This window comes from Scardinius erythrophthalmus (assembly GCF_964197995.2).
Source record: "Scardinius erythrophthalmus genome assembly, chromosome: 8".
NCBI classification, from domain to species: Eukaryota; Metazoa; Chordata; class Actinopteri; order Cypriniformes; family Leuciscidae; genus Scardinius; species Scardinius erythrophthalmus.
Window position 1 is genome coordinate 31,785,244 of NC_138228.1, and position 144,179 is coordinate 31,929,422.

Here is a 144,179-nt window from a genome sequence, read left to right on the forward strand (position 1 = left end):
GGGAGTGGCCCCCGGGGACCAAACGAAATTTTTCCGTAAAAGTCTAGTAGACCAACATAACATAAAAATTTCTTCATCCTCGGTGCCACGGTTCAGGTAGTTATTTAGGAAAAACTGCATTTCTTTGGGTTTGGGGGGGCCCAGCGCGGGGGGGGGGAGTGGCCCCCGGGGACCAAACGAAATTTTTCCTTAGAAGTCTAGTGGGGCTACATGCCCACCAAATTTCATGTTCCCCGGTGCTTCGGTGTCCCTGGTATCGTTGACGAAAAATTTACGGGGGCCCCAGCGCGGGGGGGGAAGTGGTCCCTGGGGACCAAGCAAAATTTTTCCGTAAAAGTCTAGTAGACCAACATACCATAAAAATTTCTTCATCCTCGGTGCCACGGTTCAGGTAGTTATTTAGGAAAAACTGCATTTTTTGGGGTTTGGGGGGGCCCAGCGCGGGGGGGAGTGGCCCCCGGGGACCAAACGAAATTTTTCCTTAGAAGTCTAGTGGGGCTACATGCCCACCAAATTTCATGTTCCCCGGTGCTTCGGTGTCCCTGGTATCGTTGACGAAAAATTCAGTAAGGTGACGAGAAAAAAAAAAAAAAAAAAACTTTGACAATCCCTATATGACCGCTTTTGAGGGGGTGCCACACATATAAAACGAATAGTCCTCATTTCATTGCTTGAGTCATTACATACAACAATGTTGAACTAGTTGTCAAAATCTGTCAAGCAAATTTTACACAAATCTTTTTTTTTTTTTTTTTTTTTTTTGAAAATGTCTCCTGAACAATTGAAATTGAACAATTTCTCTCAGGTGAGTCTCAGCTTTCACTGATGAACGTCTGGATGTGCATGAATGATTACAGTACTATATATGTTGTATGTTCAGTTCCAATATGTACTGCAATATTGTTTACCGTTGTGCACAGCTCTACCCAAAGGGAGTTTGTTGTAAATATAGTCTAGATGGAAATAGGGGTCCACGCGCACCCCCCGGCTTTTTTTATGCCACCTGATTTTTTTTTTTTTTTAATCTTTAAAGTGTCTATTTTCAGAATCTGCCAGGTGCCAAGCTGAAATGTCCCAAAGGCTTCATTTTTTATTTTTGACTACAATTGGTCAAATATTATCATTTATTTATTTTTAAATCCAAGCGCAGGCAGAGACGCGACCGGGTCATGCTCCAATGATCCGTAAGGTCCGGTCAATGTGTTTTGGTGAGCACTTCCAAGACATCTCTTGAAACTGTTTTACCCGAGTACAGGCAGAAACACGACCGGGTCATGTACAAATGATCCGGAAGGTCCGGCCAATGTGCTTTGGTGAGCCCTTACAAGACCTCTTGGAGTGGAAGGTGCATGTCCATATTCCACTGGAATGGTGCATAAATAGCAGGAAATCAATTAAATCATGCAATAGCCATTTTAACTCTCTAACATCCCCATTTTAATTTCTATTTTATCTTTTCTGTTTTTTTTTTCATCTATTCAATCTATCTCAATCTACATTCCCTTTTCTCTGCATATGCCTCTTATTTTTATTTTTATTCTTTCTTCCCTTTTTTTTTTTTTGTCTGTGTGTATGTGTACATATATGTTTATAGATGTGCATGTATATGTATATATATAGGTATATGTAGCAGATACCGGTTCGCCCTTTGCCTTCTGTTCTATGTTGTTTGTATATGTTTATTTGTCTGATCATTTGTTTTCCTTTGCATTATGCACTTCTTTCTGGTTTGTCATTAATAAGCTTATTGGTCCGACACTTGTTTTTCTCCGCATTTATATTTGTCTATGCTTATTTTTTGCTGTTGCTTTCTTTATGTATTTATATGTATTGTATTGTTTGCTTAATAAAAAAAAAAAAAGGGCTTCATTTTTAACCCTTTGCTGCACCCGACCGGAACCCGAAAAATAAAATTATATAGAAAGTGGCTTAACATTTGAAGTAAACAACATACAGAGACAAATGAACACATTTTCCCATACAATTCTGACCCCAGGAATTTAATGGAACGGTTATTTTTGACATTTGATAACATATTGACCCTATTTCTGGACAAAAATAGCAAAAAATGGCCAAAAATGTGTAGAGGATCAACTATATTTTCATTTTCTGAAGCGCATAGGGTGATTTTTTTTCTTTTCACAAACTGTTATTTCTTTATCATTCAAGCAGGGGCGGCTGGCCAATAGAGGGCGCTAGGGCGCCGCCCCCCCATGAGCAAATACCATAGACTGTAGGCAAATACATAAATAAATCATATATAGAAATGATCAATATTTGTGTGTTTGAGATAGTAAATGCACCTAGTATATGTGAAAAATATGATAGAAATTCAAAATTTCTGTTTTTTCTACACGTCCCGTCTAGATCTGTACACGTGATCAGCTCTGGGGTGCTGGAGAAAGCGCCCCAGAAAGGCGGGTCTTTGGAGCAGTTTAGCCAATTGCTGATTTTAGATATAAATGATTGACATAAACTGTAGCCAATCAGCGAGCTAAAATCTAGTCAGCTATGGGCGCTTCGCCTAGCGCCCCAAACTGCGCGCGGCCGCGAGGCGCGAGCAATGGGCGCGAGCCACTACTAAAGTATCGAGTTTCATTCTATAGGGCGCCATTTTTACTGTATGATAAATTACAACGGCGAACAAAATGACTCCAGACGACTCTAACTCGATTCAATCTCTTGTCCAATATCCATTTGAAAGACGAAGCTTAGTTAATAAACTCCGTGTGAAAGAGCTGGGCCCAGATCAACCAGATATTTCGATCAGACAACAGGCAAGTGATAAAGGAAAGCAGTAAGTGTGAGGCTTCTCACGCAGCTGGTATACCAGAAAGGCTTGGTTGGCTGGATGTTCTCATGCTAATGCCTTATTTTGCTTTCCGTGCATACTTTTCAAAAATACAGGGACAGATCCAGCATGGACAGTTACCGGAATGAGGGATATGAAGCATTTGTCAGAGAAAGTAACGAAACACGAGAACACCAAGGTACACATGGATAATTCCGTCAAGCTGTACTGGGAAGGGTTAACATCGCGACGCAGCTTGATGAAGGCCACAGGGTTGCGGTGAGGAAACACAACGAGGAGGTGGATAAAAACCGGCACGTCTTATCAAAAATAATCGACTGTGTGAAGTTTTGTGGGGCTTTTGAGCTGGCCTTGCGTGGGCATGACGAGACTGACACCTCGAACAATCCCGGCATTTTCAGGGGACTGGTGGACTTCGTTGCTTCACTCGACAGCGTGCTGGAGGAGCACCTTAAGACAGCCACCATTTTTAAAGGTACATCAAAGACCATACAAAATGAGTTATTAGACTACATGCTGTCAGTGCTGAAGGATTACATTCTGGAGGAAGTCAAGAGCGCAGATTTCATCTCCATACAAGCTGATGAGACAACTGACATTTCCACCCACTGTCAGCTGGTGCTTGTGCTACGTTATTTAGACTGCAAAAACAACATACAAGAGCGGTTTTATGAGTCTATTTCGATCCAGAATGCCACGGCAGACACCATCGCTACAGCGCTTCTGGAGAGGCTAAGCGTCATACTCCCAGATGGACAAAAAGCCAAACTTATAGGCCAAGCTTACGACGGAGCTAATGTAATGAGGGGAGCCACCGGCGGAGTGCAGCGCAAGGTGATGGATGTCCATGTAAACGCTCATTATGTCCACTGTTACGCGCATCAGTTAAATCTCATCATGCAGCAGGCAACGTCACACATCCCCAAAATCGGCACTTTTTTTTCCGATCTTGCAGGATTTTCTGCGTTCTTCTCCAGGTCACCCAAGCGAACCACCGTACTTGACCAAGTGGTTGCCCATAGACTTCCCAGAGCCTCTACAACACGTTGGAACTTCCACAGTCGCGCTGTAAACACCGTGTACGAACAAAGAGATGACCACCTAAAGTGTTTTCAGACCATCAGAGATAATGGAAACTTTGATCCCCTAACTGTCAGAGAGGCTGGGGGCTTTGTTAGGATGCTTGAAGACGAGTCTTTCTGTTTTTTTCTGGCACTGTTCCACAAAATCATGCCACATGTGGACATGCTGTTCAACCAGCTGCAGAAAAGGAACATCGACGCAGTTTTCATCAAATCACTTGTCCAGAAGTTTACAGACAGCGTGCAAACGATCAGGTAAATAACTTTATTTACGATTGGCTGATAAAACTTTTGTTAGAAATGTGATTTGCTTATTTCCAGATTTGTGTCTGGACCAGACTGTTGATGGACCCCACTGACTTCCATAGTTGAAAAAAAAAAAATACTATGGAAGTCAGTGGGGTCCGTCAACAGTCTGGTTGACGACATTCTTCAAAATATCTTTTTTTGTGTTCAGCAGAAGAAAGAAATTCATACAGGTTTGAAACAACTTGAGGGTGAGTAAATGACACAATTTTCATTTTTGGGTGAACTATCCCTTTAATAATCATACTTGACTCGTTCAGTCAGAATCACTTTCATTAAAATGGCTTTATTGGAAATTTATGCTGATGAATCTTTTACAGGTATGTGATACCATCCTGACCCATGCCAAGGAGCGGTTCTCCTTCACCCAGCACCTCATCAGCGCAACACTGCTGCATTGAGAGCTCTTCCCACAACACTGTGTGAAGTTCCCTGACACAGCGCTTGAAACAACAGTGGAGGCATACCCCATGCTGAACAAGGCCAAGCTCAAAACAGAACTGTCCCTTATCTATGAGAACGACGAGTTCAATGCTTTCAGTGGTGCAGTACCTCTGTACCAGTTTTTCATGGAGAACAACCTTCAGAGCACTTTCACAGAGACTGTCAGTCTTCTCAAGATCCTCATCACCACACCCATGACTACAGCTGAGTCTGAGAGGTGCTTCTCTACTTTAAAGAGGATCAAGACTTTCCTGAGAAACACCATGACGCAGGATCGCCTGAATGCTCTGGCGATGCTCTCCATGGAGAAGAAACTTATCAGGGACATTCCTGACTTCAACAAAAGGGTCATTGAGAGGTTTGCCACTCAGAAGGAGAGAAGAGCAAAATTCCTGTACAAATGAGATCTCACACACACACACACACACACACTCACACACTCACACTGTTTCTTTGTACATAGTAATTTTATAAATATAAATTTTCTTAAAGGGATACTCCACTGAAAAATGAAAATTCTGTCATCATATACTCACCCTCATGTTGTTTCAAACCTTTATGAATTTCTTTCTTCTGCTAAACAGAAAGTAAGATATTTAGAAGAATGTCAGTTACCAGACAGATTTAGATACCATTGACTTCCATAGTATATTTTTTTCTTTCTATGGAAGTCAATGGTATCTAAAACTGTCTGGTTACTGACATTCTTCTAAATATCTTACTTTCTGTTTAGCAGAAGAAAGAAATTCATAAAGGTTTGAAACAACATGAGGGTGAGTATCCCTTTAAAGGGATAGTTCACCCCAAAATGGTTCGGTACGTTTTCGATACAGCAAAAAGAAAGAAATGCCAGAGAAATTTCCTTTTTTATTACCGGTATTCTTTTTTCAAAAAGAAAAATGGTTTTACCATTTGTGGGTGAACTATCCCTTTAATACTATGTTTGTTATTTACTGTACATTTTGTGGAACATTTGTTTAAAATCACTCAAAATTGTTGCAGGTAATAGTTGTATTTAATCAGCTAATTAATCACTAAGTATTTTGTTTGAGTTAAATTTCAAATGCAAATAAGAAAGTTTGTGCAATATGTTTGTTTTTGTGCAAAAATGCCTCAACCTTTTAATATTGGCATTAAATAATTACTTTTCACAGAGCACTGGTATCCTGGGTGGTTATTAATTATAATAGGATTTTTTTATTTATATAGCCTTTCCAACAAGGTCGCTTTACAATATAGGCCTAGGTTAAGGAATTGAACTAAATAAACCTCAACATCAAAGATAGACATACCAAGGGCAGATATAAATATACAGAGGTCAGTTACAAAGTTAGGTTAAAGATTCAAGCAAGAAACATAAACATTCATAATAAGGTAAAATTTAAAGATTCTGAGCTAAAGAGTAATATTCAGACAAAAAAAAAGTTGACCAACTGAAAATTGGTCTATAAGACCTGGTGTCCCATGGTTACCAAGGCCTAGCTATTTAAAATAACCGAATATGACACAGCCCCACCTAACATATTTTTCACCAGCCGCCACTGCATTCAAGTGTCTATTTTAAAATTAAATTGGGTACCAAGCTGAAATAATGTCCAAAATGCTTTATTTTTAACCCTTTGCACCAAACCCGAAAAATCTAATGTGATATAAAGTGCCATAACTTTTGATGTAAACAACTCACAGAGACAAATGGACCCATTTTTCCATACAATTCTGACCCAGGGAAATTGTTATTTGTTATATTTTACAACATCTTGACCATCTATGGTCAAAAACAGCAAAAAAAAAGCTAATTTGACACCATTTTTATTATACTAACAGCAGCCTGAAATGGGGTTTATTTTAACCTTTTACCACGCCTATCCTGAACCTGAAGAAATGGAAAATAGCTTTACTTTTGAAGTAAACAAAACAAAGCAAATTAACTTAAAAAAAAATCCAAAAAGGTCCAAAAAGTTGACTAACTGCCAGTTTGGGAATGTTGGGGCTTTGCAGTTGGCAGTTGTGGCCGTTGGTTGGTACCTGCAGATCGCCATCTCCCACTGCTCTCTCTTTTGGAACAATTTCAGTACGTATTTGAAACTATAATTAAGATATACCTTTGTAGTCATAACTAAGTCATAAGTCATTTTTCAACAGTTTTTACTATAATCACAGGCTTTCGGAAAGCGAGAAGCTATCATATCTGCACAGTATCCGAGATATGAGTCTGTTAAGCAGCCAGTTCACCATACCGCACGATGGATATTTGTGAACAGATTCCATTAACATTAGAGGACTTGCCTTTGGATACAATTGGCTATCACCAATACTGCTATAAAAGCTTTACAGGGAAAATAGATTGTTTACAAGTGTCAAAGGCTTCTACATCTGGTGAATCATCATCATTGAAAAAGGACTCTCTGCGCCATGTCAAATCTCTGTCGATTCAATCTGAAGGAGCTCCAAGAAGGTGTTCCTTCTTGTTTCCCAATCAGTGCATTTTCTGTGACAAAGCAAAATCCAAGTTCAAGGGCAAGACTGAAGAGCTTACAAAGTTTCAGAGTTGGAAACACAAGGAACTAGCCTGGAAAGTTAAGAACCTAGGGCACAGGAATTAAAGAAAGAGGCTCTTTATCGCAAGGTATAGGACAAGGACATTTTTGCAATGGAAGCTAAGTATCATCTATCATGCAGAAACAACTTCAACACAGAGTACCAAACCCATGAGCGTGGAAGGGAGAGAGCAGAAAAGGCAGCAGACAACATTGACAGCCTGCAGGCCCAGAAGATAGCAGCACATAACAAGTCGTATTGTGTGGTAAAGGATTACATTCTTAGGAATGTGATTGAATGCAAAGAGGTTGTCCAGCTAAGACCCATGTACAACTTGTACATGAAGACATTGGAAAATAACGGTCATTGGAATCGAGAACGGTCACTTCATATTGCATAGCTAATACGCAGTGAGAAACTCCTTTCCTTGAGAATATTGAAGCTAATAATTTAAAACGCAGTGCAGCTGCACAGCGAACACAGCAGAGCGTCTAGCTCGCCCATTGGCTGTGCTGCGGCAACTGCACAATCTATGGCCAAGCGCCTCTGACGCGCAATCCAATCAGATGACTTGGCGCCCAACACGTCAGAGTGCACCTAAATGGGCGTGGCCTTAGTCTTTAAAGGAAGCCTATTCTGGCCAAATAGCAGATTTGATCTCTTTCAGCGACTCTTCACGTCTCTGACCTCCTCTGAAGCTTTCGCCGTCGAAACAAGCAATAACAGCTAGAGCAAGCCTTGCATACAGTAGACAGCGACTTCAACTCACCTCGAAGCCGCTTCTCTTCTGTCGCTGCTTTCCTGAGGCCATCCGGCGAGAAAAACGCTATATCCTTTTACTGCTACTGTTGTGTTCGCGGCTGCGACACTCAGTTCTAAAAGAGTCAAATTTAGCGAATGTTGTTTCAAATGCCTCGCCCCTCATGCACCTCGTGTGGAGCACGCATACACAAGGAAGATGGGCACTGAAGCTGCCCATCTCAACACTGCGGACGCAGCCGGCTAGCTCTCTTTCGAGACGACGACACCGTCGCTTTCTCACTTTCTCACTCACTTTCTCCATCTCAGTCTACTTCGCTGGTCCTGTTCACTCAGGCAGACCAACGCCCCTCTCCCTTCAAGCGGCAGGTCTCGTCTCCTTCGGCGGATCACACGAAGAACAAGACGACAGCCTCTCCATTGCTGCGTCTGAGGAAGAGTGGACGGGCTCGGTTGACCCCGCCTTCTCATAGTCTGGTGCTAGCGCTGCTACCGGAACTAATTCGGACGCTGAGATGCTGAGTATCCTCACTGCGGCCGTTTCAGACCTCGGTCTCGAATGTTCCTCGCCTGAGGAGCCACCCAGAAGCAGGCTGGATGGATGGTTTCTGCCTGGGCACCAGCAGGCCCCCGGCACAAGCCAGCGCCTTTTTTCCCTGAGGTCCATGACGAACTCGCGAAATCATGGCGTGCGCCGTACTCAGCACGCACGAACGCTTTTACTTCCGCCACGCTCTCCTCTGTTGACGGCGCAGCAGAAAAAGGTTATGAGAAGCTGCCTCCGCTCGAAGAAGCAGTTGCTGCCCATCTATGCCCGCCCACTGTTCTTGGCTGGAGATCCAGAGCGGTTCACAAGCCATCCCTGGAGTGTCGAAATGGGTTTTGTACATTATAAAGCGAGGTTACTCGCTCCAATTCCCTCGCAGACCCTCACGGTTTCAGGCGGTCATCGAGACCTCGGTGAGAAGCGGCGTGGCTCACGTGCTTCTCACCTAAGTGCAAAATCTGCTATAAAAAAGGGCGATAGAATTAGTCCCCCCCCCCCCCCGTCAGGCTTTTACAGCCGTTACTTCCTTGTACCAAAAAAGGACGGTGGCACTCGCCCCATTCTAGATCTGAGACTTCTGAACAAAGCTCTCATGAGATGGCCATTCAGAATGATAACTACCAAACAAATCCTCGCGCAGGTTCGCCCTTTTTATACGCTTAAGCCCAATTTATACTTCTGCATCGGACCTATGCCGGAGCCTCTACGCTGTAGGCAAGTAATTGGTTTTAATTTATACTTCTGCGTCGTTGTCCGCGTTGACGCGCAATTACTCATGCAGACCAATCACAGCACTTGCGTCCGCGTAGAATTGACGCGTTGTTACATTTTTGGAGAGGTGCTCGTCAGGGTACGCCGAAGGGTAAAGCGCTAAACACAGCCTACGACGTAGCTACGGCGTAAGTTTGACGCAGAAGTATAAATTGGGCTTAACTTTCACATTTAGATAACGCCCCATCACAGGTCATTCTTGAGATTCGCCTTCAAGGGGTAGGCTTATCAATATACGGTCATACCGTTCGGTCTGTCTCTAGCAGCCCGTACTTTCACAAAGTGCATGGACGCAGCGCTTTCTCCCCTGAGGCAACGGAGTGCGCATGCTGAACTATCTCGACAATTGGCTCATTATGTGTCAGCCGAAGACCGAATTATTGACACACAGATCCATACTCAGCTATTGGAATGCCTGGGGCTCAGGGTCAATTTTTTCAAGAGCAAACTGTTACCCAGCCAGAGCGTAATCTTTCTGGGCACAGTTATCGACTCTACAATGATGAGAGCACGGCTCACACCAGAGTGGGCTCTCTCTATAAGGGGTCCTTCAGGGTAGGTGCGTGCATGCCCCTCAGGACGTTTCAGAGGCTTCTCTGTCTCATGGCCGCTGCATCATCAGTACTCCAGCTAGGGTCCGATCTTATCAGTCTACCTATTACTGTCCATTAGCACAATTGTCCTGGGACTTATGTTCGGAGCGAGCCCGGCTCTTATACTCCAGCCCCTTATTCATGAAACCCGACTCACGTCTGGTTACTGTCACTATGTTGGGGTTTGTCATGGCTTGTTTCTGTGAGCCTCAGGGTGCTTCCCTAGGAGCCAGTTGTATGAAGCCCCTTGCTAATAGTGCGGCATTTTACATTGCGTCCCCACTGCGTATTAGCTACGTAATACGAAGTGACCGATCTCGAAAGGGAACGTACTCGGTTACTAATGTAACCTCGGTTCCCTGAGAGTAAGGGAACGAGTATTGCGTAGCCTGCCGCACTATCACTATCTGTTGGGATTTGTCAATTAAGTCAATTTAAACCTGCTATTTGGCCAGAATGGGCTTCCTTTATAGACTAAGGCCACGCCCATTTAGGCGCGCTCTGACGTGCGACCCAATCAGATGACTTGGCGCCAAACACGTCAGAGCGCGCCAAAGGTTGTGCAGTTGCCGCAGCACAGCAAATGAGCGAGCTAGACTCTCTGCTGTGTTCGCTGTGCAGCTGCACTGGGTTTTAAATTATTAGCTTCAATATTCTCGAGGAAAGGAGTTTCTCACTGCGTATTAGCTATGCAATATGAAGTGACCGTTCTCGATTCCAATGACCGTTATTTTCCAATGTCTTCATGTACAAGTTGTACATGGGTCTTAGCTGGACAACCTCTTTGCATTCAATCACATTCCTAAGAATGTAATCCTTTACCACACAATACAACTTGTTATGTGCTGCTATCTTCTGGGCCTGCAGGCTGTCAATGTTGTCTGCTGCCTTTTCTGCTCTCTCCCTTCCACGCTCATGGGTTTGGTACTCTGTGTTGAAGTTGTTTCTGCATGATAGATGATACTTAGCTTCCATTGTCCATTGTTCCAAATGTCCTTGTCCTACACTGCCCTACAAAGCAAAAAGGCAGTAACTGCATTTTTGGTCAAAAATGAGTTATTATCATTTTCATGACATTCAAGGCATCCTTTGTTATGTGACAAAACATCTTATCTCAAATGTGTGTCGTTTTGGAGAAAAATGGTAATAGCTTTTGGAGAATCTGTAGTTACTGCCTTTTTCCTTGGTATTGTGCCACGTTTTTGGTAAGTAATACAAAGCAAATTTACAAAGCAAGAATACAGTAACTGCAAAATAGGGGTAAAATATCAAATTAAATATGAGGATTGATATATACAAAGAATAAGCTAATATAAAGTAACAAAACAGCCACATGTCCAATAATCTACCTACAACTACTTAGGCTGGATGACAGAATAACTTTAAAGTCATTTTTCTCAGTTCTGCACTCTGCGTAGTTACTGCCTTTTTGCTTTGTAGGGCAGTACACCTTGCGATAAAGAGCCTCTTTCTTTAATTCCTGTGCCCTAGGTTCAATAACTTTCCAGGCTAGTTCCTTGTGTTTCCAACTCTGAAACTTTGTAAGCTCTTCAGTCTTGCCCTTGAACTTGGATTTTGCTTTGTCACAGAAAATGCACTGATTGGGAAACAAGAAGGAACACCTTCTTGGAGCTCCTTCAGGTTGAATTGACAGAGATTTGACATGGCGCAGAGTCCTTTTTCAATGATGATGATTCACCAGATGTAGAAGCCTTTGACACTTGTAAACAATCTATTTTCCCTGTAAAGCTTTTATAGCAGTATTGGTGATAGCCAATTGTATCCAAAGGCAAGTCCTCTAATGTTAATGGAATCTGTTCACAAATATCCATCATGCGGTATGGTGAACTGGCTGCTTAACAGACTCATATCTCGGATACTGTGCAGATATGATAGCTTCTCGCTTTCTGAAAGCCTGTGATTATAGTAAAAACTGTTGAAAAATGACTTATGACTTAGTTATGACTACAAAGGTATATCTTAATTATAGTTTCAAATACGTACTGAAATTGTTCCAAAAGAGAGAGCAGTGGGAGATGGCGATCTGCAGGTACCAACCAACGGCCACAACTGCCAAATGCAAAGCCCCAACATTCCCAAACTGGCAGTTGTTTAAGTTAATTTGCTTTGTTTTGTTTTGTTTACTTCAAAAGTAAAACTATTTTTAATTTCTTCAGGTTCAGGATAGGTGCGGTAAAAGATTAAAATAAACCCCATTTTAGGCTGCTGTTAGTATAATAAAAATGGTGTCAAATTAGCTGTTTTTTTTGCTGTTTTTGACCATAGATGGTCAAGATGTTGTAAAATATAACAAATAACAATTTCCCTGGGTCAGAATTGTATGGAAAAATGTGTCCATTTGTCTCTGTGAGTTGTTTACATCAAAAGTTATGGCACTTTATATCACATTAGATTTTTCGGGTTTGGTGCAAAGGGTTAAAAATAAAGCATTTTGGACATTATTTCAGCTTAGTACCCAATTTAATTTTAAAATAGACAATTGAATGATAAAGAAATAACAGTTTGTGAAAAGAAAATCACCCTATGCGCTTCAGAAAATGAAAATATAGTTGATCCTCTACACATTTTTGGCCATTTTTTGCTATTTTTGTCCAGAAATAGGGTCAACATGTTATCAAATGTCAAAAATAACCATTCCATTAAATTCCTGGGGTCAGAATTGTATGGGAAAATTTGTTCATTTGTCTCTGTATGTTGTTTACTTCAAATGTTAAGCCACTTTCTATATAATTTTTTTATTTTTCGGGTTCCGGTCGGGTGCAGCAAAGGGTTAAAAATTAAGCCTTTTGGGACATTATTTCAGCTTGGCACCTGGCAGATTCTGAAAATAGACCTTTAAAGATTTAAAAAAATCAGGTGGCATAAAAAAAGCCGGGGGGTGCGCGTGGACCCCTATTTCCATCTAGACTAATAAGGGTGTTTTTTTTTTCTTTTGCAAAATGCTGTGAACAAATTAGAATTGCAAAGAGCATATGCAGTAAAAATGTGAAACATACATAGTGTCTTGTACTCGGTTACCTCACTAAATACAGTAATGTGTAACTTTACTGTATTTTTCAAATGGCTGTGCAAATAGTGTATATAGTGCTATCTTGAGCATTTTCAGGTAGTGTCACCAAGATCTGACTTTTTTGCATTGGAAAACATTTACAGAGTAAACTGTCATAATGAAAACATGACAAAGCCATTTGACTATCTTGTTCATAAACAATGGTGTCGGGACTTTTCATCTTGATGACACTGACACTTTCATTGACATGAATACTTGCTTTTGAGGAATGAGCTGTCCATTTTGAGCAAGTGACATGCTTTTGCAGGTTATCAACTAGGTTTTGCAGTTTGTACTAATTGTTTTGAGAACTGCATTAACTGTTGTGCAAATGTAAATGGTGATGTGAGAAATGCACCAAAGCGACTGAGAAAAACTGTAACTGGAGCATTGAAACTAAGGCATTTAATTAACATTGTTCACAATGTGCAGGACATGTAGTAATGACATCCTGGGTCACGTGACAACAGTAGATTGACACGATAAGTTCAGTAACCCAAATTTGTCTTACAGTAAAATCAGAATGCTTTTGATTTGAATACATCAGAAAATCACAGTATCTCTGACACTGGTCTTCAGTGTTTCTCTCCATGCTTGACTCTCTTCATCTACATGCGCACTACAGTGGAGAATGTGGCAAAGTCATCTGACAACATTAACAAGGTAACCCAAATTATTATTTTTTACAAAACCTAATTCACGTGCACAATAAAACAATACTGACTCAAAAAAAAAAGTTAACTCTTTTCCCGCCAGCGTTTTTGCTCATTTTCACAAAAATGTCATGGCCCCCAGAATATTTGTTTGTTTGAATATCTGAACATGCAATATATCAAAAGAAAGAACAGACCCTCTGCTTTAAAATAAAATAATAATTCAAAAAAAAAATATTTTATCAACACTTTTGAGCAAAGATTCAGATTCAAACCAGATTCACAGCGATGATCAAAACACAGACTATCGAGTCCATTCGGGTCAACATTTCATTCAGTAACATTAGGCAATTTTAATTTATATGCTGTTTAATGTTGATGATCGCGTTATTTTACATGTGTATATGATTGCATATTTAGGGCTGTGCCGCACCACCGCGGTTGTAAAGCTGTGGCTGAGTAGCACCGGCGCTGGTCCGACTTTTTTTTTGTATGTGAAAAAGCTGTTTTACATGAATATTATGAGAGGAGTGAAGCAGAAAGCTTTGTTTACAAAATAAATAATTGGTCAGCAATTAAACGTTACATCGCAGCCATGGAAACGTTTGGATTTGTGATGAATGAGAGAGTTGTGCGTGAGCCCATAATTTAAGCTTTGTATTCTTGCGATCTGGTCACCCGATTATCAGCAAATTTAACAATATTCCATTAGTTATTCCACATGGAATCTCTTGTTTCTTTTCCCAAATTTTCACTCACGTATCACCCATTTTCGCAGGGGATTATAAACGTTTCTGCCTTTGGTTTGCTTTAAATTAGGCCTATTATATTCGCATTCTTTACTGTGGTAAAGTAGAAAAACCGCTGTAGGACAGAGAGCCTACCTTTTTACCTGCACGTCAAATTCCTTTTAACACAGTTTGTGCTTCTTATTATACATGGTAAGGCGCGTCAAGTTTTTTGCAAGCGCTTTCACAAGCGTGGGTGATTTTAGTTTCGCTTTCTCTGGCAGCGCAAAATCAAATATAGCCTAAATGTCTTGCCCTTGTGGAAGATCAAATTCGCTATTCAGACTGTCTACAACAAGTAGAAAACATGAAGATATTAGAAGAGATGGTCTCGTTCCTTACTCGTGTCCCACATCCCTCTCAAAGCGCAGAGCGGAAGGCTTATCACACGTCTTTGTGTGGAAATATCAAACAAATGTTTTTTAAATATTTAACTTTATAATATTATTTAAGTTAATATTATTTACTGATATTTATTTCAATACTTTACAGGCTTTAGTGTGATGTTTCATTGATGGAAGTGCTCAAACACGCATGTCTGTTTATAAATGGATGTTTGAGCCTCATTTATTATTTTATTTCAAAATGTATTTAATTGAGGTGTATATATGTTATATATACACCCCCCAACCACCACGCCACCACAGTCACAGCCCTATATGCAGTGTTGGGAAGGATACTTTCAAAACGTATTTCGTTACAGAATACATGCCCCAAAATGTAATTTGTAACGTATTCTGTTGCGTTTCTCAATCTGAGTAACGTATTCTGAATACTTGGATTACTTACACATTGAATTGCATTTTATAAGTGTAGGAATGCGGTGCGGTGATGCGCTGGTGACACGTTCATGTAACATGTAGGCCTACGGGTGGCACTGCCAATAAAGCACCTAAAAGAACTGGCAAAAGTAATGATTATGAATATGTCAAATATAGCAAGGAGATATTTTAATTGTTTATTAATAAACAAGTGTTTTCTGTGTCAGTGTCGGCTGCAAAGAGGAAGTTGACGATGCTGACTTGCAATCATCACAGTAGTGAACGCGCCAGAGAGAAATGCACATTTCATACGGATTACATAAGAAGAGAGCAGTCTGTTTTCTTTCGTTTTGAATTGTTCTGTTTAAAAGTAGACATGTCTGTGAGGCAAGTATAACCTTATACACTAAGTTTCGGTTCATTTATGAGATGAGCTCCAGTTCACGCGCCGGCACCTCCATGTCGTGATTATATTGTCTGCTATATGTACTTCTATATGTAAATCCAGGCAATTGGTTGATGAAACATTTGTTAAAATTAAGATACAATAATACAAAACGAAATTCACTTTAAAGAAAGGCTTTGTGCTTTCTGTTTGAGGTCTCTGTGAAAGTTTTTAAGCAGTCTTTTAGTTCCGCTTTCAGAGCGGTCACGTCCGTAACATTTTTTCCTCATAAATGCGAACACGAAAAATTAAATAAAATGAATTTTGTGTTCTGTGGAGAGCCAACCCTTCTTCATCCAGTGGGTAGTATTACTTTTGGTTTGCGCAGTGTAATTCACAGAAGTACTAAACATATTTTGCCACCTAAAAGTTTTTGTCACGCATGTTTATTTCCCTCATATTTAATAGAAAACACATGTGTAGACATATTTTTCTAATGTCTGGACTCCTTTATTAAGGGAGTATGGATATATAAACAGACGTTTCAATATATTGGTATTAAATGCATTTTCTGAGAATTTCTATTTCAAGTTTTGATAGCAAATGTCAGTCCATAACGCTGGAATTGCCCAATTTTAAAGTATTTATTTTGTGGTGTAGGTCTACGTATTTTATAATGTTAACTTCAAATAATACTTATAGTAATTTAAAGATGTGGTAGCATTGGATCTGGATGGGAAGGATAACATGGGAGTTGGAAGGGCTGTGTCGTGATTCTGCCTTTTCACACCGCGACACAGGTTTGTGGATCTGAGTGTCGCGATTTCGGTTTCATATCGCATATCGTTACAGCCCTGGTAGCTACCTGATACAACTATAAAATAGCAAGGTGACCAGTAAAACTACAGCAGACGAATAAACCTGGCTAATTAAAAAAAATAACTTGCTTTAAGATGCTTCTTCAGGTTGGAGGTGGAGTTGGACGCTGAAAGGAGGTTGATTGCTGGCAAGCAGAGGTTGCACTGCACAGTTATATTTCGTTCTCCCTTCTCTTTATTTAATGTGAAATGCTGTTTGAATTTCCAAGATAGAAACGCATTCTTGCCCTGCTCTGTTGTTTTGACTCCATCTCTACCTCTAGCTCCCGCTGCTCCTCTTCCGACTCCATTGTGACTGATCACGCAAACCGCGCATTTTTTCGTTTTAATATTGGGGCTTCTGGGAAATGCATGGAGTTGCCTTAATTTATTTAGAGAGTGTTCATCATGTAATCCATTGATTTCAACAATGTAACTGTATTCTAAATACCAACTATTTAAATTGTAACTGTAACGGAATACAGTTACTCATAATTTGTATTCTGAATACGTAACGCCGGTACATATATTGCGTTACTCCCCAACACTGCTTATATGATATTGCTTGTTTCTGTTTCTTCTCATGTGTTTTGATCAGGAGATTATGTACTCTTTCAGAAGATGTCATGGAGCCCCCTACTGTATAACAGTGAAAACATACAAAAGCCGGAAATTTCCATCAATGAAAGAGTTAATAAAGAACTGAATTGCTCATGACATCATAACCAGTGAAGCCACTGAATTCAATGCATCATATTTCAGTGCGTAAATGTTAACGAGTCAGCGTTTTTTATATCTCCCTGTACATTCTAACAACACTAACGTCCTAAGCATGTAAATGGTTATTTATTTAAAATCGGGAATTGTCCCTGCTAGGGCTGCACGATTAATCGCAATTTACATGTAATCGCACTTAAATCAAGATGGCTTATCACGATTTTCAAATCGCAAAGGCTGCGATTATTTTTATTATTTTTTTTATCCACAGTTTGTCATTGATGTACGGCTCTGTAAACGCTGCTCCATAAAAGCACTGTGAGTTTGAGTCACTTATAACGTGCATTTGAAAAAACAACACGCGTCAAACATCTTTCCAAAACATGAGAAGCATTTATGAACCTCTTTTTTATAACATGCAACATTTAATAACATGCATTTACTCCAAACTCACTTCATACCGACAGCTGAGCTCCTCCTCCTGTGAGATGATGTGCTTCTTACACAGAATATGGCAGTCGTGTATTTATAAGTCATGTTTAATCAAAGTTTATTCAGCTACAGCGATAGGGATTTCCTGGAATGATGCGCATTATTGCACTTCTGCGGCGGGGCATATTTAGCGTGTTTGCGTGAAAGCGTCCTCTGGAGTTCAAATGGGGCAGTATTTACTAACAGTCAGCCGCACTCCACTGACAAGCTGCGCACAAAATAATCGCAGCCTTTGCCAAATCGTGTGCGGTTTTTTTGCGATTAATCGTGCAGCCCTAGTCCCTGCTTATTAAAAGTGTGATCAAGCTACATCTAAGCCTATTGCAAATGTCACAGTGCTTATTCTGAAATATGAATACAGATTTATGCATTTTTATGTGCATTCAACTTAATTCACCTTGTAGCCAAAGGGTTAAGGGTTATTTTTTTTGTAGGCCAGTTTTTTTGTAGGACAGTAACTTAATTGGAATAATTTGCTGGCTAAATATGTCTTCAAGTCCATTCATGATATGCTCCCTCTGAGCAAGATGATTGTATACAATTTAGTAATACCAGATATATGTTCATTTTTTATATTTCCAACATAATTACAAACAGAAATGTTTTGTTAGGTCAGTTACCTGTGTCGGCAGTGTGCAGCACACGCATATTAACCATGTTATATTATAATATCATAAACATTACAGTTCATGTCCACATAGTTAATTCAGACATGAAACAAGCTTAAGAGAAATCTATCACTCTAAGATTAATGTGTATTTTTAGTTAAAGCTGTTCAGTTATTAAGCAATAACTCATTTTCTTCTTTTGTGTTTTATATCATGACCACTAAGAGGTGTTTTCTTTAATTGGTTAATTCCCTGAAGAGAGATACTTATTCGTTGTTGTTGAAAACGAAAGTAAATGAATGATGCACGTTTGTTTCGTTTTACCGTGAAATGAGAGTTCCGTGTCTTTATTAAAATCAACAGTCCAAAAAATACTTTACGCTTTACACCTTCCTTTGACTAGGTGTAATGTGCAACAGGTATTAAATCTATGCAGGACTTAAAGCACATTTTATCCGACACGAGACCCAAGTGGGCTCCAGTTCAAAACTTTGACGAGTATCTCGGACATGTATGGGTAACAGGACATTCTGAGGATTCACAGTTACATCAAAATCTGCTCGCTGTAATCAATTGATGACAAATGAAGCAAAAGAAGAAAAATAACCGAATGGCAGTCACAGTGGAATTTATACCTTGCAATGGACTAAATATGTTATCAATTTGCTGTCAATAAACTAATTTATGAATGAAACGGTATGTTGTATGGATTACTGTGCAAACATAGTAGAGCGTGTGGATTGTGGACAAACTTTATTTCTGTCATGACAACTCTCTGGGGAAGAGGGAGGGTTTCTGAAAGAGCGCTGCAGTCAGATAATCCCAATAGCAGATCTATACAGGTGGAGCTGGGGAAGAGGGAGGGTTTCTGTAAGAGCGCTGCAGTCAGATAATCCCCATAGCAGATCTATACAGGTGGAGCTGGGGAAGAAGGAGGGTTGCAGACTGCTAACAGCAAACAATGCCAAGTACTTGAATGTTGAGCAACAAGCTCATTTGGCTGCTGATGCCATCAGCTGCACTATGTAGATAACAATGTGATCGCTAACTAATTAAGTGAAGGACCGATCAGCCTGCGCCATCTAGATTTTCATGACAGAACTTTGTATTTCACTTAGTGGTGGTAAATGGGACCAATCCGTGAGCCTTAAAATAATCAGTCTCAAAAATATAGTCACGTGACATAAACTAGATGCTTGTTAACATCATTTTATTGTGAAAAAATGGCATACAAGCCTTTTCTGTTTAAAGTTATAGCCAGTGTTACAACATTGTTGGCAAGACAACGTAACGGCAAAACCCTAAAATTAGCCTGCACAAGAAAGGACGAGAGTGATTCTTTACCTAAAAAAAACCTCAAGTTTTAACAGAAGAACATAATATAATTGATGTTATACTATACTTTTCTTCTTAGAAATCCACCCACTTGTTGGCCACTTTCCTCCACCCAGGCTCACCTTTGTTGGCTAACAAGGCCTGATCACACACTACAATGCTATGACCCTTCATCTTCAAGATCAACAACTCTGCCTCCTAGCAAACATTAGAACGGAGCATAACCAGTGGACTCGTGTGCAGTACAAGCAGTGTAAGCAGTTGTGGACTTTTTGTATTTATTGTGCAATTTATACGTGAAAATTAGTTTTTACGTGCATATTATACAAAGTGTTCGCATGCATATGATAAACACTTTATGGCGTGTAATACGCACGTACCCCACACCACTAATCCTACCCAAGGGGTTTACAGTGCGTATCATAAATTGCACGATAAATACAACGTGCTATAGAGACAAATTTTGTGAGATCTTGTTGCTCGGATCAACTGATACTTAAAATTAGCTCCCTGATTTACGTTAATTCTTTCTAGGAAGCTGTACACACAAAAATAGCTGTCCCCTTTACCACAAGATAAAAATAAATAACAGCATAAAATTAAGATGACAAGAACTCAATGAATGTCTCCCTGCCTGCAAGCAGTTATATTTCAGCACCACACCGGCAGGCAATTTTATCTCCTTATCCTAGTAGACAAAACACACACTCAATCACAATGCATGGCTAGGAAGATCTCTTCAAAGTCAGCAATCATTTGTTTTGCTAATTTGCAAAATCATAGGGAATTTACTTGCAAGACTGCAAATTTTACAAAACAACAATTAATGATGTGTCGGCACAACTTCAGACTGATGAACATGAAAACGTAAAGTCAATGCTTATTATAACATTTAATACCAACTTGAATCAAAATAACAGTAGGGCTGGGCGATATGACAATATATATCATGACGGCGATGACTATAGAATATAGAATATATAGATTTTGTTATTGTTTATATTGTTTATTTGAATTCTCATTTCCAGTTTACACTCTTGGTGTAAACATTTTTATAGAGGAATTGTATAAAAATATAATTTTTTAATAATACAAATGATATATATATATATATATTATTTTTTTTTCATTTACTTCTCATCCATATGTTTATTGTGTCATGGGGATATGAAGTAGTTTTTTTTTACTTATTTACTGCAAAATTCCTCAACTACACCATTAGCTTGCTTGTGTATGAAATATAAAAATTTTATGAAAAAAAAAACCTCTTGTGATTATCAAAATGAAATATGAGTTGTTTCTGGATATTGATCTAAGTGTTAGAGGCAGAATTCTGCCATCTGCTGGTTAGAGAAAAATCTGAAGGAAATACAGTTTTAGAAAATATATACATCCAGCAGAGGGCCATAGAGATCCATTTATTTTTCTGGTCTTTTTTGAGGTCTTGTTTAGCAATAATGCCACATCAATTCTCAATAATGATTGTAATCACATATTATTTATTTCAATAATCCAAATATAAAAAAAAATATTATTTTAAGAATAAGAAATTAATTTAAAAAAGTAAATAAACCCCCCAAAAATCAGGCATACAATAATGATTATTAGGACCCTAAATCCAGATTAACGTGTATGATTTATGCATACACGTTTCATATTTTACAGATATTTCGACTGCAGAAGTTGAGATATGTTGCATTCTGAACGATTCTTCTCCTGACTTCAATCTCACTATCGAGCCACAATCCCCAGAGATACTCTGCTAAGGGTGCAAGAATACATACAATACATGAGTACTTTGATGCCATTCAGGACACAGACACAAGTACAGCACTTGGTCTACAAACAGGGAGAGATTCCAGCTCTATTAAAGAGCTGTCTATAACAGCATCCTCTTCAGCAAAGCTGGCCCCGTCTTGGCCCTGGTTTGGTGCTTCTGTGGTACAGTGCGCTGCATTTTCAGTGTTCATTACAGCTCACATTAGAAAAGTTACAAGAACAGAGCAGTGTTCAGAAATTAATTAGTTTTCATTCATAAAAGCTGTAATAAAGCATGAAGCTTGTTATGACGTTGCTAAACGTAACTCTACTCTCTCTCAGCTAATAATGTTGTATACTTCAAATACCAACAAATACTTCAGATAGGTCAGCTCCCTCCTTTTTCTTTTTTTTACACGGCTCAAATCCCAACGCATTTGGCCTTCCCAGTCTGTGAGAAATGTGTGTTTGTGTGATGTAATGAAGTTGTGTAAGGATTGTCAGAGAGAGCATGATGAGTGTGTGTTTCACCTCTGTTCTCCTGGCGTACCCAGAAGTCTTGAACCGTTTTGTTGATGTCACAGTTCTCTTCCCGCAGTTCTCTCTGCCACTGCCTCAACTCTTGCACATCTGGACGCACACGCACCTGAAAAAACAAATGCCATGTTGACATAATTCAGTATTCAGTAGGGGTGTAATGATCCCCTCATGTCACGATTCGATACATATCACGATACTGAACTCACAATGCAATATTATTGCAATACTCCAAGACATATGATAAAAGATTAACAAAAAATGTACTGTTGATTAAAATGCTAAATTTGGTTTTACATTGTGTGTGTAAATGAATAGGCTTGGACTTGGTGCTGGAAACCCAAAGCACAGGACAATAGAGACACCAGAATAACACTATGCATTATTCTGGAACTGAAAACACAGAATTATTTTAGGTGAATATGCTTGATCTCTGTCACTGACTAGATATATTTAAAATAATGTAGGCCACTTTTTACTGGTAACATCAGACATTTGGCATTATCAGAACCCACAAATATTCCCCCATTGCATTATTATACATTGTATTCAACATTATATGTAGTAGTTTAATGTAGGACTGACACTAAAGCTACTGACACTAGTACTGACACTAAATAATTTTTACAATACACAATACAACATTGTCACTATCCACAATACATATTGTTGCATTTATGTATTGCGATATACAGTTGTGGTCAGAATTAATGGCACCCCTGGTAAATATGATCAAAAATGGCTGAAAAAATTAATCTGCATTGTTTATCCTTTTGATCTTTCATTCAAAAAATTCATTTTTCACCTTTCATTGAAGTAAAAGAATTGAAAGTGGGGGGTAAATCACTAAAATAAATGCTTTTCTCCAAAACATGCTGGCCATAATTATTGGCTCCCTGTTATTAAATACTTTTTGCAACCTCCTTTTGCCAAGATAACAGATTTTTCTGAGTTTTTCTTTGAGTTTTCTTCTATAATGCCTGATGAGTTTGGAGAATAACTGACAAGAGATCAGAGACCATTCCTCCATACAGAATCTCTCCAGATCCTTCAGATTCAAAAGTTCATGTTGGTGCTTCTTCTGTTCAGTTCACCCTACTCATTTTCTATAGGGTTCCGTTTAGGGGCCTATAGAAATGAAATATTCAGAATGATTTTGATGTTTGTTTTGGACCGTTGTCCTAATGGAAGATCCAACCACGGCCCATTATAAGATTTCTAGCAGAGACAGGTTTTGATTTTTTTATCTGTTGGTATTTGCTAGAATCCATAATACCATGTATCTGAACAAGATGTCCAGGACCTCCAGGAAAAAAAATAGGCCCACAACATTAAAGATCCAGCAGTATATTTAACCGTAGGCATGGGGTACTTTTTATCCCTGTTTGCATCAAACACATCTGGTGGGTTTGCTGCCAAAAAGCCCTTTTTTTTGTTTCATCTGACCATAGAATCTGGTCCCTTTTGAAGTTCCAGTCATGTCTGACAACTGAATATGCTGGAGTTTATTTTTGGAGGAGCGAGGAGGATTTTTCTTGAAACCCTCCCAAACAACATGTGGTTGTGTAGGGGTTGTTTGAGAATATTTTTTTTTTAGGCTTTCTGGCCCCAAGACTCAAGTAATCTCTGCAATTCTCCATCTGTGATTCTTGGAGAGTCTTTGGCCACTCAAACTTTCCTCCTCACCGTGCATAAAGACAATATAGACACACGTCCTCTTCCTGGCAGATTCGTAACATCTTTAGTTAATTGGAACTTCTTAATTATTGCCCTGATGGTCAAAATGGGGATTTTCAATTCTTTAGCTATTTTCTTACAGCCACTTTCTATTTTGTGATAATCAACAATCTTTTGATGCACATCAGAACTATATTCTTTGGTTTTACTTATTGTGATGGATGATTAAAAAATTTGGCCTTTGTGTATTCATCATATTTAAACTCCTGTGACACAAGAAGTCATAGCTAGACAATGTTATGTTCCTAGTCACCCTGGTGTGCTAAATAAAGGTAAATACTAATGGGAATATACTTCAGAGATATTTTACTCGTAAAAAATTCTAGGGGTGCCAATAATTGTGGCCGACGTGTTTTGGAGAAAAACATTTATTTCATAATGTGATGTCCTCCCCACTTTCAATTCTTTTACTTCAATGAAAGGTTAGATTTTTGCAAATTGTTTGAATGAAAGATCAAAGGGATAAACAATGCAGATTTTTTTTTTTACAGCCAGTTTTGATCATATTTACCAGGGGTGCCATTAATTCTGACCACCACTGTATATTGTGACACGATATATTGTTATACCCCTAGTATTCAATGATATAGTCCTTCACATCTATTAGTCCTTAACACATTATAGTCCTTCACGTCTATTGCGATCTCAAAATTCCGGCCAGTTGATAATACCTAGAATATCAAAATCGACTGCTAGCGGTAGATCCTTTTCCTATTTAACACCTAAACTTTGGAACAGTCTTCCTACCATTGTCCGGGAAGCAGACACACTCTGTCAGTTCAAAGTTAGACTAAAAACACATATCTTTGACCTAGCATACACATAACACATTATAGACTTCTATAATTCAATGTTAGACTGCATAGATTAGGTCAGCCGGAACCGGGAACACTTCCCATAAATGCACTCGTTACATTATAAGAAGAATGGCGTCTACGCTAATATTAGTCTCTCTGTTTATCCCGAGGTTTACCGCAGTCTGCCGGATCTAGGCTGTATCCAGATCTGATGAAGGACCTGCGCCTGGACGCGACAACAGCGCAGTCCTGAAATGTCAACTAGTCTCTCCCCTGTGAAGACCTCCCTCCACTCCCTTTCTCTACAGATAAAGCGTTGTCGGGATAGTTCCGGTTTGCGTGCCTACGCGGAAGCGATTAAAATTCTGTATTATAAATTTTAAAGGGGTCATATAATGGTACATGCACTTTTACAAGTTGATTATACTGAAATGTGTGTTGGCAGTGCCTGTACACAACAATCATAAAATGCTAAAAATCCATCCAGTGTTTTTTTTTTAATCTTCTTATATGTTTTCCCCTGTCTCAAATCAAGCCGTTCGATTTTGTGACGTCACAAAATCGACGCCCCTCCCACGATTGTATGATTGACAGCAGCGTTTCAAATAAGACCCGCCCTCGCTCGTGAGCGAGCTGTCTGTCATCATAGTGCATTGTTGATATGCTGGAGCAGAATGGCGTCTAATCGATTGTGGTGTTCTGTTCTTGGGTGTAATAAGGAACACAGCAGTCATTTTGATGTTCCTAAATCCGAACCACTGAAGACGCAGTGGCTGAGTTTTGTTTTTGAAGGGAATATGCCCAAAGCATTAACGCGGGGATTCCCTTGCGGGGATTCCCCACGATCAACGTCCATGCTTCCATGTTTGCGCAAATCATTTCAAACAAGGGTCAGTAAAGCTGGTTTTGCTAAGAAGCTGCTCCTGAAAAAAAGGATTGGTACCAACGTGTTCCTGCTGAACCCCCAGAAGACGTGAGTGTAACGTTTTATTAACCTTTGTATTAATATTTATATTAATCTTTGCAAATCGCTTACAAGCTTCAAGATGAATGCGTCTAAGGTTTACACTCAGGGTACATTACGGCATGTTTTCTATGTACGACATTTTCAATATAATTCATAATCCCACGTTTATAATGAACAACGCGTTATGGTTATTGTGTTATTAAAAAAGTGTACGGTGTACGCACAGAACAGAGGGGCCGGGTGAGCAAAGCTCATTATCATTTAAAGACGCATGCACTTAAACGGCGTGCTGAAAACAGAGCTGTTTTTGACCAGGTAAAATGAGTGTTTTCTTACAAAACTAATGAGAATTTTTAATTAAACTATATTACAAACTTTTAATTTAGACCCTAAAGAATCATATTAGCTTGTACAAAAATGGCATTATATGACCCCTTTAAGGCCAGACAAGTAGTTTGTTGAGGGTTGGTTTGTAGGGAAGGACTACACGCCTGCGCACATATATTCAAACGCGCATCAGCGGATCTCACAGGTTTGCGTTTTTAAAGTTTTTGCGCAGAGAGAACTTAAGAGTTTTCAGTTAAAACGGTGTCGTGTTAGCAGCCCCTAAGTTAATAACTAATGATCGTTGCGACAGAAGTGAATCAATCAAAACTAACTTTAGCTGGACAATAACTTTATTCTAGATATGCTGTAAAGCCAAAACAGTCTCTGTTACTTTAATTTGCTATTATCAATGTAAAGCTGCTTTGGAACAATCTACATTGTTAAAAAAGTCTCTAAAATATGTATTTTTAAAATGGTATGAAACAAAGTACAGCATATTATGAAATGGATGGTGCAACTGGAACGCTGTGATCAGAACAGGAAAGTCCTGTGCTTGGCCAGCCGATGTCAACCTTTCTCAGAACTGTAGCAATGGGTGAGCCATATGCAAGTTTACTGTTTGATGTTTACTGTTTACTGTTACTCATGATTCAGTTATTAATAGTATTTTATATGTTGGTCATGCACATTTGATCATTAATACATCAGAGCACATTACTGTAGCGCTTAGTTTTAATATTCCACTTTCCATTCATAGGAAATCACAATCTAAATGTGGCATAATGTGGTAAAAGCAACAACCAGAAACCAACCAATTTTAATTTCACTATCCTTGTGAATTTACAGTAACAATAAACCATAATACAAGAAGAAAAATAATACGTTTTTTCTCCCACTCTACAAAGCATTGTAGAAATAAATAAATAAAACATCTGTGAACATCAGTTTATGTGATGGTGTTTGATACCAGCCAATCAGAAAGATTATAGCGATATTTACACCGATTACAATTTTCTAGGCCGATTCCGATTTTTCATTGAGTTTGAACTGCCGATACAGATTTTAGCCAATTCTGATTTCATTTTTCTAACCACTTTACATCACACACAAATAATTATTTTCTATATATTTTTGTTTATAAAACACCATATACTTTTACCCAAACTGAATAATAAAAACAAGTTTAAAGGGGTCATGAACTGGATTGTTTTATTATTATATAATGTTACCTGGGGTGCCCTTATAATGTTAGTATGATTTTTACATCAAAAATTGTCATAATTTATAAATAAAAGCCATTTTTCCAAGCCTGATTTCAGCTTCAGATTTGAACGCTCCGTTTTAATGGGCGTGTCTGCTGTGAGACTGCGGTGCAATCGCCCACTGCTGTGATTGGCTGACATGCTTGCATATGAAATAGCTAGTATTACATGAACTCTCTCGAAAACTTTTACTACGTTTTTACTATTACAGCTATCGAGATTAACAAATCGTGAAAAGTATCGTTTAAAGCATTATATTTAAATCTATTACATCGCATGAAAGGTTGCAGCATGATGAGCACTGAGCAGATGACAGACAGTCTGTTGATCGCGTGAATAAAGATCTTATCATTGCAACGCAATTTTTGCACTCTCACAAAAGCTTACACCAAATCACAATGCAAACACGATGTGAATACACAGTAAGAGCTTCGTTGTGTAGTGTAACAGTGTCATTATTTCATCACGAGTTTGGTAAGTGTCCAGATAAGCTCTCGCGGCTCGCGCTGTGCTGTTTGATTGACAGCTTGGGCGAATGGAAAGGGATCGTTCTTTGATCGCTTTCTATATATAATTTAATAACAGTTTTAAAAAGATTATTTTCATAATACTACGAGAAATTATGTGAAGTTGATCGTTTAGTCACTGATGCATAAACAGTATTGAACGATTTTAAGAGAAATATCTGAACTTGAATTATTAAACATCAGAAATCACTGATCGCAGATCAGGCATTAGAGTACACATGGTTACTTACATGTTGCTGGCAGATCCGTCGGGAAATTGTGATTGACTGATTTAATAAAGTTTAACCATGCTGGAATCCGAAGGAAGCTTATGCAGACTGTCTTCTTCCACAAACAGGCACGCACAATATTTAGTAAACAGCATGTTTATTGCTTGGAAGTAGCTCGATCCGGTTTAGCAATCATCATGTCGTCCTATGTTATTTAGCATGTTTGGGCGAATCGGTGGGCGGGGCTAAACAGGCCGTGCTGAAGTAGGCGTTGATCTTCTTTTGTGGAGGCGGTGTTTTATCCTCTTTGACGTCATTGTTCCCCACTTTGAAAAACGAGTCGTTTGCTGAGCCTGATGTCTATTAAAGCTTTTATTGGACTAACAAGGTAGTTTTCAGTTCTGAAACTTACAGGATATTATTATAGTATTATGACCTCTTATATGTCAAAAGCTCAAGGAAAATTTGATTTCTCAGTTCATCACCCCTTTAAATGGGTAAATTTTCTCATTTTCTCTCAAGAGTCTTCATTTTCTTTTCTGACATAGCCTACTCCAGTTCTTGTTAAAACACACTAGACATGCAAATGATGTGCATTTTAGGCACTTTTTGTGTGAAATCATATTTATTTTGTCCATCAAAAGTGTGCTTTCACTTTAATTGAGCGTGAGCAGCGCAGCAAAAATAGATTTGGCGCCGAAACCCCCGCTGCGTTCACACTACACGCGACCAAGCGACGCGATACCATTCATTTTCAATGGGGAGCGGGCGACTTCCGGTGACACGCGCGGTCGCGACCGTTGGCGACTGGATGGGGCGTGTCTGGCGACGCAACAAAGTTGAGAAATGTTTAACTTTATGCAAATGAAGAGCGACTTTCGCGAGCGACAACCAATAGGAGTGAAGTCAGTAGGGCGCGCGTGATCAGTGCCGAGTCCAAACGAGGCTAGATGAATGAGAAGTTTATTTTAGCAGTCAGAAACTGTCCAATAATGTATGATATGTCTCCTTGTACATACAGTGGTATTTGCCGTGCTGACTCCAAACCTGAATGGTTTCGTGAACTCAGAAAGACCAGTATTTGCCCATTTGCTGCAGTTAAATAGCCGCGATAGCAAAGAGCACTCGCTGTTTCTCATTCATCTGTAATATTATGCATTTTATGTACTGATTCCATTTATATTTAAACTTTTCCTTCCAAAATGTTAGCTTGTAACAGCAAGAAAACAGATTTGTTGTCTACAACTGTGAATGTCACTCATAAACATTACTAGGCAACCAGTAGTGGGAACGCCCACTAGCGACCTCACCGCCAGCCACTGGCGACGCCGACATGCAGCGACAAAGTCGCTTGTAGTGTGAACGGGGCTTAACAGCTGCTCACGCGACGCTCCTGCTTGACGCTCACGCGCTGGTCCTGCTCGCGGTATAAGTGAATGAAATCATTGATTAATATGCACGCCGGAAAAATTACGCACTGCTCAAGCGCCGCTCGCGCTTGCGGTCTGAAACGGCCGTAATTCACAAGATTTCCTACATGTGCGTTCCGTGTGCACTTGTGATGCTAATGTTGCGCTATGTTAATCATGCGGCGCCCGAGTGCATTTGACCGGCATAAAATCGGCATATGTCAGACTGACCGGCCGGTCGCCGGTCATGGCAGTAGAGTGACCAGATGTCCCAAAAAATTCGGGACAGTCCCGAAATCCAAGCTGTTGTCCCGAGTCCCGAATCCCGAATCCGGCCCTAATTGTCCCGAAAATTATACTAAAGCAAATTATTGAGTAGTTATTGTCTGATAAAACATCAAAAACTGTCCGTGGAGGTTGAGTCGTCCTGCAGCCAGCTCGCACCGGCTGCTCATTGGCTGCAGCATCTTTTTTTTCTTTTTTTTTAAGTTCTACAAAGATACCGTAGGCGCGAATTTAAATGCATTGATAAGCGAGCGCAAGTTGCAGCCGCGAGGACAGTGAATGTGCAGGCAGGCAGTCGTAAAGGAATAATTGATTGATTGATTGGTCGCGGCACTGTGTGCAAAAAAATACTTCGGCCTAATGTCTGATGTCGGGTTACACAAAGCAAATCATCTACACAATTGTTTAGTTTTCTTATTTAATGACCGACAATTTAGTCGTAATAATAATTTTGGCATAAGGCTTATTAGCATTAGGCTATAGCCTGAAATGTCTGATTTACGCACTGTTACAACAGTCTTTTTTAAATTTTTTATTTCACAATGACATTTGAGTTCATGATTTTAATGTTTTTTTGTGGCAGACTAAAGACTAATGACAGACTGTTGAACTTTGAATAAAAATATGTTTGGTTCAGGTTTGAAATTCATTATCTTTTATTATAGGCTATGTAGTCTAATATCATAGTAGGACTACCCCAAAACCTCCACACACACAAGAAGACAAAAGATCTTTCTCTTTGTCTACATTTGACTCTCTCTTGAGAAACTAGCATCCCTGAGTCAATCACTGTAGATTTTATTATTTAGAAAAGTAATTTAGCTATATATTTGTACACTATTATCCTCTGTGTCTGCTTTTGGGTTGACTTTTTTGGAAGCCTGAAAAAATAGCCATTCTATTCTGAGAAAGTCACATGGTACAAGACCCCCAAAATAATCTATAGGGTGTGTTACCATCTTTGGAAAAGGGTCTTTGGTATATATGTGAGAAGCTAGGCACTGATCTGATCTCCTGCAGCAAATGCTCGGCTTTGTTGTAAAATAAAGTCTAATATTTCGGGCATTAAAGATCTCTGAGAATTGATTTCGAAAAAGATTGAAATCACAACATCCCCTCCCCCATGTTGTGTCTCTCTCACGCTGAGATCACCAGATATTCACCCAAAAATCTATATGGTTTAATGTGAATAATTATCGTACAGTATTATACATGTTTGGTATCATTTGAAATGTCTCAGTGCAACTGGTACACATATCTCATTCCCAAAGAAGTAAACCAAAAGGTAATAAAGTTCTTAAGAGTTTAGAGATAACTTGCACACAGAGTAGAGTGTGTCTTCCACCAGGCAAATGACATCCAGGCTCTCGAAATGTGTAAACTCTGAATGCAAATTCCCATTGTTAGCAAATGTTTCCATGTGAAAGAAGTTTGTCTATATAAAGAGGCTCAGCGTGATTCTGTAACTCAGATCAGCCCGTGATGTTGAAGGACCTCAAAGACTTCAGCATTGTGTATTTTTCTAAATGTTGGGTTTAGCCTAGATCTTTTACTCTATCTCTGAGCATTTATTTATTTATTTATTTATTTTATTTAACCCTTATTTAACCAGGGAAATCCTTTGAGAACAAGTCTCTTTTGCGAAGGAGCCCTGGCCAAGAAAGCCGCAATAAAAGTTCCACATAGAATACAAAATATAATAAATACAATGAACATACAAGACATAATACGTTAACAGTACAATGAATCGACCAACGCTAGAAAAAAAAAAGAAAAAAAAAATTCATCATGACATCCTATTGTCACCATAGATTTATCCTAATTTGGGAAGCAGGGACAGGTGCCCATTGTGCCTGCTTCCCGGTACTTTACTAGCCTCTTAAATTGACCAAAGGAGACCAGGTTATCAAGTTTTAAGTCATTCTGTAACAGGTTCTAAATGCTTGCTTCCCTAACTCTGTGCGAGCCCTAGGCACAACCAGGTGGAGATTATCATTAGACCGCAGAGAGCGAGTGCTGGCCTTGAAGGACATAAGCCTACATAAATAAGGGGGCAATGTCCCAATGATGGATTTATATATAAAAAATCGCCACCGGGTTAGCCTGCGCTGAGCAAGGGAGGGCCACTGGACTAGATTATACAGAGTGCAACAATGTGTAAAGGGTTTGCACCCTGTAATAAATCTCAGTGCACCATGATAAGCTGAATCCAGTTGGTGCAAATATTTATTAGGGGCGTGCATATATAAAAAAATCACCATAGTCCATAAGAGACAGGAAAGTAGCCTCGACCAATTTCTTCCTTGTTGCAAGAGAAAAGCAGGCCCTATTCCTAAAATAGAACCCTAGCTTTAACCTAAGTTTCAGGGCTAAATTTTGGATATGAGCCTTAAAAGTCAAATGGTCGTCAAGTAAAAGCCCTAAGTACTTATACTCAGCCACACGCTCTATTAGATTTCCCTGCAGGGTAACAATGTTTGGAGGGATAGCTGTGGAGTTCCTATTATTTGAGAACAGGACCGTCTTAGTTTTATTTGCATTCAACACAAGCTTCAAGTCAGATAGCCAAGATTGTACAGTGTACAGCATCCTGCAGGTACTGAAAGGTCTGGTGAAGGGTTTCTCCACAGGTATAAATGATTGTGCCGTCAGCATAAAAATGAAACAGAGCATTGTGGACATTTGAACCGAGGTCATTTACATAAATGGTAAATAAAAGTGGGCCCAGCACGATCCCTGAGGAACCCCTGATACAACTTGTAAAAAATCTGAAGAGATACCATCAAAGGTGATGCACTGAGTCCTATCTGAGAGATAATTTTCAAACCAACCAACTGCCTTCTCAGAAAGACCAATATTGAGCAGTCTCTGTTTTAAAATACAATGGTTCACCGTATCAAAAGCTTTGGAAAGATCGATGAAAAGAGCTGCACACATCTTTTTGCTGTCCAGTGCCTCAATGATGTCATTCACAACCTTCAGTGAAGCAGGTTGGCAGAGATGGTACAATGTTCCTTTCGGAAACCCGACTGAAACTCTGAGAGAATATTATTAACACTCAGGTATTCTTTCAATTGTTCACTTGCTAGTCGTTCTAAGACCTTTGACAGCACAGACAAGTTGGAGATAGGCCTATAGTTGTTTAGCAAGGTAGGATCTCCTCCCTTTAACAAGGGGAGGACATGGGCAGATTTCCAGATTGATGGCATAACATTCTGAACCAAAGACAAATAAAAAAATACATGAGCGGTTTAGCAATAAAATCTGCAGCAGTTTTTAAAAAATATGGCTCTAAACAATCTGGGCCAGCAGGCTTTTTGACGTCCAGTGACATTAGGGCTTTATGTACATCATCGATTGAAAACGGGGCAAAGGTAAAAGAAAAAGGCTGGCCAACACAACATCTTCCAGCAGCATTACCATCAGAAGGGGAGGTTTTTGGAGGTAGAGATTGGTCAAACAAAGAACCAGATGCAACAAAATGTTCATTAAAACATTCTAGCATCTCCGATCTGTCCGAGATAGTAATATTGTCCCTGATGATATGGGGAGGCAGTTCATTATGAGATTTAGTTAAAGAAATTGACTTGATAGACTTCCAAAAAGTCCTAGGGTTATTTAGATTGTCTGTAGTAGCCGCTAGATAGTATTCAGATTTGGCATGTCGGACAGCTGCTGTGAACTGGTTTCGTAGTCGTCTGAAATTAATCCTATCGCCCTACACCCCTGATTTCCTAGCCTTTGCCCAAGCCACATCCCTCTCATGAAGAAGTTTGCTAAGCTCTGTCGAAAACCAAGGGTTGTCTCGTCCCTTGACTCTAAACTTACGCAATGGAGCATGTTTATTAATAAGTTGCAAAAATCCATCGTGAAAGTATTTCCAGGCTATTTCAACATCATCAATAAGCCTAATGCTGTCCCAATTAAAATAAAATAAATCATGTGTAAAGCCTTGTAAGGAGAAATGTTTCATATCACGTTTTTCAATGCATCGAGGCCTGGATTTTGGAATTTTGGCATTTCTAACTGCAGCAATCGTGCAATGATCACTGATGTCATTAGCAAACACACCAATTTCAGAAAATTTATGGGGAGCATTTGTCAATAGCAAATCAATTAGAGTAGATTTCTCTGGGTGTTTTGGATTTGGGCGAGTAGGAGACTCAATTAATTGTGTAAGATTTAATTCACTGCAAAGACCCTTCAATCCGTCTGAAGCAGGTTTGAACCAGTCCCAGTTCATATCCCCTGCCAGGACAATCTCACTGTACTGCAGCTGTGATAAAAGCTGTGACAGCGTCTGAAGGGTGTCAGCTACTGCAGAAGGTGGTCTGTAGCTTCCAACAACAGTGACAGTCATGCCTTTGTACACCTCAACATTTAGGGCCAGAAATTAAAGTTGTTTACTCACAGATATGGACAAAACTACATTGGCAATGAACTTGCTCTTTACATATATAGCCACGCCCCCAGCCTTACGAGGCTGTTGCAGTTCTAAAGACATTGTATCCACTGACAGTAATGTCTTTGTCTGTGACTAATTTAGAGAGCCATGTTTCTGAAAGAATTATAATATCTGCATCGGTGGATTTTGCCCAAATACGTAAAGAATCAATCTTAGGGAGCATACTTCGCATATTCAAATAAATAATACCCAACCCAGACCTGTTTTTAAAATCAGCCAGAGTATTGCAGATCTTAGAGTCAATATCAACTGGGCCAGGATTTGGCTGCACATCACCACAGATAATTAACAACATAATAATCAAGCATCTCTGTTTCATAGTTGCACCAAGGCTCACAGCATTTTTAGTATGTAGTGAGTTAAAAAACAACATAAGATCATTGTCAGATAAAACAGTGAAGCTTTTCAGAACAGCAAGGCACAAAGAGCGGAGAAGGGATTTAGAAGAAACACTATAGAGGGGCTGTAGTTTTTTGTAGTTTTTGCACAGGTAGCTCTGGCCTGGAGCAAGTCATACTGGGAACAAATGAGGGACGCCAAGCCTTCACTAGAGAGGTTTCATCAAAGACATTCATATGCCCGTGTCCCCAGAGCAAGACAAAACTCAGCAGAAGAAGTGTCATTTTCGGCACTGTAGAGTTGCAGCTTAAATTGGAGTGCAATTTGCTTGGCAGATGACTGCGTGTGCAGGCAAAGAGAAGGCTGGAGAGTTTGGTGGCTCACCAAACAAGCACAGGTGCAGGCAAAGGAGAAGTCTTACCAGTCGAAGCCAGGTGAAGCAGCAATAAGCGTACCATAGTTTACCAGTAAGGCCAAGCAGGAAGCCTGTGGAAGACCATGCGGCGGGGAGACATGGGCAGCAGCAACAGCAAGGAGGTGCAAGCCAAACAGCAAGAGCAGCATGCAGTGAGGGTTAATTGATTAGCTAGGGATGGCTGACGCGAAACAGTCGTTCCGAAGCTTTGCGAGATCCCGAAGCGCAGATGTTTCGAAACACTGATCCGAAGCGTGATTCAAAACACCCATGTCACGTGACTACGGCCAAACGAAGCCTCGAAGTGTTTCACTAGTGTTTCATCAGGTGTGGTCCGCCGAATCAGTGTTTGATTGACACAGTCGGGAACAGACAGACCACACAATCGCACATCTGTATAAAAGTGAAATCAACGCATATTGACCTTGTGGGTTTTTGTGAGAGGAGTTTGATTTTGAGATAGCGGATTTTTTATGATATAGTGACATATAGTGCGATTTGATTAGTTATGGGCTATTTAGGCTTAACGTTACATATAGTGACACATTAATAGATATATAGATATAAATATATATAGACAGCTAGATAAATAGATAGATACAGATAGATTATAGACACATATATAAATACATAGATTATAGATACATATATAAATACATAGATATATTATAGACAGATACATATCTAGATACATAGATAGATTATAGATACATAGATAGATACATAGATAGATAGATTTGGATAGATAGATAAAATGGAGGCTCCCCAGAAGAGATGCCGTACATCTGTGGTGTGGGAGCGTTTCCGTTTAGAAACCCTAATTAAAGTGAGATGTGTGTATTGTGATCGGCAGCTAGCCTACCCATATGAAAAAAACCTGCATGATTCATATACAGCAACCATATATCTTCCTTACACAAATCGACCAGAATTACCTTCTGTGTTTCATGTAAGGCCCATACAGGTCTTATACAAAATCAGACCGATTATGGCCACTTTCATACTAAATAGCACACATACAACTTGTAGGGGATTTTTGCGTTATATATGAATACTGTTAAAAGACTTGTATGAGTTTTACATGACAAAAGTATGCAAATGTGTATGGTATTAGTAGAAATATATAAAACTCATATAAAATTCATATATAAATCATTTAAAGTTCTTATATAGATGGGTTTCCGTTTCTCGAATTACCCATTATCCTCTGCGGCGCGCCGCCATGTTGTGTGTCAAAGCTGTCAGTAAGCCACTGGGAGACACGGCTCATTCACTGTGCTGCATTAATAGAAAGCCAGTTAATATAGAGTATTTTTGACTCTTTTGTGTTGAGATAACGATGACAAATTCCTCCAAACCTGGCACAAGGTGAAGGTTATTTACAGGGACACATTAGACGATGTTTGCAAGGCAAGATATGATGAGAAATTGAGTTATATCGATGGAAAGCATCCTTACAAAATGTCGAAAGAGGACTGGTTATGTAGGCTAATCCTGCGGCGTACCCCGATATTCAGGAAATGGACATTGCCAAGTATCTCATCCACACCGTTAGTGCGTACACTTTTGACGAATTAAGAGGAAGAAAGTCTCTGGAAGCATACAATTATTTTGTTAGAATGTGCGAGTTAAAATTTTATGTGGTCGCATTTGTGCGAGTGCATGGTCATGTAACGTTACTACTCAGTTAAATTCACGCATGAATTCTCCTGCATTGAACTTGTTTTAGCGCCAAAGTGAATTTTTGTCCCGCCAAAGTCTTATTTGATCAGTGAGTAATGTAGATGAACTGGGCGCATGTTTAACTGAAAGAACGAGCAGATAGAGAGAGATGTCACGCGCGCGCACTCTCTCTCTCTTTTCGGAGCCAGGCGAAATTGTAAACAAGACTTCACCGTCTCCAAACTAAGCGCTGTCTTGCTCTCTCTCCCTCGTGGAAATGTTAGTCTGGAGCCCTGCATTGACGGTTCACATCGCTGTAGCCAGGCGGCTGATATCTGCACAGCCCTTAATATACGATACATTTAGACAGTGTCAAGACAACACCATCTGGGTAAAAAAACAACACAACGCTCCGAACTCATTTAGTGTAGGAGAGAGATGGAGAGCAGAGGCACGGAGCGATGTGCTCCAGGTGTAGCCTCTGCCTCGACCAGCTGATGTGGCCACAGAGAAAGTGATGAAGGTGGACAATCGTCAGAGTGTGCTTCTGCCCAGCCAACACCTCTCAAGGGCTGTGTCGATAGTAGCCGCCTGGGTACAGCGATTTGACAGTCGATGAGAGCTAGCGCATTTAGCTAGCCCATCTTAGAAATTATTAGATAAAGTGTCACATCTCCAGAGCACAAAACCTCTAAATGTTCACAAGAGCAGCACTGAACACTAACTCCAGCCAAACGGAGAATAATCGTATGATTTTCATGTTCAGAATAATGCCGATTCAGGATATTATCATGATCCGTAACACAAACGCTTGACACACTTGACACACAAGATGGCGCCGTAAGGAGTTGCGGGAGAAATGTGACGTCATCGGAAATCTATCTATTGAATCATATGCTAGTCAAATTAAAGTCATATAAAATGTATACACATTTTGTGTCATTGGTTTATGTGTTTCATACAGATTTTATGTTTTGATGACCAACATCTGATTCACTTGTATGCAGTGTATTAAATTGTACAGTACAGAAGCTGCCCGGTTAGATTACTGTGACCTTTATGAAGACTGTTAACTTTCCTACAGGATTTGAAAGAGCAGAATAAAGCAATGACATTGTAAGACTGTGTATTTACATTAATTGTGAACTGTCTGGGCCTGTTGTTTGCGAACAAATCATAACATATTATTGCAAATGAACAAAGTTGAGTCAAACATTTTTCTAGAACAGTGATTAAAATGTTGAAAATTGTCTGGAACCTCTAACTTTACACCGCCGTCCTGCGTCACTCACAGCCGAAAGATGCTGCGACGAGACTGACTCGATCACCTGCCAATAAACAAACAGTTTACAGTTCTGAGGACATTTTATCATCCAAATTAGATATTCATTATCTTTAGGAATATAGTCGTGTGTTTTTTATGCAAGGCGTTACAATCACGGGAAAAGGCAGGCGCGAGTCGACACTTGTTTAACTCGTGAGTAACATTGCGTCTCTGTATGTTCCCTTTCGAAAGCTACAATCGATGCTGCGCTGCTCAGCGCATTGGGAACATATTTTATCGTGACCAGCTGTGAATAGTGTGTATAACACGTCGATGGAATTGACCCGGAGGTAATATAGCCTCGGTCGGTGACGTCATCGGCGCGCCCCCGCGACACGAGGCTATAAGTAGATGAGCCACAGGTGCATCGTCAGGTCTTTTGTCTTCAGACCATTACTGTGCAGTGTGTGCGTTGAAACTCTCTCTACCTTCGTTCTGATACAGATCTGTTGCTAGGAGTTAGTTTACTACAGGCAGTGTGCAGAATTTTCATCTCTCTCATTTCAAAAATCTTTTTCTCTCTCGCTACATCATAGAGTTTAAAAAGTAAAAAAAGAAGTGAAATGAGTCAACAAAGCAATAAGCGCTGTGTTCCTCCATGCTCCCGCCCCATGTCTGAGCTGGATACACACGATTATTGCTTTGTTTGTTTGGGGGAAGAGCACGCGGTACTGGCGATAGAGAAGGGCGGGTGCGAGCATTGTGATCAGCTCACAGTTAAGATGCTCCGCTCCCGTCTGAACTATTTCCAGTCCGCACCCGCATTACCAACGTGGGGCTCTCGTATGGATCTGCATGACGAGCAAGAGACGGGTCCGTCCCTTTCGCTTGCTGCGTCACCAGATCCTAACATCCCTTCCCGTGATCTCGAAGCGCGCTCCGGTGCTTCTTCGGTTCACGAGGGGGATGATATATCTCTTGGTTCGTCAGATCATAACGAGCAGCCAGCCTCTGAGCATTCCTCCCGTGAAAAAAGATCTGTCGAGGAATTGCTAGAGGTGGTGACTCGCGCGGTGGCCAGGTTACAGCTTGACTGGCCACGCGACCAAGAGACCCCCAAACCCAGTAAGCTTGAGGATAGGTTTCTGTCCGGTGGCAGGGGGGAGAGAACATTACATCAGTCTCTCCCCTTTTTCGAGGACCTCCATGACGAGCTGTCTAAGTCATGGAGTAAACCATATACTTCTCGCGTTTTTGTGCCCTCGACGTCGACTTTTTCGACTATCGTGGGTGCGAAAGCGCGAGGGTATACGGAGATGCCTCGGGTTGAAGAGACGCTCGCGGGCTATCTCTCACCCGAATCGGCATCTTCGATAAAGAAACCTACCCTCCCCACTAAACCCTGTCGTATAACATCATCATTAGTGGGGAAAGCTTATCAAGCTGCAGGTCAGGCTGGTGCTGCGCTGCACACTATGGCAGTGTTACAGGCGTACCAGGCTGACCTGTTGAAGGATTTGAGTGTGGGCAGTACGATCGACGAGGAAGCGTTCACGGAGCTTCGTCGTGCCACAGATCTGTCTCTCCGTGCGACCAAGCAGACGGCCCGTGCCATCGGCCGTTCTATGTCTGCTTTAGTCAGCACGGAGAGGCATCTGTGGCTTAATCTGACAGGGATTAAGGAAAAAGATCGTTTGTTTCTTATTGACTCTCCCGTATCTCCATCTGAGCTGTTTGGTGACGCGGTTAACACCGTTGTCACACGCTTTAAGGAAGTCAAGAAACACGAGGAAGCGTTTGTGCAGTTTCTTCCTCGCCGCACTCAAGGGGAGGGGCCGTCTGCCACCCAGCCCCGCCCCGGTCCTTCAAAAGTCAGGGAGATAAAAAAGCAGAGCGTGGCGAGCCGCGCTCCCCCTCAGAGAGACTGGAGGCAGACTCGCCAGGCTCAGCAACCTCCCAAGCCAGACCTCAGGACTATCATCAATAGAAAGAGGAAGTCCTGATGGTCTGGCGCTCAATCTAGTGGGGGTAGTCCCCCGCGGGATGGGGCGCGTTCAAAATCTATTCGTCCCTTCCCGCTACCCTCACAAAACCTCTCCATCCCCGCCACCTCTCGTGCTTCGGGGGACAGCGGTTTCCAGCGAAATATTAGATGTTCCGTTGTTTCCGGCTGTCATTCCGGACACGGAACATCTAATATCCCCTCAAAAGGAAGTATTAAAATTAATACCACTCTCAGAAAGTCTGGCAGCGTGGGAACTTCTGCCGGGCGTTTCTGCGTGGGTATTAAGCACAGTACAGTTAGGATACAGAATCCAATTTATTCGTCGTCCTCCGCGTTTCAACGGCGTGATTTTCACCACCGTGAAACCGGAGCAGATGCATGTACTGTCGCAAGAGCTGCAAACACTTCTGAGCAAAGAGGCCATAGAACGTGTTCCTCTTCCAGAGAGGGAGTCAGGTTATTACAGCAGATACTTCCTGGTACCCAAAAAGGATGGGGGGTTGCGTCCAATCTTAGATCTTCGAGGCTTAAACCGCACAGTCAAAGCACTCAAGTTCAAGATGTTAACCGTCAAGACGGTCGTGTCGCAAATACAACATCACGATTGGTTCGTCACGATCGATCTGAAGGACGCATATTTTCACATAGAAATATTGCCACAACACAGGAAATTCCTGAGGTTCGCTTTCGGGGGCGAAGCGTACCAATTTCGGGTTCTTCCATTCGGTCTAGCACTGTCACCCCGCACATACACAAAATGCATGGATGCAGCACTGGCTCCATTACGACTCCAGGGCATTCGCATTTTGAATTACATAGACGATTGGTTAATACTAGCACAATCACGAGAGATGGCCCTCCAACACAGAGACATCGTGTTAGCTCATCTAGTTTCTCTAGGGCTGAAACTCAACACCAAGAAAAGTGTTCTTTCTCCTGCTCAGAGAACGAATTATCTCGGGATCGTTTGGGATTCGGTTACGATGCGGGCACAAATGTCTCCCGCTCGAATCGAGACCATTCGGCAGACCATGACCAAAGTCAAGCTAGGCCAAGATCGTACTGTTCGACAGTATCAAAGAATGTTAGGTCTCATGGCATCAGCCTCCACGGTGATTCCTCTGGGGCTGTTGCACATGAGACCGTTTCAGTTGTGGCTAAAAGCCAGAGGTTTTCATCCAAGAGCCAATCCTCAAAGGCTAATAAAAGTGACGCGCCGCGGGCTTCGTACACTATCTCTGTGGCTCAGACCCCGGTTCCTCGCCTTGGGTCCCACTTTAGGGGCGCCGTGTCGTCGCAAACTGCTAACGACAGACGCCTCCCTGACAGGCTGGGGTGCGGTCTTGGATGGCCGTCCAGCTCAAGGGGAATGGGAGGGTCATCAGCTCGATTGGCACATCAATTGCCTCGAGCTGATGGCCATATTTCTGGCTCTGAAATATTTTCTCCATCAATTGAGGGGCTGTCATGTCCTAGTGCGGGTGGACAACACAGCAGCAGTCTCATATATAAATCACCAGGGAGGTCTGCGCTCACGCAACCTGAACAGAATAGCGAGGCAGATTTTTCTCTGGGCCCAGGGCAAGTTCCTGTCACTCAGGGCAGTATACATCCCAGGGCATTTGAATGTGGGAGCAGATCTATTGTCCAGACAGACACTACCGACGGGGGAGTGGAAGCTCCACCCAGAAGTAGTGAAACAGATTTGGACCAAATTTTACGAAGCGGAGGTGGACCTCTTCGCCTCACAACAGACAGCGCAATGTCCCCTCTACTTCTCTCTGAGTCACCCAGCCCCCCTGGGTCTGGATGCGATGGCGCACACATGGCCCAAAATGCGCCTGTATGCGTTTCCTCCAGTTTCTCTGCTCCCGGGAGTGTTAGCCAGAGTTCGCCAACAAGGGTCTTGCCTCTTGCTGATAGCGCCACGTTGGCCGAACAGAGTGTGGTTCTCGGAGATAATAGCTCTCCTCGACGGCTCGCCGTGGGCGATTCCGGAGAGGAGGGACCTTCTGTCTCAGGCGGAGGGCACGATATTCCATCCCAGGCCCGACCTGTGGAATCTTTATGTTTGGCCCCTGATGGGAACCAATTAAGAGACACTGGGCTTTCATCGGATGTTATTGAGACCATTCTGAGTGCTAGGGCTTCCTCTACTAGAAGAAGTTATGCTATTAAGTGGGGTGTTTTTGAAAGGTGGTGCGTTGAACACAATGTAGATCCAGTTAACTGCCAGATTGCTTCAGTGCTGGACTTCATGCAAGAGAAATTATCAACAGGCACATGTCCTGCCACTCTTAAGGTTTATGTGGCCGCTCTTTCGGCTTGCCACGCCTTAGTTGACGGGGCGCCACTTGGGAGACACCCTCTGCTCTCACGCTTCCTTCGGGGAGCCAGGCGACTGAGGCCTCCAGTAAGAACCAAGGTCCCTTCATGGGATTTAGCTATAGTTCTTGAGGGTCTGGTTGACACCCCCTGTGAACCAATAGAATCAGCGTCTGATAAACTTCTGACTCTAAAAATGGTTTTTCTGATGGCAATAACTTCCTTGAAGAGAATTGGGGATATGCAGGCTCTGTCTATCTCGCCATCCTGCTTAGACTTTGCCCCAGGTATGGTGAAAGTGATTTTGCATCCACATCCTGATTACCTGCCTAAGGTTCCGTTTTCGGCTGTACATCCTGTCACTCTTGAGGCTTTCTGCTCCCCGCCGTTCTCAACGCCGGAGCAGGAGAGATCTCATAGGCTGTGTCCAGTCCGTGCTCTTCAGGCTTACGTCCAGCGCACTAGCCAGTGGCGTAAGTCGGAGCAATTGTTCGTCTGTTATGGGGGCAGCAACAGAGGAGGAGCTGCTACCAAGCAGACTATGTCTCATTGGGTCAGGGATGCTATCGCTCTTGCTTATGAGGCGCGTGGGCAAACTTCGCCTATAGGTCTTAGAGCTCACTCCACCAGGGGGGTCGCCTCTTCTAGTGCTTTGGCAAGGGGGGCCCCTTTGCAACATGTTTGTGATGCGGCAGGTTGGTCCTCTCCGCACACATTCATAAGATTTTATAGTTTGGATGTTCATTCCACTCCGGGCTCTCATGTCCTTGAGTCAACATCGCAAGCTAATGTCTAGGCCTTCTTACGTTCTTGTGAAACACACCTGCACAACCGTGGGAGTCCAGACATGTTCAAGCACGGCGGCGTGGGTATTCTCGTTCCCAATGCGCTGAGCAGCGCAGCATCGATTGTAGCTTTCGAAAGGGAACGTCTCCGGTTACTTATTGTAACCTTGTTCCCTGAGAAAGCGGAACGAGATGCTGCGCTACTTTGCCGTGCTGAAGATGTCCCGGGACTGCTCTTCAGACAAAATATCCTGACGATGCACCTGTGGCTCATCTACTTATAGCCTCGTGTCGCGGGGGCGCGCCAATGACGTCACCGACCGAGGCTATATTACCTCCGGGTCAATTCCATCGACGTGTTATACACACTATTCACAGCTGGTCACGATAAAATATGTTCCCAATGCGCTGAGCAGCGCAGCATCTCGTTCCGCTTTCTCAGGGAACAAGGTTACAATAAGTAACCGGAGTCGTTCTTTCGCATTAAATAAAATGATTTAAAGCACATTAATGATTATACAGATAAATAAAAACATACACACACCTGAATTTCACAGAGGAAATGCACCAGTTCAGCGACGCTGAGAAGAGAAGAGGAGAACTCTCTGAAGACTGGAGAGAGACTGAAGAGTGGAGAGAGCTCAAACAGCGCGCGCTCACTCAACCGCTGAGTGTCGTCAGAGGGTGGGGGAGGGGTGCATTGTTTTAATTGATTTAATTTTATGCGTGTTAAAAATTAATAATATTGATTTTAAGTAATAGGCTATTTGTGGTTCTTGAAACAGATCAGTTTAATTATCCATTCCCAAATAATAGGATGGAAATTTCACAAATATATTAAACGTATTTTAAATAAATAATTGCTTAGTCTAATACTAAATTATTTTAGTGAAAAACTTCAAACTTAAATACAACTGTAAATTTCAGACAAAATTAATTGTTGGAGTTTTAGTCAATTATTTTGGTATGTTCAACTCAAAATCAAGTAAATGATATTCAGAGATTTTATTAAGTTAATAAAGTTAATTATTACTGTGATATTTACTGAGCCACTGAATTATTTTTTAGAGTGATAAGCATAAGAATCACTTCGACATTTAGGAAAGTTTTATGTTTGTAGGTTAAGAATAGAACTGTTGTATACCATTGTAGGCTACTGTGATAAAGTTTAGAGAAATTGTCACAAATGAAAATGAAATCTGGTGATGCAGGATTTAAAATGAAAACTATTGATATGTGAATATGCAAATGTATCTTGTAGAATACACTCTAATAAATAATTTTGTAATTAAAATGTGTGCTTGTGTGTGTAGTTTAAATGTTGTGTTTCATCTAAGGCTGATTATACAGTATACAGTAACCATGATTGACTACAGGCATAGGGCTTGACTTAGGACAAGATAAGAACAAGCATGAGTGAAGTACAGCCTACTGATTGGTAAACTGCACTGTGTTTTATACACGTCCATGCTGGACATTCATATTAAATTAGCATAATTTTCCTATGTTTTTACATCATGAAAATCTATATGGCTTTAGTTGTATGTAGGACATATATGACATATATGATTAAAAATACATTAATATTATGCAATTTATATATGTGGTTTTTGCAGCATATATGTCCCTTACAATATTCTGTTGGAACATATAAGAATCACAGGTGTTTTTAGCAAACCTTTTCCATATGGGTACTGCAACAATACATCATCCATGATGCGCCATTTGAGGAGCACTCATCCTGCCATTTTGCAGGTGCAGAGGATGGCATTCCCCCAGTACCTAGGCCTGCTACTGACACTGCTGGGCCATCTAAGCAAGGTATGCATTGTTTGAAATATAATTATAATTGAAATATAATTACAAACTTTTGGGACACTGTTTAGAAAGTCCATAGCCCTATGCCCTACAACCTAATGTCCCAATCACAACTGCCAATCATGTTAAAAATAGCTTCATTGTCAATATAATATAATATAATATAATATTGTGTGAATATACATTTTATAGGTCTACATATGAGACACACAATGCTACAGCTGATGCCACAGTGGAAGTGAAAAAATACATCAATGATGCGTTTTTGCCCAGAACTCATGATCCACTAACTTACTGGAAAGAGAGAGCAGTAATCTTTCCTCATTTGTATGTCCTAGCTAAAAAATATCTTTGCATGCCAGCAACAAGTGTCCCTTGTGAGAGGATTTTTTCAAAGGCTGGAGAAATTATCTGTAAAAAAAGAAGTAGGCTAAGTCCTTCCACAGCATAGAAATTAATATTTTTGAATAAAAATCTCTAAAAAAGTGAGACATTGTGGCTTGATTTCTTTTATTAATATTCATTTTGCAGGACCAAAATAACATTATGCACAGTGAGGAGCCTATAGGTTACAAGCTTCACATATTAGAAAAATACAATAATAAAAAAACAACACATTTTTTTAATGGCTTGTCAAGGTTGTTTCAGATCAACACCTGCAAGTGACCAATAGGTGTCACCGTTGAGACGGGTGTCGGATTGATTCGAAGCCTCGAAACAATATGGCCCATTTGGTTTAACTGTTTCATTGCTTCACGAAGCCTCGATCTGCCCATCACTATGATTAGCCAGGTCAGCGCAGGCAGGCAGCAGCAGCAAACAAATCCAGCAAAACTTAGCAGCTGAGATGGTGTAGGCAACGGGCAGCAATTAGCGAGGAAGTTGAGGCATTAAAATATAAAAATTCCACTTCTTGGTTAATTCAAGTTATAATATATTTCGTCTAAAAAAAACGTCGGGCTCAGCAAACATTAGACAAACAAACACTGCTACACATGTGCGGCCATCTTGGAATGGGAGTGGCTGGGGGTGAGAGCTCCACTTGTACATTTAATGTTATTGTATTAAATATCTTTGAACTGATTATGAAATTGGCATGATACATTTACCTGACATAATAAATTGTTATATTATTTTCTCATGTAGATTAAGTGAAGTCTTATGTTTCCGCAAATCTGCGTCCAGGGTTAAGTACATACTAGATCCCAGTTTAGATGGAGCGTGAGGCACATCTGGTGGGATTCTGGATTCCTGATTAACTGCTTGATTTTAAGCTTGATTTAGTTGTTATGCAGTCACAAATAGGGGGCTAGAAAAAAATACTATTAAGGTAATAGCAAGCGTTAGTTAAGCGTTGGTTATTGTCATAAGTGTATTATGATTGTCAAAACATTTTAGAAACTAAACTGAATTTTATTAGGTTTAGTGGCAACATGTTACGTTTACATGGTACAATTTCTGGTAAGCTACGTTTTGTTATTATTGCTTGACACAAGTTTCACGATTTCAATTAAATTAAATTCTTGTGATTTGATTTAATTGACTCATTTGGATAAATATTAGGTACACAAGATAGGCGTTAATTTTTCTCAAGAAAAAAAAAAATCTCACCTAATGATGTAAACATAGCTACAGAGAGCCCTATCAGCTGGTAGTATTATTTAAGGTTAAAAATAACTCAAATTAAATAGAATGCGTTTTTTTATTATAATAACTTTAGTAAAAGTAAAATAAAATATGTCAAGTAAAAATATAATAAATACGTAATATAGTACACATATTTAGCAAAATACTCTCTATAGCTCTTTTTTCTAGCCAACTTAGATGCTATAGCCCATATTATGGTCATTAAATGGCTTTCCTGAGGTAAATGTTATGTGACATAATTGTTCTCCAGCTGTTTTATTGACCCCTTTCCACGGATGAAAAACACTAATTGATCGATATCATGTATGAGGAATATACATTTCGGTATATCTTTCAACAGTTTTCGTGTTTATTTACTATTAGCTAGTAGAGATGATCGGTTCACGTGCCGTTAGGGATCTGTCACGTCACATTTACAAATGGCAAAACGGTATTTATTGTTTGAATTTCGTAATAAAATTGACAGAATCTATGAGCTGAGTTTTTTTTTTTCTATCATAAGTAACCTGCTCTGTCCAGTCTGTCGGTCTCTGTGTCCTCTTTGCTTCGCGATTTTTCTGTGCGTGAGAAAATGGATGTGTGGCGTGAGAGCGTGTGAAAAGTGTCAATCGTGTGAGTTTCAGATGCCACCATTGGACTGAATTAGACGGGCTTACGGTGCCACAACGTTTTCTACCACAGGAATAATAAGTCAAATTTAAATCAAATCTCCAACACATAAAAAAAACAAGTATGCATATTAAATATTCTAAGCTACAACACATTAAAAGCATAAATGCATTAACACCAGACATGAGATCAACCAGTTTTACAGAAACAGCAACAACTTTTGAGCATTCGACTGCCTTAAGGAGTTTACTTGAATTAGTTTTATCATTAGAAAATGTTCTTTCTGGCTCTAGAAGAGGAGAATCATCAGGGCTGAACTGGGGCTCAAATTTATGTTTCCCCATTAAAATAATAATTTACTAATTATTGCATTGTGGCACCAAGATAGGCTACTATGTGTTTGTAATGCGTGCCTGCTCACAAGTTTGCATACCCCTTGCAGAATATGCAAAATGCTAGTAATATTAAAAAACAAGCATGACATATTTAGTACTTTTCTGAATAAGTTATTATACATAAAGAATATTTACATCTATTCCACAAGACAAAATAATAACTGAATTTACACAAATTAACCAGTTCAAAAGTTTACAAGTCAAGTCAAGTCATCTTCATTTATATAGCGCTTTTAACGATGTAGATTGTTTCAAAGCAGCTTTACAGAGATAAACGTATAATTTATGGTAACAGAGATTGTTTGGCTTTATAGCGGTTCTTTAGTAAAGTTATTTTCCAGCTAAGGTTAGTTATGATTGATTCGCTTCCGTCACAACAATCATTTGTTAATAAATTAGGGGCCGCTAAGACGACACAATTCTCTCTACATAGACTTTAAACGCGAACCTGTGAGAAACGCTGATGGCGTTCACATGCGCATTAAGAATTGGTTCTATAGTTATGTGCGTTTGAATATATGTATGCAGGTTTGTAATTCCCTACAAACTAAGCCTAAACAAAGTACTGGTGTTTCCTTATAATTTTTGATACAGAATTTTATTTTATTTGATCAATTTGGGGTAGATACGCGAATTGAGTTTCCCGACAACGCTTTATCTGTAGAGTGGTAAAGGGATCCTCCATAGGGAGAGACTAGTTGGCACTTCAGCACTGCGTTGTTATCGGGTCCAGGCCTGGATCCGGCAGGCTGCGGGAAAACCTCGGGATAAACAAAGACACTAAAATTAGCGTAGATGCCATTCTTCTTATGATGTAACGAGTACATCAGGATTTATGGGAAGTGTTCCCGGTTCCAGCTGACCTAATCTATGCAGCCTAATATTGAATTATGTGAAAGCTAGGTCAAAGAGATGTGTTTTTAGTCTAGCTTTGAACTGACAGAGTGTGTCTGCTTCCCGGACAATGGTAGGAAGGCTGTTCCAAAGTTTTGGTGCTAAATAGGAGAAGGATCTACCGCCAGCAGTCGATTTTGATATTCTAGGTATTATCAACTGGCCGGAATTTTGAGATCGCAATAGACGTGAAGGACTATAATGCGTTAAGAGCTCGCTCAAGTACTGCGGAGCTAAACCATTTAGTGCTTTGTACGTGATCAGCAATATTTTAAAATTGATGCAATGTTTAATAGGGAGCCAGTGCAGTTTTGACAGAACCGGGCTAATATGGTCATACTTCCTGGTTCTGGTAAGAACTCGAGCTGCTGCGTTTTGAACTAGCTGTAGTTTGTTTATTAAGCGTGCAGGGCAACCACCCAGTAGAGCATTACAATAATCTAGCCTTGAGGTCATGAATGCATGAACTAACTGTTCCGCATTTGTCAATGAGAGCATATGACGTAATTTAGATATATTTTTAAGATGGAAAAATGCAGTTTTACAGATACTAGACACGTGACTCAAATGAAAGATTGGTATCAAAGAGCACACCCAGGTTCCTAACCGACGACGAAGACTTAACAGAGCAGCCATCAAGTGTTAGACAGTATTCTAGGTTATTACGTGAGGAAGTTTTTTGTCCAATAATTAGAAACTCTGTTTTTTCAGAATTTAGAAGTAGGAAATTACAAGTCATCCAATTTTTTATATCCGCTATGCATTCCGTTAATTTTGTGAATTGGTAAGTTTCGTTAGGTTTTGAAGAAATATAGAGCTGAGTATCGTCGGCATAACAGTGAAAGCTAATTTCATGTTTCCTAATGATATCTCCTAATGGTAGCATGCACTGAGTGAAAAGCAGCGGTCCTAGTACTGAGCCTTGTGGTACGCCATACTGAACTTGTGATCGATGAGACATCTCTTAATTTACTGCTACAAACTGATAACAGTCAGATAAGTATGATTTAAACCATGCTAGTGCAATTCCACTAATGCCAACATAATTTTCGAGTCTATTTAAAAGAATGTTGTGGTCGATAGTATCAAATGCAGCACTAAGATCGAGTAACACTAATAGAGAGACACAACCACGATCGGATGATAAGAGCAAATCATTTATGACTCTAACGAGAGCAGCCTCAGTACTATGGTACGGTCTAAATCCTGACTGAAAATCCTCGCAGATATCATTTCTTTCAAGAAAGGAACACAGTTGTGAAGATACTGCCTTTTCTAGTATCTTTGACAGAAAAGGTAGATTCGAGATCGGCCTGTGATTGACTAATTCTGTAGGATCAAGTTGCGGTTTTTTAACAAGCGGTTTAATCATAGCCAGCTTAAAGGTTTTTGGTACGTATCCTAGAGACAAAGATGAATTAATGATATTAAGAAGAGGATCTATGACCTCTGGAAGTATTTCTTTCAGTAGCTTAGTCGGTATAGGGTCTAACATACATGTTGTAGATTTAGATGATTTAACGAGTTTAGTAAATTCTTCCTCTTCTATAGCAACGAACGAATCAAATTTTTCCTCCGGGAGACTACAATGCACTGCCTGATGCGATACTGTAGTAGACGGTTGCATAGTTATAATTTTCTCCCTGATATTATCAATCTTATAAGTGAAGAAGTCCATAAAGTCATTACTGCTGTGTTGCTGGAAACTTCGGTGCTTGAAGCTTTCTTTTTCGTTAGTTTAGCCACCGTTTCAAATAAATACCTAGGATTATGTTTATTTTCTTCTAATAGGTTTGAAAAATAAGCAGATCTAGCAGCTTTTAAGGCCTGTCTGTAAGCAATCGAGCTCTCTTTCCATGAAATGCGAAATACCTCTAGTTTTGTTTTCTTCCAGTTGCGCTTCATTTTTCTGGCTGCTCTCTTAAGGGCCTGAGTGTGCTTGTTGTACCACGGCATTGGGCTATTTTCTTTGATCTTCTTTAAGCGCAACGGAGCAACTGTGTCTGAAGTGCTGGAAAAGAGAGAGTTAAAAGTTTCTGTTGCAATATCGAGTTCTTCTAAGCTATCCGGGATGCTGAGATGATGAAACTGATCAGGAAGATTATTAATAAAGCAATCTTTAGTGGCAGAAGTGATACATACCCTTGAATCTTAATATCTGGATGATCAACGACTCTTTTTATGTTTTGTGATAGTGAACTGCAAGCTGTTCTTCAGAAAAATCCTCCAGGTCTTACATATTCTTTGCTTTTCTAGCATCTTCTGCATATTTAAACCCTTTTCGACAGTGACTGTGATTTTGAGATCCATCTTTTCACGCTAAGGACAATTCAGGGACTCTAATACAACTATTAAAAAAGGTGAAAACATTCACTGATGTTCAAGATGGCAGCACAATGAATTAAGAGCTGGGGGAGGGGGGTACATTTTTCTTATTTTGTTTGAAGATCATATTTTTTCATTTAGCACTGCCCTTCACAAGATGTTTGCCCGAAGACAAAATAAGTACTTACCCCATCATCCAATTCAAAAAGTGTACACTCTTAATGCATATTCTGCAAGGGGTATTTAAACTTATGAGCATAACTCAATGTATCAAATTTTCAAGTGTAATTCACTTTGTAACAATCATGTTTCAAAGTGTAATACCATCTTAGTTATAAACTGACATTTAATCAAATTATGTGCGAGACACAAAAGTGATGAAACAAAGAAAAGACAAGACAAAAAAATGTTTTTACAATTAAATATTTTATGCACCACTTACATGTTAATATGTGAAAGCATGTTAAAATCTCTCTTAAAGGCACAGTATGTAAGTTTCACCGCTAAAGGTTGTTTATTCTAAACAATAATAAAGGTGTAGCTTGATGAATGAGTGAATGAGTGTTGGATCATGGGATTATCGTCTTCTCCTCCACAGCCGAATGAAAGCTTTCTGAAGGGGGTCGCACACTGGACAAAATGCGCAGCGCTGCATCGCATCTAGGGCAACTCGAAGTATCGCACACCGGACGCGCACTTTCTCAGTTTATGGCCAGCAATATTGTTATGTTTAAGGACATTATGAAATTAAGATAATGTCTGTACTATGTTATGATTATATTGTACAATTAATACAATCGTTGCTAAGTCTGCAGTCTGAACACTTTACCTCAGAGCGTCCGTTAACTGAATGAATTGAGAATCTCACCTGAAAATCAGATAACATCAGCCATTTTCATTCAAGCAGCTGATTTCTGTGAATGAATGTAAAACTAAATGTATATTGCAGCACAGGGTGAAGAGTCAGTATATACATTAACAACGATTTGAGACAAATATAATGTAAATTTAATCTAAAACTATGTAAATGACACTCTGTGGCGCGGCAGGATTTTGAACAAGGTCCTTGCCGTTGCTGGGCGCGCGGACAGACGCCGAATGGCGCCGCCGATGTGTGTACTCTCATAGAGAATAATTAATTTTAAAGACGTGGCACTGTGCGACGCGGCGGTGTACTTCTCATCCAGTGTGCGACCCCCTTGATGGGATTCAGGTAGAAATCATGTTCATGGGAGAGCCACAGTCGGCCGCTTTCGTTTTGTTGTTTGTTTTTTTTACGTTACGTTTATTGTTCGCCTCCTTCCCTGAACTTGAACTTTTTTGTTTTGAACGTTTGATCACTTAAATTCAGATTATTTTATTTAATTCTAATAAAAATCTTTAAGTTCTGAATTATTACTTAAACAGGTCAGTTTATTTGACGAATAAAAATTGTGGAGTAACGCAGGGCTGTTTACTTTGTCAAAACAATCATACAAAAAATACATTTGAGTGTGTGATTGAAAAATTGTTGGAAACATTTGGGATAATGTAAGTACACAAGTAAACAAAATATATAACATTGTTCTAGTGGTTTTGGATATTTGATTCCAAAAATCTTACATATTGTGCCTTTGAACTGTTGCTTCCAGTATCTTTTGTAAAGTATTTGACAAACAGTGTAATAATTGTAGCAATATTTATTAAGAATGGGTCAAACACTAATTAAATAACAAGAAAAAAAATCAAGGAGGGAATAGAAAACAAGAACATAATAGAAGCCTGAATCAACAATCAGGCTATCGATTATGTAAACAAGTTGGTCTAATTTATGAGATGAGTATTAAGCTGAGTATGAGGATGTATGTCACAAGTAACACAGTTTGTGGTTCCACTATAGCAATAGACCTCAACCTTTTTGACTCAAAGTCCCCTGTTGTCCGAGACAATATTTAAAGACACCAAGCATGCAGTTGTTGGATAAACGGTTGTTCCCTCTTAATAGATACACACAAACATGCTGCTGTGAACATGTAACATTTGCTGCTGCTGCATAAATAGACACACATAAATCCCCTAATAAAGCAGGAACAAGTTATTTTGGGGGTGGAGCCCTCCCCAAAGGGAGGGGTGTGTTTGTTTGGGTGTCCATTTCGAATATCAACAGTGTTTCTCAGAAATCACTTTACTGCACCTTTAATAGATATAGATATCCTCACACAGTCGATAGAGAGACTATGAGTGCCTGGGCCTGCTTTACTGATTGGCTTAACATCTAGTGGCTTGACTTATGTGTATCTGGGCTAGCGAAGCCCAGTTATGTAAATAGTGACTTTAGCCATGTGTATACCTGGATGCCATACCCTTAGGTTTGATTTACTATTGACCTAAACCTACAATTTGCCTGAGACTGTATGGCTCAAATTTGTTTAGTGTTTTGAAATAAAAAGACTTGTAGCCAAGTCAATAGGGGGCGCTGCTGTGGGTATCCGCAGAAAGTGCGATTTGCCTTTAAATACGCCACTTCCTATGAGTGAACTTAGTGCACTTCCATTGCTTGGCGTGCAGGTGATTGTTGGTCACTGGAAGACTAAGTTCAGGTAAGTCTCTTTTAATAAGTGTTATGTCTTTATGAGCAGAGTGTTCTTAGTGCTCACATTAAAAAATGTTTTGCGATCATTTTGATGTGTTGGCCAAAAGCCAGCGACTTTATAGTGACAATGTCTTTGATGCAAACAGTCCGGGATAATGCCAGCTGTGTGTAATCATTTGGTTGCCTTTGATTTTTAGACATGTGCTTTAAAGGCCCTCATGCTGATGATGCAGTGGATGCTGAATGATCATAATGATCAGAATATTGCATGCGAGTGTTTATGATTTATTGTTAAAGCAGATCGTTTTAATGTGTCAAATGATCAGTGGCAAACCTTTTGTACGCATCAAGACAAATGACTCTTTTGTAGCGAAGTAAATTAGTATTCCTGTTTTAGGAAGTTTATGGCTGCTGAAATCAGCCAAAAGCAACAAAGATATTTATTTCTATTTTGTTTATGTAATGCTGGGATAGTATAGCATATTTTAACTTTGTTGATTAGAATAAATAAATCTAAATGGACAGTGGTTACTATTTGAAACTGTAATGTTATGATGTGATGTAAGGTTTAAATGTGTGGGTTTTTTTTTTTTTTTAAATCTGTTTAGGTATAACAATTACACTTGTTTTTAATGAGAATGTAGTTTTGTTTTGCATTATGGGTTGACACATTGTGTATCTTTGTTTTATTCACTATTGTCTTTTCCTTTTAGAGTTATATTTGCCCTGTGCAACTGATCACTGTTTTCCCTAACTTTATTTTTGTATATCAAATAGATTACGGTTTTGTGACTGTTGTTGTTTTGTTTTGTTTTTGGCCCATGACTAGTCAAGTTATACTTTTTGAATGGTTTACTTTGTGTACTATAGCTAGGCCATTACTAAAGGGGGAGATATTCACGCCTGTATAGACAGATTGTGTGTGTGAAATGGTGTGTGTTTGATTTTTCTCTTAATTTTTATATATTTATTTATTTGTTTATTTGAAGTGTTATGTGGGAAATACGGCATTGAGTATGATTAACAGTGAAGTAACAATTGGGAACAATTCTGTATTTTAGTGGGAAAATAGTGATTGAAATGATGATGTGAATTTGTTTTATTTTATTTCTGTTTTTGAAAAGAATAAAAAAGGTATAAGATGTTATACAATTAAGATGGTACATGCTCTGTGACTGTAAACTGAAGGATGAATTCAGTAGAGACTTAGTGTTTAGATGAATTATTATGGGTCTTAATTTTTTTTTTTTACCATCTATCTTTGTTTATTATAAAATGAATTGGAAATCATAGTTTTATAAAAATTAGTGTAGACCTACATATCCTGGTATTTATGATTATAGACAATGTCTGTATTTAATATCTGTGTAGTGATTGCAGGTCTAGCCCATGCTAGGAATACAACAACAGTGCTTGCTTATTTAGCCCGACTTCCAGAGAATAAATATGTACTTGTTTTGTAATCAGTTAAGTTGATGACAATAGCTAAATTAGCCTTACTATGGGAACCCCATAGTTATTTAAACTGCCATCTTTTATGAGCAAGTTTGGCCAACTTTTGAGTGAAATCAAATGAGACCAGAATCCACATATTTAATAAAAGAAATGCTTTGTTTATAGTAATTTAGCCTCCAGTATATTCATTGGATTGAATATTTGTGCCTCAGGTGATCTGGAATCTCCTATCCAAATAAAATTGGAGTAGCATAGTCAATATAGTCACCCCTTTGCCCCATTACAGACTGTCCACTTTTCTAAAGCAGTTGAATTTCAGACAGGCCTACAGAAAAAGAGTAGGGTACCCTGACAGGTAACATCTCTGTAACCCTTTCAGCCACAAGAGCTCTTGGTTATCTCAGTATTATTCTTACCTTATATCCCCTCCAGAATGCCTGGATCAAAACTGCAGCTTGCTCGTCTGTTAAAAGTAGAGAAACCGGAAGGTGCTTCCTGGGGCTGACAAAGAAAAGGGGCATTTCAAATGATGGCATATCGTTCATTAAAGGACAATTCCGGTGAAAAATGGACCTAGGGGTAATTAACACATGGTTACCGAGTCGATTGTTCCCTGGGATGCGTTTTCATGAAAATCGAATGTAAAGAGTTTTATCTCTAAAAACAGATTAGCTCATAACGCTAGTATATGGGGCACAGTATAAGTAAAAGTAAATCGCTAGTTAATACCACTAACAAGGCTCAAAATAGCCTCACACTAACACGGTAGCATAATGAGGGTCCCTACATGCAAACCGAAGCATCGAGAACTTTGTAAGTGTACAGACAGTTTAATAAGAAGATAATTTATAAATACAGTACATTATGCGTTTACAGGCAGCAGGCATCTTGAAAACAGTCTTGACTAGTCGAGTCACGAACGCCATCCCCAAAATGGCTAATCTGTTTTTAGAGATACAACTCTTTACATTCGATTTTCATGAAAACGCATCCCAGGGAACGATCGACTCGGTAACTATGTGTTAATTACCCCTAGGTTCATTTTTCACCGGAATTGTCCTTTAACTTCATAATATTTAAAATCAACAACAATTGCTAGACTTGGTATATCAATCATAAAGTTGATATTTTACCCAGTTTTTGACTGTACCCTGCCACCAATTAAAGCATTATGTGTAAACCTTTCTCCAAATTTTTAATTTAAAAAAAAAAAAAAAAAAAAAAAAAAAAAAACACCATTAAAACAAAACACAAAATGCACACTTATCATCATTAACACTTGGATTAATAACAGAAATAAATGCATGACCACCATAACACCATGCAGAATTCTCTATTGTAAGTCTACAGGTTTCTTTTTCAAAGGTGGTTTGTAAAGCACCCTCCAAACAGTTTTGTTTTTTCACCCATCACAAGCTTTTCCCTCCAACTGCATCATCTGGGAGAATCGGATGTGTATCAATATATTGGGTCCGTGCATTAGCTCTTAAAGTGACAGCAACCTGAAATACTGCTGCTGTCTGTGTCATCAAACAACAAAGAGAAAATCACTCACTGCTCTTAATTTGTTATTAATTAATGTATTAACTCACTGCTATTAATTCTTTTTTGTCAGTATGGTTTTTTTTTTTTGTTTTTTTTTTTTTATTTCAAAGTGCCGGCTCCCATTGACTTGCATTATATGAATCACAGAGGACCACCGTTTTCACTAAAAATCTTCTTTGCTGTTCTACTAAAAGGTCATCTGCATCTTGGATGGCCTGAGGGTGAGTAAATTAACAGCAAAATTTCAATTTTAAAATTATACCAAACATGAAAGGGAAAAAACACTCGATAAAAAAATGCATCATATGAGGTATATCACATTCTAAGTGAACTTTCAATGACTTGAGTCTGGGCAAGGCAGAGTCCTAAGCTCTTTCTTTGAGGTCTTTCCTCAAAGAGATCTAAGTTTAATTGTTTCATTGCAGGGTGTTTGATCCCGTGTTCTTCTTAGCATGTGTCTTAGACATGTATTTATGCCCATCGCTTGATGAACAACCACAAAAGACGCATGCTCTCCCCCTACTGACCTAACATGTAAACATTATGGGAAACACGCTATAGCCAGATGAAATTTAAACTTCTTCGGCTGAAGACCCAAGTTTGGTTTGAAGACGATAAACGTACCAAGCACAATGTTTTCTCACTATTCCTGATTTCTAACACACACTCACTGTGTCCGGCGTGATTTACGGCTTTCAGAGCAGAAACGAATGTTAATTGCAATGTGTAAATTGTGTGAGCTTATTTCACCAATTAGATCGACAGATCTGAAAAAGCCCATACATTTACCCACCCATAGACCCTCCCCTTGAAGAAATCAGGGTGTTTGAAAGTGGACAAAAGAGATGAATTAAAACACCAGGTGTAAATGGGTATGTGTCTCCCTCGTCACGTGTGATCCGATCGACCAAAACGTTTCTCAATGCCTGGTGTAAACAGGGCCTCTGATTCTCAGGGTCTATGGCTGAAACATACTAAAAAGCAGAATGAAGATCCTCAGAGCTGGCCAGAGAGATCGAGTTTCCCTGATGAGACCCAGTGTCTTACTGCTAGTAAGTACTATAAGAAATTGTTGTCTGCCTCGACCCAGATTCCACTCCTAAATATATTTTAGAATGAGCTCATCCCCAAAATGGCTTAATTATCATAAAAATTAAGGCAGTCAAGTTATATTGTTTCTTGACCATTTGGGTTGATCACATCCTGAGCAAATGGTAGTCAATTGTAGAATGGGACTGGGTGTGGGACAACAGAGAACCTTCTCAGACAATGGGGTGTCACAACTTGATTAACATACAGATCACAGCTGTTGAACAAGAGCAACTTCATTTACATTAAGAGTGGTAAAACTGTAACAGGATAAAAGGTTTGAGATTTGGATGTTCTGGGTTCACTCTGACGCCAGTGAACCCAATGTGCTTTGTGTACATTGCCACTGCTATACTGTAATAAACTTCATTTTTGAGATCTTCGACGTCCACATCATTTTTTCTTACAGTACCATCATCACACACTCATCACTAAGTGTGTGGTGTGACACACCACATCACTGGTGGTGACCAGTACCATCACCACACACTATTGACACCTGACCTTGATGAAGAGACGAGGATGCAAACAAATGGAACTAGAGATGGCTCATTCAGTGGTTCTGGACCCAAATCACCCAGTTACAAGGATGCTCATTCAGCATGTTGACCGCAACCTAAAGCACTCTGGCTTTTTGGGGAACTAAGCTGCAAGTACTGGATAATTCGGGGTCAGGAAGCCATTCGAAAAGAGCAACTTGCTTTGCATCAAAATGGCCTCACATGCAAGGAAATTGTTGCAAAGAATATTGCACCTGAAATAACCGTTTACCGGATCATCAAGAATTTCAAGGAGAGAGGTTCAGCTGCATTAAAGAAGGCTTCAGGACATCCCAGAGTGTCCAGTAAGTACCACATTTTCGGGTGGGCTATTGTAAGGATTGTGGGGAACAGTCCTGAAGAGGGCACAAAGGATTGCTTTAGCATATGACTGCCAAAAACCTTCACATTCGAGGACATTCTAGTTTTTAGTGAAGCGACGGCCAGAAAGACCTGTATTGTTAGTGTTGCTAATGTAGTTATTCTTATTTTGGTGGATTTGTGTGCAAAAATTAACTACATATCTGTCTACCTGTCATAAATGAGAAGCAAGTGTGGAATACAAGAAACTGTAGATGCTGAACAAGAGATGCCCAACTGTGATGACAACATTAAACTGGCAACAAAACTGTATCCTTCATTACAACAGCCATTTCTACTGCTTCTGTTCCTGCTGCCAACACATGAGGTATACCTGGCTGAAATATCTCTCTTCAAACAGAGTCTGCAACTCTCTAATTCCCACACTGTCTTTTGACAAAATTTCAACTAATTCCTGTCTTTCTGGACAGGATGTTCCAGTTTTGACGAAACCAAAACACAACACAAATACTCTGAGTTGTGGCAAAAACTACAGTCGCAATGTCATGATGGAAATTCAGTTTTATTTCCAGATCATCTTTATCTCTGAAGATCATGGAGACATAACACCTAAATGATGCATGTTTGACTCACTAATACCCCTTTTCCACCAAAAAAGAACTGGTTCGGAACTGGTGCTGGTTCAAAGTTGATTCAACTTGCGAACCTTCTCAGAACCTGTTTGTTTTTCCACTGACTAGAGAGCCCAGCGAACGACGTTGTTACGTCACTGTGCACGTTGCCGTACGTCTTAGCTTTCCCAGAAACGATTGCGCCAACTTCAAGCATAACAATTACAATGGCGGACTACATCATCTTTCTGCAAATGTTTCTCCTGGCTTTGCGATCCTATATTGGGGTTAGAAGCATGACGTGGTAAAAGAACGGTTCTAGTCCAGCAAAGAGTTGGTGCCGCTTTGGAACAAATTTTCCTGGCCGAGAACTGGTTCTTTGGCTGTCGAAACACAAAGAACTAGTTCGTGAGTAGGCACCGGCTCCGAACCGGCACCAGCACTGCCTTGGTGCAAAAGGGGTATAAGATTTACTGCTGATCCGTATCATTTTAATCAGTGACCAATTTACCATAACGCGAAAGCATTTCAGTCAAAGCATTATCCATGATAAATGGAGACAGAATGACGCTTTTAGACGGTGTTGATAATTGGAGCTAAGGAATAAAAACTCATATATAAAAGTCATAATAAATAAAAGCACATTTCCAAACACGTTGGTCGTAACAATCACGTTAATCATTCTCGACACCGACAGGATATTCTCATAATCAACAATCTTGTGTACAGTCAAACTGAACACAAATCAAGTACTTGAATAGAAGTCTAGATACACTATTAAAATATTACTCCAGTAAAAGTATACTGTAAGTACTCATTTTCAGATTTTTGAGTAAAGTACAAAAGTATTTGTTGCGGCAAACCGCCCGTCACTCCGCATTTCCTCATTAGTACCAGCTGAAGCTAATCTGCAATCTACTGCGCATCCCAGGCCGGATAAGGAAACGCACCGTTGCTATTGTTTGTGTGCACTGGGAGCTGACGCTACGGCAGAGAGCAGCGCTGGCTCAAGTATTAGAGCTTGATGTCTGATTTAATCACTGTGCAGGATCAGGTACTCACCAAAGAACTCTGAAGGGACAGCCGGTAAGCTCTGAAGCTCTGCTGGCTTAAGAAATGAACTTTGTCATGCTTGCTAGTTGCTGTTATCAGCGTGTGAATATAGCGTTCAATGACGCTCTGTAAATCGCACTACAGTATGTTCTTAAGTAGTGTATTTTAACTTATAAGGTGTTTATTGGTGTAGTGTATTAAAATATGCCTACTTGTATATATATATGTATATGCTTATGTTTATGCCTTGTTTAACATTTAGAATTTGTTAACATTTATTTTAATTTAATTTACTTGGTTTACCTTATTTGATTGGTTTAATTTGGTAACTCACGATTTGGGCAGTTGTTTAAATACTTCAAATAATATAAAATACTGCTTAAAACCCATTTGATATAAATAGAAATAAAAACTTAGGTGATTCAACTATAGTTGAATATGGATTGTTTAATTATTAAAATAGCAATTCATTTATAAATATGGTTAAAAGCATAAGTAATTTCATAGCCTTTATGGTTAAAATTCAGTAAATTAAACTACAAATCTGTAAAAGCTATTAAATGCATTTTGTACTTTAAATGTAAAATAAATTATGTATGTTATTTATTGTCATTGGGCTGTAGAATACCTACTGGGTTTAATTGAATGTGTAGTATTTACCAACTCAGACCTATGTCCAAGAGTTAAAATTGAGTCATGGTAAACCTGCCAATTTATGCTTTAGGCTATTGGATTTGATGGGGATTATCATTGTATGTATGTTTATTTGTTTAAAGGTTTTTCACCTACGTCAATGCTATAATAAATAAATGGATGGAAATAATTCACAAGGCCTAATCACCTAGTGGAATCCAGTTTACAACTTCAAATAGTAAGAACCTATCTTCTTCAAGTGTGGGAAAGCACACAGTTAGAAAAAACACTTGACAGTGAAAAACCGCCAGGATTGGAGGACCTTGAAACTCACCTGGAGGCCTGGAAGAAGAAAGGTAAACTGCTGTGTCATCCCAAAGTGTGCATTATTATTCCGTTGTTCCAACCAGAGGGTATGGCGGCGACAAAGTCGTTGGAGCAGCTTAAAGCGAGAACCAGCGCAAAAAGAATCTTTTCTCGGCTCGCCGATTCAATTTCTAGGACCCATATGGACATGTGTGAGGAAGAGCTCAAAGAAAGCTTCAAAAATCTTTCACTACAAGCCACAAAAGTCATGGAAACAAATGAGGACGTGGAGGCTGCTTTCATCGTAGAGGTTGAGGCTGAGCTGGATGCAGAGGATGTGCCAGTATTAAGTTTGCAACAAAAGGCTGACCTAGAGAAGACGGCAAGAGAATGTGACCAGAAACTGAAGGAAGGTAAGGATCTAATTTTGAAGATTCTCTGGGCCAGTTCTGGAAATCCATGATGGAGGCGCATATTGCAAAACCACTTATCTGTGCAGAAACGTGGAATGCAAAGACCAACAAATCCCCAAGCACCATGCCCATATGCTGAAACCAAAATTACACCCCAGAGAATAACAAAGTCTGGCTCTGTGGGAGGTGGAAGGTGCACAGAGTCTCAGGAGGAGTTCCTCTCCAAGCTCAGCAGTGTCAAGATGCATTCTGCAATTCAGCATCCAGGACCTTCAACTCCGGGGCAAGTGAGCGGGGGCTACTAGCAGAAAGTGGTTTGCAAGAATTTCCAGTCATCATGATGCTACAACAGGTAACGGCCAAAAAGTTGGAACCTTGATTGACCTGGCCTCAGATACGAATTACATCACTCATCAAAACTGCAAATGAATTAAAATCTACGAAGCAAAGATGTCACTCTGGTGGTCCATGGAGTCAGTGGGATGAAGGTATCAGTTGAAACCAAGCGGTACCTGCTGAAGATCAGAGTTAGCACCTCCAGTGGCACTCTTAAGTCACACCAGTTAGTGTGTTATGGACTCGACAGTATTGCAGAGATCCATCGGCATGTGACAGCAAAGAAGCTGCAAAGAATATTCCCTGACGTTCCACTGCATGAACTGGTAAGACCCAAAGAAATCCAACTCCTTATAAGCAATAAGGAAGGATAGCTGGTGCCCCAGAAGATTTGTGCAGTTGGAGACCTTGTCCTCTGGGAAGGCCCGCTGGGGAAAATTGGAAAGAGTCACCCTGACCTTTTTGAAGAGCTTGCTGTAACTGCACATATGTCAAAAACTCATTTTGCACGCTCAATCAGGATTGCAGCAGTCAAGTACGAAGAATTCACCTGTAAAAGTCCAGCTACTCGTCAGTCTCCTTTGTATCCTGCCGCTCAATCTAGCACTGCAAGCCCTCAAGCGAGATTTCCTGGATTGGTGGAAGTGGGACAGCATTGGAGCCGCCTGTGATCCCAAGTGTGGAGGTTGTCGCTGCGGGAATTGCCAGACAGGGGGCAAAGAAATGACACTCGCTGAAGAAAGATAAGTGGAAATAGTGAAAAATGGCTTAACATATGTAAATGGAGATGAACACTGTGAGGAACCACACTGGCATGCTAAATACCCAATACCCACAGTTTCCCTGCCAAACAACAGAAGGGCTGTCGAAGCAACATTCCTCAGGACAGAAAAACTGGCAAAGGAAAAGCTGGCAAAGGAACCAGAATGGAAATTTACCTATGCAGCGCAAGTGCATGACATGGTCCCTCGCAAAGCTGCAGTTAAGTTGTCAAATGAGGTGATTGAGAGCTGGACCGGGCCAGTGTGGTACATTAGTCACCTAATCGCTCCAAATCCTCACTCTGTCACAACCCGGGTGAGGCTAGTCTGGAACAGCAGCCAAAAGTTTAGAGGCTTGAGCTTGAATGACCTGCTGCTCAAAGGTCCCGACGTGCTCAACCCCATTCGTGCTGTCCTGTTGAGGTTCCAAGTTGGAGTCTTCGCTACCTTGGGCGACATACAGAAAATGTACAACTCCGTCTGGCTAGAAGATCGAGAAGTCCGTCGGCACAGATTCCTCTGGCGCGATTCTGGAGGAGATGAAATTGAAGAATATGCCATAACAAGGGTCAGTGTTGGGAAGGATACTTTCAAAACGTAATTTCGTTACAGAATACAGAATACATGCCCCAAAATGTCATTTGTAACGTATTCCGTTATGTTACTCAATCTGAGTAACATATTCTGAATACTTGGATTACTTCCACATTGAATTGCATTTTATAAGTGTAGGAATGTGGTGCAGTGATGCGGTGGTGACGCGATGATGTAACATGTAGGCCTTAGGAGTGTAAATCGGACAGTTCATCACGATACGATACGATATCGATTCTCTCAGCCAGCGATACAATATTTGCCGATACCTCAAAAAATTATGCGATACGATTACGATTCAATTAGATTCAGGCCTATATCGATCGATTAATCGATATTTAGATATTATGTTCACACAACCAGTTATGTTTTTATTAACTCACAATTGCAACCAAAATATATAACATGAACGTTTAATTAAACTCTTTGAAAATTGCACACCCTCTCCCAATTGGGACATTTACAACAGAAGAGGTAATTTGCAAGTACTCCATTCTTGTTCATTTTCATAAATCATGCTTTTTATTATTATTGTGCATTCCAAGTAATATCAATCAAACTGCAGCTGGGTTGTTTTGATTAATGATTAATAATAATAATAACTTAAAAAATACAGGTAAATTACAAAATTAAAGTTAGGCTAATTGAAAGTATGCTTTAATATGTTAAAAGTTTTTTTTTTTTTTTTTTTTTTTAGCAGAGATACATTCACATTTCATCTTTCTGAGTCAAACAAAACCAAGTAATTGCTATGATATACAATACAACACTCGGTTAATCTTTGTAACGTTAATCTCCTCAGCTGACATAGATGCCTGACAAACTTTGTCGCTGTGATTAACGTAATACAGTGAGCTTTTCCCTAACCACTAAACGAGCTGCTTTAGTAAGGTTCCGTGAAAATGTTTCAGCTTTTATTTTCCTTTTACGCCCCGAAGAAGATATCACGGGTTCATCAAGTTCATTGAAATTATCCATCCTCGATCACTTTTAGTCAGCTTTGACGAAACTCCTCTTAGCCAGCGCGCGTTGAGTCACTAAAATGGACTTATTGTGTTGTGTTCACCAACAAGGGTGCGACTGCTTGTCTGTTTCTGCTGTAAAACATGAACTCACAATGCCTTGACAGCGGACAATACCGGCTTTTGTGAAAAAACTTGTTTAGGGTTCAGTCAGTCTTGTCAGGCGTCTATTTCAGATGAGGAGATTAACGTTATAAAGACACACCGGCAGACAGTATGGTTGGTGAGTAAACGAAAATGTGCGCTTTGGCGGAAGGATGTTACGTGAGAATGTGGAGAGTGTCAAAATAAAGGTGTATATTGATATTTTACGTGTGGAATCGATACATCGTATCGTATCGATGTATCGTTACACCCCTAGTAGGCCTAAGGGTGGCGCTGCCAATAAAGCACCTAAAAGAACCTGCAAAAGTAATGATTATGAATGTCAAATATAGCAAGGAGATATTTTAATTGTTTATTAATAAACAAGTGTTTTCTGTGTCAGTGTCGGCTGCAAAGATGAAGTTGACGATGCTGACTTGCGATCTTCGCGTGCCAGAGAGAAATGCACATTTCATATGGATTACATAAGCAGAGAGCAGTCTGTTTTCTTTCATTTTGAATTTTTTTGTTTAAAAGTAGACATGTCTGTGAGGCAAGTATAACCTTATACACTAAGTTTCGGTTCATTTATGAGATGAGCTCCAGTTCACACGCCGGCGCCTCCATGTCGTGATTATATTGTCTGCTATATTTACTTACTAGGTAATTTACTAGGTAATTGGTTGATGAAACATTTGTTAAAATTAAGATACAATTAATACAAAACGAAATTCACTTTAAAGAAAGGCTTTGTGCATTCTGTTTGAGGTCTCTGTGAAAGTTTTAAAGCAGTCTTTTAGTGCCGCTTTCAGAGCGGTCACGTCCGTAAAATTTTTTCCTCATAAATGCGAACACGAAAAATTAAATAAAATGAATATTTTGTGTTATGTGGAGAGCCAACCCCCGGTGGGTAGTATTACTTTTGGTTTGCGCAGTGTAATTCACAGAAGTACTAAACATATTTTGCCACATAAAAGTTAAAGGGGTCATATAATGGTACATGCACTTTTACAAGTTGATTGTACTGAAATGTGTGTTGGCAGTGCCTGTACACAACCATCATAAAATTATAAAAATCCATCCAGTGTTTTTTTTTTAATCTTCTTATATGTTTCCCCCTCTCCTGAATCAAGCTGTTCGATTTTGTGACGTCACAAAATCGACGCCCCTCCCACAATGGTTGATTGACAGCGTTTCAACACAGACGCGCCCTAGTGAGCGAGCTGTCAATCATAGCCCGCGCCGACCGGCGCGTTCATTGTTGATAGCTGGAGCACTAAGTAGAATGGCATCTAAGCGATTGTGGTGTTCTGTTCTTGGGTGTAATAACGAACACATCAGTCATTTTGATGTTCCTAAATCCGAACCGCTGAAGACGCAGTGGCTGAGTTTGTTTTCGAAGGGAATATTCCCCACGATCAACGTCAATGCTTTCATGTTTGCGCGAATCATTTCACCAGACTGCTTTACAAACGAGGATCAGTAAAAAGCTGGTTTTACTAAGAAGCTACTCCTGAAAAAAGGATCGGTACCAACTATTCGTGTTCCTGCTGCACCTCCAGAAGAAGTGAGTGAGTGTAATGTTTTATTAACCTTTATATTAATCTTTATATTAATCTTTGCAAATCGCTTGCTGCACGCTTCACGATGAATGCGGCTATTTTTACACTCAGGGTACATTACGGCATGTTTTCTATGTATGACGTTCTCAATATAATTCATAATCCCATGTTTATAATAAACAATGCGTTATGGTTATTGTGTCTCAAACGGTGTACGCACAGAACAGAGGGGCGGGGTGGGCAAAGCTCATTATCATTTAAAGTCCCATGCACTCAAACGGCGTGCTGAAAACAGAGCTGGTTTTGAGCAGGTAAAACGAGTGTTTTCTTACAATACTAATGAGAATTTTTAATTAAAGTATATTACAAACTTTTAATTTAGACCCTAAAGAATCATATTAGCTTGTACAAAAATGACATTATATGACCCCTTTAAAGATTTTTTGTGTCACGCATGTTTATTTCCCTCATAAGCTGCGTTTACATGGACACTTATAATCGGATTGACGGCTCATTCGGACTAAAAAACCTTCATGTAAACACCGTAATCAATCCGATTGAGCTCGATCCGAATGAAATTTCAATCGGATTGAAAGGGGTGGTTTATTCCTTTTGTAATCCGATCGAGAGAACATGTAAACACTTGATCGGATTGAAAACCGAAACTGAAAGGACTGCGCATGTGCAATGACGTTAAATAGCGTAATGACGTATGACGCGCGGAACGAGCTGTTCTTCCTGTTGAATAAAGTGTCATATTAATAAGTTTCCCGTCATTCTAAAATTCTCATTTCAGTCGCGCGTCTGTTAAGGGAAGCAGAACAACGTCCCACCAGTCCTTGTTTGGGATTCTCATCCACAGACGTCTGTTTTTGGCCGCGGGCAGGGGCATTTTTACTGCGTGATCAATAAGCAGCACAGCAAAACGGTTAATCAGTCCCTCCAGAAAAACGCGGAGTTTTTTTGTGATTGTTGCGGGCAAAAATCCTTGATTATGCGGCACGTTTTCTTAAAAAATGCGATGGAATATGCGGGATATTTATGCAATTTTATGCGATGAAATTGCGTGAACTTGCAAAAATTGCGGGATTAACTTGCAAAAACTGCGGTTTGATGAAAGAGAAAAAAAAAGTGATTTCCCCAACAAATATATTAAAAAATACCTAAAATTTTGTGATTTGGTGAATATTCAGGTGAATATTGTTTCGTGGCCACGAATTAATAATACCTCAGCAGGTTATACTAATTTGTTCCCTCGTTTTACTATATTGTGGCCATGTAATTCGTTAAATCAAAATGAGGGAGGGAATTGGTTCAACGTGTCCACGATTTATTAAAACGAGGGAACAAATAAGTCGTCTTAACAACTAATTATTTAGATCACTGGACACAGGGCGCATAAAAGAACAAGCAGAGAGAGAGAGAGCGCCCCGGCCGCGCGCGCACTCTCATGCTGTATTGCTCTCTCTCCCTCACGCATATCAACATCAATTGACACAATAGTAAAAGGTCGAAAGACCGATTGTGTTTTATAGATTTAGTAGTTTGTTCATATAAAGTGTTTGATTAGCAAGTACATGTTCAGGAAATGCATAATACAAATTGTATGGGTTAATGTAACGGAAACGGACTGTTATATCGTTGTTTTTTGAAGAAGCAGCAGCATTACTCTTGCCTCGGAGAATACAACACGGGCATAGGCGACAATTTTGCATATAAATTACTATTTATAGGGCTTGAATTACAACCTGAAACTGCGCATGCGCGGGGTAAAACTGCTGGGGTGAAACTGCTGGGGTAAAACGGCTCTGCGGTTCTGCAGACAGATATTATTGGAGATATTATTGGTTTCATCGGCATCGCGGGGTTTGCAGCTTTTCAATGATGTCGCGTAATTACGTCACTTCATAACGTTCCCATGGCAACAGGGGAAATGGCTGCGCTTGTGAGGAGTAAACGCAACATTTTTCAACTTTCTGCTAAGATATATGTGACTGGTGACTTGCAACGAAAATGTGGGGATTATAAAATCATGCAAGCCCGCATATTTTTGCGTGCGGAAATCTGCAATTTATGCGGCGAAAGTGCGGCGTATTTGAAAAAATGCATCCCCCGCATAAATATGCGGACTTTGGCTGATTATGCATTGAATCATGCGATCGCATAATCGCGTTTTTCTGGAGGGACTGGTTAATATGCTCTAAATTATGACCAGAGACGAATTAATATTACGTCTGCTGTTTAAAACAAATAAAGAACCAATAGAGGAGAATATTTATGCGCAAAAAGCGGGAAACTCTGTATATTCGTGCAACGTGCGCATGTCAAAACATCAGATCCGATTTTAAACTTGTGACATATAAACGCGCACATAAACCCAATTACTTTATTTATCATTCATGTAAACACCTTGTTCAGATTCATCAATCGTATTGATTTCATTCAGATTGTGTCCATGTAAACATAGCTATATTTAATAGAAAACGCATGTGTAGACAGATATTTTTCTAATGTCCGGACTCCTTTATTAAGGGAGTATGGATATATAAACAGACGTTTCAATATATTGGTATTAAATGCATTTTTTGAGAATTTCTATTTCAAGTTTTGACTGCAAATGTCAGTCCATAACATTGGAATTGCCCAATTTTAAAGTATTTATTATGTGGTGTAGGTCTACATATTTTATAATGTTAACTTCAAATAATACTTATAGTAATTTAAAGATGTGGTAGCATTGGATCTGGATGGGAAGGATAACATGGGAGTTGGAAGGGGTGTGTCTTGATTCTGCCTTCTCACACCGCGACACAGGTTTTTGGATCTGAGTGTCGCGATTTCGGTTTCATATCGCATATCGTTACAGCCCTGGTAGCTACCTGATACAACTATAAAATAGCAAGGTGACCAGTAAAACTACAGCAGACGACTAAACCTGGCTAATTAAAAAAAATAACTTACTTTAAGATGCTTCTTCAGGTTGGAGGTGGAGTTGGACGCTGAAAGGAGGTTGATTGCTGGCAAGCAGAGGTTACACTGCACAGTTATATTTCGTTCTCCCTTCTCTTTATTTAATGTGAAATGCTGTTTGAATTTCCAAGATAGAAACGCATTCTTGCCCTGCTCTGTTTGTTTCGGCTCCATCTCTACCTCTAGCTCCCGCTGTTCCTCTTCCGACTCCATTGTGACTGATCACGCAAACCGCGCATTTTTTTGTTTTCATATTGGGGCTTCTGGGAAATGCATGGAGTTGCCTTAATTTATTTAGAGAGTGAATAAACTCGTGAAACAGAGAAGTATCGTCATGTAATCCATTGATTTCAACAATGTAACTGTATTCTAAATGCCAACTATTTAAATTGTAACTGTAACGGAATACAGTTACTCATAATTTGTATTCTGAATACGTAACGCCGGTACATATGTTCCATTACTCCCCAACACTGACAAGTGTAAATATTGGAGACAAACCAGCAGGCTGCATTGCTCAACTGGCCATGCGAGAGACCGCAAACCTACCCATATTCAATCACCTTAAGGAAGAGCGACGTGTGCTGCAAGAAGATGCTTATGTCCACGACATCCTGACTTCCCACGACAGCATGGATCAACTGAAGGTCATCACATCGAATGTTGAGCAGATTCTAAAAGCTGGCGGATTCCATATAAAGCCCTGGGTCTACTCAGTGGGAGGAAAGAGTCCAGAGACCAGATGAAGACTGAGCCAAAGACTATAATCTTACCAAATCAGCTGACAGAAGACGATAATAAAGCCCTTGGCCTTGGATACACAGTACAAGATGACAAACTCACGTCATGATTTCTGTAAATTTCTCAAAGAAGAAGAGGAAAATGAGACTTGGCCAAGATTTATTAAAAGGGCAGGTGAGATTACAAGCGCCAAATCCACTCACCAGAAGAGAACTTCTAAGTCAAGTCTCAGGGCTGTATGATCCGCTAGGTCTGGTTACTCCTGTCAAGCAAAAAGGTGCAATTCTTGTGAGAAGAGCCTTTCAAGAGGCCAAAGTTAACTACGGCCCAACCGAGAATACCTGGGATGCAGCTTTGTCGGAAGGGCTCTGGGAGGATGCAATCAAGCTTCTGGAAGAGTATGTTGAGCTGGGACAAGTAAAATTCATCAGACCCCTGACACCCCCAGACGCCGCCATCAAACCGGTTAGTGTCACCTTCTCTGATGGCAGCGAACATGCATACGGAGCAGTGTTGTATCTGCGTTGGAGCTGCAGTCAAGGCATAACCGTGAGGCTTGTTGAATCTAAGGCCAAACTGACCCCCCTCGACCATAAGGGCGATGCCATAAAAGTAGAGGTGTGCAGAGCTGTCTTCGCTGCCCGGTTAAAAAAGTACTTCCAAAGACATTGCAGGGTCCAAATTGATAAGTGGTATCATCTTGTTGACAGTCAGAGACCGTCTTAGGAGCAGTACAGCGTGAAAGTTATGGCTACCAAACCTTCTTTGCTGATAGAATTGGAGAGATTTAAAGCAGCACCAACGTCCAGGATTGGTGGTGGATTCCAGGGCAAATGAACATTGCAGACATCATCACGGGAGGAACTGGCCCTAAAGATTTGTATGAAGACTCTGAGTGGCAGTCAGGTCCAAAGTTCCTCAGTCTACCAGTTAATGAGTGGCCAATTAAATCTGCTAAAGATGTTGCTGCTGCAGCCAGAGAAAACATCACCAAGATCCAGAAAAAAGCGTTTGTTGCCGCACTTACTAGGGCTCTGTTGAAGAAACAAGAGCCGGAAGAAAATTGGGGTTCAACCCAGACGGGACTAAGTAGACCACCTGGTGGAACAGCAGTTCAGGAGCTAATTGATATGAAGAGATTCAGCAATCTAACATGGCTGATTAAGACGGTGGCGTTGATCTGGAGAGCTGCAAAAAAGTTCCTTCAAGTCAAGACAATGGACAAACTAAAGTAGGAGGCGGTATCATCAGCTGGTATTATCACTCTCAAAGAAAGAGAAGATGCATTCAGGGACCTCTGCTTAGCAGTGCAAAAAGGTGTGATCTTCTCAAACTCCACAATAGACCGACTGGTTGTTCAAGTCTTTCATGAGGGCCTCAAAACTCTTCCCCTCTTGCCCTTTGATGCCTGGATCGCAACCTTGTTGGCTTGTGAAGCTCATGACGAGGGACATGATGGAGTGACGGGCACCTTGTTGAGGATGAGAAGGAAAGCATGGGTTTTAAGAGGACGACGAGTTGCTCAAAAAGTCGTTGACCGATGTGTCTCCTGCAAAAAAGCAAAAGCCAGTTTGTCAACAAGTAATGGGTAAACTACCTGAAGAGAGAACGAGACCTGCTGTACCATTTGAGTTCACCGCCATCGATCTGTTCGGACCCTACCAAGTAAAGGATTATGTCAAGAGAAGAGTGTCAATGAAAGTTTGGGGAGTTGTCTTTTGCTGTATGGCAAGTAGAGCTATTCATGCAGAGCTGACAAACACTCTTTCTACAGAGAGCTTCCTATTGGCATACCAGAGGTTTACTGCAGTTAGAGGTCATCCCCGAAAGGTCTGGTCAGATCCAGGAACCAATTTTATTGGTGCAAAACCTGTTCTGAAGGATCTGTATGCTTTCCTGGAAAGTCAAAATAAAGGAACCTTAGAGGAGTATGCAGTTAAGAATGGAACACAGTTTGCCTGGAAAGTGCATCCAGCCGATTCACCACACCGAAATGGAGCTGCGGAAGCTGCAGTGCATATTACAAAGAGAGCTCTCCAAAGCTTCAACTAGCAGCCGATCTTGCAAACAAACGTCCTATTGATGCAAGAGTTCAGAGCCGGGAGGGCTGCATACAATATGTCACGCCAAACACAATACTGCTTGGTCGAGCCGCACAGACAGGGGACTACAAGACAAAAACAAACCCAAGTCAATTGCTTTTGGAGATCCTGGAGCCAACTTGCTGTTCCAAACCTGTTTGTGAGGAACAAGGCGTTGCAGTTGGGGACATCGTTTGGCTATGCGATCAAAATGCACTAAGAGGGCAGTTTAAGCTCGGAAGAGTCATCAGTGTAAACTCTGATCCAAGGGGCATCGTAAGTGATGTAAATGTTCAAGTTTCTCCAAACCATTGTGTCCCTGTCCAGAAGTCAACGGTCAAAGAATCTGCATCTTGTGATAGGAAGAGGGTCTGTCAAGGTACTGTGATGCACAGAGACGTTAGACGCCTTGTTGTTCTTCTCCCGGTTGAAGAGATGAAGAAAGAGTAAAGGCTACAAACGGCACGGTTGTTAAGCTGTGCGATCTTCAGAGGGGACTATGAAAGATCGACTGGGAGGTGTTGCGGCAAACCGCCCGTCACCCCGCATTTCCTCATTAGTACCAGGTGAAGCTAATCTGCAATCTACTGCGCGTCCCAGGCCGGATAAGGAAATGCACCATTGCTATTGTTCGTGTGCACTGGGAGCTGACGCTACGGCAGAGAGCAGCGCTGGCTGCTGAGTATTAGAGCTTGATGTCTGATTTAATCACTGTGCGGGATCGGGTACTCACCAAAGAACTCTGAAGGGACAGCCGGTAAGTTCTGAAGCTCTGCTGGTTTAAGAAATGAACTTTGTCATGCTTGCTAGTTGCTGTTATCAGCGTGTGAATATAGCGTTCATTGACGCTCTGTAAATCGCACCATGTTCTTAAGTAGTGTATTTTAACTTATAAGGTGTTTATTGGTGTAATGTATTAAAATATGCCTACTCGTATATGTATATGTTTATGTTAATGCTTTGTTTAAAGGGGTGGTATAATGCCCTTTTCACAAGATGTAAAATGTGTCCTTGATATTTCCAGAGTGTGTATGTGAAGTTTTAGTTCAAAGTACCCCACAGATATTTTTATATAGCATGTCACTTTTTGAGGGTGAGCAAAAAAGCACCGTTTTGTGTCTGTTCTGTGTCTTTAAATGCAAATTAACTGCTGTTTGCGGCCTTTTACCTCACAGACATGCACTGCAAATTTCAAAAACAATTTAGCCTTTTATGTTCAAACCGGAGTCAGATGATGTCAACGGAATCAATGATGGAGAGACTCAAGAAGAAGTGACAACATGTAGAATGCAACAGGACGTTTCTGAATGGTTAGTTGATGAATTTGTGTAGCTTATGTGTAATTATCTTCTGGTCATTGATTAGCATATTCTGTCTTGATAATCTATAAATCGTGTTCCGGGGGCGGGTTTATGTAAATTTTAGGGTTTGTGATGTCACTAACCCTGGAGGAATGTTGCGTAGTCCCTACCAGCCATTTGTTGTAGTCCTTAACTTTAAAAGAAAATATCTCCCTTTGCTTTGAACTTTGAGCATTGTAACTTTGCAGATGTTGTTTATGCTCAAATAGCAACGTTACACACTAACTAAGTTTGAAAAGTGAAATCATAATCAACCACCCCTTTAACATTTAGAATTTGTTAACATTTATTTAAATTTAATTTACTTGGTTTACCTTATTTGATTGGTTTAATTTGGCAACTCACGATTTGGGCAGTTGTTTAAATACTTCAAATAATATGAAATACTGCTTATGAATAGAAATAAAAACTTAGGTGATTCAACTATAATTGAATATGGATTGTTTAATTATTAAAATAGCAATTCATTTATAAATATGGTTAAAAGCATAAGTGATTTCATAGCCTTTATGGTTAAAATTCAGTAAATTGGGCTGTATAATACTTACCAGCTTTAATTGAATGTGTAGTATTTACCAACTCAGACCTATGTCCAAGAGTTAAAATTGAGTCATGGTAAACCTGCCAATTTATGCACTTTAGGCTATTGGATTTGCTGGGGATTAACATTGTATGTATGTTTATTTGTTTAAAGGTTTTTCACCTACGTGAATGCTATAATAAATAAATGGATGGAAATAATTCACAAGGCCTAATCATTGAGTGGAATCCAGTTTACAACTTCAAAGAGTGAGAACCTATCTTCTTCAAGTGTGGGAAAGCGCACAGTTAGAAAAAACACTTGACAGTATTTGATTTTTAATTTACATAAGTATTGAAAGAAAAAAAGTACAGATGGATGAATCATCTAGCCAGCACTAGTCACACTGGTCAGCATTAAGAAAAAAGATTAGTGCATAATATGAATATGTATTGCAAATAAGCAAACTTTTTTAGGCATATGTATTATACACTATTAAGACATGAAACTTTAATATACTAAAACAGCTATTTAAGTTACTGATCGTTTTAGTGTGCAAATAATACAATATATAGTGATCTCATGGATCTCACATGGGGCAAAATGCATTAATATTTTAAGAGGAATGCTATGAAACCACTAGTTTATATCATTTGAAACTGCTACAACAGCGGGAAAGATTCATTTGTGTTCAACAACGATGTCCAACTTTGAGTATTTCCACTTGCCCTTTTACAGCAGATTTAGTTCCCTTTCGTGGTCACTACGAGTTATGTCACTACGAGTTATGTCAGTGACGACGAATGGGGTTTCGCTTAGAAAGCCTCTCACCTTCGAGTATACTATACAAAACGAGCCAATGGCAAGAAAATGCCATGGGTCTGCGGAATTTGCATAATGTAAGTCTGCCCCACGTCGTGGGTATACAAGGAAGTACGCTGGCAACATGCAGATATGTTTTTGCTTCGGAGCCGAGGGTTCTCTTCACTCCAAGGTCATGGCGCCTCGCTAACAGACATCTGCAGAGCTGTAGGCTGGGCGACATCTAAGACATTCTTGAGATTCTACAATCTCCAAGAGGAGCCAGTTTCTTCACATGTACTCGCTTCAACCAGCCGGTACTAGATTCTGCTCAGGTGTCTTGCTCGCCATTCCTCTCTACGGACTGGATAGTTATGCCGCAGGCAGCTTTCACGCTTGGGTAGGTGCCTCCATGTGCATGGTTCCCCCTCTGGGCGACCTCCACGTGTGTATTTACACTGTAAGCCTCTCTAAGCATGTGTCTTTCCCTCAGCAAGCCACCTTGCCACCCCTGGGGTTGAAATTTTCCACCTGCGGTTGGATACCCCAGTGATACTCCATATGCAGCCCCTCCGGGTCATATGTGTTTTCCAAGTCCCCCCTTTCAGGCTGGGCATGATTGCATATTTCCACTGAGATATGCTTCCCAGTGTACCTTGGTATTCCTGTGTTAAGTAGGAGTCCTTCGTCCGTGCAAGTCTCACGACAGGGAGCTCAGACTTACGCAGGGCACTGGAAGACAGGTGGCGTGATTAGACTGGGAACCCTATTCGTCGTCATTGACGTAACTCGTAGGGACCACGAAAGGGAACGTCTCGGTTACGTATGTAACCCTCTTTCCCTGAGTAGGGAACGGAGACATTACGTCTCCCTGCCACTTCCGCTGTGCCGCTGGAACGCTTGAGTTCAGTCTCAGCTCCTCAGCGAAGAAACATATCTGCATGTTGCCAGCGTACTTCCTTATATACCCACGACGTGGGGCGGACTTACGCTATGCAAATTCCGCAGACCTTTGGCATTTTCTTGCCATTGGCTCGTTTTGTATACTCAAAGGCGAGAGGCTTTCTAAGCGAAACCCCATTCGTCGTCACTGAAGTAACGTCTCCGTTCCCTACTCAGGGAACAAGGGTTACATACGTAACCGAGACGTTATTCACAAATAACTGACATTAATGACCTAATTATGATTTCATTTAAAATAGTCAATACTGACCATATCCCTGTTTATGGCTCATTTTTGACCAGATCATTCATTGAATCAGTGATTTGTTGACTCGTGAACAGCTGCAAATGGATCAGTCCAATTCACGATTTATTCATTCATGTTGTTTGTGAACTGATTCAGCAGGTTCACTAATCAGACATCACTCTTGCGTCTCAGAGGGGGTGGAGATTTCTTTAGTTCAGAATAATGAAGAACAATATGACTTTATGGAACATATAATTGAGTAAAAGTACGATATCATGCTTTGGAATGTAAGTAAAAGTTTCCCAAAAATAAAAATACTCTAAAATATGGATAATCTTAGTCTCTCCCTAATATGGATAAGATTAGTAATATGGATAAGATTAGTCTCTCCCTATGGAGGATCCCTTTACCACTCTACAGATAAAGCGTTGTCGGGAAAACTCAATTCGCGTACCTACCCCGAATTGATAAAATAAAATTCTGTATCAAAAATTATAAGGAAACACCAGTACTTTGTTTAGGCTTGGCTTGTAGGGAATTCCAAACCTGCGCACATATATTCAAACGCACATAACTACAGAACCAATTCTTAATGCGCATGTGACCGCCATCAGCGTTTCTCACAGGTTCGCGTTTAAAGTCTGTGTAGAGAGAATGGTGTCGTCTTAGCGGCCCCAAATTTAATAACAAATGATCGTTGCGACGGAAACGAATCAATCAAAACTAACTTTAGCTGGAATATAACTTTATTAAAGACCCGCTATAAAACCAAAACAATCTCTGTTACCTTAAATTATACGTTTATCTCTGTAAAGCTGCTTTGAAACAATCTACATTGTTAAAAGCGCTATATAAATGAAGATGACTTGACTTGGATACTAAAAAGTACAGACACTTGAAAAATTTACATTGTAATGTACGGTAAAGAAGTAGAAATACTTTGTTGTCTGTCCACCACTGCCCCTCAACCACCCAGAGAGAGAGAGAGAGAGAGAGTAACGATAACGAAATGTGCAACAAGTATGCAAGAGTTTATTAAGCAATATACTTACTGTTTAAGAAACCAGTCGTGGACAAAAGGAATATTGTGAAAATTCGTAGGCATTCGCTCTGTCCATTGAGGGTTTTTACTGATAAACAAGAGAATAAAAAATCTATTAAAACACACTTAACCATTTTTTCTGTATATATAAAAGTCACAACAAAATAACCATACAATATTGGCAGTACACAAAGGTTCACATTTGTCCCACTCACTTGTATAGCCATTCAGTGAGGAAGTCACAGCCATTAAACGCCGTCTTTTTCCTCTAGATTGATAATGAAACGTGAAATAAAAATAATGAAAAATATGTTATATATCAAGATTGTATTATTGTTGTATTATGGCTGATCAGTGGAGGATCCTGGCATATCTTATGCAGTTGCCTAGGTCAGCATTGTGCAACTGTTTTCGCGAACATGAGTTGCAAGTGCACAAGTTAGTTTTGCATCTAATAAATCGCGAAAACAGTTGCACAAGTCAAGGCGCGAAGATTTGACAGTGACATATTTGAGGTTGCAAATGCCTAATTGAGATTGTACTGCAAACATGAACGCAACTATATATTGCAAGTTTATGTCTGTCATTGTATTTTTGTGAATGACATTTTACACATTTGAAACTACTTGTCTGTAGCTTCAAATTCAGAATACAGGTTTGTGACTATTGTCTGCGAGTGCAAATTTCAACATTCAACTTCAGATTTTATTTTACAGGTTTTCACATTGGAGCTGTGAGTGTAAATGTTCACGTACAAGTGCGAATATTTATTGTACAAGTTCTCAAATTCACATCTACATGCTCTCGAGTTTTGCTACTCTTTTATCTTCATAGAAATCTCTTGCAGAGTTATTCAGATCACAAAAAAATATTGTGAATAATGTGCATCCACTGATAATATTCATCTATCCATTCTCCAAACCGCTAAGTAAGGTCATGGTGAGGATCCTGGAGCCTATCACAGCGTCTCGGGACATTACGGAACCCCTAAGGGGACATGGTGGTGGAAAAAAATATGAGATGAGGGGGAAAATAAGTCTATCACAAATGTTTTGCATTCCACTGAGATACCGTGCATTCCCTCGCAAAAACTTTTTTGTTCTTTGACAGTGAATGCAAAGTTTCTCAGGGAAGGCATTTGCGAGAGAACGCAAAAGCATTGCCAAATAATTTTTCCTCCCATCTGATATTTTTTGTCTTCACCATGTCCCTTTAGGGGCTCCGTAGGACATTGGCAGGGAAACTGATAGTACTATATAGTTTTTTTTATTACGAGACTTATTAAGAAACACAAGACCTTTATCGCAGTTATTTTACTGAAATTCTCACCTTCAATGCGATGCTTTATTTTCAGTTTAATTCAATTGTTTTATTTCATTGTTTCATTATTGTTTTTTGAAGTCAGATCATTTAAAGGAGTTGTTCACTTCAGAATTAAAATTTCCTGATAATTTACTCACCCCCACATCACTCAAGATGTTCATGTCTTTCTTTCTTCAGTCGAAAACAAATGAAGGTTTTTGAGGAAAACATGCCAAGATTTTTCTCCATATAGTAATTTCAATGGGGTCCAACAGGTTGAAGGTCCAAATGTGAGTTTCAGTGCAGCTTCAAAGTCTCTACACGATCCCAGCCGAGGAATAAGAGTCTTATCTAGACAAACCATCGGCCATTTTATAACAAAAATAAACATTTATATACTTTTTAACCACAAATGCTCATCTTGCGAGCATCTCTGTGATGTGCCACACATTACATAATCACACTGAAAGGTCAAGCATGACGTAGGCGGAAGAACAGACCTAGTGTTTACAAAGCCAATGTGCAAAGACTGAGTCAAACGCCATTTAAAAAAAAATAATAATAAAAAAAAAAGGTAAAACAACAACGTCGGATGATTTTGAAGTTGGAGGAGAAAATGAGATGGATGAGTGAATGAGATCACCCTACATTTAAGAACTGGAACACGCATGATCTTTCAGCGTGATTACATAAAGGGTGAAGACATGGGACATGCAGGACAAGCATTTGTGGTTAAAAAGTATATAAATGTTTATTTATTTTTATAAAATGGCCGATGGTTTGTCTAGATAAGACTCTTATTCCTCGGCTGGGATCGTGTCGAGACTTTGAAGCTGCACTGAAACTCACATTTGGACCTTCAACCCGTTAAACCCCATTGAAGTCACTATATGGAGAAAAATCCTGGAACGTTTTCCTCAAAAACCTTAATTTCTTTTCGACTGAAGAAAGAAAGACATGAACATCTTGGATGATGTGGGGCTGAGTAAATTATCAGGAAATTTTAATTCTGAAGTGAACTAATCATTTAATTAATAACAAATACAGGTACAGTACATTACTCATTCAATTAATATACAGACCCTTTCCAAAAAATTTGAGTATCATGGAAAAGTTTATTTATTTCCATAATTTCATTCAAAACGTTAAACTTCCATAGATTATAGATTCAGGGCCCACAACTTAAACGATTTCAAGTATTTAGTTGTTTATTTGTACATAATTTGGGCTTCCAGCTCATAAAACCCACGAAAACAGGATTTCAAAAAATTAGAATATTACATGAAATCACACAGTAATTACACAGTGATACCATGGTCATTGAACCAGGTTTTGGTTATTTTGGCAGTGTGGGCAGGTGCAAATCCTGCTGGAAAATGAAGGAAGCATGAAGTGCTCTGAAAATGTCCTGGTAGACGGCTGAGTTGACTCTGGATTTAATAAAGTGGACCAAAGTCCTCTTTTCTGATGAGAACAAATTTTGCATCTCATTTGGAAACCAAGGTCCCAGAGTCTGGAGGAAGAATGGAGAGGCACACAATCCAAGATGCTTGAAGTCCAGTGTGAAGTTTCCACAGTCTTTGTTGGTTTGGGGAGCCATGTCATCGGCTGGTGTTGGTCCACTGTGCTGTCCACTCAACGCAGCCGTCTACCAGGTCATTTTCAGAGCACTTCATGCTTCCTTCAGCAGACAAGCTTTATGGAGATGCTGACTTCATTTTCCAGCAGGATTTGCACCTGCCCACACTGCCCAAAGAACCAAAACATGGTTCAATGACCATGGTATCACTGTGTGATTACTGTGTGATTTCATGTAATATTCTAATTTTTTGAAATCCTGTTTTCGTGGGTTTTATGAGCTGGAAGCCCAAATTATGTACAAATAAACAACTAAATACTTGAAATCGTTTAACTTGGAATCTATAATCTATGGAAGTTTAACGTTTTGAATGGAATTATGGAAATAAATAAACTTTTCCATGATATTCTAATTTTTTGGAAAGGGTCTATATGTTTTTTTTAAATATACAGTTATTGCCTATAGGATAGTGTGTGTGTGAGTCAGGACTGATGCTGATAAAGCTGACCTGAAAGCACTGGTGTTTCTGTGCTTCTGCGAGCAAAGCCTCCAGTCCGGCGAGCAGCACAGGTAACACTTGCTCCTCTAAATAACACCTGAGGGGTCCTGGACACAGCTGACCTCGCTCTGAACATCTGCTCAAGACAAACATGCATTATACCAGGTAACACACACTCCTCTAAATAACACCTGAGGAGTCCTGGACACAGCTGGCCTCGCTCTGAACATCTGCTCAGACAAACATGCATTATACACAGTTAACAGAGGGTCATTATAGACATGTAATAATGGGAAATAAATTGACTGAAAAACAAGTAATGCTCTTTTTACGTTGAAATAGCAAGCAAATACAGTAGTCAACATTTGAAGTGGATCAAAAAAGTTCATCAAAATTAATGTATTACTTTGATGAAAGGTTTTAATCCACTTCATGTGTGGACCACTGTAAATAAACAAACAGATAAATATTAGCAGGGTTTTTCCTGAATTACGAGGCGGCCGCCACCGGCTTTCAACAAAACTCGGACAGGCAGTCACTGTCACATGCTCTGTTGCGGGTTCCCGGCCTGTGTCCATTCTCAAACCGTATAGTTTGCCGATAATGCTGTGCGGATCATAATCCGTGGGTTCGGGCGGGCCAAGTAATAAAAACACAACATTCTAATTAATCGAGGGTGGATAACAGATAAATCATTATAATGTGATGAGTTCATTAAAGACACGGAACACTCAAACGCAATGAACATGCGTCACTCTTTTACTTTCGTTTTCAACAACGTAATTCTCCTCAGGGAAAACCAATAAAGGAAAACATTAATGCTTGTCCGGGACACATGAAAGAGAAGTGTACTTGCCCAACCGGACAAATGCCCTGATTAAAATAATTTTTCAAATAAAATAAATAAATAAATAAAATAACTAGGGAATTACCGAAAACGCAAGGATGATTCTGATTTTATTTCATTTAATGTAAGTGGGATTGATAGTTAAGAGCACGCGCATCTCACATGAACACTCAGCCATGTTTCATTACTGAATGATTCAGCGTTTTGAACGAATCGGTTGACTCAAAGATTTAATGACCCATTCATAAACTGCCTCATTCTGGATAAATCAGCTGTTTGAACGAATCGTTTGAATGAATGACTCAATAACTCGCTCATTAGCACGGTCGCCTGCCGCCTCCTACTGGCGGTTTAATTTCAAAGTATCATTCTTTTCAACATTCCTTATTTGTTTATTCAAAAAATATTTACACTCTCATAATCTCATTTAATACAGTTGTAATTTTTCAATGTAAATAATTTAATTTTGTAACAGCCTAGTGTCGTATTATTCTAACTGAACTGGAGTATGCATTTAATAAAATTAGGGAAAAAAATGCCTTTTACAAAGGTAAAGAAATAAAAATTCTGATAAGAGTGTTTTCCAACAGTGATGTAATGAAACATTGACTATTTAAATTTGAAGGGAGTAACTGTTAAAGCCTCTGTTTAGGCTATTAAGGAAATGTAATTTTGCCAAAAGAAGAACTTTTATTTTAAGTAAATGTTCATTTTAAATCAGCCTACTTGTGTGATATGTTACCACATTATCATGCTTAACACTGAGAATTTGAATAATTGTAATGTGATGATCAGATGCAGATCTAAATCAGAGAATAGCATAGGTTTGGGCAGTTGGCGGGTGGATTATTTATTTTTAACAGCGTATTTGGGTGACTGAAAGTGCACCAGATAAATGAATTTATCTTTAAAATGTACATTTTATTCCGGGGGGGCATGACCCCGGACCCCCGAGAGGTACCGAGCTCCACCCACATAAATACAGTGGGAAACACAGTAGGCTATAAGATGGTCTACGAAAAATACATTATCGGGATTTTACCACCTGGAAACCAGGAACAGGAAACCCCTGGTTTGTTAAAGGGGTCATATAATGGTACATGCACTTTTACAAGTTGATTGTACTGAAATGTGTGTTGGCAGTGCCTGTACACAACCATCATAAAATGATAAAAATCCATCCAGTGTTTTTTTTTTAATCTTCTTATAGACCCCTTTTGCGCCGACGTCACAGTTACGTCACGGCGCTAGATGGAGGCAAAACAAACGGAAAACTGGAGGCGGCCAATACAAACCAGCACAGATTCGGCTACATGATAAGGAGCTTAAATTATTATTTTTATTATTAAATGTCATCTTGTTGTGTTATTGGGTGCAAGAATCGATGGAAAATGAGTATGCTGTATCTGGAATTTTTATTTCTAGAAAATATCCACATCTTTAAAATTGCACCGTAATATGTCACTCTTTACATTGTCGTCTTCTTGGCGCTGGTTAGGCAGAACTGCGGATCGTACACACAAATCTTTACATGACCATTCAGCACATAGTTATAGGCATCTAAAGATTTATATGTCCTCAGTTTCTCTATCGGGCAGGTGTAGAAGTCAGGCCACTCAACCGTTGGTAGCGTTAACGTTGATCCTGTCAGATTGTCCATCCATTGACTGAGCGTGTACGGTCATCTGGTTCTGTCCGTTAAAATTAACTTTTGCAAATAACAATCGCGGTCCTGGACAGTGAGTGACCTTGCACATTAAGATAAAACTGGATTTTCTCCAGTCATTGTTAAAAAAACAAGCTAACAAACTGGCAAACTAGCGTTAGTGAAGCGGCCAGAGGGATCTTTCTGCCTCCAGCTAAGCCCCGCCCACACAAATACGTCACCATGTTTACCAACTGTAAAAGGGTCTATATGTTTCCTCCTGTCTCAAATCAAGCTGTTCGATATTGTGACGTCACAATATCGACGCCCCTCCCACGATGGGTGATTGACAGCAGCGTTTCAAACACAGACCCGCCCTCGCGCCCTCGTGAGCGAGCTGTCAATCATAGCACGCGCCGACGCGAATGAATGAGTAGAATGGCGTCTAACGATTGTGGTGTTCTGTTCTTGGGTGTAATAACGAACACAGCAGTCATATTGATGATGTTTCTAAATCCATACAGCTGAAGACGCAGTGGCTGAGTTTGTTTTCGAAGGAAATATTCCCCACGATCAACGTCAATGCTGTCATGTTTGCGCGAATCATTTCACCAGACTCGAGACTGCTTTACAAACGAGGGTCAGTATAAAGCTGTTTTTGCTAAGAAGCTACTCCAGAAAAAAGGATCAGTACAAACTATTCGTGTTCCTGCTGAATCTCCAGAAGAACAAGTGAGTGTAACGTTTTATTGACCTTTATATTAATCTTTATATTAATCTTTGCAAATAGCTTGCACACTTCACGATGAATGTGGCTATTTTTACACTCAGGGTACATTATGGCATGTTTTCTATGTACGACGTTCTCAATATAATTCATAATCCCACGTTTATAATGAACAACGCGTTATGGTTTTTGTATTATTATTTTAAATGGTGTACGCACAGAACAGAGGGGCGGGGTGAGCAAAGCTCATTATCATTTAAAGACACATGCACTGAAACGGTGTGCTGAAAACAGAGCTGTTTTTGACCAGGTAAAATTAGTGTTTTCTTACAATACTAATGAGAATTTTTAACTAAAGCAGGCCTGATAGCGCTCCGGCGCCACGCCGGAAAGTACAGACGTGTCTGCGAGAGAAAAAAAAAAAAAAAATCAGTTTAGCGTTCGCGTGATCTGACAATTATCCCAAGATCTGAGAGGCGCTTTCACTAAACCACACCAGTAAGCCTACTTCAGCCAATCGGTAATAGGGTAGGGGCTGGTCTTGGGTTTTGGCCAATCAGATTGATACAGCAGTCACTCCACGTGCGAATTTGTTTGTTTTTCCCATACACTACGATATTGTGTTTCCCTCACTGGCAGCGCGAAACGTAGCCAAAGTCATGGAGTGCAACTTTATGAAGCCAGGGGAAGACACCAAATTTGTCGATAAAAGCATAAAGAATAAATGGTCTTGGATAGAGGTGGTTGGTAGAGACGAAGTTTATGCACTTTGTGCGCAAGGAAAATATTATATGAAACTAGCGGGAAAAAAGTGCTGCCACGGCGCGAGTTAGACCCTAGTCATCAAGCAGCTGTAGCTCGTGGCCTGATTTGAGGTCGCTCGCCAACAGTCACATATCGCGTCTTTTGCGCGCTCAAGTTCATTCAAATGTAGGCGCGCGGTAAGCGCGCTCATAATTGAAGCGACGCGCTCGTTTTTTTCCAGGCGTTTTTCGGTGGTGGAAATCCATTAGCCACTAAAACTTTTTTGTCATTGTGGAGAGTGCAGTGCATGGTTGCATAGCAGGGGAAAATCGGACCTAATTTTACTATTAATAATAAAAGATAAGCTAAAGTGCATTGTAAATGTCAGTAATTTATCTTTTTTTGACTAAATAAAATGATAAAAATCATTTAAAGTCTGAAATATGTGAGGTTTATCTTTTTATAAACTTTTTTGTCAAAACTTTATTTGAACTTGTACATGTTAGTATATAACATGTTGCAAGACACTTTTAAAATCTGGCTATCATTAATGGTAGGCTATTATTTTAATGTTTATGTAAACAAAAAATGCATATTGATGCTTATTTTATTTGTTATTTGCTGGTTTTCGACATAAAAACTTGGTGAATTGTGTAGTATTAGTATTTTTTGAACAGGATTCTGTGATAACCGTGATCATTTTTGTCACTATAATCATGAAATAAAATGTTCATGCCATTTCATCTCTAGTTATGATCAACTAAAATCAACTAATTATGTGTTTTTTACAGTATAATATGCAAAGTACAATTTTCTATAAAAAAATTATATCTGATTCTGTTCTTTTCTCTGACGCGTTGTTGGGTGTGGAAGGTTACCAATGTGATTGCTTTATCTGTAAATTAAATTAATGCTTTTTCAATTACTGAATTCATTGAAATAAAATGAATTTTTGGATTTTAATATTTTTTAGCAATACGTCGTGTAGGTCTTAAATTTCAATCTTTATGGTCTTAAAATGTCTTTAAAAGGTCTTAAATTTGACTTACTGAAACCTGCTACTGTAATATAGGCTTGTATTGGGTTTGTTCATCTCATGTCTGAATGATGTCCATTTATATCCACAAAAGTCACCAGAATCTATCATTTAAGGGACTATTTATCAAAATGTTCTCCAAGGGGAGCGCACCCCTAGATCCTGCTTGACAATTATGTTGATCAGGGCATATATCTTGGCTTAGGGGCCCGCTTATCTCCCAGGGAAAAAAGTTCAGGCTCAGGATTTTTTTCTACTATCACCCCTGCTAAAGTTTATTACAAACTTTTAATTTAGACCCTAAAGAATCATATTAGCTTGTACAAAAATGACATTATATGACCCCTTTAATAAATAGTATCAGTTGAATTACTCTGTTTGAGCTGAGCATCTGATGAAGAGTGGGTAGAAACTAGAGCTTGATAAACTGGATGACTCGTTCATGTCTTCCTCTGCAAAACAGGGGGAAAATATTTACCACCGCAATATTAATAGCTCGAATGATTTATACTTCGTGAGAAAATAAAAATCAGTGTTTTCTCACCTGCCTCCATCGCTTTCACAACAAGACGAAAGAGGAGCCCGTTTGTTTGTTTGTTTGTTTGTTTGTTAGATTATAAATGATGCGGATCAGCGTCGCGAATGAACATTAGTTCAGTTCCACCCACTGCTGTTCTGCCGTGTCTGTTTACCGTAACCATGGTGACGGTAACTGAGGAAGTGACGACATTCACTTAAAATCACCATGAATTCAAAATTGATTATATTTTTATAACAGAATATATAACAGAATATTGCAATGTTTATCATTATTCTTATTTTTTTCTTCGTGTGCACTTTAATCTTTAATCAAAAATATAAATTTAGCATCAATTCTCCCTCTTTTTTAATTAAAGAAGCAAAGGTTAAATTTGTACAAACACCTTTAGGAGAACATTATAGCTTTATTTGTAGAGTGTTTACAAATAGCGGAGAGCAGGGCGCACAACCTTACGCTTTTAGGCTTTCTCAGTTTGTGTAAATCTACTTAAGGTTCAGAGTATTTATTTTTCCCTTAATTTCACACGTCTAGTACAGTTATGTGGTTTTCTTTAATTAATACAGTGTATACTTTTCTCTTGATTTACCCTGAATGAATCGAAGTGAAATGAGACAACATCCCAGTTAACACAGAACGTTCCCCTAACGTTAGTTTTTGGTTTCCATTTGGTTATTTTTTTGGGAACCAAATACTAACGTTAGGGGAACGTTCTTTTTTGGTTTTATTTTTATGTAACCATAAATAACGTTCCCAGAACGTTGCAGGGTGGTTACTTTTAAATAACCTAAAAATAACTTATAGAGAACGTTCCCTAATGGTTATTTTTAAGTTATTATTTTGCAACCATAAAATAACGTTCCCAGAACGTTGCAGGGTGGTTACTTTTAAATAACCTAAAAATAACTTATAGAGAACGTTCCCTAATGGTTATTTTTAAGTTATTATTTTGCAACCATAAAATAACGTTCCCAGAACGTTGCAAGGTGGTTACTTTTACATAACCTAAAAATAACTTATAGAGAACGTTCCCTAATGGTTATTTTTAAGTTATTATTTTGCAACCATAAAACAACGTTCCCAGAACGTTGCTGGAAGGTTATTTTTTGAATAACCTAAAAGTAACTTATAGAGAACGTTCCCTAATGGTTATTTTTAAGTTATTATTTTGCAACTATAAAATAACGTTCCCAGAACGTTGCAGGGTGGTTACTTTTAAATAACCTAAAAATAACTTATAGAGAACGTTCCCTAATGGTTATTTTTAAGTTATTATTTTGCAAAACTGACTGGAATCAATTGTAATACTGCCCTGTCACTGAACGGCACATCAGGGACTTGATGTCTTATAAGGGTACAGAGTTATACAATGCTATGAAAATCTTGACAAAATAATACAAATAAAGAAACTATATCATTAAGAGTGGAACACCGTGTACAGCTCACTGAGGTTACAATTAAACAGGTTTTATTAAAATAGGAACAAATGGAACACACCAAAGATTTTTTCAAGATATTTTATCTGATTATCAAATAATTCCCTCCATCAATTCTACTTTTATGTAAATGCTGCGTGACTTCCGTGTTTTGATGGGAGCGCGTTTTCATTTACTGACTATGGGAGCGCGCGCTGAACATTCGAGTTACATTTGAACTGGAGCGGAGGGCGTTACCATGGAAACGGGACAACAGCTCAACTGACACAAGCTGTAACTCCATCTCTCACTGTTGTTTTCACTACTTTCAGGTACGTTTAGTCCCCAAACTTACATAAATAGTACATACAAATGCTTCTGTCACATTCTTTCATGTAAATGACACGCTTCCGTTGAATATTTACTTTGTAGAAATTATTTTGTCTTCGGGAAAAGTCCGCTAGCATCTCAACTGTTAACAGCTAACGTTAGAGGTAGGTTAAATTGACCTGTAAGTTTAGGCTTTTAATCACATTTTATGTGTATATGAGAGATTTTGATAGTTTTGTAAAGGTTTTGCTGGCAATTTTTCAATGTGTGAATGAAGGTAAACTTATTTATTTAACTTAAAAATATTCACTGGATGGTTAATTCATTGTTTTCACGTGACGTCACACCATTATAGGAACGCCCACCTGGAGGGCAAATGAAAGGAATATTATAATGCCATTTGTGCTTAATATTAACATGAATATACAATACAGTAGCCTAGTTTGAACCAGTTTAAGATTCCTAAAATTAATTTTATACTCATATGGCCAACTCTCTATTATAAAATGGTAACACTTTATAATAAGGTTTCATTTTGTTAGCTTTAGTTAACATGAACCAACAAGTAGTGAACAATTAGCCTACTTCTAAAGCATTTATTAATCTTAAAGTTAAGCTCAACATTTTCTAAGACATTTTTAAGATCCAAAGTTGTATCTGTTAAAATTATAGTTAATGCACTGTAAACTAATATGAACACATAGGCCTATTTTTTGCCTAACAAAAAAATTAAATTAAATACCTAAATAATGCAAACAAGTCATTGGAAAACATTAGGCTGCATATAAAGAAACAAAATGCATGTGCCATGGATAAATAAAATGGAATCGCCTCACATAGGAGCCTGATAAAAATTCTTTTTTATTGCTTTTCTCATTTCCTTTTTTGCTTTTCAAGGCGATAAAAAAGAATATTACTGTTTACTTTTCTTTGTTATAATATTACTATTCTTTGTTATATTTACAGATGACTGGTGAAGATGGAAGAGGTTTCAAGTGCAGAATCTACATTTGCCTACTAATAAAAGTGTTTGAAAGTATAGTGTTAAATTAAATTTAAAAGTAGGTATTTTTATTTTGTTAATTTTATTAATTTGTTAATATTCTTACATTTTTTTGTGAATGTTTTGAATGTGCACAATCTACAACTAATAATTAGTGTTAAAAAAATGTTAAATGAAAAATTAAAAGTAGCTTTTTAGTAGTTTGTTTATTAATAAAACTGTTATGTTCTTGCACCTTTTGAAAATGTTTTGAATGTGATGCATACCCCATGATTGTGTTTTTTTTAGCAACAATTAAATAATGAATCAACAAAACCATGGACTGTATGCTGATTATATATATTTACTGTTGTATTTTATTAAAGTAAAAAGAGATGAATATAGGTTAGTTGAATGTTAGAATAATGTTAGGGGGACGTTAATGTAACGTTCTGGGAACGTTAAGAAAACTTTACCCGCTAAAACAAACCATAAAAAAACATTCTGGGAACTGAAAACTAACGTTCAGAGAACGTTCTGGGAACCAAAAACTAACGTTCTGGGAACGTTAAGAAAACTTTCCTGGCTAACCAAAAACAAACCATAAAAAATAACGTTCTGGGAACCATAAACTAACGTTCTGGGAACCAAAAACTAACATTCTGGGAACCATAAACTAACATTCTGGGAACCTAAAACTAACGTTCTGAGAACGTTCTGGGAACCAAAAACTAACATTCTGGGAACCATAAACTAACATTCTGGGAACCTAAAACTAACGTTCTGAGAACGTTCTGGGAACCGAAAACTAACGTTCCCAGAATGTTAAGAAAACTTTCCTGGCTAACCAAAAACAAACCATAAAAAATAACGTTCTGGGAACCATAAACTAACGTTCTAAGAACGTTCTGGGAACCAAAAACTAACGTTCTGGGAACCAAAAATTGTTAGCTGGGATGCCCCATAGGTGGAGCACATTATCACATGATCTGATCTAATCAAAAAATATACAAAAGACAAAATAAAATATTTTGTCAATAAAATAAAATTAACTTTTTCATATAAAATAATGGCATTTTTAATCATTAAAAAAAATTGACAACACACACAAAACACAGCTATACAGCATAGTTCAAAACATGATGATAATAATAATGAATAATTTCAGTCTTTATTCACCTTTTTCTCATGGTTTCTCAATATATTTGATAAAAGTATAGAATAGAATATCATAGTTCTAATAGTAACATTCATTGTAACTCAGTGTGACAACATGCTTTATTTAATTTGTGTGCACTTTAAACCCGTTTTGCTAGTTTAAACCCGGCGAGTGTTTCTGCATTAAACAACTACCTCAACTGTTAAATAACAGATGTAAGATTAAAATAATATCAGATTTGTCTTATTTTACAAAACACAAAAAACAGAGATGAAAAATTAACATAAGTAAGAAATTTTCGTTTGCTCCATCTAGTGGCAATAGTCAAGAAATGCCATGTTATACTATTTTTGTCCACAAGAGGTCGGCAAAGACACCCAATGCAATGTCTTATGTTTTTTAACCGATCTTTGCATGTTTTTTTGTGTGTGTTTTTTTTTTTTTTTTTGTGCAGAGTACTTTTCAACTGAAGAAAGAAAGACATGAACATCTTGAATGATGTGGGGGTGAGTAAATTATCAGCAAATTTTAACTCTGAAGTGAACTACTCCTTTAAATAATCTGACTTCAAAAAACAATAATGAAACAATGAAATAAAACTGAAAAAAAAAGCATCGCATTGAAGGTGAGAATTTCAGTAAAATAACTGCGATAAAGGTCTTGTGTTTCTTAATAAGTCTCGTAATAAAAAAACTAAAAAAAACTACTATCAGTTTCCCTGCCAATGTCCTACGGAGTGATCTCTAGCCTACGCATTATCAAGTCTCGCGTTGCCAGTAGTCATGTCTCAGTAGGGCTGTTGCCATCTAGCGGTTGAGAAATGTAATTGCATGTTTATTTTATTTAAAATGAAAGACATTCAAATAATATCGTAGATTGTGTATGGTCTCGTCTAAATCAGGGCTATTCAGAGCTAAATCTACAGATCGACCATGTCATGAAATGACACTTGCACCTTGTAGATATTATTACCAATGCGAACATAATGGGATATCAACCATCTCACGCACTGCCTGGCCCAAAAAAAACTACAGTTAATCAGTTTTGACTATAAGTGGGCTACAAATAGCCGGTCTGACTACGAGCTAAATCGTGGCTACGCACAGCCAACATGTCAAAGAAATGAAACCAAACACCTTGTAATCACAGTTGACTGTGCCTACATGATGGAATATCATACTTTTCGCAAGTTGTTTTGCAAAAAATGACATGTAACCAGATTCAGTGTTATTTTGGCTAAAAGTGGGTTGCACATAGCCGGACTATATCGGGTCTATATTTAACCGAGACGGTGAAATGGCGGCTATTGCTTGCTAGGTCATTACATTGGATTAAAGAAATACCCTGTGATTAGGATATTCTTACAAAATATATCATAACTGCCTGCTTTTCTTTCATTGTTCCAAAGAAGACAGAAAGGTGCGCGAGTCCATTGGTATGTCTTGTATTGAAACAATGCTGTAAGTACATAATTTGATGTTGACAATTTTACATTGTACATGTTATCACTTGGTTTTTGACCAAGTGAAGCTCTTGAAACAAGTGACAGAAGAGTATGTTGTCTTAAAAGAAATCAAGCATCACTGGCAAAGGCTCAAAAGAGACCATGCCTTTCTAAAAGATCTCTTAAAATAGGTTGCAGTTAATATGGGTAAAACAGTTTTTGTTCAGTACTTAGCTTATTATGTGCTGCAATATTATATATATAATACTTCAATGTGTATATTATATAATGTACTGACTGCTGCTTTGTAAATTTAAATAAGGAACAGGCAACTCTGGCCCTTTTGCTTTCTCCTTTTTGAGGTTGAGAGTTTACCTCCAACCCTAATCGAGCACATCTGAAAATTTTAACCAAAGTCTTCAGGTTTACTTCTAGACAATAGGCTGGTGGGTTTGAGGTTGGAGCTAAATTTGCAGGACAGTGGACGCTGAGGGCCAGAGTAGCCTATCACTGCTTTAAATAACGCAGAACATAAGCTGACCTGACTGTCCATTAAACAACTTCATTTGAATTGTTTGTGTTTTCTGTTTTACTTTCAGACCAGGGGTCTCATTTATAAAACTGTGCGTAGGATCCCTACTAAAAGTTTACGTGCGCCCAAAAGCCAAAAATGGCGTACGCCAAAAAATATTCCGATTTATAAAACCGTGCGTACGCACACCTGTAAGCAATGTTCCCTTTATAAATCACAGATCACCCGCAGATGTGCGTACGTGAACCAGCCTTATATCCCGCCCTGTACACGCCCATTTTTAACCATAAATAGTCAATGCAAATCACCTCATGATTGCTGATCGGCATGTAAATGAGAGTGGAATCCCATATAAACCTGGAAAACTGGCATGCGACCCGCCAATTAATTAATCCAAGAAAGTGAAAACGTGTATTTCTGTTACTTTGAATAATGGCGACAGGTGAGAAAAGAGGAAAAAAACGTAATTTCTCAGATACTGAGATTGAAACACTTGTAGGGGAGGTGGAGGCTCGGAAAACTGTGTTATTTGGTGGCCACAGCAGTGGGGTCACTAATAAAAAGAAGCCGTGCGAGTGGCAAAGTATTGCTTCTGCCGTCAATTGTGTCAGTGGGACAGAACGGACAGTTGCAGAGTTAAAGAAAAAATTGTCCGACCTGAAGGTATACTAATTTTTTACCAACATATTACATTTGTGTTTTATTAGGCTAAATACCTTTATAAATAGCAATATTGATTTTCAAAAAGTTTTATTTACATGTGCTTACAGTATGCAAAATATGTGAAATAAAGATTCTCATTCATTCAAGGTGGAGGCAAAGAGAAAACTGTCCTCCCACCGCCAGAGCGTGGCTGCAACTGGTGGGGGCCCAAGTACAGCTGATCTCACATCAGTGGACAGCAAAATCACGGCTATAATTGGGGAGGTCAGCGTGTGTGGTATTGTGTCGGAAAAGGAGGGAGACACTGACGTGACTGAAACCACAGAGGAGCAAGGTTAAACAGATTTTTAATCATTAACGCTGTACATTTGAGTGTGTGCACTGTAAAAACTAAAGGAGCCTCAAATATCCTGTCGGATACTCAAGGAACTTCAAAATGTAATTTTGGTGCCTCAAAGCTCTTTCTCCTATAGTAAGGTTACTGGAGGAGCATTGACAATCTTTGAGGTTCTTGCTGGAACTTATGGGATCCTTTAAGCACTTTGTATTTAGTTCAGAGGTTCTGGAGTCACCTTTTCATTACCATGAGACCTCGAAGTGCTTTGGGGGAAAATAGAGGAACTTGAATGCGATAAAAGGGTTATTGGAAGATCTTTTAACATTTAAGTGGTTCCTGGAAGATCTCTTATGTTAAAGCCAGCATCTGGAGGAACCCAATGGTTCAGTGAGGCCAGAATAAGATTATTATTATCCTATTATTATTATTATTATTAATATTATTATTATAGGCTATACTTAAGTTTGATTCACTATACATACCCAGGTGAAAAAAACATAGGCCTACTATTAAATGTATTAAAAATGTACTTGAGTGTGTTTTTAGTAGACCTACAATACAAATATACTTTAATGCATTTTTAATACATTTAACAGTAGCCTACGTCTTTTTCACTTGGGTAGCTTACATTTATTTAGTATAAGCCTATTTTATTGAGTAATTTAAACCTTAAACAACAACACTAAATAACAATATTAATAATATGAAGAAGAAGAACCAGGAGGAGAGAAGTTTTATTCTGTCATGAAACTGCTGCTATTCCTCTGCTGTCGTCACTTCAGTGCTGCTCGCGTGCAACAAAGCTCAGCTGATCGACGTCATCGAGTTTGAAAGTAACGGCTCCTCTCTCATCAACGCCTGCCGCAGCTTCCGCCGCTGTTCGGCTCTTCGTTACAAGGTTTGTAAACTCGCCAAATACATATAAATACAGAGTATACTCACTATATATTCAAACACACACATATATAAACTAAATGTATTATACATTACTACGTTTTTACAGTGTTTACCACTCGTTTTGCACAGTATCTGGTATGAAGGTTTTAGCCGCGATGTTAACTACGTTGATCTAACGTTAATGAACAAATGGAAATTACTGACTTATTGTCTTAGATTGATTTAGTCATTCAGTTCAACATATTCTGTAGCCTACAACTGTGTCTTCAAATTGCTGATATAGCCTAACTCATTTATTTCGTCATTGGCGTTTGTTATGAATAACAAAAGCAAGTTTGGTCTGTTTTTGTTTAACCTAACTTTAACTTACTTACTACATGTTCCCTCATTCTCTCAAATACCATTTTAAAGCCATTTACTGGTCAATAAATATTTTGCTTTGTTCTTTTGTTTCCCCAGAACAACCATTACATTTCTAAAATAATCTGAACATTTCAGTGGCAACATTGAATTACAGTAAGTTACCTGAACCACATGTAAGTACTATGAACTTTATCTGTGTGAAATTGTTTGACTGTGTACTTGTGTTTTTTAATCAGTTATTCTCTGAAAATCTTTTCTCATGCTCTCAAATCTCATTCATGTTACTCAGAAAAATAATATCACAGGTTTGGTTCACAAATAATGCTATGCATTTTTTCTTATATCTTTATCATTTGCATTTGAATATAAGACATTTTAACTGAATTATAACTTCAAGTTTAGTCTTTTTTGACAAAAAAAAAGGAAAATGCTATTATATGGCCTCAGAAGACTTACAACACAACCCATAACACATGAGTTGTGAACTCATTGATTATTTTTAGGATCTTTTCTGGGACATTTTTGGAGCTTAACCATTTTTACATAAATTGTTTAATTGAATTGAACTAGACAAGTCTACATAAGAATGGTTTTTATGAATGATTTAAAAAAAAAAATTCTGCTTGTGTTTCATGCAGTGAAATTGAATGGTGACTGGGATTGCATTATGCCTGAGATCTGCTTTTGGGTTCCACAGACAGAAAGTCAAACAGGTTTGGAACGTCACAAGGCTGAGAAATTTATTTAAATTTCACAACTATCACTTTAATAACCTTACTAACAGTACATTTTGTACTTTGCAGGGATCTCGGTAAGCTGAAATACAAGTTTGATCAAGAATAAAAATCCTCCTGTAGAGCTGAAAATCACTGAAGTGCCTGGACCATCCACCAGAAAAGAGGAAAAACAAGCGGAAACGAATCTGCTGTACCTTTTCACTTTTCTAACTCTTTAAGTACCTCACACCAACTTGGTCCCATAGTGACATTTTTGACCACAAACGAAATTGCTGATCATGTGGATTCTTGTTGAAATGACTGGAATTCACCAGTAAACATTCACAGAACAACAGATAATTTTACTACACCTTAATACTGTTTCCAGGTTGAAGCCTCTACTTCCTCTATCTTGTTTCATGAGAATACTCAACAACCATTTATGAACACTGTTGATTCAAGTCACAAATTTAAGCTTTTCAAAAGTCATAGTGTACATTACAGTCTCCAATCTCACGGCATCCCAGACTTCAACATTTTATGATTCAAAATAGCTGAATAACTAACCATCTGAGATTTCGGTATAGAGATAAAGGTTAGGATAATAATTTTCAGGAATATTACAGCACAATGAGTGTATATTAGCACTGTTTGTTTGTTTTTGGCATCTGATAGAGCTTTTGGACTTGGAAACAGTGATGTCAGACTTACCATCGGACTGAAACACAAATTTTTTAAAGTTAAATTTAAGACATTTTTAATTAGTCAAAATGTATTTTTTTACATTGATTTATTTCGTGGAACATATGTGTTTCCATGCATTTTGTTGAGATGTCATTTCTTGTTTATCTATTGTATATACATGGTTGATTATTCATGTTGCTTATGTATTATACTATTTTTTTGTGTATTCATTGATATTAATCTATAGTTAGCTTTTTTTCCCATGTGCATGGAAGTGTATGTATAAAAATTAATATCAAATATGTAATAAACAATTCTTATTTTGTATTTGGTTCAATTTGTTTATTATAATAGAAGTCAAAGGTAACCATAGTAACAACATGAAATTAAATATAAAAAAAAATGAAATTTGGTTCCTGGAGGCACCCAAAGTGGTTCCACACAGTGCCTAATATAAGAGTTCCTCAGGAAACCTGTGTGGTTCCTCAGAGAACCGCCCCTTTTTAAAGGGTGCCTAGAGGATCTACAGATGGTTCCGCCGGTGTGGCAAAGTGAAGAACCCCAAAAGGTTCCTCCAGGCACCTTTTATTTTTACAGTGTGGGGTGATAAATGGATAAATGTTGCCAATTGTTTGTCCTCCAGTCCTTCCGGAGTCTGAAGCTGTGAGTGAACAGGAGGTTCAGGTTGAGGGGTTCTCAGATGCAGATGCACAGCGTCCGGCTCAAAGCAGTTCCCCTTCTGCGTCTGGCACGTCCAAAAGTGGTCGGGTACTCACTGACGCAGTCCTGCAGTTACAGCGAGAGACAATAAACGCTGTCAACAGGGTTGCAGATGAGCTACGGCAGATGAGAGAAGTGATGCAAGAAATTGCACAATCATTAAAAGATGCAGTTAAAATATGAACCTTGAGTTCTGTCTTTCTTTACAAACGCCGCATGACATCCTCACGGATTCTTGCACCTCGTTGATATCCCTCTTGTCGGCCAGGGGGCTGTGGCTCGGGGTCGTAATGCTGGGGTAGAGGGAGATCAGGAGGGAGAGGAATACCGTTCCTCAGTGCTATATTGTGCAAAACACCACACGCCCTGACAATCTTGCACACTTTTGCTGGATGGTATAAAAGTCTGCCACCCGAGGCATCCAGAGCACGCCATCTGCATTTCAGGATGCCAATGGCACGCTCCACAACTGCGCGGGCACGAGAGTGGACCTCGTTATAATGAGTTTCCTCTGCGCTCTGCGGGTTTAAAAATGGGGTGAGGAGCCAGCTTCTCAGGGGGTAGCCACTGTCGCCTGCAGGTTATAATTATATTAAAAACAAAATTGTTACAGTTTCTACTTTTTAATATTGTTAAACTCACCAAGAAGCCAGCCATCACGTACTGCACCTGCATTTAGTCTGTTCCCTACACTGCTATGTGTCAAGATAAAGGAATCATGTGTTGAACCAGGCCAGCGTGCCACAATGATTGTGAGGGTCATGTTGGAGTCACATATGATTTGCACATTAATAGAATGCACATGCTTTCTATTAACGTAAGCAAATTCATTTTCAGATGGTGCCCTTATAGCAACATGAGTGCAGTCAATTGCGCCGATTACATTTGGGAAACTAGACATTGCTGCAAATTGCATTTTAATTTCGGCCTGTTCTCGCACAGTGTAGGGGAACCTGATGTATCGACTAACCATATTAAGTATACCATTTAAAACGACAGATATTATGGCACTCAGGGACGGCTGTGATATACCAGACCTATAGGGTGAGATGATAGATTCCAATATAATTATTTCATATACAAAAAGGTCTTAGAGACAAATTTGAGGATTACTTATAGTTTTTTTATATGAATAATTTACCTGTCTGCCAATTCCCGCTGGAAACAGCCGGTTGCCAAGAACCCCAGAGTGGTGAGGACTTGTATTTGGACTGGGATGGCATGGTTCCGGGGTGTTGCCCTCTCTAATACTGGACCCAATTCAGCACATAGATCCAAGAGCACAGCTCTAGGGAATCTAAATCGGCTTATTAGCCAGTCATCATCATGGGCCAGAAAATCATCATGGTCCCTGAAAACTCGTTCTCTCCTTATTCTGCCATTGGCGTAATCCTCCAACAGTGCCAGGAGTGCCATCATGAAGCATTACATACCCGGGTCACCAGAGAATTGATATGTTTCTAGCAAATAGACTGATCATTAACACCTTGACAAAATCACATAATTAATTTGTGGGCGAAAATTTAAGATGAAAATGTTATAGTGAACACATGCTTCTTGACGGTTTTGTAATGAACACCGTAATAGTTAGGACCGATGATGAGTAGCGATTGTGCTTCATGACTGTATTTGCAGACTTTGACATTTTATGATATATGTACATTAAGGAAAATATTTCCTTTTTACACTGTGTTCTGCAGTTCTCTAATAAAAGGGTATTTCATGCTATTCTGTATCGCATGTAGTCGTGCCATGTCCTCCTGTGCTCCCGTTGTGGACAATGTGACTGTAAGGCAGCGCTGATTATTATTTTATTTTATTTTTAATACATTTTGAATTACGTTTGGATTTTACTAGATGTATATAGCCTAAAACAATCGGCACAAATAACACTGTTGGATTTAATCTTCATGATAATGTGGATATAACGTATGAAATGGAGTGAAAATTAAATGTCATTAATTCTTATAATCGTTCTTCTCACATTTATTTTCTACAATATAACATCAGTTCACGATCTCAACATCTGTGTCGCTAATTCCCTTTGTCTCCAGAATGTGCGTACGCACGGCTCAAAGTTTGCTTAAAGGTGCACACATTCTCCTGTCAAGTTTGTTTTTTATCACAACCTTTGCGTGGGAACTGGCGTACGTACGTTTCCAGCCCCGTTTTGTGCGTACGCACGCTTTATAAATGAGACCCCAGGACTGGAGAACGCCTGACGATGGAATGTTGATACTTCTTCCTCTGGTTGAGAAAAAGCTTGTAACACTCTGACCGTACTACACAGCCGAGTTTACAAAATAATTAGGACCGCCTGTTCCCGTTGTCTGTTCAGTATATACCAATTACTAATTTGCAAGAGACCACAAATAACACAAAGAGATATGTTTAGCAAACAACTTCCTTGTATTTACAACTTCACAGAACATAAACAACCCATACAATAATACCATACAACACCAATATATACAACCAGTTGTAAATGTGTGAGTGCGTGTGTGCATGCGAAAAGTCATATAGTCCAGCGTGTATATACAATGGGGGATCAGCCTCACCGGTGAGAATGTCAAGTCTGTGAGCGTGATCAAGGAGCGTGATAACTGGCTTCTGTCCTCCGATCAAGTAATTCTGTCAGCGAGCCCACTAAAATACTCCACGGTGGAACGGCGACCCGGCGCTTCCAGGACAGACAATCACGGAATAATCCACATGCACTCCGGCAGGTTAGGGGATGAGAAGACGCTTCTCCTGACGACCGGCATACCGGTTCCTTATATGGCCAAACTCATAGTCATTTCCTGTTTACATGACAGGACCACACGTGACGAAACGTCACGAGCGGATCTCGCGTGAACAATAAGGAGGTTCCCAATACACGATAATGAGGCATAAACAGCATACAGAGAAAAATAGTAACAATTCCAGTCGCCTGAACTTAAGAGGGGACTGAGAATGTGTGAGAAATGGAGGTTATAGTCCGGCCACGGCGGGACGAAAACACTCTGTTCCCCTTTCACCGGTGAGTGACACGCGAGGACGGAGTAGCTTTCTTGTAATGTAAAGAGAGCTCCAAGACCGTCTGCTCCTGCCATCCCTTGTGAGCGGCGCAGTTTGCGCGGCTCGAACAGAGGGGGAGAGGAAACTCGCTCCGAGACCGTCCGCTTCTGCCATCCCTTGTGAACGGCGCAGTTGCACGGCTCGAACAGAGGGAGAGTACGGGTATCTATCACATTCGCCTCATCTCCTGACGCGGCAGCGGCGCGGGCGAGAGCCGGCGGTTGAGCGGCCGGGAGGGAGAGGGCGAGAGAGAGCTCGAGGGAGAGGTTCCGGCGAGCTCCTCAGTCACAACAGTCTCCGGTGGTCGCTGCGAGCGGCGCTTCTTATTGCGCGGCCCGGCAGGGACAGGCGGAGCGACAGCTTGGTCGAAAGCTTCAAGTCGAGCCCGCAGGGTTGACATTGAAAGCTCTTTGCACTCGGAGAGTGCGGTGGCGGCGTGCCCGCGGCCCAGGCGGAGAGCGCAGAGAGGTGGCGGTCTCCATTGCTGAGCGGGGTGCGGCACGAGCCGCAGGAAAAACGAGGCGTTTTTACAAAAACGCCTCGTGCTCTTTTAGAATACACACAGAAACAGTAATAATGTAAAGGATATGTCGCCGGATAGCGTAGCAGGCACGGATGGCTGAAGGCGGCGAAGACGGCCGGCTTCCTCAGGCGCTGTCCTAAGCTTGCTGGTCGCTGGTGGTCGGCGGCTCTCAAGATCCAGCGATGCGAAGAGCGTCGCTGAAGACAAGAAAATCAGAATTTTAGCCTGTGAGCACTGAATATATACACGCTGGCCACACCCATTCTGACGGTTAGAAGGGTGTGGAGGGCGCAAAGCGCCCTCATTGGTTGCCGCGTTTCAGAGCGCTCACTGATAGGCTTAAGCAGTTGCCGCCGAGCAGCCAATGAGCACGCTTATACAGCCTGCCTAGGTCTGCCGGCTGCTGCACTGCGTTGACAATGAATACAAAATTAAGGATAATTTTTCGGCTTCAGATCTCGAAGAAAGAAGACTTTCCCGATGCGTAAGCTACTTACGCAATACGAGAGAACCTCTCGTAAGAGAACTGTCACGTAATATTGTTTTTTGCCAGCTGTGGTAAACAGCGCGCATCTATGCCGTTCATTCATTCATAAACAGAAACCCGAGAAGGAAAAACTTACTAGTATTCCTCAGCTCGTATTCCTCGTATTCCTCATTATTCCTCACAGCGCTGCGTTGTAAACAAGTAATGTTCTGAATAAACTTGTGTTTTGGTTTTCTCGAGCTGATGGGGGCACAGGATTGCGCGGATTACCTCAGCCATTTGCGTTTGAATAGCGTGCGCTCTCTGTGGGCGGAGTCACATTACATTTGAATTAGCACTAATGAGGTCGACTGGAATCGCTCTCTTTTAATACAGATTTCACAAGATGAGAATATTTGTTTTTTATATAAATTACTTCATTTAAAAGAGGAGAATTCAAGCTTCATGCCTGTGTGCCTGTATGTCTGTTTGACTGAGTATTCACTGAGTTATTGCTCATTTTCGGACGCGTTTCAGAATGGTCTACACTGGCAGAGAGAAGGCAGAACTCGCTTCGTGTTTATTTTTCTTTATTTGGCAAAAAGCACAACACTTTGTTTTTATTGTGAGTGTACACAAAAATAATACACATTTAACAGAATCGATTGATGTATGAAACTTGTTTTGTAAAATCAAAGTCAAAAGAGTATTTGGGGTCTCAATTCAACTCATAAGGAAAAAAGCGTGCAGATCACGCCGGCGTGATTGCCGACCTCTGAGGGTTAATGCCTGCGGAACAACCAACTGGAATTTGTCTCCATTACTCTTTACAGGTACCCGTATAAATATGCGTATAACAATACAAACAGTAAAAACAATACAAGACAAAACGGATAACAGATGAGAGAGAGAGGATGAAAGGGTGAGCGAGAGAAAGTAAAAGCAAAATCTGCGATCAGAGAGAGATCACAGTATGGCAAAAATCACAGACCAGGTAACCTTTGAGAGAGACAACAAGAAATCACATCAATCAAATCAAAAATCAATACTTGCGTATGGTTCTCTTTGTATTTGCGGAGGAAAGAAAGCGCGTGTGTCGTTCTTTTAGAGCTGGGCGTGTTCCATCGAGTCTTCTGGGGCGAGCAGACTCGCAGGAAGATTTAGAGGTTCACCGAACGTGAAGTTACCAACGAAACAATTCAGAGTTCATCTCCCTTGTGGAGGGAGAGGCGAATATGAAAATAAAACTTGGTAAAGAAAAGAAAAACGGAGATGAGAGCTCCCTAAAGAGCCATGGAACCAGAAATTCTCTCAGACGAAGTGCTCGTGCGTGTGTCCTTAAGGAAAAGGAGCTGAGCGCGGTCACAGGAATTTCAAAAGAGTCTTTTTCTTTGAGTTGAAGTTGCCGGCTCCATATGCTTCACAGAACGTAGGGAGAGTCCGAAGACGAAAATAAAGAAAAGACTTAGAGAAAAAGAAAAGAGAAACGGAGAAAAGCTCCCGAAGGAGCCATGGACCCAGAAAACCTCTCACAAAAAAAGTGCTCACTGAGTAACTTCGGTGTCAGTGTCTTATGGAGAAGATGGGTTCACGCCTACTCTGCGTACGCGGACCAATCATCTTATAGCATCTCGGGCGGGAAGATTTTTCCTTTATCCTGTTAGACACGCCCACTTGAATGAGTCATGAGGAGATGGGATTTGAGCCGTTCGGCTTCCAGAAATATGAAAAGTGTAAAATAATGCACATTACTGCATTCTGCTATCGGAATTCGACTCTGTATTCCTATAATCTTCATGTGACGTGTTTCATATCTCTGTAATTCTCTCAATCTAACAAAGTTACATATGATATGCATATTACAAGCATTTTAAAGTTTGATTAACACACAATAAAATTGTCAGTACTTCCAGTATGGCATGTGAAGACATCTAAGCACAAAAGGAATACATTTAAAACATTACTTTTCTCTGAAAAGTTCCATGGATGGTGTTTGTGTGTGTGTGTGTTAATGTGTGTGTTGGAATGTGTGTGTGTGTGACTTCTCAGTCTCCCGGGGGTTGTAAAGTGTTATCCTCTAGAAAGGGGGGTTGGGTTACAAGACCATGATTCTATTTGAGACATTAACTAGGAGAAACACTTCCAAGTTACAAATCATAAAATCATGTCAATGGCATGAAAGGGCTAACCAAACATGCATATAGGAAGGTACATACATTAAAAGGATATTTCTAGCCTAGGTTACATACAAAGGATGTTTCTTTGTGTGTGGGTGTATGGAATGTCTATAGAAAGTTTCGTTATCTCTCTGGCTGAGAGAAAGGGGGTTTGGAATTCTTTTAAGCTTTGCAAAGCTAGGAGATGCGGTGTCGTGTTGTTCTGGTTATCCTCCAAGGTGCAATAAAGTGTCGCGAAAGACCATTTGTTGCAGACTAGCTGGAGCCTAAGTATGATTTGTATTTGGGAGTTCAGAGGCCAGAGCTTGGATTTTAAGAATGAATGTGCTGTAACGATATTAGCTCAAAGGGGAAATATTAATAAAAATCCATAATTATTAATTATGATTAATTATTAATATTTGGGTCAGTTCATTAGATTACAATCAATTAATCAGTTCCAACAAACTCTTTGATTATTAATTTATTCTAAGGAAAATGTATCTTCATGGTCGCTGAAAATTAATTATTCCTTATCATGTACAGCAATTTAGAGCATGTAACAAGATCAAGATCGTAAAACAAACAGAGGATCAGAAACCAAATTCATAATTATGCACAAGTTTTATTAACTAAATCACAAACATAACTAGAAAAGTGCATTTCCGGAGGAACTGCAAAGTGTGCTTGCTCTGGTGCGGTTCACTAACGTTAGCAGGTAGTGGATAAGGGTGCGTTGAAGTTTGCTTGATGTGAAAATTTCAACAATAGTACTTTTTTCAAGATTGTGCATATAAAGTTAGGCAAGGCCAAACAGCGTTATCCATGTTGTTGATTGCATCGCTAGAGTAAGCTAATAGTGAAACTGATAGCGTTCTTCATTTAATTACAACATGAGGACTGACGGTAGGCTATAAAAATCAGCGTTTCTGTGTAGGTGATGACAGTTTTCATTTACTGTATCCAATAAGCCAATACAAAACTTACCCAGCTGTTCTGTGGTTGAGTGTTCCCTTTGATTAGGAACAAATTTACTATCTCAAATTAAGGTCAACCGTAATTAGCGATGCTTTGATTGCTGCTGTCAAGATGGTTGTCATCACCTACACAGAAACGCTGATTTTTATAGCCTACCGTCAGTCCTCATATTGTAATTAAATGAAGAACGCTATCAGTTTCACTAGCTTACTCTAGCGATGCAATCGCAAAACATGGATAACGCTGTTTGGCCTTGCCTAACTTTATATGACATATGCGCCATATGCTAGAGTTACACATCCCGCTGCCATTTCAGGGCTTGAATTTCGGTGCGGGAATGTGGGGATTGCGCATTTACATTTACATGAACAAGCAAAATCCATTTAATGACTTTTAATGCTTTTTAATGCCCCGCGGAAACCCTGGCTGATCATAGCTGTACAGGGCGCCTTATTATTTTTCATCTCCATAAATATATCTAGTAGTAAAGCCAAGGCCGTAACCAGGGTTTGAAAATTAGTGAAGTCTGGGGTGAGGTGCAGGGCCGGATTAAGAATTCAGAGGCCCCTGGGCACAATGTCTTGTAGGCCCCCCCTAAGGCAGGCCAAATGTATAGTTTGTCCAAGTAAATTTTAGGACATTAAAAGGAACTTTGTTGTACTATGCTCGAGTAAAGTTAATAAATTATCGTTCTTTCCCATAGGATTTTTAAAACTATGTTGGGTAAACCTCTGTCCCTCTAGGGGGGTTCGGGGACATGCTCCCCCGCAAGAAAATTTTGTACATTTTAAAGTTAAATGCATCAGTCTGGTGCACTTTGAGAGCTCAAAATTAAGAGCTTCAACGGGCTACAACCATAGACTGTAAAAAAATGGCTTCAACCCATGAACTGTGCACAAAGAAAAAGCATTGACTTGTACCTAGACATTAAAGAGGGCTCAAACATATTTTTTATTTATGATATAGAGTCTCAGTCTACATTAAATTATCACTGGTGTTTTAGGATGCCAAACAATTAGTATAATAATATAATAATGATTTATATAATTATTCCTATGACATAAAATAGCCTATAAACGTACTGTATTAAATGAAAATGAATATTTCAAAAGTATATTTTACATTACACTATAGGAAAATTACAATACTTTTGTCCTAATGTCTTCTTCACTTGCAAGAAATAAACTCTTTGATCGCGTGAGCAAAGTGCGCACTTTTCTTTAAATCACGCAGCACAAACATAATGCCTATATAGGATACTTAAAGTCTTGTGCTGTTTTATAAAGCACAAAACCATATCACGGTTTCGATTTTAGTTCGTTGGCAAAATATAACGCTAGAGACCTTTATGTTAGGCTATACATTTTACATCTCATGTGTATTGGTAAAAGGGAGAAGAGCGAGTTCGGCAAAAGGCGGATTCGAACTCGAGTCGAACGCGTCAAAAACTACTTTGTTGTAAGCACCTCACGCATGCTCCAAGCCCCGTTCACTGTTCTACATTCTCGCAGCAACATGAATTGCAAACACACATGTGACGTGGTTTAAACGGCTAATTAATCATTCAGAGAGCTTGAAATTTTATTTTTGAATACAAAAAAATTACCGAGGTCCGGACCTCGGTGAAATCATAGCTGGCTACGGCCATGAGTAAAGCTAATGCAAGGGCTAGAAATCTATTAATCTTTTGCTGATACTTCCTTGTCATCATGGCGATCGGAGTTCACGGTTGCATAGCAACGACAGACACCACGGGACAGCAAGCGCTTGTGGAAAGGAGAGAGCGGCGCGCTCGCGTTTTCCACTTGTTTTTACACATCTAGAGAGACGTTGTTGATTGTTTGAGCATGTGACTGCACGTTTCTCCTTGTTTTCTGTTGTTATGCGCAGCATATTTCCCGCGCGCACAAACACAGCCACAGACAATTAATTGTTCGGTTAGCGAAGAAGACCGAATGTATGATGCATAGGCTAATAACCTTTAGATCCCCCCCATGTGACCCATGTAAGCGGTGGAATTCCCTCCCAGTTTAAAAAACGAAATTCAGGCCCTGCATTTATTAAGGCAAACCTAGTAAAAACTAATGCAGTCTATACACTGACTTGGCAGCTCTGTGAAATGTAATACAACAGTGCCACCTACTGTCTAAATGCATTAACACTAAAAGTCTGAGTTGAAACCTAGACATAGGTAAATGGGTTTGTCAATTAGCCTGAAATAAAAAAAAATTAAAACAATTCAGATCTTGTACATCCTCACATTGGAGTATCGAGTTAATGTACAAAGTTTGGTTTCGATACGTGACAGCGTTCCTGAAATATGAACTACTTCCTGTTTTGGCGACTACGCCGCCGATTTCGTTTGGCTGTGATGGGCAAACGCTTCCAAAAATCAAAAATCCTTCTAGTAACTTTTGTGAGGCTTAGTCCAAGGATCATGTACGTCCAGTTTCGTGAAGTTCGGACCAAATTTGTGACCTGTGAAACTTTAGTTTCGCTTTCTGTTCAATCCACTATGGCGGACGAACGACATGGACTTGTGATGTCATCTTCGCGAGCAACTTACACCGGTACTGACCGAACGTTTTAAAGTTGGAACGGTGTCTCTGTCTCAAAGGGCCTAGGCGCAGGAGCTGGCCAAAATTTTTCTCCCGGGAATAATAATAATAACTAGAAAAGTGCATTTCCGGAGGAACTGCAAAGTGTGCTTGCTCTGGTGCGGTTCACTAACGTTAGCAGGTAGTGGATAAGGGTGCGTTGAAGTTTGCTTGATGTGAGAATTTCAACAATAGTACTTTTTTCAAGATTGTGCATATAAAATGAGTCCGTTGGTGGGTCCGTGAGGGTCAAAAGTCATGGTGCAAGTTGCCATCTTGTGGTTCCGAAGCTGTTGTGGGTCGGAGCTTGCATGGTGGCTTCGAGCACATGGCTGTGGTGAGTCGAAGCCTGCTGTCCTGGCCTGCTGAGTGCGCGCTGGCTGGTGTGGCCTCCTGAAGTGCCAGGAAGGCCAGGAGTTGATCGTTGCCAATTCAATGATGGTAAAATTGCAGTTTTTCTGGATTGAAGAAAAGGCAGTCTGTCTCCCTCTGGGGAGCGTGAAAGCATGGCAGGCAGTGCTCTGGCCTGCTGGATCCAGGGCCATGGGCCCCTGTGGTGGGGGAGGGGCCCCCAACGCGAGGAGTACAGTGAAGGCCAGCAGCACAAACAAAAAAGTGGGCTGATCTAGTGAAAAGGCCTTTTTAAAGCTTGACAAAGGACAGCCCTATGCAGGCTGGTTCACCCAATGTGAAGGGTAGAATTTCTGGCGGGAGTTTCCTCTGTCACCAGGATTTACAAGCCTTTGTCTTAAGCGTGCTCACTCGGGCTGGCATGCTGAATTGGTGTTTGATGACACAACTACGAAAGATTCTTGTAATACTAATATGTTGCACAGCTATTGGCATATCATGTACACAATCATTACGATCTTCAGAGTACCAATTTATCGAGACCAAACATGGTATAAGTGGGTTACATTGACCGTTGGTCCTGTGATAACTACATAGTGTCAAAGAGATCATAGTATCAACAGAATTATTAAAAGACAAAACACATAACAGTAAATCATTCTCAAAATGTTCTGGAATGCATGTTAATTTCATGTTAGTCAATTCATCAATAAATGAATGCAGGAGAGTCTGTTTAGCAGATTGTGTCTGTCTTTCCATGGTCTTTCTCTTGCATTTGGCCACATTCTTTAACACCCATAAAACCTTATCTGATCGTAAAAACTCTCTGTGTTCCCTGTAACAAGACACCGTCCTGCCAGTGTGTTAGCCTCATTTGGGATGTTAGTTTTTGGTGAAGGTTTCACAGTGAGTTTGCTGGATTATTCATTAAATAAATGAATAATTTGTGTGTGTCCGATTGGTCCAGACGCTACAGTGCATTTGTGTTTAGATTCAACGAGCCATGATTCATTAATTCAGAACCAACGGATGAATGACCTGCTCATATGCTACACCTGGGAGGTGATGAAGGCTGTTTTATCTTTGCTCCTTTCCTCCATTTCCACCTGCCAGTATCCTGACTGCAAATCCAATGTAGTGAACCAGGAGGCGCCTTCCATGGATTCCTAGATGTCATGTATTAGAGGCATGGGATAAGCGTCAGGGATGGTCTTACTATTGAGTCTCCTATAGTCCAAGCAGAACCTGTAAGAACCATCAGGTTTAGGGACAAGGACTACAGGGGAGGACCAAGGAGAAAAGGATGGCTCGATGATGTGGTCTTGTAGCATTTGTTCTACCTGATCATCAATAATCCTTTACTTGAAAAGTGAGACCATATAAGCTCTGGATTTTATAGGCATTTCCTCAGATAAGATGATTCTGTGTTTTTCCACAAGCTACACCACATCAGTGATCACATCTTCTGTTCTTCGTCTAAACACAAACTGTTTAGACGAAGAAGAAAAACATGAACATGATACAGGGAAGAGCAAGAAACCAGTTTAGCTGTGATAATGAATCATTATTTTCCAACACAATCTCAAATCTGTTTTCTGTATCATAGGTGAATGAATATGATTCTCAGGCACTCATTTGTGTGGCTTCAGCAGCTGTGAATGGATTAATATGATGTTAATGTATTTTTGAAGACACATTTTTATTTATCTTGAATCTCATTTGTCTTTATGCTACTTTATCGCCGTTATGCTTTGTCCTCCAATAAAGTGTTGTTTAATAAAGTATGGTGAAAATTGTGTATTGAAAGTAATGTTTGGTACAGTAAATAGAAAATTGTATTTGAAATTGTTTTTAATTTCTTATTTCTTTAGTTTAGTTCATAATTTAAAAACAACTACATATGATTACCATGATTATTTTACTTAGGACATAAAATGTAGATCTGGTTAATGATATTTGGGACAACAATGCAACAAAAGTTGCACATACTTGCATGTATGCCAGTTTGCAGTGAAATAAAGGGAAACTGAGAATAACAAGAGGCTGCAGTGGGCTATCTTGCTATAAACACTTCAAGCATAATTGAAGATGATCCATGTTGATCATTCTAGTACATCTACTATTGCATTTCAAATGAAAGCATAGACATTACTGATGTCAGGCATATAAGCAGCAATCAGAGGGGGTGAAAAGGAAATGTTAGCACTGTTTTTTTTTTTTTTTTTTTTTTTTTTACTGAATGGTGCAGTATCCTTGTGTAATAGGAATAGTGTGTGTAGATAATACTGCCCTTCCACCCCCAGGGGCCCAGCAACGGCCCCCAGAAGAGCAAAAAAATGGACATTTCAAATGGCTGTAACTCAAAGTCCAAAGTCTGTAACTTAACCCTTTATAGTTAACTTAATGTATAATTAACGTAATAATAATACCAAAACATACTTTGTAACATGAAGCGCCGATTTATATGGGTTAAACGATAGTCCAATCACAGCGAGTTCTGCGATAAAGTCACAACCAATAACAACCTAGCTGAACAGATGCGTCACACTTACTTGCCCATTTATGGTAAATGATGACAGATCTCTTCTGGTTCCGGCTGGAGGGATAGATACCTTAAATATTTAATATTTGGGCTGTTAAACATGTATTCCTTCTAATTAAATTATAAAACTCACATTTAAAAACAAAAGACTCCTTTGTGTGGTTACCATCCAAAAACGAATTAACATGATCAATGACACAAATTTGCTTATTTGATTAGACTGATGCATGATCATTTGAAAGAGAAACTTTTTTCTAAGCAATGGCCTACAGCAGGGTAGTTTTGCAGTATTTTAATTAAAGATAACATGTACTAAAGTGCTTCTAACATTTATAGTGTATGTATAGTATATCAAAGGTATATCAATTATATTCAAATAAATGTAACAAAACCACAATTAATGCACACAATTTTGAAAGCATATTCCAATATTTAATGTCAAACTATTTAAAGACAAATGTAGCGCCAAAACTACTGCACAACAATAAAAATCAGTTAATTATATATATAAAAAATATCCAGATACAGGGGTAATCTATTATAGTGACGCATACAGCAATGTAAAAAAAAAAATAAAAAATCTAAGTTATATTTTTACAAACCAGGAGATGAGATTCAACTTTGTTAAGTGAAAATATATTTGTTTCTTCACTTTAAAGAACAAATAGGCAAAAACGTAAGCACAACATTTTACATTCTCAACTTTAATTCTATATCCTTGTGATTATTGGTCACTTTTATTGTAACTAAATGAAAGGCAACTTAAAATAGTTGATGATTATAAATTTTCAGCAAGAAAATGCTTCTATAAAATACATTCATGGGTATATTACATTTACATTAACCAGGCAGTGATATAATTATATCATAGATGTTATAGTATACTATAGTGACCACTGTAATAAAAGGTTTAATGAAGCTAAATGTAAGACATTAAGTCCATTTAAATGTAAAGGTAACACACTCAGAATAATGTCCAGTATGTCAAGTGTGTCATTTCTGTAATATTCTTTCAGCACTGAAAATAATTCCGAAAATATTGATTGTTTTCAAAAGGTTTTCCTGAACACTCTGACTATCTTCAGGACAAACACCTGCTATACACACTTGCAGAAATATACATTTGTCTATTGCATCATGAAGTCACTGCATGACTAGATGGCAATGAATATGTCCTTTAGCAAAACACCTGATGAGCACTGACGCTTTTTTGATAAAGGCAGACATCAAGTATAGTTTATGAAGCTGAAAAGAGAAAACAAAATGCCTTAACAATATGGAAAAAGATAAACCACTATTTTCAATATTGGTTCTGCATATATCAAAGAAATCCTGAAGAGGAGTGGGACTTCACATGAAGACTTTCAGAAACTGAGACAAAGAAAAGGGTCCACTTCACTGGACACATCCTATGCATTCCCAAACAACAACTCCCAAATACAGTGATGAAGTGGACACCACCAGGAGGATGCAGGAGAAAGGGAAGACCAAGAAAGACACAAGGACAGATGTTTCAGGAAGACCTGAAGAATGTCAATGTCCCATGGGAAGATGTGGAGACCTTGGCCACGGATCGAATGCGTTGGAGGACACTTGTTGCCCAATGTGCCCAGCACAGCACTTGATGATGATGTTGTGAGTTTATCCATAACTGTGGGATATTTTTCTGTAAAGAGTGTTGCATAATTAAATGTGGGCATTTCTATGAATAAAAGTATGTCTTTAATAGCAAGCAATAATCATATGAACTCGTTTAAAAATAACATGATTTACATGCAAACGGGACAGTTATTAGCAGTGTAACTGATCTGATTAAGACAAAATAATCGAGTATCTGATGTCATGTGACATGATAATGTCTTATAAGCTTTTCCACTCTTGCAAACAGAGGTAGGTTATGAGGTGTGGAGAGACATCATGTATCATTGGAACATGAACAGACAGGGACCAATTTGTAATAATTTTAATGAATACAATGCAATTAACCCTCATACATCAATCGATTCTGTTAAATGTGTATTATTTTTGTGTATACTCACAATAAAAACAAAGTGCTGTGCTTTTTGCCAAATAAAGAAAAATAAACACGAAGCGAGTTTTGCCTTCTCTCTGTCAGTGTAGTCCATTCTGAAACGCGTCCGAAAATGAACAATAACTCAGCGAATACTCAGTCAAACAGGCATACAGTCACACAGGCATGAAGCTTGAATTCTCTTCTTTTTAATGAAGTAATTTATATAAAAAACAAATATTCTCATCTTGTGAAATCTGTATTAAAAGAGAGCGATTCCAGTCGAGCTAATTACATCTAATTCAAATGTAATGTGACTCCGCCCACGGAGAGCGCGCGCTATTCAAACGCAAATGGCTGAGGCAATCCGCGCAATCCTGTGAACGCCCCCATATCAGCGCGAGAAAACACAAGTTTATTCAGATCATTACTTGTTTACACCGTCTTGCAGCTGTGAGGAATAATAATGGAAAATGTCCCCCAGAAGTGCGGGTATATCGAGGAGCGAGCTGAGGAATACTAGTAAGTTTTTTTCCTTCTCACGTGAATTTCTTCACGTGGGTTTCTGTTTATGAATGAATGAACGGCAGAGATGCGCGCTGTTTACCACAGCTGGCAAAGACAGTTTAAATTTAAATCGCGTGTGTGAATGAATGATGATGTTTCAGCAAGCTGTATTGCTATACTGAGATGAGTAAAAATCGACTGAAATATGTTGAAATAAAATGTAGGCTATTTGTATAAGCAACGTATTAAACTGCAAATTAACAATATGCCCTAATATTTCATGAAAACAACGTTACAGTCAGGCGAAATATGAAAGTAATGAATACATAGATAAAATGTAGGCCTATAATCATTTTTTTTTTACAAAGAAAGAGTACACTTGAAATATTGTTGAAATTGTAATATTGTTGTAATTGTAACCTTTTTAATAAAATGGCAAAACATATTTACAAGATAGATGTAAGCAAAATCTTAAATGGTCAATATAAGTCTTCTTCTAAATATATCTTTTGTTTTTGCATTGTGGCTCAGTCAGTGTCACACCTGAATGAATGGCTAATTATGCAGAGTCATTATGCAGAGTGGGTGGGACATTGTTGTAAACCACTCCTCGTTCACGCCTCCTCGCATATTGGCTTTCCAAGCAAAACCTGTTTTACATCAATTTAAATCAATGTATGGTTTTATGTGAACGATAAAGCAAGACTATTTTCACATAATTTTTAAGAAAAAACACTAGGCGAGGACATCCATTATTCAAAAGTCTTATTGACACATATTTACTATGTGTTTTGTGGCCTTATTTCAGAAATTTTAGTTTTTAGTTTTTTCAATAACCATGCATAAACATTATTCTCTCAAAAATGAAAACATGTACATACACGTGGCTCACATATTATGGTAGCCCTGTTTGTGCTTTATAGAGTGAATTTACACCTTTGCCATTAATATGTTTATAAGCAACTGAAAAAAGCACAAATGTCAGGGCATGTCAGAACATCTCAAGGGCCCCAAAAACAGCTCAGACCCCAGAGGGTTAATATAAACTTTCTGGGACTTTCCAAGAAGGGGCGCAACTAATTTACAAATATCGCAATAAATCGTTTCCATTACAGATTTGCGCTATTATCTAAAAATCGATAAAAAACTATTGCGAAATGACGGCGTTTCTATTAACCGATGTTATGCGACTAAAACGTCTTTTTTTCTCTCGCGATAAGTCATTCCAAAAATCACGGCAACGGACGTTGGTTATAATATCACAGCCACCGCATTAGACATTATTATTATTATTAATGGAAGGAGACGTGGCGTGTTATCCAAGCATTAATGGCAGGGAAAGACCCCCGAACGACACATAGCCTATAAGGAGTTTCTGGGTGTTTCGCCCTCATTTCTGCTCCGAGGATTTCATTGTGGCATTTCTTTGAGATTTAGGCCCTGTTTACACGAGAACGCTCCCGGGTGAAAACGTAAAAATATTGGGGAGTCACGTGACCTCTCACAGCGATGCAGACCTAGTTTCTCGAGCTCTTCCTCAAAACCCTCTTAAAACTATATATTTCAACTAAGACCGCGACGATTTCGCTACAATTTGAGTATCAAATGTCGTCCGATAGAGTTGTACGCAAACGGGAGTTGATAAACTCGCCAGAAAAGAAAAAATCGAAGGAGACTGTGATGGCTTCGACAGACCTTGATTGTGCTATACTGAAAGCTGTTCGGTTAGCATTAGCAGAACAACAAGAAAAGTTTGATGCTTCCATCTTGGCAGCTGTAAAAGCAGCGATGGATAGTGTTGTAGTACCTCAACTGGCTGATCTACAAGTTCAAATTAAACAAGCAAATGAAGCTGTGCATAACGTGATTGTGGACATAGAACGTCTGGGCAAAATCGTACACACAGACCAGTCTCGACTCGACTCTCTCCAAGCAACAGTGCGGGCTAACAAACGAGACATACATGGTCATGATGAGCAAATCATATCTCTCACCAATAAACTCACCGAAATGGAGGATAGGAGTCGGAGAAACAACCTGAGGCTGGTGGGCTTAGCAGAATCCCTGGAGGGCTCAGATGCCATAGGCTTTATAAAAACGTACTTGCCTCGACGGATCCCCTCCTTGGTTGGATGTGAAATAAAAATCGAGAGAGCATATCTGCTGTACAACAACAATGAGAAAGAGAGGAATCGTTCGCGCACACTTATCTTCAAACTGCTGGACTATGCCGACCGTCAAGCCATCTTGAAGGGGGCCAGAGAGGCCTTTCCCATCACTCACGACCAGCAAACTTTATCCTTTTTCCCTGATTACAGCGCTGCCACGGTCAAGAAACGTATGGGGTTCAACGATGTGAAAAAGAAAATGACCTCCATAGGCTTGAATCCATTACTTATATACCCAGCGGAACTCAAAGTGACCTTCCGACGCAAAAACTACAACTTCAAGTCTCCAGAAGAAGCAGAACGCTTCCTCAGCACCATCCAAACATCCATGGCATCTCCATCGGCGTCATCACTCCCGGCTTCCCCGACTAATGCAGCGACCACTGACCCTGGCACCCATCGGAACCCTGGATCAGAGATGGATACATCCCAACCCCAGGACTGAGAATTCATCATGCCAACGTCGGACAACAGACTTTTTGAACTTCTATTACAAGGATGTTGACAGGTTACATAACGGTTCTGACACAGTGGTAAGAATACTGTAGAATAGGTCTGATAATTTAAATCACAGAGTTGGGTTTGGGGGCGGGTTTGCATGCTGTTTCAAGAGTCACGACTCATAGAAAGTTTACTTTTCTTCTAGCCTTGGGGCTTAGGCAGTGCCTTACGTCCTGGCGGCTTGACTCTTTTTTGTACATAGTTGTTATGGTTTTTGCCGTCATCTCGTTTTTCAACAGTTTATTTTCGGACCTGTTTTGCCGAGGGAACCTTGTTTATACTGCTTTAAACCCAATCAATAGAAATGCTGGCTGTAGCGTCACAAATTATTTTGATTTACACTTATTTACTTTATGGGCGACATTAACATAATTAGCTGGAATGTGAGAGGCCTCAATTCTCCGATTAAACGTACCAGGGTTTTAGAATTTTTACAACGCCACCGAGCGTCGATCGCCTTAATCCAAGAGACGCACCTCAGACTTGGAGATGTGCATAGCTTCCAGAATAGGCGATATAAAGTGATTGCGCAAATACTAAAACAAAGGGTGTTTTGATTTTGGCCGATAGACACTTACAAATGACAGTACACTATGCAGAACACGACGGTGGTAGATATGTTCTAGTGGTTGGCACTGTTAATAACACGCGGTTACTGCTGGCTTCCATCTATGCCCCTAATGATTTTGACCCGAGGTTTCTGTTATCAATTCAAAGTAGCTTACTAAAATTTCCTGACACTGAACTTATAGTAGGTGGTGATTTCAACTCAGTAATAAATCCTGCTTTAGATCGTTCAACAGGGAATATCTCTGGTCTAGCTTCTTCAAACGCATTAAATACTTTCATTAAAGACTTAAACCTAGCAGACATCTGGCGGATTAATAATGACGGGGCCAAAGAATTCTCTTTCTACTCAGCACGCCATCAGACTTTCTCCAGGATTGACTACATATTTGTTTCTCCGTCATTGATCAGTAATATTCCATTTATTAAAATGCTTCCCATCCTTTTATCTGACCACTCATTTGCAATTTTCTTCCGTCCTGCCCAATGCCAAAACTAAACAGATGGCGTTTTAACACTACTCTCTTAACAAATTCAGATTTTCTGGGAAAATTAAAACAACACCTTAATGATTTTCTGGAGCATAATAATGTATGTGACAATCCACAAGTATTATGGGAGGCATGTAAATGTGTCATAAGAGGGTTCTGTATATCTTTTTCATCATTCCAGAAGAGAATAAAGAGTAAAAGATTTAATGAACTTGAACATGAGATAGAATTATTGGAGAGACAACAGAAAGATTTGTTCACAGAAGATAGGGCAAATGCGCTCTCTGCACTTAAGGGAGAATATAGTGCTCTATCTCTCCAGAAATCTGAATTTATTCTGCATAGGACTAAACAGAAAAATTATTTCCATGGAAATAGGCCTAGCCAGCTTCTTGCCTGGAAGCTGAAGCAGGATGAAGCTAGATCGTCAATAAATGTCATTCGAGATAAACATGGTAGAGTGATAACAGATCCTGAAGGGGTGAATGAGGTATTCAGTTCTTTTTATAAAGACCTTTACTCATCAGATATAACTTTTAATCAACAGAAGTGCATAAAGTTCCTCAACGCTATTTCTTTACCCAAACTGGAGCCTCATGACTCGGATTTTCTAGAGAGGCCTGTCACTTTGGACGAGTTGAAAAGAGCTGCAGAATCTCTCCAAAAAGACAAATCTCCTGGATCTGACGGGTTACCACCAGAATTATACCTAGCTTTATGGGATACAGTAGGACAGTTGGCTCTAGAGTCAATACAATTTGCAATAAAAAAATAACACATTTCATAGAGATCAGAAGACTGCTATAATTACGCTTTTGCTAAAAAGTGGGAAAGATCCACTTGAATGTTCAAGTTATAGACCCATTTCATTAATTTGTGGTGATGTTAAAATGTATGCCAAAGTGTTAGCTAGACGGGTTGATGAAGTAATTCATAAGTTAATTAATTTCGACCAAACTGGCTTCATGAAGCGAAGGATTGCTGCTGACAACATTCGCAGGCTCTTGCACATTGTTGATATAGCACAAACCCTTCCAGTTGACTGTGCAGCTCTGTCATTAGACGCTGAGAAGGCCTTCGACAGGGTGCAATGGCCATTCTTGTGGGCGGTTCTTAGACAGTTTGGATTTGGGCCTAAATTCATTTCCATGATTCAAACACTCTATAACACTCCTCTAGCATCTGTAATCATGGGTAGTCTTCAATCCGCACCTTTTACTTTGCATAGAGGGACAAGACAAGGTTGCCCTCTTTCCCCACTTTTATTTGCACTTTCAGTTGAACCTCTTGCCCAAACAGTTAGAGAACATAGACACATCTCCCCCATCACCGTACTTGGCTCAAAACACTTCATCTCTCTCTATGCGGACGACATTTTGCTCTTTCTTTCAGATATTGAAACCTCACTCCCCTCTGTGCTATCCTTGTTTGAGGAATTTAAGAACTTAGCTGGCTATAAAATAAATTGGTCAAAATCTAGGTTGCTTCCAATGAACTCTGCAGCTCAAAATATTACACTTCCTAGAGATATTCCCATTAACAACAGCATGCGATACCTTGGTGTGGACATATACACAACTCTCTCCCAAACTGTGAATAATAACTATACAAACATGCTCCAGAAGGTTAAAAGGGATATGCAGCGATGGAGTATTCTACCTGTTTCATTACAAGGGAGGATCTCCATTGTTAAAATGAATATATTCCCCCGGTTCAACTTTTTATTCTTCATGATCCCAGCCTCTCCCCCTTCAAAATTTTTGGATCAAGCCCAATCCATGATTTCAAAGTTTCTGTGGAATGGCAAGAGGGCCAGAATTAAATCGACCACATTACAACGCCCTAAGTTAGAAGGTGGATTGGCACTCCCAAACTTAAAATTTTATCATTGGGCTTTTCAAGTTCGAGCATTACGTAATTGGGCGGATGAGAACTCCATGGTGCCCTGGAGGGTAATAGAGGAAACACTAGCAGTACCCCACAGATTGCAGGACCTTTTATATATTAAACATAAGCATCGGAAATTAAATGAAAGATTTGGAAACATAATATCATATTCCCTTTTAGTTTGGAGTAAAGTAGAGAAACTTCTTGGTGATGTGCCACAATATCATACTTTATCTCCGCTTTGGAACAACCCACTCATTTTAACTGCAGGAAAACCATATGTATTCCCATATATGTATAACCATATGAAAAACATATGTATTCCTTGGGCGTCAAGGGGGATTAACACTTTAGGGAATATATATGATGATAATGGCCTTCTCACCTTCCAGCAATTACAGCAGAGGTTTGACATCCCAAGTTCTTCATTTTTCCTTTATTTAAGATTACGTTCATCATTGATGGCTTGTGGTGTTAAGTGTGATGCTCAAATAGACTCTCATTTGGTTTAACAACAGCCAGTGCACTCGGGGATGGTTTACCAAGATATACAATGCACTCATAAATTCACATAGTAAAATATTACCCATTGAGGGGATTTGGGACAGGGAGCTCAATAAAACAGGTTCTCAACCAGACTGGCACAGGATTTGGTCAAATATAAACAACACATCTCGAAATTTAAGTCATCAATTGATCAACTTTAAAGTAATTCATAGATCGTATGCCACTCCTTACAAACGTTATAGAATGGGTTTATTATCAACTCCCAATTGTACTTTATGTCCGAGTTCTTCTGTTGGGACAGTTTTGCATATGTTTTGGGAATGTGCGAAAGTGAACACGTTATGGACTCATGTGTGTGGCATTATGGGTAAAATACTCTGGACTACCATAGTTCCAGATCCTTGTTTATGTTTGTTAAATGATGACACCATTTTGAATTTTAAAGTAACATATAGGAGAATGCTATTTTGTGGCTTTACAGCAGTGAAAAAAACAATTCTAGAATATTGGTTTAATTCTGAGATAAATTTACTGAAACACTGGTTGTTGAATGTGCAATCAATGGCTAATTTAGAATACTCAACAGCCAGATTTAACCGGGCAAAGCCCCAAACTGTGTCGGACTGGGGATATTTGGTTGTTGAACTGAATATGCTCCTTAAAGGACTATAACATGTGTTTATTTGTTTTCTTTTTAATTTTATGGGCCCATCTTCTCTTTTGTCTTTTATGTTACTGGTATTAAGTGTGTACATATGTTTCCCTTGGTTTTGACTTTTTTTTTTTTCTTTTTTTTTAACTGTGGTGACGGTTAGTGTTTGAGTGCTGTTTTGTCTATGTTTATGTTTATGTTAACTTTCAATAAAAAGTTAATCACAAAAAAAAAAACGTAAAAATATTTTATCAGATGTGCCTTTCGCTTAGACGGCAACGGCGTTTTTGGGGCTTAAAAACGCAAAAAAGTGAAACCACCCTCAAGAGTGGAAATCTTAAAAACGCTCCACCGTCGCGTTTCCGTCTAAACGGTAAAAACGCAAAAGTCTGCTAGACAGTGAAGGCACCGATCAGTGCTTCACATTGCCACCTAGCCGCCTGGAGTGCATACTACATTGAATTTCACACACTTTTGCGTCACCGTATGCACGCAGATTTCCCCCCCATAACGCTCGTCTAAACGCAGAATAAAAAGTGATCACTTTTGCGTTTTCTCTTCAGATCGTTTCCGTGTAAACGTAGCCTTAGAATCCAGTATTCCTATAGGCTAATTATTGTTTCTTTTATGAATTTAATAAAGAATTCTGTCTCGTATTCTGTCCAAACGATCCATGTAGGCTACTTTTGTGTCTATTTGTTTTTCCTTTTTTAACCCCTAATTGAAAAACGAAAAATGAACGGTTGTTGTCTTTTTTAAACGCAAAGTTGAACACCAAAATTTTAATTTGAACTGGCTACACCAACTGCTGCGCTTTGTTTATGACTTTTTGCCCCTTTATTAAACATTTAAAATATTCACAAAATTAATATGGAAAACATGTCGATTTTACTGGTTTTCTAAGGCCAAATTAGAAACTGGAATTGATGTCTTTCCCGCAGTGCTGAATGAGAAGAGCCATTAATATAATTAATAAACTATTGTTTTCTAAGTGTCGGCTAAAATCTCATGTCCATCTCCACTGTTAAGCAGATGCGCTTTTAGAGAGAAATGCAACTTTCATACGGATTAGCCTACATAATCAGAAGGTATTAGCTTTCGATTCGAATTTGTTCGTTTTAAAGTGGACATTTCAAGCTTTAGCCTACATAGGCTATATTTTGTATCAGTTCTCACGCTCCAGTTTACGGAGATCATGAAAGTGCGTCTGATTGTTTCTTTTATTTTACAAAAGCACAGCGTTTTCTTGTTATTGTGAGTTTACACAAATAAAAGTGGTTGAGAATAATGTATTATTATTTTCTGTCTGACCAGAAATGATAGAGTATTTTAAGTTGTTTCCACTGTTGATAGGAAAATGCAAGTGTTCGCGCCCGCGCCTCCGTGCCATGCAGTGCGCACTCCACGCTCAGCTTTGTTCCTTTTTTTGCATAAAAGCGTCTTCTAAATATAGCCTATTAAATGTTATAATAAAATAATATAAAATTATTATTATTTGCGTAGCTATACATGGACTTCAAACACACTGCGTCTTCTAAGTCAGGTGACTGTAAATGCGCAAAAACTGTTTCCATTGCAGTTTTGCGAAATATTCCTTTTTCGAATTGCCTGAAAAACTACCTCATGAGAGCGAAAAAACATTTTTGCGATAAATGGGAGTTTTTGCAAAATTGACGTGTTTCCATTAAGCGTATTTTCAATTCGCAATTTCAATTTGCGCGAAGGGTAATGGAAACGCGGCTAATGACAGCACTAGGAGTAAAAGCTGCAGGATTATGTACGAGTATACAAATATGTACGAGTATCGTACAAATTTGACAACTTGTTAAATTTTGTGAATTATTAAGACTTTGAGACTATGTTCGTACTGATTGGGCTATGAGTTTTGTGAGAAAATGTTTAAGAAACAACAAATGCTTGATAAAATGTTTGATTTAGGGTTAAAACCAACACATACATACCATTGCGAATATTTGCCTTTGCAGCTGTCCGTCTCCTTTACTTGTCCTCAAACAATAATGGGCTGACTGAGTCCGAAAGGCCCTTTTGGTCTTTTCAGATGAAAAAAGAGAAAAGAAAATATCATTATGTATAATATTTTTAATAATAGTAAAAGTAAAATGACTGATTTACCTTACAAATATTGGATGTTACATAATTAAGCATTAAAAGCATGGTAAGTGGTGTGGTTAATATGCATTTACAACAAATATCACTTTAAAACTACCAATACTGAGGTAAAAGCATGGTAAGTTTTGTGATTACTGTCCTTTACTACACCCATCACTGTAAAACTAATGTTACTGAGGTTTAAAGCATGGTAAGTGCTAATACCTATCACAGTAAAACTAGCAGTATACATATAATATATAGGCTATATATATATAATGTTGTTTTTACTGTGCTTCTACTACAAATACAACTTTGGAACTAATAGTACTACTTTAAACCTGATATGAATATGATTAACTGATTGAAGGTCTAGGCCCTAGGCCTATAGCATGTCACGTGACAGACAGTATCACCCTGTTTTGAATTAGAAAGCAATAAAACATAAAGCCTCCGTGGAGATGACAGATCTCGGCTGCAGTGACTGAACGTGAGCTAATCTGATTTATATCGACAAAGAGAAAAAGACATTATATCAAACATTATTAGGACAGCGCATTTACCAACTATTTACTACCCTATTTACTAACGTTACTTACCAACATCTAACACACGTGAACTGATGCCAAATATCGCGATGTGTTCGGAATGAGACTTCTCCAGCGCGATTTCTTACTGATAAAATATAATTTTAAAAATATCAATAAACAGCAAAGCAATCCAGCTTCCCTGGCAATAAGACCTAAATAATAACATTAAAAGAAATATATAAACCATGATAAGTGAATAAATGTTGATTAAACAGCTTCTCTGCTGCAGCCCGACAGGCAGAAAGAATCGTGCTGTGATCACGAAAGATGCTTCCCATTGAAATACATTAGTTTTAAAAACGTGCTGACATCACGAAAATAACTAAATAAATCGTGTCCGTGTCACCAATCAATAGATTAAATTACGTGACCATATCATGAACTGCCGTGAGACTGGGTTGGAATGTCTATATGACGGACCCCCACGTCGAAAAACAACGCAAATGGTACACCTCTTTGTTAACATGAATGTCTATCTGACGGACCCCCGCGTCGAAAAACGACATCAAGGGTACACCTATTTCGTTGAAACTTTGACGCCAGGGGTCCTTGACCATGTGTCAGACATTTGACGAGTAGGGAGTGAGACTGTGTCGGCCATGCCTCTTGTGGAATGAGCTCTGATGCCTAAGGGGCAGTGAAGGCCCTTAGACTCATAAGCCAGCGCTATAGCGTCAACTATCCAGCGCGATAATCTCTGCTTTGAGACGGCGAGACCCTTGGTGCGGCCGCCAAAGCATACAGAAAGCTGTTCTGACTGTCTGAACGAGGCAAAACGCTCTGAGAACGCTCTGAGAGCCCTGACGGGACAGCGTAAATTCGCGTCTCTTTCGTCCTCTGGTGAGGAAAGAGCTGCTAGGGAAATAACCTGTGCTCTGAAGGGAGTGGAGAGCACTTTAGGAATATAACCATGCCTTGGCTTAAAGGGCATATTGCAGGTTTTTTTCTTTTTTCAAAATTAATATAACCTTGTATGAAAATACCATATGAAAAGTAAATGCAGGATTAAAAATTGTTTTGCAAAACATAAGGGCACAAATTTAATAGAAACCGTGACAGTTTCCTTGACCGTGTTGAAAAACTGCTTTTTTTTCACCATCGCGTGGCTTCACTAATACAGAATTCATCAGTAACTTCCGAATGTCTAGATCCACTTTTGATTATGTTTGTGAGTGCCTTCGATTTACCCTGTCACGGGAAGAGACATGTCTGCGGCAGCCCATAACAGTGCAGATACGCGTCTGAGTTGGAGTGTATTGGCTAGCAACAGGTCCGTGCTATCGTACAATAGCTAACTTGTTCGGCATAGCCAAGTCTACGGTCTGCTCCATTGTACACGAGTTCTGTGAAGCAGTTCGCCGTGTCCTCATGCCCCATTACATAAAACTGCCCAAAGGGGATGACCTGCAAGAGGTCATTGAAGGCTTCCGCCAGAGATGGGGTTTCCCGCAGTGTGGAGGAGCTGTTGATGGGAGTCATATCCCCATCATTGCTCCAGAGGACAACCACGCAGAGTATTTCAACCGTAAAGGGTGGCACTCGGTTCTGCTCCAGGGTGTCGTGGATCATCGGTTTTGGTAAGAAATATAGATATTGTTATTATAATAGTTTAAATGTACTGTACTTGCCTCACTTTCTTTTGGTACAACCATACATCTGCAAGAATATTATCCTTGAAAGTACATAAATTCTACCATGGCATATTCAGTAATTTAACACTGTCTTCCAACAGCTTCACCAACATCTATGCTGGATGGCCAGGGAGTGTTCATGATGCGAGGGTACTCTGGAATTCCCATGTGTACTCACTTGCAGAGAGAGGGGAGCTTTTTCCCCCAGTGAGTAATCTAGTACTAGTGATTTATAACGTATACAATCTGTCTTTAATTATTTAGATTTTTTTGTGCTTTTAAATCTAAAGGACACTGAGGAGATAATGGGCGTTCAAGTGCCAATCATGCTGCTCGGTGACCCGGCTTATCCCCTTCGAAGCTGGCTGTTAAAAGGATACTGTGACACAGGGACCCTGACAGTTGAGCAGAAGTACTTCAATGAGCGCCACAGCAGAGCCAGGATGACTGTGAAGTGCGCATTCGGCCGACTGAAGGGCCGGTGGAGGTGCCTTGCTAAACGGCTGGATGTGGACGTTTCCCTCGTCCCCACCATAATCAGTGCATGTTGCACACTCCACAACGTGTGTGAAATGCACGGGGAGAATTATGAAGAGGCTGGTGGAACTGTTCCTCATGTTGAGAGATGGGCTGAAGGAGGGGGATTTGTAGATGTGCAGCCAGCAAGAGTCAGAGAAGCACTGACTCAGCTTTTTGTTAGCCAACGTTGAGCCACAAACTGGGCTGTCACAATAATTACTATATCGTTCAACATTCGTACTTTTGACCTCAATATTTCTCTGTACATATATTTGCATTTTTTGACACATTTTTCTAATGTAATACTATATTTTTTAACCTGCGTAGGTTGCGTTTAATCATATGTTATGTTTATAGTGGGATATTTTTAGTGTTTAAGTACTTTTCAGCTTTACTGTATTTTTTTTGGCTTTAGAGTTAGTTTCTGTGTCATTACAAGGTCTTCAATATCATTTATCACAATATTTTAATGGCTCAATATATTGAATTCTGTTATCTTGACAGGCCTAACCACAAATTAGTTATTTGTTTTGTGCTGCTTTGCTGAATTGTTACCATAGCTGCAATAAGTTTATAAATAACATTTCCAATACTGTTATTGCTGTTTCCTTTTTATTAAGAGAAAATAGTGTGGCTATAATAGTGCAAATTTTACCCACGTTTTAACCCCGCAGAACAATAAATCTGACAGGAAAACTTCACAGTGTATTAGCAAACAAATACAATACAACATATTCAATGTAGCGTCAAGTATTTTCCATCAACAAATCAAAATAACCTTGCATCTCAATAGCCTTCACAGTTCAACTTGAACATTGTGCAAAACTGCATCATTAACTGTCATTAATGTTTTAGAACTATTCATAACATTGTAAGGTGGGTTTCATCTTCTTCAGACTGGAAAGGTGGCTGATGATCCTCGTTGTTGAAAGCCTGTTGACCCTGAGTATTTGCCGGTGCCTGGAAAAATGACTGATTGAGACGGGGATGTGGATGAGTAAAGGGCAGTGGTTGATTTAAATCTTGAAAAAAGGGCATGGGCTGGGTGGGAGATGGAGAGGAAGCCACAGGAAACCGTGAGGAATGATGAGTAGGAGGATGAATTGGGTTGTAAAGCTGAATTGGTGCCTGGTAGAAAGGTGGCTGTGGAGGCTGGGTTGATCTCTCCATAAACTGAGATATCATGGTGAACATTTTACAATCATGCTCATGCTGAGCTGCTTGCATCTTCAGCAAAAGATCTGTGTCGTCATCTTTAAGGGCACTGGTAATCTTGTCAGCAAACACCTCCAGCGTTGCCTCCATCTTTGATTTTCTTTTTCTCTTCTTGGCAGTAGTAGCTGTAAAAAGAAAAAAAGAACAGATCAAAATAAGGATTACAATGTTTCATTTTTTTTTTTAATAAGTATAACAGTAAAAGCACCAAGCATTCCAGTTTATATCTTAACCGAGTGCATTTTCTTGGGCTTTACACAAATCTAAAAGCTTACAGCCTACAGACCAGACTAACGCCTCATTTGAAAGCTACAAAATTGATCTCACATTGTCGTGTTGCCATCACTTTTTGACTGTTTTTTTATGACCACTCTTCTGTAAATTTTTTGTTGCGCTTTCATCATATTTTTTTATTTCTTTTTGTCACGTTTTCATCACTTTTTTGTCATGTTTTTGTCACTTTTTTTGTTGCATTTTCATAACATTTTCGTTGCTTTTTTTCCAAGAAGCTTTTAGATTTGGGTAATGACAAACTGTTGAAAATGTGCTTAGTTCAGGTGGGGGTTAAGAGGTTAATTGAGTTGGAAAACTATCAAAATACAGCCAAGAACTTTCTTACAAGCAGTGGGTGTGGAAGATGCATGGCTGTTCACAGATGTATCTTCACTTGCTGCAGAACTTTCTTCGGAGGGAGAAGCCGTAGGCGAAAGAGCTACAAGGGTCCCATCACCTGTGTATCTATTTAACAAACTGTCACACATCGTATTTCAATGTTATAAAGTTAAAGGGTTAGTTCACCCAAAAATGAAAATTCTGTCAGTAATTACTCACCCTCATGTTGTTCCAACCGCGTAAGACCTTCGTTCATCTTCGGAACATAAATTAAGATATTTTTGATTAAATCTGAGAGTTGTCTCACTCCTCCATAGGCTTTCAGAGGGACCGAAACTTGCTGGCCCAGAAAAGTTATTAAAGAGATCGTTAATATAGTCCAAGTGACTACAGTGGCTCAATCTTAAGTTTATCAAGCGACGAGAATACTTTTTGTGCGCAAAAACAAACAAAAATAACGACTTTATTCCACTATTCATTTCCTTCTCTCTGGGCCTCTAGTTGGTTCACGTAGTGTTTTTGCGTAGCGTGTTACACGTCACCACGTAGGCTCACAATTGGCCGAAGCGGGTCATGTGTGTGATGCGTGATGACGTGCAACACAGACGGGCAGCGCAAAAACACTACGAGGCCCAGAGAGAAGGAAATGAATAGTGGAATAAAGTCGTTATTTTTGTTTGTTTTTGGGCACAAAAAGTATTATCGTCGCTTGATATACTTAGGATTAAGCCACTGTAGTCACTTGGACTATATTAACGATCTCTTTAATAACTTTTCTGGGCCAGCAAGTTTCGGTCCCTCTGAAAGCCTATGGAGGAGTGAGACAACTCTCAGATTTAATCAAAAATATCTTAATTTGTGTTCCGAAGATGAACGAAGGTCTTACGCGGTTGGAACAACATGAGGGTGAGTAATTACTGACAGAATTTTCATTTTTGGGTGAACTAACCCCTTTAAGTCACTTGTAGCTATAGGCCATGTGCAAATAACCCACCTGTATCACCGCAAGAGCTACTAGCTGGGCTGGCCGCGACAGCTGCGGGATCTGGGCTCTTCTCCTCGGGCTCCTCTTGGGCAAAGCAGCTGTCCAACAGTTCTAGTGGCTGAACGCTGGGCTTATCCCCCAAAACGCGGTCCAGCTCTTCATAAAATGGACAGGTGATACGTTGACGCCCACTTCGTTTGTTCCAGTCTTTAACCTCCTTGTATTTGGCACGGAGGCTTTTTATTTTTCGCTGGCATTGGAGCCAGGATCGTTTGTAACCACGCACGGCCATTTCGCTGGAAATGTTTTCATAAACCGCCCGGTTCCGATAAGAGCCCTCGAGTTTGGCCTGAATAGAGCTGTCCCCCCAAATATTAATTAAATCAGAAACCTCGCTTCCCTTCCATTGACTGGTCTCAGCATCGTCCGCCATGGTTGTTGTTTATCTTCTCAAGTTCTCATTCCCGCCTACTTCAACGCAGAATTATGACGTTTTTCGCGTATCAATGACGTGCGGGTCGGATACATGCGACCTGGCCGTTCAGACTGAAGTAGCATTTCAAAAGATCGGATATGTATCGGATTTGGGACCACATACCCAAGTGGCCTGGGTCGCATTTGAAAAGATCGGATCTGTGTCGTTCAGACTGTCATGAAAAGATCAGATACAGGTCGCATAGGGGCAAAAAAATCGGAATTGGGTCGTTTCAGCCTGCAGTGTGAACGTAGCCTTATTGTACATCTGTTTTACAAAATGTGCCTTGTCTTAATTTAATTCATTAACATATCCTACATAAACTTGTTATGTAATGCATTTATGTGTTTGTTATTAGTCTGCAGCCGACACTTATTAGGGGTTCAAGCACGACGTGCTGAACACCTATTGTAATTGTTAGGATTTTTATTATTAGGGGCCAAGCCCCGAAGGGGCAAGGCACCTATTGTATCTGTTAGTTTTATTAGGGGCCAAGCCCCAAAGGTGCAAGGCACCTATTGTATCCGTTAGTTTTCTTATTAGGGGCAAGGCACCTATTGTATCTGTTTGTTTTCTTCTTATTATTATAATTATTATTAGGGGCCAAGCCCCGAAGTGGCAAGGCACCTATTGTATCTGTTAGTTTTATTAGGGGCCAAGCCCTGAAAGGGCGTAGCCCCTATTGTATCCGTTAGTTTTCTTATTAGGGGTGTAGGATTGAGTGCGAAACAAACACAAATGAATCTTCCAGGTGAATTGTTCAAACATAATTTCTCACAGAACTGAACATTCCAGACACCAAATCACCAACCCCAGAGCCATAAAAGAAGGCTCCAGCCAGCCAGTCTCCGTTGACCAACGAAAACCCCCAGCTAAGAACTTTATGGCCATGCAAGCTTCAAAGAAGATGAGCCTAACTAAAGAAAGAACTGGTCAATGTAAGATAGCTTGGAAAAGAATGATTGGCTCAGAGATAGCACAATTCAGCCCGATCAAGATAACAGCAGAAGCTGCTCGAGCCCACAACATTCCAGACTACCCCCTCCGTAAGGACCTCTGATAGACCTCAGGGTGTAAAATCGTTTCAAACCACAGAGCTGAGATTTTACCTATAACATAAATAAAATCATTCAAGAACAATTTTCAATGGACTTATAGATCAAGCATCATGCAACGACATGATTCTATATTGTTCCTACAATAGATGGGTGTATCTGATATGCTTAGATGCCATACAATTCATGTAATTGTTATAATTGTTAGATTTTTTAATGAAAATGTGTTGTGTTTCATATCGATATTATCATATGTTCTTAATTCAAAGGATGGCTTGATTGAAATCTGTGGAAAATGTTTCGGATTCTTATAATAGTAATAATGTCTTAGCTGTGGCCTCTGTACTCTTTGCTAGAGCTTAGAGAGTAAGGAGAGCACAGATAAGCTTGATTTATGATAAGAAGTGAAGAGAACGCCACCTCCTAAACAAAGACAGTGTCTAATTGGTTAGAACTGATCCAGGAGGCTGGGCGGACATTTGAGTTTAAAATCTTAACACCAGAACAAAGTTTAGAGTTTTAGTGCAGAACCAAAAATGCAGCGGGAGATGAAGATCTAAGACAGACAAGTAACCATGTAAAACGCGCAGACGAAATAACCAAAATCAAGATCTGAAGAACATGGGTTAAACAGCTTCATTCAAGCCATCATCTACTCTTCTCAATTTCCTTTCTTTTCTTAGTTTCCTTTCTTTTCCGTTGTGAGTCTCGGTTCTAAGTTAAGTTTTGCGACAAGATTTCGAGCCACGTTTCTTCTGCAAAGCCAGCTTCAAACAGAGACTTTCATTCCGCCAGCACGCCACGTCACTGACCACGTGACCCAGACATCAGGCACGCGGAGACCAGCCAACGAACGGACCGGAAAAACCCTTTACAAAAGGGAATCCCCAAAAGCAAAAACAAGCAAGTACTGCCTCCAGACTCTTAAACTGAACTGGTGTATTTGATACTGATTTAATAACCTAGGAAACGATAAAAGGGTTAAACTAATGATTGATGGTTCATTCAGGTTGTGTTTTATAAGTGCCTAGAAACTTGGGATTACATCATCTCACTCTTAAACTCACTCTTAAAACTTAATCTTTCCTTACTCTCTTTCTTTCTGCAACGCGTATGAATGTGTGTGTCTGTGTTAGATATTAGTTGTATGTGTTAGAATAATCAATAAAGTCTTGTTTGTATTTTAAAGAGAAATATTACTTGTGTTATTGTGCTTACAAATTTAATGTCTTAAACTTCTGATCTAAGTTACCTTGCTAACTATATAGTGTTTCACTATAGTTCGGATATTTATATCCGTTGCAGAGTTGATAATTGCAGCCAGTTCAAATGAACCGCGAACGAGTCATTTGCTCGGTTGTAATAAGTGACTCTTTTGAATTCCCTATAAATTAATTAATAATTCCTTTGAGCTAAATTGTAATCACTACAAATTACAAATATCTTACAGGGGCCAAGCCCCAAAAGGGATAGCCCCTATTGTATCCGTTATTTTTCTTATTAGGGGCCAAGCCCCGAAGGGGCAAGGCACCTATTGTATCCGTTAGTTTTCTTATTAGGTGCCAAGCCCCGAAGGGGCAAGGCACCTATTGTATCTGTTAGTTTTCTTATTAGGGGCCAAGCCCCAAATCGGCAAGGCACCTATTGTATCCGTTAGTTTTCTTATTATTAGGGGCAAGGCACCTATTGTATCTGTTTACTATCTATCTATCAAAACTAGATTTTGTGTATCCAATCTCACCTGTCAGGTGTCCTCAATTGGGCTTGAACGAACTGTGCTATCATGGAATGCACATAGGATTGCATGTATTTCTAAACATGCATTTTCTTTTTTTGGTTGTAACAATGTAAACATACAAAATTATATACAAATCATTATTAGGGCCCAAGCCCTGAAAGGGCGAAGGCCCTATTGTTTTCGGTAGGATTATTGTTTATTATTAGGGCCCAAGCCCTGAAAGGGCGCAGAGCCCTATTGTTTTCGGTAGGATTATTTGTTATTATTATTATTATTAGGGCCCAAGCCCTGAAAGGGTGAAGGCCCTATTGTTTCCGGTAGGATTATTAGGGCCCAAGCCCTGAAAGGGCGAAGGCCCTATTGTTTTTGGTAGGGTTATTATTATTATTAGGGCCCAAGCCCTGAAAGGGCGAAGGCCCTATTGTTTTCGGTAGGATTATTGTTTATTAGGGCCCAAGCCCTGAAAGGGCGAAGGCCCTATTGTTTTCGGTAGGATTATTATTAGGGCCCAAGCCCTGAAAGGGCGAAGGCCCTATTGTTTTCGGTAGGATTATTGTTTATTATTAGGGCCCAAGCCCTGAAAGGGCGCAGAGCCCTATTGTTTTCGGTAGGATTATTTGTTATTATTATTATTATTAGGGCCCAAGCCCTGAAAGGGTGAAGGCCCTATTGTTTCCGGTAGGATTATTAGGGCCCAAGCCCTGAAAGGGCGAAGGCCCTATTGTTTTTGGTAGGGTTATTATTATTATTAGGGCCCAAGCCCTGAAAGGGCGAAGGCCCTATTGTTTTCGGTAGGATTATTGTTTATTAGGGCCCAAGCCCTGAAAGGGCGAAGGCCCTATTGTTTTCGGTAGGATTATTATTAGGGCCCAAGCCCTGAAAGGGCGAAGGCCCTATTGTTTTCGGTAGGATTATTAGGGCCCAAGCCCTGAAAGGGCGAAGGCCCTATTGTTTCCGGTAGGATTATTTATTATTATTAGGGCCCAAGCCCTGAAAGGGCGAAGGCCCTATTGTTTTCGGTAGGATTATTTATTAGGGCCCAAGCCCTGAAAGGGCGAAGGCCCTATTGTTTTCGGTAGGATTATTAGGGCCCAAGCCCTGAAAGGGCGAAGGCCCTATTGTTTTCAGTAGGATTATGATTATTATTATTATTATTATTAGGGCCCAAGCCCTGAAAGGGCGAAGGCCCTATTGTTTTCGGTAGGATTATTATTATTAGGGCCCAAGCCCTGAAAGGGCGAAGGCCCTATTGTTTTCGGTAGGATTATTATTATTAGGGCCCAAGCCCTGAAAGGGCGAAGGCCCTATTGTTTTCGGTAGGATTATTATTATTATTATTATTATTATTATTTTGTCAACCTTTCGGGCACTTTTGGGGCCCTTAAAGGGGTGGTAAAACACCTTTTTTCGAGGGCTTGATTATGTTTGTGGGGTGCACTGTAACATGTGTTCATGCTTCGTTTTTTAAAATTCGCATTATTTTTCACATATTTAACCATTATTCTACACTGCTCTGTCCCTCCTTGTAAAAACGGTCGGATGATTTCCTGGTTCTAAGAAGCCCCGCCCTCAAAAATACGTAATGGGCTCAGATTGGTTAGCTGGCCCAGTGTGTTGTGATTCGCTAACCGCCAAGTTCACGTTGTTTCGGAAACGCCCCTTACCCTCACCGGTAGTTTGTGCTTCAGTAAACAACGGCGTTAATATTCCCATACCAGTTTGAGCCCGAATCAGACCCAGAGAATGTTAGTGGAGAGGATCGAGCAGAACCTGTTCAAGAACGGCTGTTAAAGGACGTTTCAGAAAGGTATGTTTTTTTTTTTAAGACTGCAGATCTATTGTGATCGCTATATGAAGCTGTTACTTTTGTATATTTAAAACGATTGTAGCTAAATATCTGTCGCAGAACTATTAACCCAATACGAACACTAAACATCGGCTTTACAACAGTAGCCAAATCAAACACAAACCATGTTTAGCATGCCTGTAGATAAACAATACATAAAAGCTATTAATCAAAGAATAATTTACAGTGATCACATAAACGACAACAACCACGAACATTCCAAGTTCGCTGCGCTGGTGATATTAAACAGAAGTTTGTATGTGTTTGTCGGATAAGTATGAATTAACGTTAGCATTTAACAAACTGGTTTGTGGAGACAAACAGCGTTGTCCTTCGTTTACTTCCTCACTACAATGTACAATTAACAATACGAACTATTACAGGAAAACTCATCAACGAAAAAATCATACTTACATGTTGTGGCTCGTAAACAGCTTCTGTTTTTAAAGTTGGAACTGCTCGATCTTTCAGGACAAGCCGTTGTGTGAATCCTGCATTGTAACTCGTAGATTGAGGAAGCTTATTTCCTCCGGAAAATGTGCAGCACAGAGAGCGACATTTGGATTATAATTATGAGGGACCGAGTTAAAAACTAGATGTACCGCATCGCGGTACAAAATATGACCGCCGCTCAGGCCTGCACTAGCTTTCCACAAAAATAAATGACGTGGAGTAATTTGGCTGTATTGCGTGTTTATGTATATACCTAAAAAAAGTAATAGTATGTGCATGTCTGTCTGTGTGTGTGTGTGTGTATGTGTGTGTCTGTGTGTGTGTGTGTGTGTGTGTGTCTGTGCGTGTATGTATGTGTGCGTACATGTGTGCGCGTGTGTGTTTGTGTGTGTGTGTCTGTGCATGTGGATTTGTATGTGTGTGTATGGGTGTGTGTCTGTGCGTGTGGATGTCAGTGTGTGTGCATGCTTGCGTTTGTTTGTATTCCTGCATGTGTGTGTGTGACAGTATCATCCTAAACCAGCAACCCTTCGCTCAACAGCACCATCTACAGGCCGATGAGTGTACAGTCACTAAATGTGCACATAAATGAATTTATTTTATACCCCCCCATGGATGAAATTCTACAAAACTTAGCAGAGGATACCCCCAGAGGATGTCAAGTTAATCATACACATGAAATATGGTGCAGTTCTGAACATCTCCACTGAAGATAGTGGCGATTAAAGCAGAATAATATTGCATTTTCATTTTTTATGGGAGGGGCGCAAATCACAAATGAGTGATTATGGGCTAGGTTGATGTGGGCCCTTAAGAGCAACATACCATAACAACTACAAATGTTTACAATTACAAATTACAAAGCAATAACAAATGCATTTTTTGGGTTTGGGGGGGCCCAGCGCGCGGGGGGGGGGGGGGGGGAGTGGCCCCCGGGGACCAAACGAAATTTTTCCGTAGAAGTCTAGTGGGGCTACATGCTCACCAAATTTCATGTTCCCCGGTGTTTCGGTGTCCCTGGTATGGTTGACGAAAAATTTACGGGGGCCCCAGCGCAGGGGGGGGGGAAGTGGCCCCCGGGGACCAAATGAAATTTTTCCATAAAAGTCTAGTAGACCAACATACCATAAAAATTTCTTCATCCTCGGTGCCACGGTTCAGGTAGTTATTTAGGAAAAACTGCATTTTTTGGGGTTTGGGGGGGCGCGGGGGGGGGAGTGGCCGCCGGGGACCAAACGAAATTTTTCCGTAGAAGTGTAGAGGGGCTACATGCCCACCAAATTTCATATTCCCCGGTGCTTCGGTGTCCCTGGTATCGTTGACGAAAAATTTACGGGGGCCCCAGCGCGGGGGGGGAAGTGGCCCCCGGGGACCAAACAAAAATTTTCCGTAAAAGTCTAGTAGACCAACATACCATAAAAATTTCTTCATCCTCGGTGCCACGGTTCAGGTAGTTATTTAGGAAAAACTGCATTTTTTTGGTTTTGGGGGGGCCCAGCGCGGGGGGGGAGTGGCCCCCGGGGACCAAACGAAATTTTTCCGTAGAAGTCTAGTGGGGCTACATGCCCACCAAATTTCATGTTCCCCGGTGCTTCGGTGTCCCTGGTATCGTTGACGAAAAATTTACGGGGGCCCCAGCGCGGGGGGGGGGGAGTGGCCCCCGGGGACCAAACGAAATTTTTCCGTAAAAGTCTAGTAGACGAACATACCATAAAAATTTCTTCATCCTCTGTGCCACGGTTCAGGTAGTTATTTAGGAAAAACTGCATTTTTTTGGGTTAAGGGGGGCCTAGCGCGGGGGGGGGGAGTGGCCCCCGGGGACCAAACTAAATTTTTCCGTAGAAGTCTAGTGGGGCTACATGCCCACCAAATTTCATGTTCCCCGGTGTTTCGGTGTCCCTGGTATCGTTGACGAAAAATTTACGGGGGCCCCAGCGCGAGGGGGGAAGTGGCCTCCGGGGACCAAACGAAATTTTTCCGTAAAAGTCTAGTAGACCAACATACCATAAAAATTTCTTCATCCTCGGTGCCACGGTTCAGGTAGTTATTTAGGAAAAACTGCATTTTTTTGGTTTTGGGGGGGGCCAGCGCGGGGGGGGAGTGGCCCCCGGGGACCAAACGAAATTTTTCCGTAGAAGTCTAGTGGGGCTACATGCCCACCAAATTTCATGTTCCCCGGTGCTTCGGTGTCCCTGGTATCGTTGATGAAAAATTTACGGGGGCCCCAGCGCGGGGGGGGAAGTGGCCCCCTGGGACCAAACGAAATTTTTCCGTAAAAGTCTAGTAGACCAACATACCATAAAAATTTCTTCATCCTCGGTGCCACGGTTCAGGTAGTTATTTAGGAAAAACTGCATTTTTTGGGGTTTGGGGGGGCCCAGCGCGGGGGGGGGAGTGGCCCCCGGGGACCAAACGAAATTTTTCCTTAGAAGTCTAGTGGGGCTACATGCCCATCAAATTTCATGTTCCCCGGTGTTTCGGTGTCCCTGGTATCGTTGACGGAAAATTTAAGGGGGCCCCAGCGCGGGGGGGGAAGTGGCCCCCGGGGACCAAACGAAATTTTTCCGTAAAAGTCTAGTAGACCAACATACCATAAAAATTTCTTCATCCTCAGTGCCACGGTTCAGGTAGTTATTTAGGAAAAACTGCATTTTTTGGGGTTTGGGGGGGCCCAGCGCGGGGGGGGAGTGGCCCCCGGGGACCAAACGAAATTTTTCCTTAGAAGTCTAGTGGGGCTACATGCCCACCAAATTTCATGTTCCCCGGTGCTTCGGTGTCCCTGGTATCGTTGACGAAAAATTTACGGGGGCCCCAGCGCGGGGGGGGGAAGTGGCCCCCGGGGACCAAACGAAATTTTTCCGTAAAAGTCTAGTAGACCAACATACCATAAAAATTTCTTCATCCTCGGTGCCACGGTTCAGGTAGTTATTTAGGAAAAACTGCATTTTTTGGGGTTTGGGGGGGCCCAGCGCGGGGGGGGAGTGGCCCCCGGGGACCAAACGAAATTTTTCCTTAGAAGTCTAGTGGGGCTACATGCCCACCAAATTTCATGTTCCCCGGTGCTTCGGTGTCCCTGGTATCGTTGACGAAAAATTCAGTAAGGTGACGAAAAAAAAAAAAAAAAAAAACTTTGACAATCCCTATATGACCGCTTTCGCTAGCTACGCTAGCGGCGGTCATAATAAATTGTAACCGTCCTTAGGAAGACTGAACAAAGTGGACCTGCAATCTGGGTGAAAATAACAGCGTTTCGACGGCATAGCGGCAAAGACTCTCTACTACCACAACAACTCTTCTCCAAAGCAACATAAAATGGCCTCGCCCCCTCTATGTATTGTGTTCCCAGAGGAGGGGTTTATGTAAATGTTGGGCTTAGTGATGTCAGCAAGCCCACAGGAATGTCGTGTAGTCCTTCTCAGCCGTTTCTGTAGTTCTTAGAAATTGATTTCTTTAAAAGCAAATATCTCCCTTTGCTTTAAACTTTGAACGTTGTAACTTTGCAGATGTTGTTTATGCTCAAACAGCAACATCACACACTAACTAAAGTTAGAAAAGTGAAATCGTGTTTTACCACCCCTTTAACATGCTCGAAAACTCTTGAAATTTTGCACACAGGTCAGAACCCGCGGCCATCAGGGCCGGGCTGAAGCTGGTACCCGGGCGTGGCAGGGGGGCTCGACAGCGCCCCCTGGAACGGGATCCGAACACTTGTCCATAAATCAGACACGCTTGCATGTAATAATATGAAACTCGGTACACATATAGACCTCATCGGGCCGAACAACTTTTGTGCTCAAAGTTTTACGCCAGACCAACAGGAAGTCAGCTATTATGGGTTGTTTGGAAACGCTTGCTGTGGAATTTGATGTACTCCTCCTAGGAAATTCATCCATTCGCCTCCAAACTCGGTCGGCATGAAGTCAAGACATTGAGGATGCTAAATTGCGGACGGATTTTTGATATCTCGAACGGTTTGGCCGTAGCAAGGAAACGAATTTATGGCGAATAATTCAAACAGGAAGTGTGTTATAACTTCTGCATTCATTAACTGATCTTGATGAAACTTCAGCAGTATGTTAGTTGTAAGAGGCCGATCACATGGATGTGACATTTGTGAGTCAAAGTTTTAGCGCCACCAACTGGCAACAGGAAGTGTGTCACTTTCAAAATGCTTTGAAATCACCCTCTTATTTTTACCCGATTTGCTTAAAACTTTATTTGTATAATGTAGACACACGGCAGATAAAGACCTGTGAAAGGATTATTGATATCTTAGATAGTGTTGCCGTGGCAACGCATTAAACTTTAATATTCTTTTCGGATGCTTTTGAGACTCTTCACATGCTTGAAAATGCATGAAACTCGACAGACACATCACATTTATTATCCAGTAGACATGTGCAAAGTTTCAGAAACGGGCGTGGTAAAATGGCTCAGTAGCGCCACCTTTAGTCAAAAATGGGGGCTTAGTTTTTCCTAGAATCACAAAACTTGGTAGGTGTATTGTTCTCATCAAGCCGGACAACTTTCTAATTTACAGTCATAACTTTAGACCACCAGGAACTCAGATATTTTGGTTTGAATGTGGATTTTCTGGAGAATTTTCTCTCTCTCTGTCTGTCTCTGTGTGTGTGAGGGGTGGGAGGGATTTTTCTGTTGAATTTTATGTTTGTTTTCAAGGTTTCAGGGGCTTTTGGGACCCTTAACGTGCTCGAAAACTCTTGAAACTTTGCACCAAGTCAGAACCCCCTGCCATCAGGGCCGGGCTGAAGCTGGTACCCGGGCGTGGCTGGGGGGCTCAACAGCGCCCCCTTGAACGGGGTTCTAAAACTTGGTCCATATATCAAACACGCTTGCATGAATTAATATGAAGCTCGGTACACATATAGATCTCATTGTGCCGAACAACTTTCCCCCGGTCAAGTTTTACGCCAGCTCAACAGGAAGTCGGCTATTATGGGTTGTTTGGAAAACGCTTGCTGTGGAATGTGAAATACTCCTCCTAGAAAATTCACTGTGTCCCCTCCAAACTCGGTGTGCATGTAGTCAAGACTTTGAGGATTCTAAATTGCGGACGGATTTTTGATATCTCGAACGGTTTGGCCGTGGCGAGGAATCGAATTTATGGCGAGAAAAGAGAAACACGAAGTGGAATAACTTCTGCATACATTAACTGATCTTGATGAAACTTCAGCAGTGTGTTCGTGGTAAGAGGCCGATCAGATGGATGTAACTATTGTGAGTCACAGTTATAGCGCCACCAACTGGCAGCAGGAAGTGTGTCACTTTCAACATGCTTTTGACAAAAGTGGGGGGGGTTAGTTTTAACTACAGTAAAAAAAAATTAGTACGTATATTGTTCTCATCGAGCCGGACAACTTTCTAATTTACATTCATTAGCTCCAGCCATCAGGAAGTCAGATATTTTGGTCTGAATGTGGATTTTTTTGCAAAATCAGCCTCTGAATTTTTAGCCACTCCTCTTAAACTATTTATTTTATTCCCACCAAACTTTTTCAACATGATGAAAATACATTAAATATGCTAAATTGTGAATGGATAATAAATATCTTAAACGGTTTTGCTATGGCGAGGGATTAAAGTCATGTCCAAAAAGGAAACACTAAAAGCCTCAAATTTTCAAAAAATTTAATTATATGCCATTTATTTCTATATAAAAGTATACAAATATCACAACTAAACCCATTTTATTCTTTTTTTTTTTTCAATTTAATAATTATTTATAAATTTAAAAATAGTAATTGTACTATTTAGTCCCATAAAAGTCAAGTAGGGCTATACTGCCCTGTTGTGTTCAAAATCAGGTAGGCCTATTGTATCTACATAAAAATATACTAGGTATGTGACGGTGAGAATATTTTACCACCGGTTAATCGACGTGTGACACCGCTGTGGGCTTTTGAATTGCCAACTTAAAAACGAAAGTAAAATATGTTCGTCCGCACTGACACTGATAGTGGTTGAGCGGGCGTTTCAAATGAATTCCTATTGAAGTAGGAATTAACTGAAAAACGTTCACTCTGTTCTGCTCGTTCCTCGTCGTGGATGCGCACCATTATGAATGCCCGTGCAGCCATGAGCATTGTAGTTTAATTTTAAAATTAGCGCCTTTCGGGGGGTGGATTGCTTGAAATTATTTTACAAAAGCCCAATGTTGTGTTTTATTGCGACTGTACACAAATATAAGTTAACACTTTGCAGTTTGAATGTCGTACTGTATAATGTGTGAGTATGTTTTTATGTGTCCACTGTTCCATCGCGCCCACGCCACACACACACACACACACACACACACACACACACACACACACACACACACACGCACGCACACACACACACATGGTTTACTATCTTTGTGGGGACTCTCCATAGACTTAATGGTTTTTATACTTTACAAACTGTATATTCTATCTCCTCACACTAACCCTACCCCTAAACCTACCCATCACAGAAAACTTTCTGCATTTTTACATTTCCAAAAAAACTCATTCTGTATGATTTATAAGCTTGTTTACCCATGGGGACCTCTATTTAGGTCCCCACTGTGACACGAGTCCCCATGAGTCTGTGTGCATTCAGGTTGAAGTCCCCACCGGGATAGAAAAACATGAACACACAAACACACACACACACACACACACACACACACACACATTCCAGCATTGCAATCTTGACATCACAGCCTGATCATTATAGCCTTAATAAAATATAATAATAAAATAGTCAACCTAACATATAAAAATTACACTGCTCTAAATAGTCAGTAGTACAATTCGTACATTCACAGTAAGCACCGCTCCACTGTGATGTTTCCAAGCACATTTTTGCGCATGTGAAGAGGATGATTTTTTCCATCAATATTGGAACACGAGTGAAGAACAAAGCCTATAATAAAGAATAGTTTAGCATCCAAATACATGGCAAATGTTGAAACATTTTGATTCTAATGAGAGGGTTACGTGAACCCAACACTGCTTACTTTCATTTTTATTTTTACATTAAATTTAAAGGATTTGTTGTGGAATATTTTGAGTGTATCATAAAATCAGAATAAGCTAAGTCAAGTAATATTTTCTGTCTTTTATATGTTTATATATATGTGTGTGTATATATATATATATATATATATATATATATATATATATACATACTGTATATATATATATATATATATATATATAGCTGCGAGCAGCGATGAAGGGCCAAAGCCGGCGGTACCGCCACCCCGGTGCCTTTAGGTAAAGGCACCGGGGTTGCGGTGCCACCGGCTTGGGCCCGTAATCGCTGCTCGCAGCTATATTTATTATTATTATTATTATTTTGTCAAATTTCGGGCACTTTTGGGGCCCTTAACATGCTCGAAAACTCTTGAAACTTTGCACACAGGTCAGAACCCGCGGCCATCAGGGCCAGGGTGAAGCTGGTACCCGGGCGTGGCAGGGGGGCTCGACAGCGCCCCCTGGAACGGGATCCGAACACGTGTCCATAAATCAAACACGCTTGCATGTAATAATATGAAACTCGGTACACATGTAGATCTCATCGGGCCGAACAACTTTCGTGCTCTAAGTTTTACGCCAGCCAAACAGGAAGTCGGCTATTTAGGGTTGTTTGGAAACGCATGCTGTGGAATTTAATGTACTCCTCCTAGGGAATTCATCCATTCGCCTCCAAACTCGGTGTGCATGAAGTCAAGACATTGAGGATGCTAAATTGCGGACGGATTTTTGATATCTCGAACGGTTTGGCCGTGGCGTGGAAACGAATTTATGGCGAAAAAATGAAACAGGAAGTGTGTTATAACTTCTGCATACATTAACTGATCTTGATGAAACTTCAGCAGTGTGTTCGTTGTAAGAGGCCGATCACATGGATGTGACTATTGTGAGTCAAAGTTATAGCGCCACCAACTGGCAGCAGGAAGTGTGTCCCATTCAAAATGCTTTGAAATCACCCTCTTATTTTTACCCGATTTGCTTCAAAGTTTATGTGTATAATGTAAACGCACGGCAGACGTAGACCTGTGAAAGGATTTTTGATATCTTTAATAATGTTGCCATGGCAACGCTTCAAACTTTAATATTCTTTTTTGATGCTTTTGAGACTCTTAACATACTTGAAATTGGATGAAACTCGACAGACACATCACATTTATTAGCCCGTAGACATGTGCAAAGTTTCAGAAACGGGCGTGGTGAGGGGCTCAGTAGCGCCACCTTTAGTCATAAGTGGGGGGGTTAGTTTTATCAACAGCAACAAAACTTGGTATGTGTATTGTTCTCATCAAGACGGACAACTTTCTAATCTACATGAACTATCTCTGACCAACAGGAAGAGAGATATTTTGGTTTGAATGTGGATTTTCTGAAGAATTTTCTCTCCCTCTCTCTGTGTCTCTGTGTGTGTGAGGGGAGGGGGGGGGATTTGACTATTGCTTTTATATTGTTAATCAAGGTTTCAGGGGCTTTTGGGGTCCTTAACGTGCTCAAAAACTCTTGAAACTTTGCACACAAGTCAGAACCCCCTGCCATCAGGGACGGGCTGAAGCTGGTACCCGGGCGTGGCATGGGGGCTCAACAGCGCCCCCTTGAACGGGGTCCCAAAACTTGGTCCATAGATCAAACACGCTTGCATTAATTAATATGAAACTCGGTACACATATAGATCTCATCGGGCCGAACAACTTTCCCCCGGTCAAGTTTTACGCCAGCCCAACAGGAAGTCGGCTATTATGGGTTGTTTGGAAAACGCTTGCTGTGGAATGCGAAGTACTCCTCCTAGAGAATTCATCCAATCCCCACCAAACTCGGTGTGCATGAAGTCAAGACATTGAGGATGCTAAATTGCGGACGGATTTTTGATATCTCGAACAGTTTGGCCGTGGCGAGGAAACGAATTTATGGCGAGAAAAGAGAAACACGAAGTGGTATAACTTCTGCACACATTTACTGATCTTGATGAAACTTCACCAGTGTGTTCGTGGTAAGAGGCCGATCAGATGGATGTAACTATTGTGAGTCAAAGTTATAGCGCCACCAACTGGCAGCAGGAAGTGTGTCACTTTCAAAATGCTTTTGACAAAAGTGGGGGGGTTAGTTTTACCCACAGTTACAAAAATCAGTACGTACATTGGTCTCATCGAGCCGGACAACTTTCTAATATACAGTTATTAGCTTCGTCCAATAGGAAGTCAGATATTTTGGTTTGAATGTGGATTTATTTGCAAATTCAGCCTCTGCTTTTTACCCACTCCTGCTAAGTGGTTTTTTTTTTTATTCACACCAAACTTTTTTAACACGATGAAAATACATTAAAGATGCTAAATTGTGAACGGATATTAAATATTTCAAACGGTTTTGACATGGCGAGGGATTAAAATAATGTCAAAAAAGGAATCAGAAAACATCTCATATCTTCTTAAAATTTAATTATACACCATTTATTTTTATATAAAATTATACAAATATCAGAACTAAACCGAAACAGAACTAGTTTTGGGTTTATTCAGTTTTTTTTTCAATTCAAGAATTATGTACAAGTTTAAAATCAGCCAGAATGCGCTATTTAGTAAAAAAAAAAGTCATACATAGGGCTATACTGCCCTCTTGTGTTCAAAATCAGGTAGGCCCATTGTATATTGTATTTATATATAAATATAATAGCGATATGACTGAGAATTTTTTCCCACTGGTTAATTGATGTGTGACACCGCGGCGGGGGCTTTTAAATCGCTAACTTAAAGGGATACTCCACTTTAAATTGAAAATTCTGTCATCATATACTCACCCTCATGTTGTTTCAATCCTTTATTAATTTCTTTCTTCTGCTGAACAGAAAGGAAGATATTTAGAAGAATGTCAGTAACCAGACAGTTTCTGGTCTCATTGACTTCCATAGTATACATTTTTTTCCTACTATGGAAGTCAATGGGATCAGAAACTGTCTGGTTACTGACATTCTCCTAAATATCTTCCTTTCTGTTCAGCAGAAGAAAGAAATTCATTAAGGATTAAAACAACATGAGGGTGAGTATATGGTGACAGAATTTTCATTTTAAAGTGGTGTATCCCTTTAAAAGCGAAAGTGAAATACGGTCGTCCAGTAGGAATGAACTAAAAAACATTCACTCTGTTCTGCTCGTTCCTCGCTGTAGACGCGTTATTGCCCATGCAGCCGTGAGTTTTTTAGTTTCATTAAAAAAATAGCGCCATTTCGGGGGTGGGATTGCTTGAATGTTTTTTTACAAAAGCACAATGTTGTGTTTTATTGCGAGTGTACATAAATATAAGTAAACACAGTGCAGTTTAAATGATGTCCTGTATGAACAAACCGACGGAGTAGCCTATGTTTTTATGTTTCCACTGTTCGATCGTGCCCACGCCTCACACACACACACACACAGTGCATTCCAGCATTGCAATCTTGACATCGCAGCCGGTTCATTACAGCCGTAATAAAATATAATAATAAATATAAATAGTCAACCTATTTGCAGCAAATGATAGTAGATTTTAGATCAATATATTTGTTTTCCTTACAATTTTAATTAACACTAACTTCTCATCTGAATTATAAATAATTTATTTCTGTATAAAAAAATACTGCCATTAAAAAATACATTTGATTGTCTTTTTTAATCAATGGAGAATGTGTGACTTAAAAATAAACAGATTAGTGCTCGGTTTGAGGACAAGAAATGAAAACCAATGCAATATGATGAATGTCCAAAACGTACGCTCTTCTCTGCCCGTTCCTCGCCTCGCCATACATATATATATATATATATATATATATATATATATATATATATATATATATATATATTTTTTTTATTTTTTATTTTTTTTTTTTTTTTTTTTGTTACATATATATGATGTATATATATTTATTTTTTTTGTTACATTTATATATATATATATATATATATATTTATATATATATATATATATATATATATATATATATATATATATATATATATATATATTTATATATATATATATATATATATATATATATATATATATATATATATATATATATATAAATATAGCTGTGAGCAGCGATGGAGGGCCCAAGCCGGTGACACCGCCACCCCGGTGGCTTTAGTGTAACTAAAGGCACCAGGGTGGCGGTGCCACCGGCTTGGGCCCGCAATCGCTGCTCGCAGCTATATTTATATATATATATATATATATATATATATATATATATATATATATATATATTATTATTATTTTGTCAACCTTCCGGGCACTTTTGGGGCCCTTAACGTGCTCAAAAACTCTTGAAATTTTGCACACGGGTCAGAACCCGCGGCCATCAGGGCCGGGCTGAAGCTGGTACCCGGGCGTTGGTACCCGGGCGTGGCAGGGGGGCTCGACAGCGCCCCCTGGAACGGGATCCGAACACGTGTCCATAAATCAAACACGCTTGCATGTAATAAAATGAAACTCGGTACACATATAGATCTCATCGGGCCGAACAACCTTCGTGCTCTAAGTTTTACACCAGCCAAACAGGAAGTCGGCTATTTAGGGTTGTTTGGAAACGCATGCTGTGGAATTTAATGTACTCCTCCTAGAGAATTCATCCATTCGCCTCCAAACTCGGTCAGCGTGAAGTCAAGGCATTGAGGATGCTAAATTGCGGACGGATTTTTAATATCTCGAACGGTTTGGCCGTGGCGAGGAAACGAATTTATGGCGAATAATGGAAACAGGAAGTGTGTTATAACTTCTGCATACATTAACTGATCTTGATGAAACTTCAGCAGTGTGTTCGTTGTAAGAGGCCGATCACATGGATGTGACTATTGTGAGTCAAAGTTATAGCTCCATCAACTGGCAGCAGGAAGTGTGTCCCTTTCAAAATGCTTTAAAATCACCCTCTTATTTTTACCCAATTTGCTTCAAACTTTTTGTGTTTAATGTAAACACACGGCAGATGTAGACCTGTGAAAGGATTTTTGATATCTTTAATAATGTTGCCATGGCAACGCTTCAAACTTTAATATTTTTTTTTGATGCTTTTGAGACTTTTCACATGCTTGAAATTGCATGAAACTCGACAGACACATCAAATTTATTATCCAGTAGACATGTGCAAAGTTTCAGAAACAGGCGTGGTGAAATGGCTCAGTAGCGCCACCTTTAGTCAAAAGTGGGGGGGTTAGTTTTATCAACAGCAACAAAACTTGGTATGTGTATTGTTCTCATCAAGACGGACAACTTTCTAATTTACAGTAACTAGCTCGGACCAAGAGGAAGAGAGATATTTTGGTTTGAATGTGGATTTTCTGGAGAATTTTCTCTCCCTCTCTCTGTGTCTCTGTGTGTGTGAGGGGAGGGGGGGATTTGACTATTGCTTTTATATTGTTAATCAAGGTTTCAGGGGCTTTTGGGGTCCTTAACTTGCTCAAAAACTCTTGAAACTTTGCACACAAGTCAGAACCCCCTGGCATCAGGGCCGGGCTGAAGCTGGTACCCGGGCGTGGCAGGGGGGCTCAACAGCGCCCCCTTGAACTGGGTCTGAAAACTTGGTCCATAGATCAAACACGCTTGCATGAATTAATATTAAACTCGGTACACATATAGATCTCATCGGGCCAAACAACTTTTCCCCGGTCAAGTTTTACGCCAGCCCAACAGGAAGTCGGCTATTATGGGTTGTTTGGAAAACGCTTGCTGTGGAATGCGAAGTACTCCTCCTAGAGAATTCATCCAATCCCCACCAAACTCGGTGTGCATGAAGTCAAGTCATTGAGGATGCTAAATTGCGGAAGGATTTTTGATATCTCGAACGGTTTTGCCGTGGCGAGGAAACAAATTTATGACGAGAAAAGAGAAACACGAAGTGGTATAACTTCTGCACACATTAACTGATCTTGATGAAACTTCACCAGTGTGTTCGTGGTAAGAGGCCGATCAGATGGATGTAACTATTGTGAGTCAAAGTTATAGCACCACCAACTGGCAGCAGGAAGTGTGTCACTTTCAAAATGCCTTTGACAAAAGTGGGGGGGTTAGTTGTATATACAGTAACAAAAATCAGTACGTACATTGGTCTCATCGAGCCGGACAACTTTCTAATTTAAAGTAATTTGCTCCGACCAACAGGAAGTCAGATATTTAGGTCTGAATGTGGATTTTTGGGATATTTCAGACTCTGAGTTTTTAGCTACTCGTCCTAACTGGTTTATTTTTTTCACACCAAACTTTTTCAACACGATGAAAATACATTAAAGATGCTAAATTGTGAACGGATATTAAATATTTCAAACAGTTTTGATATAGTGAGGGATTAAAGTAATGTACAAAAAGGAAACGCTAAAAGCCTCATCTTCAAAAAATGTAATTATACACCATTTATTTCTATATAAAAGTATACAAATATCACAACTAAACCCATTTTATTCTTTTTTTTTCAATTTAAGAATTACTTATACGTTTAAAAATAGCAATTGTACTCTTTAGTCCCATAAAAGTCAAGTCATACATAGGGCTATACTGCCCTCTTGTGTTCAAAATCAGGTAGGCCTATTGTATCTATATAAAAATATACTAGGTATGTGACGGTGAGAATATTTTACCACCGGTTAATCAACGGGTTAATCAACGTTAATCAATGTTGTGGAATATTTTGAGTGTATCATAAAATCAGAATAAAGTAAGACAAGTAATATTTTCTGTCTTCTATATATATATATATATATATATATATATGTGTGTGTGTGTGTGTGTATGTATATATATATATATATATATATATATATATATATGTATATGTATGTATGTATGTATATATATATATATATATATATATATATATATATATATATAGCTGCGAGCAGCGATGAAGGGCCAAAGCCGGCGGCACCGCCACCCCGGTGCCTTTAGGGAACTAAAGGCACCGGGGTTGCGGTG

At 39.7% G+C, this 144,179-nt stretch overlaps 1 protein-coding gene across 1 annotated transcript; it reads right to left on the reverse strand.

Moving 5' to 3' along the window:
- Nucleotides 1-21,326: 21,326 nt before the first annotated feature.
- iqck (IQ motif containing K) lies at nt 21,327-84,815 on the reverse strand (the record flags this gene model as incomplete). The annotated part of the gene is made up of 8 exons (XM_081372696.1): nt 21,327-21,469; nt 21,808-21,922; nt 54,725-54,809; nt 75,893-75,970; nt 76,098-76,150; nt 79,272-79,398; nt 84,635-84,713; nt 84,806-84,815. 8 exons carry the CDS (start codon nt 84,813-84,815, stop codon nt 21,327-21,329), a joined length of 690 nt encoding a protein of 229 aa, XP_081228822.1.
- Between the last annotated feature and the right edge of the window lie 59,364 nt (nt 84,816-144,179).